At 33.9% G+C, this 144,179-nt stretch overlaps 2 protein-coding genes and 1 pseudogene across 5 annotated transcripts; 2 read left to right on the forward strand and 1 right to left on the reverse strand.

The window, feature by feature from the left end:
* Positions 1-5,059: 5,059 nt before the first annotated feature.
* LOC139483050 (uncharacterized) lies at positions 5,060-6,935 on the forward strand (annotated as a pseudogene).
* Positions 6,936-18,765: 11,830 nt separating this feature from the next.
* LOC139481161 (RNA-binding protein RO60-like) lies at positions 18,766-78,126 on the reverse strand. 3 transcript variants are annotated; one of them, XM_071264312.1, is made up of 5 exons: positions 78,015-78,126; positions 65,009-65,084; positions 59,694-59,863; positions 57,463-57,756; positions 18,766-24,685 (listed from the first exon to the last, which is right to left on the reverse strand). In XM_071264312.1, exons 4-5 carry the CDS (start codon positions 57,684-57,686, stop codon positions 23,146-23,148), a joined length of 1,764 nt encoding a protein of 587 aa, XP_071120413.1. In that variant the 5' UTR covers positions 57,687-57,756; positions 59,694-59,863; positions 65,009-65,084; positions 78,015-78,126; the 3' UTR covers positions 18,766-23,145. The 3 variants fall into 3 exon arrangements, with proteins under 3 accessions (XP_071120413.1, XP_071120412.1, XP_071120411.1); XM_071264311.1 differs by lacking the exon at positions 78,015-78,126 and adding an exon at positions 74,132-74,205; XM_071264310.1 differs by lacking the exon at positions 78,015-78,126 and adding an exon at positions 73,613-73,694.
* Positions 64,937-85,930, forward strand: LOC139481160 (RNA-binding protein RO60-like). Of its 2 annotated transcripts, none has more exons than XM_071264309.1 (2): positions 64,937-65,065; positions 83,329-85,930. In XM_071264309.1, the coding sequence occupies exons 1-2, from the start codon at positions 65,010-65,012 to the stop codon at positions 84,857-84,859; spliced, it is 1,587 nt and encodes a 528-aa protein (XP_071120410.1). In that variant the 5' UTR covers positions 64,937-65,009; the 3' UTR covers positions 84,860-85,930. The 2 variants fall into 2 exon arrangements, with proteins under 2 accessions (XP_071120410.1, XP_071120409.1); XM_071264308.1 differs by lacking the exon at positions 64,937-65,065 and adding an exon at positions 78,114-78,415.
* Positions 85,931-144,179: the final 58,249 nt, after the last annotated feature.

Genomic DNA, 144,179 nt, shown 5'->3' on the forward strand with positions numbered 1-144,179 from the left:
TGACCATAGGAACAACATATAATAAAATCAACCCTCTAGGGGTGCCTATGCAGAAGCTAATTTCATTTGAAAGTGGAAATTTGGTGAAAAATATTTTAGACACAGTTAACATTATAATTGGTTACATAATTGTTGCATAATACTAACATTGCATTTGTTTGAAAGAGTAATCTGTTAGCTATCCAAAACTACCCCTTTTATAAATTTTCAAGCATTATTAAGAAAGTTACAGCATTTTAAAACTTGGGAGTTGGAGTTATAAAATCTTTGTATTGTGCTACCTTAACAGCCTTTATCTCAGTCACAATGAGAGATCTTCAATTTGAGGCACGGATTCATTACTCACTGGACTTTACTCCAACCACTGAACTACAGGCTTATGAATGGGACAAGTACATAAAGAATCTCGCGGAGTTAACCATAGTTATGAGCGACCAAACCTCCTTTAACCTTGGAAAGCGGTCTTACAGCACAAAATTAAAAAAAACCCTATAAAAATAAGTTTAAAAGGGCTAATCAGATCAATACAAAGGAGAATAAGAATGTGTTCATACTACACGGATGCCCTACTCACACTACCATTTCCTTTGTTAAGTGGATAGTGAAATTGGAGTCAAAAATCTAATTTGGCATTTAAATGAGACAGATCATATCATAGGAAACATTTGAAATATAAAGAAATATATAAGAAAATCTGTCATGCGTTAAGCACAAATGATGTATAGCAGTACACTAAAGCAAAAAAATCGGGGGAAAAAATGGCTTTTTGAAAGTCATCATGAGGACCGAGCACCAAAAAAAAAACGGAAATCGTTCTAGAACACCGAAAAGTTCTTTTTATCGATAATGTATTATGATTATCTTAAGTAGATATGGGTATGTATACAGAGACAGAAATCCCTAAACAAAATAAGCACATATCGCCGATATTGTGTTTTATTAGACGAGCTTTTCATATTCACGATAAAACTTGAATTTCCCCCAGAGAAATGCTACGTCCATACGAGGAGGTTAATTTTATAGACATTGTATATATATTCAGTATGAAAATTAACTTCCATTTCTGTAGGGGTTAAGATATCAATCTTGATGCAGGTAAAATTACTTCTGATGAATATATTATTAATAATATTGACAATTTATAAATATGTCCAATTTAAATTATCTCGGAGGAGTCATACATGAAAATATTTAGCCATAGGTGATTTTACATTTTCAATATAGAATATAAAGCGTTCAGAGGTCAGCTTGATGTCCAATTTTCACCTGCTGAGGTACAACACACTGTATGCTTGGTCGGTCTTTAAATAGGAGTTTTTTTTATCATAATGTTTTTATTGCTGTATTTATTATCATTGTGCTCCGAATCTTATATGTATTCTGCCACAGATATAAAGCAGCTTAAATATGATATCTTTGAATCTAGACAATACGACTATTCAATTAGACCATCAAAAAACTTTTCTGAACCGATAGAAATTGATATTAAATTTTGTGTTCTTGGAATAAATGACATTGATGAAGTTAATCAAAGATTTGTGACCTCTGGCAAACTAGACATAGAATGGAAAGATGATTTTTAAGATTGGAACATTACTGAATACAATAATATATCGTCTTTATCTGTACAACACTATTCGGTTTGGAGGACTGATATCGCATCGAACAATGGTCATTCGTCCACTGGTAATTTACATCTTTCTGAACTTGATATTATTGTTTTCAATACGGGTCTGATCAAGTGGACACCTTATAGTATTTTTGAGACAAAATGTGAAATAAATACTATGTATTTCCCGTTTGACAAGCAATTTCGTGAAGTGGAATTTGTCTTGTGGACTGCATCTGCAATCGGATCACGATTTAGAAAAGCTGAAGTTGAGGTATCGACACTACATGTAAGGGGAGAATGGAAGTTTGTCAATGTTGATGCGAGTATTATCAACAACAGTTCGCTTCATAAGACTGTGTTTAAATTCAACTTACAAAGAAAACCAGGAAAAGTTATTCTAGAATTTGTTTTACCAGCAGTTATCATTTCTCTGATGGATTTAATGACATTTTGTATTCCATGTGGAAGCGGAGAGAAAATATCGTTCACCACCACCATTTTCTTGGCATTAGCTGTCTACTCAACCGTGCTTACGTCAATGCTTCCTGCAACCTCTTCTAACTGCATTTTGGGAATATACCTTAAAGCACAGATGGTCATTTAAGCATGCATTGCGGTTGTAGCGGCCTTCATATGGCAAAATTTGGGGTAATTTGCTTATTTGCATAGCGGCCATTTTGCCTTATCATGACGGCAGCCATTACAATAGAATTATATAAGCCCCTTAAATAAAAATGCCAATATGCCAATACCTATGTCGAATGAACAATTTGTTCGCATATAGGTGAATTGTACATGTTTTCAGGCGTCTGTCCGTGTACAAATGGACACTGTCTACTCTGAAATCTTTCGGCCTTTTTAGTTTAAAAATCGGAAGCGTAAACATAGTATAATTGCTATGTAAGATCATATAAAATGACGGGAAATCGTAAAATAGCAAGATTCAAAACAGAAATACATATGCAAGAAGATATTGTTCATGATTTGTTCGCATACAGGGAAACTTTAAAGTTAAATAACTTTGAACTTACCTGCTTTCTTACGTTTTCGGCCAAATTCTTTTAAAACATGATAATTTCAACCTTCTCATTACGTAAAAAGTCAATTTTTAAGCATTTTCCCTTAGAATTACACAGCATTTTTTGTAATTTCCGCCAAAGGAAGTTTTTAAAGATACAGTAGTTTTAGATACATGACGGAAAAGGACTGGATTATCCGCAAATCTAAAATAAATCATATTTTCAATCTTAAGCTAAGGGAGGTAATTTGATCAAAAGGGACAAAGTCACGTGGTGCAAATCATTTGAATAAAGTACCCTTGATTTTGCCATATGTTACAGGTTCGACTATTTCATTGTAAAAACAAGGATAAACTTCCAAAATGGATGTTAAGGTTTTGTCAGTGGTCTTTAAATCATAAAAGGAAACGTAAAATTCACGCTTGTGACAGACGAGTATCTATATTGAGTTTATCGGTATATGAAAACAGGAAAGATAATTCTGGTTGCAAAGAGGAAAATAATAACTCTACTCCACACAATATTAATTTTGAAGACGTTTGCCATCACATTGACAGAGTAGCTGGTCTTGTTTTCTTCTGCGTTTCATGTATTACATTCATTGCTTATTGTGTTATGATAGGACTTGGAAATTGGTAGTTTTAATAATATATGCCTTTGCATTATGTTTTCACTATTTAACGTTTTCATACTGATATTTACATTTTTTAAGGGGGCTCGCGGGTCTAAATCAATTTTTTTTATTTAATATAGGATTTCGCTATATTTTTCTACAAATGAACTTTATCTTATATAATATAGAAAAATGAAATAAAAAAAATGGGGTCACCGTTCATTTACACTCACAATCTGCTTTCGAAAGAAGAAATACATTTTTGACAATGTCCTTTTTTTCTGTTGAACTAATAAGAGAAAAAGTGGTAATATCGAAATAAAAAAAGAACTAAATTACAGAAAAACTTAAATTTTACAATTATTTAGTTTATGTACAGTTTATTCGAAAACAACAATAACAAATATAGGTCACCGATGAGTTAAAAAAGATATTTCAATTTTAAGGCCAAAAAAATAGCATTTTTGCACCAAAGGGAGATAATTTGGAGCTTTTTCAATGATATCTACATTTTAAAAGTCCCTTGGGGCCAACACGAATTGTTTTATTGGGATGATTTTTGTACCATATGATAAAGTATCAACTACTAAAGGTAATAAATAAAATTAAATTTGTAGTGAAAAATAAATGTTTAATTTTTTTCTGAAAATCTTATACCCGCGAGCCTCCTTAAAGCGAACATTGATAATAAAATAAAGAAAAAAACATAGCAAAATAACTTAACTAGAACAGAAATAGAAAATAATGCTCCCGAGTTCATATATAACGTAAGGGTACCCAAATTGCACCCAGTACCCAAATTGCACATATTTAGAAAAAATAGCAACGGAAATCTTACAAGATTACCTAGAGACTAAACAATTTGTATTTTTATGATTTGATACTATGCACGTCTTTCAACATAGGTAAATATATTTAGATATACACAAAACGTTCACAGTATTTATCAACAGATGGACTGTTTACTGAAAAAGCAAAATGTACGAAAACGTCACCATGCGACGTCATCAAAAAGTCATCTTTTTAAAATTAGCAAATACAATATATTATAAGTATCCATTTCGTAAAATATGAAGAGTAAGCATGGACTAATATCCAATTGTTCAAAATATTTGAAGAAATCAAACAAAAGCTCGGTTATTAGACTTTTGACGATGTGAATTTAAGCATGGATGCAATTTGGGTACTCCTCATTACAGAATCATGGATAGTTTGGAGGTTGATTCAAACCCATTTTTTTTGACTCAATATGGATTCAAATTAAATTCGTGTACCTATACAATAAAGAAGGATAGGGCTACGAAATAAACACAGTGTGGACATTTTTTTCTTGATCATAAAAAAACGTAGGTGAAAAAACTGTCAAAATACGTGCAATTTGGGTACCGTCACGTTATTATCGCACCTCGAGTAAATTGTCACATTGTGATTGGTTTAACGCCGTCACGTGGTGACCCCCTATGGGCCCGTAGGGGGTCAGTAGATTTCATAGGGGGTGTCATGGCGGCGATAAAAGATGACGTATGTGCCGCTTCGAATTTTCAAAACGATATTTTAAACGCAAAACCTTATCGGGTCAAATATTGGGAGTTGTCCCCCGTTGATCAGTATACAAAATCAGCCCTTTAACAGAAGTTATCTCCCATTGCAAACAACATGTGACGTCATATTTTTGTCTGCAACAAAATGGAGAGATTCGGGACGTCAACACGTCAGGACATTGACGATAAAAGACGGAAGATTCACTCCGACAAGACACAAAAGAGTAACACCCTATCTGCAAAAATTGTTTAGGGAATATCTTACCAGTAAAATCATGAAGCGGACTTTGAAAGCTTTACAACACAACTTTTGGATGAAGCGTTGTCTCATTTCTACCTTGATGTTAGAAAAAAATATGGTTCAATGTATAAAACCTCTTCCTTGGAATCGATTCGACATGGCTTAAATCGCCACCTTAAAGCACCTCCGAGAAATAAGGTATTTGACATTATTAAAGATGCAGCTTTCCGATATGCAAACATGAGTTTCGACGCCGCGAGGGCCGAACTGAAACAAGCTGGAAAAGGAAACGTAGAACATTATCCAATAATCTAGGAATCTGACAGAAGCTATACAAATGTACAAGTCAGTTTACTTTTCTACAAAATAACCAACAAGACTATTTAATAAAGTCCAGTATGATATAAAGACTGTATTTTTGTCGACGAGGTGCAGAAAATATGCATACAATGACCAAGTCAACCTTTGCTCTGAAAACAGACCCAGATACTTGAATGAGATACATCGAAAAGATTTTAGATGAATTAACCAAAAAACCATAGAGGAAATGATTAGGAGACAACGAGTGGAGTCATGCCAGAAGCTACAGGTACATTAGTTTATATATTTGATTATTATCAGACTAGGTTAGTAATACATGTATCATTAATTATCTCCCCCCTTTTCACCCCATTTTTTTTTTTTTATTAAAAACAACCTCAAAATTATTTGTAATTTAAAGTTAAAGGGTCCTAATCCCGAAACAAACACAAAATAAAAATGTAATTGATTATAATTCACAGACAATCAATCTATAAATATCTTAAAAAGGCCTGGAATGGTTTCAATAACTGCAGCACAAAAAAAAATATCAACATTTTCTCAAAGTTTGTATACTTGTAAATGTGTTTTTTTACTATGCCTACATCATATAGAATTTTGTATTCCAGGCTCAATGTATTGTCCAGTGAATTCCTTTATAAAGTATACATACAAACTGCACCCTGATTGTGATAAGTAAGTAAATCTAGCAATAAATTAAAAAAAGCTAAAATCTTCAAACAATTTATACACAATCATAAGGATCAAAACCCCAAAAACATGAAACAACATTGGTAAATAAAAAATAACAGCTGAAAAAATCCACCAAAGTGTATTAAAGATGGTATGTGTCATAATTGTTCTAAAGGGAAAGAAAACCCATATTTTTTAAATGTTAATTCTTCATTTTATTCTTCATTTAAAAAAATTCAGATTGTGGCAGCGTCTAAGGGATTGTTTTGCCGATGATGACAACGAAATATGGTATTACAACGCACCTGTTTGGGAGAAAAAGCTGAAAACATTTATGAGTGACTTGAGTTTGTCATGTAAACTTAGCCAGAAATATACAAATCATTCCATGAGAGCAACGGGAGCTTCAATTTTGTCAAAAAATAAATTAGATGATGCTCAGATAATGTCTGTTACCGGTCACAAATCCGTACAATATCTATCCTTTTATCAACGCGTAGACACGCAAGAAAAGTTAGAAATGGGACAATCTCTAAGAGAGACTATGGGAGCTGTGCAAGCCCAGATAAAGGATTTACCAGCACCTCCTGTTAGACCAGCACTAACAGCACCTCCTGTAAGATCAGGACTAACTGAAAATGCATCTATGGCACCTGCTCTTATTAAAGCAGACACTCCAAAGAGTTTACCTTCCAATTTCGAAGGATTTGATCTAAACGCTATATTAGGGGACTTTGATTATAATGAATCATTCATAAATGCTAGCAACACAAGACAAGCTGCCGGTCCACAATTATTTCACAAATGTAAAGTGACAATCAATCAAAATCTAACATTGAACAAATGACTTTCATTCCAAATTCCAAATTCAAACAAGAAAATATTTTAAATACTTGTTAGTAAATGTGTTAATGAATTCCTATTGTTATTGTTGTTATTTTTCATAGAAGGTTAGTAAAATCCAAATAAGTAATTGGCAAAAACAGCTTTTATTAATAAAAAAAAAAAAATTAATGACGGCTGAAATAAGTGAAGAAAACGATAGCATTATTAACAAAGTATAACATGCACACTAGCGGAGTAAGTGATCATTGTAAACACGATGTAACACGAATAACATTAATATTATAACATGAATAGCTGTTTTTACTGCTTATCGTAACATTTTTCAGTGAATTCATAATTGAGTCGTCCTTGCTAAAATGGTACAAACATTAATTTAGAAGAACTAGTTTTCCGAGTGTTTACGTGTGAAGTAATATTTTGTCACTTGATTTTCCCACTGTACATATAAGAAAATTGTTGATGATCAATAATTGCAGTTGTCACTTCTTACTTTAAATATTACTAATATGTATAAGTTGAAAAAATTAAATATTTTTATAAGGAGTTGCATGTCAATCAGACTGGAAAAATAAAAATTATTGGAGAAAAAAAACCCCACAGGAATGTGATATCGAAAAAGACATACGCACATCAAAGAGTTCCATTGATTTTATAGAGGTCAAACAACGATACTAACATTTCAGCCGTTAGTTAGGATTCTTCTGACAGTTACCAAACGTTAAACATGTAGTGTCATCCGACGAGATTAGCTTACGACACACTTAAAAGCTCTCACATTTCTATAAAAGAGAGGTGGAGGATCCCAAGGAGATGTTCCTACTCTTAGTCGATGGCAATACTCACAAAGCCAAGGCGAACACAACACAATAGACATAAACACAAGCAACAGTGTATACAAAAGAAAACATAGAAAAAGTAAGACTGTGTAACACGAACCCGACCTAAACTGAGAGTGTTCCCAGGTGGACAGGAAAAGGATTTGAAAATGCACATAAAACATTTAAAAAAAAATGTTATCCAGTAAATATTTCCATACTTCGAGTTAAAATACAAACAGGCCATGTCAATGGGCATCGGGGGTCATACTGTCCAATTCTTGAGTTTTCACCAAAAAAAAAGATTTAGCTTAAAATGCTCTTCATTGATCATGAATGAAATCCTTTTATGCGGTGTTTGCAGTTTTACATGGAAATGCAGGGAGTTTGCAGTATGAATTTTAAAACGTAAGAATGTATATAACAATATAAATACTAATAATCGGTTGTCAGATACTCTAATGTCCTGTGAACATTTAAAGCCGGTGTTATGTTAAAATTTCAACCCGTTGTCAAAATCCCATACGGAAAATTAAACAAAAAAACATTTAAAACACCACACTATCCCCTTTTCATGAGGAAAATTCAACTCCTAGTATTTCCTTTAAGGTTGAACTCTGTAAATACAGCTGTTTCTCGAACCACGCCTCTTTTGGGAGACAAAACTTGGGACTATTACCAGTATAAAAACATACTATTGGGATGAAAAATGAATTATGAAGTAGACAAAAAAAAATAAAGGTAGGGATAGTATAGAAATTTAGTACAAGGATCAACCTTTAGAAGTTCAGGGCATATTGATGTTGAAAATATGCCATACAGCTCTATATTTTGACCTTTGAATAAAATAATAGTGCATACCAATTTTCCATTCTAAGACATAATTTTTCACGACACTTCCTTGTAAAAGTGTCACAGTTTAAGCGGCAAAGGGAGTTCCTATGGACAATTGCATTGTATATATTTACTGAAATGCAACCTATTTGAATTTACATTAGGTTTAGCATGTTTACATTATAAAGTAGTTATATACATGTAGCTATGGCAATTTGAAAATCTGAAGTCTTTAGACAGGGTTCAATTTCAATTGACCGAGTAGAAGCGACATATAAATAATTATTGAAATTGAATAGGTATTAACATAAATTTACATTATGGTCGTTAAAAATTTATAGCAATCCTTGCATGGATTTATATTTCTCGCATGACATTACACCTACACGTAGTAAGCATAACAATGATAAAGTCTATAAATGTAGAGTAGATTCTGCGTGTAGTAAAAACTATTTTGATATATTTTTTTTGTTTACTAAATTATAAATTAGAGTGAGTAAAGTGTGTACATTCCTGTCATGCCTGTCGTGTTTTAACATTTTCAGAAGAATAAATTTTTCAGACATAAAGAAATTATTTCAATGATGTTTGTTTATAGACGTTTAGTATATATATATATATATATATATATATACAACTCGTCTAAACATCAACCCAACAATGTTAGATCTGTAAATTTGCTTTCGCAAATTTTTGGTTCTTCCCTCGCCGGGATTCGAACCCATGCTACTGTGATATCGTGACACCAAATCGCCTGCACTGCAGCCGTCCCGCTAGACCACACGACCACCTGGGCTCTTATATATATATATCAAAAGTGAAAAAGTATATTTAAAAAAAACGTATTTGACTAACAGGTCGAACAACTGATGTTCTTAAACCCTGCTGACTGCCATTGGCGATTGCTAAATAAAATTGATCACGAGATGTAACAAAATAGATCTTAATATAAATTTAATACTAAACAGAAAACGATAAACTTGTGGTCAAGATGTTATGACACAGACACAAGGTGTCAATATTGTTTTTGTACACCAAATCTAGATTTCGACAATATATGTCTCTTCAGTGATGTTAGGGATCGAAACGGTATTTGGAAGGTCATATAATTTACCCTCAATTTCAGATAGACTCTTGAATTTTAAGAGTCAATATAGGACGAACGGATCATATAAACTAAAGGGAAAAAATTATACAAGCCCAAGCGAAAAAATATAAACGAGTCTAAATTGAAAACTACGTTCAAACCTATGATTGCGTAGGATATATATATAAACAAGTATAAATTGAAAACAACGTTCAAACCTATGATTGCATTGGATAAAAACCGCAATTTTTATACGTGTGCATGTAACAAATTTCGTTGTAGAAGGGTCTAAATACAGCAAAACAACATTTTCCAAAAGACCAAAACAGTGAAAAAATATGTTTTAACAATACGCATTTGACTAATAGGTCGAACAACTGATGTTCTAAACCCTGCTGACTGCCATTGGCGATTGCCAAATAAATTGATCACAAGGTGTAACAAAATGGATCTCTATATTAACTTAATACCAAGTAGACAACAATACACTTGCGGCAAGATGGTAAACCACAACATGAGGTGCTTAATATTTTACAACATATCCGGATTTCGACAATGAATGTCTCTTCAGTGATGTTAGGGATCAAAAAATATTTGGAAGGTCATTTAATTTACCTCAATTTGGGATAGACTTTTGAATTTTAAAGAGTCAAAATAGGATGAACGGATTATATAAACCGGAGGGAATATATAATACAAGCCAAAACGAAATAAATGTAAACAAGTCAAAATTGAAAACAATGTTCAAACCTATGATTGCGTTGGATAAAAACCGCAATTTTTATACGTGTGCATGTAACAAGTTTCGTTGTAGAAGGGTCTAAATACAGCACAAACAACATTTTTCAAAAGAGTGAAAAAATATAATTAACAAAACACATTTGACTAGCAGGTCGAACAACTGATGTTCTTAAACCCTGCTGACTGCCATTGGCGATTGCCAAATAAATTAATCACAAGGTGTAACAAAATGGATCTCTATATTAACTTAATACCAAGTAGACAACAATACACTTGCGGCAAAGATGGTAAAACACAACATGAGGTGCTTAATGTTTTACACCATATCCGAATTTCGACAATAAATGTCTCTTCAGTGATGTTAGGGATCGAAAAATATATATATTTTCTTTCCTTGAATTATCTTTCTGACGTGATTTTGTGTCCGACGAATAATAATAATAAAAGTCCTAGTTTTGCATTAAAACAGCATTGATTTTTTTATGAATTCTTGTTGATACAATGTATTAAATTATATGATGCATCTTGATATATAAGAAGCTAACCATCTAATTCACTATTCTGCATTTATAACAACACATTTTCATATGCAAATACTAGTAGATAGAGGTAAATTATAGACATCAGGACTTCATAGGTTATGATGATATTGGTGAAGAAGTAGTTTCCTATAGAACAACAAAATCAAGAAATAACATACAAATATTGAACGTTAAAATATCCACTACCTTGTACTGCGTGTTTCAAGTAACACGTACTCATTATTTTCACTGAAGTATTTATAACAATTATAGGTCTTTATTAAAACACGTTTGGAATGTTATTACAACTGACTTATACAACATATAGTTTTGGCATGATAAGTATCATCAATAGGAAACCCTAATGTCTAACAATATGAAAAGAAGCAGTATGCTGTAACTTCACTTTCCGCTTTATAAATTTGGTGACTATATTGACTGCGTCTTTCTCATTGAAATTAGGGATGCCACATGACAGATTAGTATTCCTCAAATATAAACTAACGTAAGGAAACTGACAATGGGAGTCTGCTGAGAAATTTTAACAAAAGAGTTAATCCAATCGAAAATAGTCTATTTCATTTTAACATCATGATGACCAAGACTATATGAAATGTGAATTATACATTTTGTTTCATCTTTTCGACTTTGTTTTCTACCCATGCAATTATTATTTTGATGGTAACTTCGAAATCTTCTTTCCTTATTTGTATTGTATACTAGAATTCGGTTGCTTCATTTCTAATTTTGTTTTGCATGATTTAATATCTAAAAAGAGAGTATACTATTTTAATTAGTCCCGCAATATTTTTTGTTCCACAATATACTATTACACATGAAACATATGTCGCAGTGTAACTAAAATATATGTTTGTATCTTGCATACAGTAAATTCACTCTTATTCTTACAATGTTGGTACAGGTGGTCATGTGTTTTATGTTCGTCTTTGTGGATCAGTCATTAACGGTTGATGCTAAAGGAACTTGTCCAGATGGTAAGTGTAGGCTGAATTCAGGCGACAGCAGTTTACCAGTGTTAAAAAAGGCGTAAATCGATTAGGGGAGAGACACATCAAAGTAACAAACAAAAATTAAAGGAATCGCATAAATACAAAAAAGAGCATAACTAGGTGCGTTATAGAGTTAGCTTCTTTTTATTTGCATGCATCGCTGCCATGTGAATTAATTTTAGTCAAATACCTCAATCCACAATAGGACACGCTTCGTTAAAAAACAGACATTAATGAGTCGCTAGTGATATGATGTCTTAAGATCTTATATGGCAACAGAAACTGATCGTTAGGGAATTGAGACACAGGCACATCTCATCTGGTCAACCAACTCGTGATGATGTCCGTTAACATTATGTAGTGTGTCGTTCTTCGTCATAACTCTATTAGAAAAGTTTTGAAGAATATTAAACAAACAAAACTTATACATTATGTAAGCATATTTTGTGTTTAAGTCAGGTTTAATCCACCATATTCTACATAAGAAAATGCTTGTTCTCAAAATATGACAGTTGTTATTCATTCGTTTGATGTGTTTGAGCTTTTGATTTTGCCATTTGATTAGAGACTTTTCGGTTTGAATTTTCCTCGGAGTTCAGTATTTTTGTGATTAAACTTTTTATATTGAAAAACAAATATCGGTTGGCAATATTTTTTTTATATATCATGTATGACATGCTAATACTAGCTATTTCACAATTAAATAAAATAATTGTACAGTAATTCTATAAAACAGTCTCCAATATTTCAGACAGTAAAATGGATAGTCTAATAAAAATGGTTAAAGAAATGCAACAACAGCTAGTGTTCATGTACAAGTATTCATATTTAATGAGTTTTTATAAACTAAGAAAAAATAGATAAAAAAATCAAAAATATATTATATAAAATCTGGACATTAAACGCAATTGGGCATTTTTTTGTTGTTATCTTCTGGATTTTCCCTTAAATATCAAGAAGAAGAATACGATTTCCTGCAATTTTCTTATCTGTCTCATCTTCAACATTATAAAGGATCATGCAAATACCCGCAATTTGTAGATTTAATTAACGACGGGACATACGAAGCAAGTTTTACCAGTGAAAGTGGATACTATTTTGAACTTCTTCTGATTGTTTACATTTACGGATGAAAACGAGTCGTTCATGCTTATTCACCATGCTGTTTTACAAGATATGAAATTAAAGGCAAATAAGATTAAGGAAACTGACTTCTTCAAATAATTGTGATATCTAGAAAGATTATTTTGATGTTTTGTTTCGACACCTTCTTCCGATGAAGAACCATGATTGAGGTCCTTCATGTCTTTATCCATTAATTTCTATCGGCATTTTCTCTATTTTTCATTTATTTTGCCCACTATTTTCACCTATTTATGATTTATGATCGCATTAATCTCTATTTTTTTCTTTAGAATGTCTATTTTCCTTTTTTTCTGCAAAATCAACCCGCCACACCCTCGTGAAGGTGCAAAAATAAATTGTAAAAAAAGGCTTACAAAACAGGGAACTAGAAAGTTAATCTGATGGAGATATTTAAATACAAAGATTGAATACACCTGTCTACTTTCTTCAATTTCAGGTAAAGATAACTATAATTTTATATTTAGATAATACCCGTTTTATTACTTTATAACTGTTTAACTCATAAAAAGGAGTATAAAACAGTAAACACTGTGTAGTTTCAATAAAATAGACAGATACAACATCTGATTATGATAAAAAAAGAAAGTTAGAATTATATTTGATTTTAAGGCCAACTTGTTCAAAAAAACGCACCGTCTCCTTTGATGTTCCGTCACTTACTACATTACAGGTAATTGCTGTGGATGCCATAAAAAAGAGCCAATTGCCTTCTATGCCGCATTGACAAAACACACTACGCTAACAGGGTCTCAGACGATTGTATACGACAAGATTTACACAAACCTGGGTCAGGCCTCTGACTCTAGTAATGGGAAATTCCGTGCACCAGTCAACGGTCTTTACTACTTTGCATGTACTCAGATATCTTCTGCTGGCAATGTCCACTTCATACTAGTGAAAAACAGCAGCAAACTTGGCCATGGTTACAGTGTTGTACGTCATGCAACAAGATCAGTGATTGGTACGGTACTACTAAAAAAAGGTGATGTTGTAACCGTACAGCATCATCCAGATGCTGTATCACAACAGTTGCATGGTGGTGATTATAGCACATTTACAGGTTATCTAATTACACCACTTTGAATTAATAAAAATATGTTTTCTACAAATTGCTGCTTGTTTTTACTTAACAATGTTTGAAACAAAGGTTTGTTTGGGCTATTTTTAGAACGTACAAAATGTACATTAACGTAACACAGTCCAAAATAAATCTGAAATTTTGAAGAAAGATTGCCGCGAACTTAATAAATTTCCAGTCAGCAGCCGAGGCAAGTACCATGTCAACAACAGGTTCACACGATAACGGCCAAATCAAAAAGACGATGGCACCATAACAAAAAGTATGATGGCACAAGTACCATAAATGTGATGGCACCAAATCCAGAATAGGTTGGCACCCGAGCCACACACAATTACGAAGGTCAAAATGGACATACATTGTAAGAGTTCAACACGAAAAAGAACCTTCGAGAGGTCTTTATATAAAAGAGTATGGTACCGCTGACGAAGTTGCTGCTGATGTATGAGACACTGTTAATCTCAACAAGCAATCATACGATGGCTTATGATGCCATTACAAATAGACAGATGATTTTATTATCAGAATTTGAGTATTTCCTTTTTCGTGGGTCTATCTGGTTTCTGTTCCGGGACAATTTGACGCAGACAGTAAAATGCATTGTTAATTTATTCTCGTCTACAGTAAATAGTAATTTAAACGTCTTTTTTTCTGTAAAAAATAAGTTAAATAAATAGAAAAATATTCCGAAAGACTAATAGAGTTTATGTCAATGTCGGACCTTTTACAAGTACTATCCGGTTTACGGTGGTCATTCAGATTATACATATAAACAAGAATGTGTCCAAAGTACACGGATGCCCCACTCGCACTATCCTTTACCATGTTTCATGGACCGTGAAATGGGGTAATAATCTAATTCGGCATTAAAATTAGAAAGAATATACTATAGGGAACATATGTACTAAGTTTCCTGGACTTCAGCTTCATCAAAAACTACCTTGACCAAAAACTTTTACCTGAAACTCCCACTTTCATTTTCTATGTTCAGTGGACCGTGAAATTGGGGTCAAAAGTCTAATTTGGCTTTAAAATTAAAAAGATCATATCATAAGCAACAAGTTTACTAAATTTCAAGTTGATTGGACTTCAGCTTCATCAAAAACTACCTTGACTAAAAACTGTAACCTGAAACTCCCACTTTCATTTTCTATGTTCAGTGGACTGTGAAATTGGGGTCAAAAGTCTAATTTGGCTTTAAAATTAAAAAGATCAAATCATAAGCAACAAATGTACTAAGTTTCAAGTTGATTGGACTTCAGCTTCATCGAAAACTACCTTAACCTGAACGGACATACAAACGGACGGACGGACGAACGGAAGCACAGACGGACGAACGGAGCCACAGACCAGAAAACATAATGCCCCTCTACTATCGTAGGTGGGGCATAAAAAGAAATTAACCTGAATATCTTAAACAAAATGCATTTATAAAGATTCGGATTAACAGTGAAAACAAGGTTTGGGCAATCAGGAAATCGATAAATCGACCTGTGACATTAATTTGTTATGCGTATGTAACATTGTGATGCTCATAGAAATTGGTGATCATTGGGATAGACGGAACAATATTATCACGAGTTTCCATATACATGCTGATGTATCATTTATCACCTTAGATGTTTTTGGCAAATCGTTAAGAATGTTTTGGTCCACAATGCTTTTCAACTTCGTACGTAACTTGGCCTTTTAAAACTTTTTTTGATTCGAGTCACTGATGGGTCTTTTGTAGACGAAACGCGAGTCTGGCGCAAATACAAAACTCAACCCTGGTATCTATGATGAGATTATTTACTTGAAACTTTGTATTGTTATTTGTGTTTTAAGTGACAAGTAAAAATACTTTCATTGCAGTATTTAAAACAATTGTTGTTTTGATGCAAACATGTTAGAAATGTGATTACCAGGCAGCATCGATATCAATGGGAAATCATGATTCGATATCTCAATTCTCAAGAATACAAAAAAGCCGAAACTGGAACTACCCTGCAACTTCACTTACGCTTTATATACGATATAATTCAAACGTTGGTGACTATGCATCTGTTCCATTGAAATAAAGGCTACCATAGTATGGTTAAGTATTCCTAAAATCATGACTTATATCTAATCAAAGAGCTGAAGAGCTCTGAAGGAAAAGGCGGCCATTGTTTCAATTTTTAGGGGGGTATCTTTTGATAGTCTACATACAAAGAATGAGCAAAAGAACAGCTAGAACATATAGAAAGGCTGCGTTTATGAAACTAATTGTTGTTTATTGTTATTTCATTTCCTTAGTCAAGAATTCATCATAGAGACAATTTGGACCAATGAGATATGCACCTTCTAAATCAAAACATTTGATTAAAGTTGGGAGTTAATTATATAAAATTCAATTGAATTGAACTACTACAATATATTTTAAAATTTTGATTATGTACAACTGAAGGGCAGGCTAAGACCATTCTCAATTTTTTGTGACAGTATTCTCAAGAAAGTGAGGACTGAAAAATCTATTCAGTTTTAATTTTCCATTGATAAAGTTCCCAGTTACAACTCTTATCACAGGAATACATGTACTTATAAAATCAAATATGATTGATATAAGCTGTGTGAAGTTTGTTTCCAGATCCCACATTTTGATATATTTGTAAAATTCATGAATAAATAGCTTTAAACTACAAAAAGCAATATTTAAAAAAAAATGAGGAAAAAAAATGACCACTACAATAATTATGTTTGGTACGCAAACTAATGTTTTAATTGATGACTACTTGTCATATATTTACTTAATGTGACATTTTTAGTGTTCAGATACATTAACTTTCATTTTAGTGGGTAATTACTCATCAATTGAGATGCTCCTTAATTGGAAAAAGATTCTAAACACATAACTTTACAGAAAGAATGAAAACTGCAGTTGCTCTCCCCAATCTCAATAGGTATAAACTACAAAAAGCAACATTTTTTTTTTTTTTTTTTTTTTAACCATTTCAATAATTATGTTGGTACACAAAATTTTTTTTTATATAGAAGACTACTTATCATATTCTTAATGTCACATTTTAAGTGTTCAGAAACATTTACTTTGATTTTAGTGTATAATTTCTCATCAATTGAGGTGCTCCTGAATTGGAGGAAGATTCTAAAAACAGAACTTGACAGAAACAATGAAAACTGCCGTTTCTCTCCCCAATCTCATGTATCCCAATTGACATTGTTTACGGCGAAAGTTGACCTACAAATTATCTGATTATAGCCTCAGATTAAAGCATTGCATGTTGGTGTGTGAATCATCTACACTAAAGCAAACATCATTTATTTAGGTTTACATTCAACAAATACGGATTTTAAATTAGTATACAAATACTGTGAATGATTTTTATAATGAATAAAGGATATCCCTGTGTAGTGTGGCATTCCAACAATGACGTCACTAGGTTAGATATATTTAGAATATTTCGTAATACTGATTTTTCCGGACTCTAAAAGAAACGTATATAGTGTAAGGGAAAAATCAATTTACGATAATTTCACGAGAAACAGAAGGGAAATGTGTAAACAATGCATTTAAGGTTCATCATAACCTTTTGGCTAAAATGGCCGTATTTACACCCCAAATTTTACTCTGAGTACAGACTAACCTATACACCTGCAACAGTTTTAAGGGATGGCAGGAACTAGATATATAAATTTTAAATGCATTTTATGTTTCAGAAAATTATAAACTTTTCTAGATTTTGCTATCCATTTTTTTTCGTTCCTGCAGAAGGTGCAAAAATTAACTAAGTAGTGAAAACGATTGAGAAGCTCCCCTCATATAATCAATGTTGTGAGTAGTATTGATTTAGATGGACAATAGACACCTGTAAACAATAGGTGATTTAACAGGTTTAAACTGTGTAACTGAGTGGACCGTATCAAATGAAACTCGGGTGTTTGTTTATTTTGCTATCTTCTGCAGACTGGAAAAAAATGAACATCAAAATCCAGGTAAGTTTTTAATTTTCTGAAACGTAGACTTCATATAACTTTTATATATCTAGTTCCTGCCATGCCTTAAAACTTTCCTGGATGTACCAGTTTGTCTGTACTCAGAGTAATTTTGGAGGTCTAAACACGGCCATATTTTTCAATTCCTTATGATGAACCTTAAAGTCAATCTGTTCTCCTTGTCATCAATTTCAGTATGACATTTTGAGGGGGTTTCCAAACTATCAAAACAAAATGATTGACGTGAGGGAATGATACTCTGGCCAACCCCATTAGGGAATTGACGGCTTGAAGCCGTCTTTCCCCAAAAACTGACAGTTAAAGCTTTACTGAGAAAACACGACGATATTAAATTTGTATTTGGGGCACAATTGTAAGCGATGTGTGAACTGTTACAGTACATTAATTTGTGTTGTCTTATTTGCTTGGTTTTTTTGTTTGGAAAGAATGTGTGGTAATTACTATAAATGAATTGTATTGCTTCATACCATAAGCATATTTTTGCATGATGTGACTTTTAAGAAAAGATAATACTGTTTCATTGCACTTATTATATACCTCCTAATGTTTATAACATATATATTATGATCGTGCTCCAGTGGGGTTAGAAGTTTCAATTCAGCTTGTTATGCTCAAAGTCATGACAGTAAGTAATTATAAAATAGAAAAGCGGGCAGCTGAAAAGACAACACATTCTTGGTTGTATAAAATCTTTAATGAAACAAACTTTAAACAACACACTCTTGCTTAGTAAAAAAATCTATATAAATCATATATGTTGGCATAATTATTATGAAGCATAATTGTTACATGAAAAAACAGCCGATCCTTGAAATTGCAAATAATTTGAATTTGTGTATCTAGTCAGTTATAAACGTATTTGTAGCAGGCGAATAACTTACTTCGACAAAACCATGCATTAAATTACAATTACATGCATTTATCAAAGTAATGCATTATATCACAATTACTTTTGCAAAGTAGTGCATTGAATTACACATTCCATTTGTAAATGTAATTATAAACTGAAAAAATAAATCATTTTAAAAAACAACATGAAGTTGCAAAAGATTCTAGCATATGCAATAACTGGTTCGTATACATATTAAATCTAAGCATCAAGTAAACAGTCTATTCAATTCAACTTTAACACTTTGAACATCATAAGGATTTCAAGGTATACATCTCTGTGTTGTCTCTAAAAAGAAATCTCAGAAATGAAGTTTCATATTTATTTTAACTAAATAAATGTAACTTCACTTTTATAAATGTCATTTGTTTTATAAATTCCAATCAAAAAATATTTACAGATAATTGCTTTCTTATAAAGTAATGAATAAAGAGCTAAATTTATGACCAAGTGTCCAAATGGTGAAAAGAATGATTGTAAAAAAAAACTAATTAGTGTTTTATGACAATGGTCAATTTTCTGTTCAATCAAGACAAGGTACACATTTATGTTTAGACAACAACAATTAAACACACTTATTGTAATGCTTTTCAAATTAAAAAAAAATCAATATCCAAATGATTATGTTTTTGATTATCAAGAAATCTTAAATTCTACTTAGTTAAATCTCCAACAATCAGTGAAAGATATATAGTATGTCAAAAAAGCAATGCCATGTAGTGCAATGTAATGCATGAAATTACACAACTTTTTTCTCAAGTAATGCATTAAATTAAAATTATATGTAATACAAAAATTGCTGCATTACACATTATATGCAATTACTTGGAAAATGTAATGAATTATCATGCATTACAATTACAAATGTACATAACCCTATGCCTGATTTGTAGTATTGATGTTATACTTAAAAACTGGTATCTATAACAAAAGTTTTACTTTTCAATTCTTTGAGTCTTTCTAATTTATAAAGTTCAAATTTCAGCACGATATGTATGTACAATTTGTCAGCTGTTGTAATTTTATATAAAAAAAAAACCACATTGTTAATTATGAATTATTTTAGATCCAGCTAGCATTTAAGGATTATGTTCCCTTGTGTTGATTCAATGCTAAACATATGGAAATTCTATAGAAAATCCACAGCTTTTATCCTTGTACTCTCATATTTGGCAATTTTGCGACTGATAGATATAGGATTATTGCATGCAGTGCTAGCATTGATTACCGTAAAACAAGTTTATAAATGTAGTTATTGGTTAAAACAGATACAAATATGGACCAAATCAAGTACACCTTTTAAGGTGCGCTCGACTTTAGTTACACAGCACGAGCTGTTTTGGAAATTACAGGTTGCTTAGAATTTTTTTTTAAATATTAACGCTAGCACATCATGGAAAAGCAAGTGAGTAATCTATGCTTCAAACTCTATAACAAAAATCTCTGTATTAAAAGCTGTGGATTTTCTATAAACTTCTTGATTTATTTGCAACGAAGTCCTCTTTTTCTTTTAAATGCAATGACACAGTAAATAATAATGCGTTGCTTTAAGTTTTCCTTTGGTATATGTACAAAATGGCATATCTCTATTATTCATTATATCTGTAGTTGATACTATTGAAGTTTGAAAAGTTCTTACAAAAATGGTTACAGAAGGGGTCATAAACCTTAATCAAATGAATATAAATTATGACATATTGCTTAATACACATGAATCGCTAGTTTTGTTTTACCTAATTATGCAAGTAACGAATCGCGAGTATGGTTGTACAAACAATACAATGTTTTATGATACATATACAGGGTGTACTACAATCAATGTTCACCGGGTCAATGTCTTGTATATCTTACTTTGCGCAAATGACATCTTACGCCAAACTCTAAACGATATTCAATCATATGAAGGAATGCACGATTGGATAAAAATATCTGCGCCTTTAAAACAAAATCTACAAAATTAACGATAATTATCATGACTTTTTAATCGGCTAAACGGGAGCAAAATTCTCAAAAGATATTTACTGTGGTGGTCCTGAGAACCACGATTAGACATCTGTTGATACTCTTGAAAATTTGTTCGTTCCGTTTTTGCATAATTTTTTATTTTTATTTTGTATATCAATTATTTACACTAGTATTAAATATAATAGGTCTATCTGGTTAATGATAATAATTGATTTTAGTGTCTGTCTGAGAGTTTGCTATCTAATAAGTGATATTTCACAACAGATTTAGTATTTACAAAAGTATTCTCTTATACTGAAGTAATTATTTTACCACACACACATGCATTGGCATTTCATGTTTTTCAAGGACTAAGTAATTGTTAAATCTTTGCGCAATAAATGTCCAATTAAGAATTGTATCAAGGTTTAATAAATATCCCAAATCACAAGATATTTTGTTTCAAAAGGCATTTATACTATTTATCAAAAGGTACTAAATGTATTATGTAAAAAGTGGGCACGTTTTGATTAAAAAACGCATTTTAAAACAGCACATTGTTAAGTGATAGTTGCTCATTTATTTGTTTATTTAATCATTTAAATTTTGTGATGTTCAAAATAAAAACACATCAATACGATGGGCACAAAGGTAACAAATAGTTTTATGAATCTGGTGAGCTTAAAACCAGTCATGATAAGACTGCTCAAACGTGGGGAAATCGTTTTGAAATATTTAGATAACTTATTCAAAAGATTTACTTAGAAATTAGCTGTTCCCCTTACAATTGTCTAATAACTTAAAATACTAGTACGAGATATGTATTTAGGTAAAAAAGAGGATGGCACCAAATTGAGCATATACTAAGGAATTAAAACCCTTAGAAATGTATGCAGAAAAGACAATGTCTCGTCTCGAAACCGTACACTATATTACTTCAGTATATTAGTCCTAAGAATTATGAGGTCCACATTGATAATACAAGAGACATTGATGTGCATGTCGTTGACAATACCTTATTACCTTATTGTGTTAAATACTGGAGTCAAATCATTTCTGTCATTGGTTGAGTAAAGTCAACGTCAATGCCTATATTCAAATTGAATTTCTGCATTTTCCTTTTGTCTCGTTTTCATACTTTTATACGATGCGGGAAAATGTCGATTCAAGAGCTAAAATTATAATGTCAGACTACAGGTGATTTAAAGTGGACAATAAACTGTTTTAATACACAGACGGTATAGTTCAAAAAAGGTCCTTTCACATACAGCCTATATAAACAATAACTGTTTAACAATTTCAAAACATAACTTTCTTTTTTTTGCCTCAAGATTGTACATCCCATTTTTTAGTGTGTTGATTGAATAATTATAATTATGATAATTTCAAATTTGTGTTACGTAATTTGAAATGTCAAACCTTCTAGCAGCACAGTGCATCATGACGTATTGCTTAATATGCAAAATTTACTCAGAGTACAGACTAAACTGTGCACCTGAAAACAAAATGGGGACACAGATGATGCCCCCGATAGCATATCATATAAAGTTATAAAGGGACATAACTGAAGAACGGTAAAAGTGATGCTACCCAATTGTGTATTTGATCTGAGTTTTGTGGTTATAATTTTCACAGTATTTGGTTGTGGCCAACTGAAGTTGGAGCAAATTCAGCAAGTTTTCATTTCTAAAGGACACAACTCTAGCACATTAAAAGTGATATTACCAAAATTCAAACTTGATCTGAATTTGGTGGTAATTAGTATTGTGTATAAGTTTTATAACATGCATAACTAAGTTTGCATTAGTACAAAAACCAACTTCGGGACGGACGAACGTACGTAGACGGACAATGGTACAACCTAATTAAGGAAATAAGTGACCTATTTATAAAAAAATTCAAAAATTAAAATCAGGTTTGAATACGAAGGTTCGTTTAAATGCCTGCAGATGATGGTTAAATCCTGTCACCTATTGTGTATATATTAATTATCTTTTCAATTAAGCATGGCAATCCAGAATCTAGAGAACATCACAAGCCTTCCCCAACTTAACTAATTTTGTTACCTTATGTTAAAATTAAGTAATGTTTTAAAATGTTTAAAACACAAATGCATTTGAAAGCTTATATGTATATGTTTAAAACTTTTTCAGTTGCACTTTTTGTCAGTACTCTGGGTAATTCGTTTTATTTTAAGTGCCAATACGTTCATATGCGACATATTAATAATGTCTGTCCTCATCTGAATGCAAAATAATGTCGTGATCCTTAAATGTTTGTTGCGAATTTTCTACGAAATCCATGATAATACCAGGTGTCATTGTATCAAATCCAACCACATCAAGGTTGTGTACACTGTCCGGAGCAGCAACAGAGTATTTATCGCTGGTCATAGCCACAACAACAAATCGGTAGTCAGGAATTGTCATGTACTGTGTGTACTGCTTTAACGCTTCGGCTGGATGGATAAAGCCACAACTTGTTATCGAATCAGTGAAAACCATAATGGCATCGAATTTCTCTTTTCTTGATGCTGCCCAAATAAATGGAACTGATAGGTCGTGCTTGATGTAATCGGATCCAGTTTCTATTGGTATTTGAAGTATTTTCTCTTTGATAGTTTGAAGATTATCTTCCTTTCTAATAGTGGCAGTAAAAGCGTCTTCAATTCTGTTCGTGAACAGGATAACTTCTACATCTTCTGTTTGAACGGTAGAATACACCATGGCTGCTGCTGCTTCCCCAGCTGTTATCGTAGATCCACAAATACTTTTTTGCATGTTCTCGCCTACAGATACAGCCATTAAATACTTTCTTCCTTCCGGTTGTATCAATTTTGTACTTCTGATAAACGCATTTTGCAATGCCGCAATGATTCTAGGATTAGGATGCCATTTTATTTTTTGATTTCTCTGCAATCCCAATTCGTAATGATTCAAAGCAATCAGAAGTGTCAAAGGATGGATACGAGCACGTGCTAACTGTATATCGTCATCAAGCCTGTTTACTACATGCTGCACCCAAAAGTCGGTCGCTGGTTGACCAGTGTGCATGCCGAAACTCGTCATTTTCCCAAGATTTCGAATCATAGCCGTCATAGGCATGGTTCGAAACAGAACATCCCAAACTTTTACGCTGTATTTGAGAAACTGGTTTGGAACATGCTCCCAACTTAGCTGATACAGAGCGATATATTCACACAACCTGCCTTCATCTTCCTTCATTTTCTTAACGCTGCAGCGTTTTGCTTCTTTCACAGCAGAGAGAAATTCGGTAACTTCCAAAGATTCTTTACAATCAGCAACTTCCAACGGTTTACCTAGTGCATATTGCAAAGTAATCCGTACTGCTTTATTTTTCGATCGGACATGAGCTAGCCGTATGACATCTCTGTGACTCCATTTATATCGTCGGCGGTACTTGGTAACAAGATATGCAAGCTTCAATGGAGTTTTATGTCCATTTGAACCTACTTCAACAAATTGTTTATACCATTTGCTAACTGCTTGACGTTGTGCTCTTCCCCAACCAGTCTCATGTCCGTTCATTTCCTCACTATATTTAATGAACTGAAACAGATGAGTAGGTATACGACACACATCGTTCAGTACTCTATAGGCGTTGTGTTTTGTGGTTTCATCATTCGATCTGGCACATACAGCTAATGCATACAATGCTGGATCCTGTTTACATGCTCTACCTTGGAGGCTTATCTTCCGAATACATTCAACGACCTCGTGACCTTTATTCCCCTGGATCAACCTGCAACAGAATAAAGTTTTGGTAAAATGGTTGACATGCATTAAACAAATCTTGTGATAATAATTTAGTAAGTTTAACTTATGGATATATAAAAAAAAACACCCCTTCTACCAAAACAAAAATAAAAACAAAAAAACACATAAATAAGAGGGTTATTTATAGTGACAACAAACTAGGTTGTCCTGCAGAGGTTGAACCCTGAACAGTTAAGCAAGTATGGACACACATTTAAGCTAAAAACAGCTCTGAATTTGGATTGTGATTGAACATTTGATACATATATCGGTTTGTGTGACACATAATTAATGTGGTCAACGAACTGAAAAAAAAATTGAAATTGAACTTTTACCAATTATTGTCCAATATCCAAAATCTAAGTACATTGATAAAATCAGTATATCAAAGAACCATAACTATTCATGTTTTTATGAAAATACTTATTAACAAAACCCTTTCTGTTCAAAGGAAAATAACTCAAACTTATTTCCATGAATCAGTAATATAAACATCTAAAATTTGAAATGATTTTACTACTAAATAGTTCTCTAATATTATATATGATCATGATGATGCTATATCTATTTTTAAAATTATAATCAAATATTGCAATATGTTCGTATGATTCATACATGGAAGTGTGAAATGGTGGCAAAGAAGATCAAGCCAATGATATTAATGTACACAATAACTTCGATATACTCTATTCTATTTTATGTGATTTCTGTCAAAATGATAATTAAGATTGTATTTGTAATGTGAGGCCTTCTACAAATAATAGTAAATCTTGTACAAATGGTAATAAATATCAAAGTGAAGTATCCATTATCAAGAATGATCAAAATGATTCAGATCAAGATAATATACTTGCATGTAATTATAATGTATATGGTCATTCAGAAAAGGGGGTAAAATTAACATGTCATAATATACAACATATTTTACCTAAGATTGATGAAATCAGATCAAATTTTGAAAGTCTTGGAAAAACCCAAAAACCAGATATCATTGGCATGTGTGAAACGTTTTTAAATACGAAAAAATGTAAGCGGGATTCTAATGAGATAAATATCCCAGGGTATAGAAATGAAAGAAAAGATAGGGAAAATAAAAAAGGTGGGGGATGGATAGTTTAATTCGATAATGATATTAAATATGACAGAATGACATTATTAGAGAATGAAAACATAGAAACTGTATGGTTTAAGATTTTTCCAAAACACAAAGAATCATTTTTATTATGTTTTGTATACAGACCACCTAATAGCCAAACTTCTTGGTATTCTTATTTTGAAAATGAGGTTGTAAATGGCTTATCTATAAATGATAATATATTGCTAATGGGCGATTTTAATATTGATTTTTTGAAGCCTCTTCCATCTAAATGGTCAACTTTTATTACAACATATGGTCTTCATCAAATGGTGGTTGACCCTACTAGAGTTACTTCTTCTAGTGTCACTTTAATTGATCATATTTACAGTACAAATCCTACAAGTCTTATCAATGTAATAGTACCATCATACGCCCCAGGTGATCATTATCCTGTTAGCTGTACTGTAAACAAATTTGCAAAGCTTATTACAGACAAATCAGATTCACATTTTGAGATCAAATACAGAAACTTCAAAACATTTAATGATGAAATGTTTTTACAAGATTTGTCAAATAAACCATTCGATATAATACATGTAATCAATGATCCAAACGAAGCAATGGACATGTGGTATTACTTAATTGTCAATGTATTAGATAAACATGCACCTGTTCTTACTAGACGTGTAAAAAATAAATATCAACCTGAATGGTATACTAATGAAATTGGTAAATCAAAATTCCAAAGAGATTATTTTCACAAAAAGAAAGACACTGAAAATTATAAAAAATATAGGTATAAAACAAGTGAATTAATCCGTTCTGCAAAAGCAAAATATTTTATGGATGCAATAGATAACGATAAAAACTGTAAAATTCTTTGGAGGCATTTAAAGGATATGAATTCAACAACTAAACAGGAAATTGACATTTTAACACACGAAGGAAAAGTACTTATAAACAAAAATGATATTGCTAACTGCTTAAATGATCATTTTAGCACAGTAGGTGAGAAGCTTATTTCAAATCCTCACCAAAGTTTTAAATCTGAGAAAATTAATAACTATGTCAATTCAAAAATAAGTGATGATACTAAATTCTCATTATCTACTGTCACAAATGACGAGGTTCTACAAGGTCTCAAAAATCTAGACACAACTAAATCAACTGGAACTGATGGAGTTGGACCAAGAATTTTAAAACTATCAAGGTCGATTGTAGCAAGCCCTCTTGCTCACATAATAAACCTTAGTTCATGTACAGGATTATTTCCTAACATATTAAAATCTGCTAAAGTTGCTCCCATATTTAAAGGAGGGGATAAAACAGACCCAAACAATTATCGACCCATTTCGATTTTACCCACTGTGTCCAAGTTATTTGAAAAGACTGTCTTCAAACAACTATATCTATTCTTAACCACACACAAATTATTAATACAACAGCAGTCTGGATTTAGAGAAAAACATTCTTGCCATACAGCACTCGATCATTAAAATAATCGATAAATGGTTAGAAGAATTGGACAATGGAAATTTTACCGCCATTCTCTTTTTAGATTTTAAGAAGGCTTTTGATACGGTAAATCAAACAAAGTTTAATTTTGGACCTCAATGTGGACCAATTTGATAACCGGGCCCAAATATTAAAAACCTAAATACAGGTTTAGATTCAGCATATCAAAGAACCCCAAGGATTCAATTTTTGTTGATATCAAACAAAGTTTAATTTTGGACCACGATTTGGTCCAACTTGAAAACTGGGCCCATAATAAAAATTATAAGTACATATTTAGATTCAGCATATCAAAGAACCCCAAGGATTCAATTTTTGTTAAAATCAAACTTAGTTTAATTTTGGACCACTATTTGGACCAACTTGAAATCTGGGCTCATAATAAAAAATCTAAGTACATGTTTAGATTCAGCATATCAAAAAACCCCAAGAATTCAATTTTTGTTAAAATCAAACTTAGTTTAATTTTGGACTCTTTGGTCCTTAATGTAGACCAATTTGATAATGATACCAAAAATTAAGAATCTACATACACAGTTAGATTCGGCTTATCAAAGAACCCCAATAATTCAATTTTTGATGAATTCAAACAAACTTTAATTTTGGACCCTTTGGGCCCCTTATTCCTAAACTGTTGGGACCAAAACTCCAAAAAACAATCCCAACCTTCTTTTATGGTCATAAACCTTGTGTGTAAATTTCATTGATTTTTATTTACTAATACAAAAGTTATTGTGCAAAAACCAAGAAAAATGCTTATTTGGGCCCCTTTTTGGCCCCTTATTCCTAAACTGTTGGGACCTCAACTCCCAAAATCAATCCCAACCTTCTTTTTGTGTTCATTAACCTTGTATTTAAATTTCATTTATTTCTATATACTTAAACTAAAGATATAGTGCAAAAACCACGAAAATGCTTATTTGGGCCCATTTCGGCCCTTAATTCCTGAACTGTTGAGACCAAAACTTCCAAAATCAATCCCAACCTTCCTTTTATAGTCATAAACCTTGTGTTAAATTTCATAGATTTCTATTCACTTATACTAAAGTTATAGTGCGAAAACCAAAAGTCTTTGGACGCCAACGCAGACGGATGATGACGCCAAAGTGATACCAATATACGACCAAAAAATTGTCAATTTTTACGGTCGTATAAAATTGCTTCTTTTTGGCCCCTTATTCCTACATGTTTGTGGAAATTAACCCGAAACTGAATACCAGCCTTCCCTTTGTTATATATGGAACTTGGTGGTACAATGTCAGAGAGATCCATACAGTTGCACACAAATTATTGTCCGGAAACTAGAACCAGATGCTCCGCAGGGCGCAGCTTTATACGACCGCAGAGGTTGAACCCTGAACGGTTGGGGCAAGTATGGACACAACATTCAAGCTGGATTCAGCTCTAAATTTGGATTGTGATTAAATAGTTGACACAGCATAGGTTTCTGGCACAGAATGAATGTGGTCTAATGAACTTAAAAGTTTTTTTTGCCTTTGAGCAATTCACTATGCTGTTGAATATTAATCCTCTCAAAAAAATGTTTGAAGAAATTTTCTTTTTATTTATGAAATCTGAAATGAGAAAAATTTAACCCCCCCACCCCCATTTGTTTTCACATCCCCCTTTCCCTTTTTCCAAAACTGATCTCAATTCAAATTTCTAATGGAGTTTGCAACAATAACTACTCATTTAAATACATCATAAAATATTAAAATGTAAAATAAAGTGCTTGTTATCACTGAATGGTAAAGATTGTTTTAATTTATCAGTTGGTAGAAAAAGTGAATATACATTGTATATTGTTTAAAACAATGATTTAAGTTGATTCGACTACTATTCTGGACAAAGAAAGATAACTCCAATTGAAATTGCAATTAGATATTTCTTGCTATTGCGCAATACTGAGTAATTGAAAATATTTGCTATTGCACAATACTGTGCAATTGAAGATTTCTTCCTATTGCGCAATACTGTGCAATTGAAAATTTCTTGCTATTGCACAATACTGTGCAATTGAAGATTTCTTGCTATTGCTGAATACTGTGCAATTGAAAATTTCTTGCTATTGCACAATACTTAATATAATAATTTTGGATCCTGATTTGAACCAACTTGAAAACTAGGCCCATAATTAAAAATCTAAGTACATGTTTAGATTCAGCATATCAAAAAAGCCCAAGAATTCAATTTTTGTTAAAATCAAACTTAGTTTAATTTTGGACCCTTTGGACTTTAATGTAGACCAATTTGATAACGGGACCAAAAATTAAGAATCTACTTACACAGTTAGATTTGGCATATCAAAGAACCCCAATTATTCAATTTTTGAAATCAAACAAAGTTTAATTTTGGACCCCGATTTGGACCAACTTGAAAACTGGGCCAATAATAAAAAATCTGAGTACATTTTTAGATTCAGCATATCAAAGAACCCCAAGGATTCAATTTTTGTTAAAATCAAACTAAGTTTAATTTTGGACCCTTTGGACCTTATTGTAGACCAATTTGAAAACAGGACCAAAAATTAAGAATCTACATACACAGTTAGATTCGGCATATCAAAGAACCCCAATTATTCAATTTTTGATGAAATCAAACAAAGTTCAATTTTGGACCCTTTGGGCCCCTTTTTCCTAAACTGTTTGGACCAAAACTCCCAAATCAAACTCAACCTTCCTTTTATTGTCATAAACCTTGTGTTTAAATTTCATAGATTTCTATTTACTTATACTAAAGTTATTGTGCGAAAACCAAGAATAATGCTTATTTAGGCCCTTTTTTGGCCCCTAATTCCTAAACTGTAGGAACCATAACTCCCAAAATCAATCCCAACCTTCCTTTTGTGTAGTCATAAACCTTGTGTCAAAATTTCATAGATTTCTATTCATTTAAACTAAAGTTACAGTGCGAAAACCAAGAAAATGCTTATTTGGGCCCTTTGTGGCCCCGGCCTAATTCCTAAAATGTTGGGACCAAAACTCCCAAAATCAATCCCAACCTTCCTATTGTAGTCATAAACCTTGTGTTAAAATTTCATTGATTTCTATTCACTTTTACTAAAGTTAGAGTGCGAAAACTAAAAGTATTCGGACGACGACGCAGGACAACGACGCCAACGTGATAATATACGACGAAAAATTAAAATTTTTGCGGTCGTATAAAAATGCTTGTTTCTGGCCCCTTTTTGGCCCGCAATTCCTAGACTGTTTGCCCCATAGCCCTTAAAATAAATTCCAACCTTAATTACTTATGGTATTATACATTGTGGTACAATATCAGAGCAATTGAAATACTTATACACAACTTATTGTCCTGAAACTAAATAAATGCTAGCTTGTTTGGCCCCTTTGAGCCCATAATTCCTAAGCCCTTGGGACTATAACCCCCAAATTCATTCCAACCTTTTTTTTAAATTTTTGCGGTCGTTTAAAAAAAACAAAAAAAACAAGCATTTTGAGAGTATTGCATATGACAATACATATATAGTCCGTTACCTAGCTGTTAAAAATTAATTGTTCTGGACAGTTTGGGCAAGTATGGACACAACATTCACGCTTAATAAAATAAAGCTCTGCATTTGGATTATGATTAAATATTTGATACAGCAAAGGTTTCTAGCACAGATTAAAGTGGTCTTAAACTTAAAAATTTTACATTTACCTTAAATGGTCCAAATTATCCAAAATCTAAATACATGGTTAGATTCAGCATATCAAACATGTCAAAGAACCCCAAGAATTCAATTTTTGACGAATTCAAACAAACTTTAATTTTGTACCCTTTTGACCTCAATGTGGACCAATTAAAAAATGTTGCCCAAAAATCAACCAGATGCTCCGCAGGGCGCAGCTTTATACGACCGCAGAGGTTGAACCCTGAACGGTTGGGGCAAGTATGGACACAACATTCAAGCTGGATTCAGCTCTAAATTTGGATTGTGATTAAATAGTTGACACAGCATAGGTTTCGGACACAGAAATGAACTTAAAATATTTTTTTTGCCTTTGAGCAATCACTATGCTGTTGAATATTAATCCTCTCAAGAAAATGTTTGAAGAAATATTCTTTTTCTTTATGAAATCTAAAATGAGAAAAATTTCCAAAACTGATCTCAATTCAAATTTCTAATGGAGTTTGCAACAATAACTACTCATTTAAATACATCATAAAATATTAAAATGTAACAAAAGGTGCTTGTTATCACTGAATGGTAAAGATTGTTTTAATTTATCAGTTGGAAGTAAAAGTGAATATACATTGTATATTGTATAAAACAATGATTTAAGTTGATTCGACTACTATTCTGGACAAAGAAAGATATCTCCAATCAATTGAAAATTTCTTGCTATTGTACATTTGTTGCACAATATTGTGCAATTAGATATTTCTTGCTATTGTGCAATTGAAAATATTTGCTATTGCACAATACTGTGCAATTGAAGATTTCTTGCTATTGCACAATAATGTGCAATTGAAAATTTCTTGCTATTGCACAATACTGTGCAATTGAAGATTTCTTGCTATTGCTGAATAATGTGCAATTGAAAGTTTCTTGCTATTGCATAATACTTAATATAATAATTTTGGATCCTGATTTGAACCAACTTGAAAACTGGTCCCATAATCAAAAATATAAGTACATGTTTAGATTCAGCATATCAAAAAAGCCCAAGAATTCAATTTTTGTTAAAATCAAACTTAGTTTAATTTTGGACTCTTTGGTCTTTAATGTAGACCAATTTGAAAACGGGACTAAAAATTAAGAATCTACATGCACAGTTAGATTTGGCATATCAAAGAACCCCAATTATTCTATTTTTGATGAAATCAAACAAAGTTTAATTTTGGACCCCGATTTGGACCAACTTGAAAACTGGGCCAATAATCAACCAGGTGCTCCGCTGGGCGCAGCTTTATACAACCGCAGAGGTTGATCCCTGAACAGTTGGGGCAGGTATGGACAAAACATTTAAGCGTGATACAGCTCTGAATTTGGATTGTGATCAAATTTTTGACATTATATGTTTTTTTTTACACAAAACAAATGTCAAGCCACTCCATCATCATCATCATCTCAATTCAAATTTTAAATGGACTTTGCAACCATAAACACTCATTTAAATACATCAGAAAATTATAACCAGATGCTCCGCAGGGCGTAGCTTTATACGACCGCAGAGGTTGAACCCTGAACGGTTGGGGCAAGTATGGACACAACATTCAAGCTGGATTCAGCTCTAAATTTGGATTGTGATTAAATAGTTGACACAGCATAGGTTTCTGACACAGAATGAATGTGTTCTAATGAACTTAAAATTTTAGTTTTCTCCTAGAGCAATTCACTATGCTGTTGAATATTAATTCTCTCAAAAAAATGTTTGAAGAAATTTTCTTTTTTATTTATGAAATTTCAAATGAGAAAAATTGAACCCAATTTTTTTAATCACATCCCCCTTTCCCTTATTCCAAAACTAATCTCAATTAAAATTTCTAATGGAGTTTGCAACAATAACTACTCATTTAAATACATCATAAAATATTAAGATGTAAAAAACTGCTTGTTATCACTGAATGGTAAAGATTATTTTAATTTATAAGTTGGTAGTAAAAAGTGAATATACATTGTATATTGTATATAACAAAGATTTAAGTTGATTCTGGACAAAGAAAGATAACTTCAATTAAAAAAAAATCTTGCTATTGCACAATATTTTGCAATTAGATATTTCTTGCTTACTATTCTGGACAAAGAAAGATAACTCTAATTAAAAAAATATTTGCTATTTCACAATATTGTGCAATTAGATATTTCTTGCCATTGCGCAATACTGTGCAATTGAAAAGACTTGCTATTGCACAATACTTAATATAATAATTTTAGATCCTGATTTGGACCAACTTGAAAACTGGGCCCATAATAAAAAATCTAAGTACATTTTTGGATTCAGCATATCAAAGAACCCCAAGATTTCAATTTTTGTTAAAATCAGACTAAGTTTAATTTTGGACCCTTTGGACTTTAGTGTAGACCAATTTGAAAACAGGACCAAAAATGAAGATTCTCCATACACAGTTAGATTTGGTATATCAAAGAACCCCATTTATTCAATTTTTGAAGATCAAACATAGTTTAATTTTGGACCCCGATTTGGACAAACTTGAAAACTGGGCCTATAATCAAGAATCTACAATGATCTAAGTACATTTTTAGATTCAGCATATCAAAGAACCTAACTGATTCATTTTTTGTCAAAATCAAACTAAGTTTAATTTTGGACCCTTTGGACCTTAATGTAGACCAATTTGAAAACGGGACCAAAAGTTAAGAATCTACATACACAGTCATGACAGTTAGATTCGGCATATCAAAGAACTCCAATTATTCAATTTTGATGAAATCAAACAAAGTTTAATTTTGGACCCTTTGGGCCCCTTATTCTGTTGGGACCAAAACTCCCAAAATCAATACCAACCTTCCTTTTATGGTCATAAACCTTGTGTTTAAATTTCATAGATTTCTATTTACTTATACTAACGTTATGGTGCGAAAACCAAGAAAAATGCTTATTTGGGTCCCTTTTTGGCCCCTAATTCCTAAACTGTTGGGACCTAAACTACCAAAATCAATACCAACCTTCCTTTTGTGGTCATAAACCTTGTGTCAAAATTTCATAGATTTCTATTAACTTAAACTAAAGTTATAGTGCGAAAACCAAGAAAATGCTTATTTGGGCCCTTTTTGGCCCCTAATTCCTAAAATGTTGGGACCAAAACTCCCAAAATCAATACCAACCTTCCTTTTATGGTCATAAACCCTGTGTTTAAATTTCATAGATTTCTATTTACTTATACTAACGTTATGGTGCGAAAACCAAGAAAAATGCTTATTTGGGTCCCTTTTTGGCCCCTAATTCCTAAACTGATGGGACCTAAACTCCCAAAATCAATACCAACCTTCCTTTTGTAGTCATTAACATTGTGTTTAAATTTCATTGATTTCTATTTACTTAAACTAAAGTTATTGTGCGAAAACCAAGAATAATGCTTATTTGGGCCTTTTTTGGCCCCTAATTCCTAAACTGTTGAAACCAAAACTCCCAAAATCAATCCCAACCGTTCTTTTGTGGTCATAAACCTTGTGTCAAAATTTCATAGATTTCTATTCACTTAAACTAAAGTTATAGTGCGAAAACCAAGAAAATGCTTATTTGGGCCCTTTTTGGCCCCTAATTCCTAAAATGTTGGGACCAAAACTCCCAAAATCAATACAAACCTTCCTTTTGTGGTCATAAACCTTGTGTTAAAATTTCATAGATTTCCATTCACTTTTACTAAAGTTAGAGTGCGAAAACTAAAAGTATTCGGACGACGACGACGCAGACAACGACGGCAAATGACACCAATATACGACCAAAATTTTTTTAATTTTTGCGGTCGTATAAAAATCTAAATACACATGGTTGGATTCAGCATTACAGAGAACTACATACATGTATATTCAATTTTTGTTGAAATCAAACAAAGTTTAATTTTGGACCCTAATTTGAACTAACTTGAAAACTGGGTTCATAATCAAGAATCTAAATACATGTTTAGATTCAGCATATTAATGAACCCCAAGAATTCAATTTTTGTTAAAATGAAACTTAGTTTAACTATGGACCCTTTGAACCTTAATAATATTGACTAATTTGAAAACAGGACCAAAAAATTAATAAAAAATCCAAATACACGATTAGATTCAGCATAACAAAGAACCCCAATAACTCAATTTTTGACAGAATCCATCAAAGTTTAATTTTGAAAAAAAACCATCCAAAAACTTTGTACACAATCCAGCATATTAAAGAACCCCAATAATTCAAGAATGAAACCCCATTGAAATTTGTCAAGAAATAAGCAATTTATACAAGTATTAGAAAAGTATTGTTTTTTTACCCCTTTTTACCCCTGATTCGTAAACAGTTAGGGCCATTACCCCCAAAATCAGTTCCAACCTTTTATATTTGGTATGAAACCTTGTGGTACAATTTTAGAAAGATTCATACACTAACACCAAGTTATTGTCTGGAAACTACAAAAATGCATATTTGGGCTCCTTTTTGGCCCCTAATTCCTGAACTGTTAATAGGTAAAGGAAGATGTTGTATGAGTGCCAATGAGACAACTCTCCATCCAAATAACAATTTATAAAAGTAAACCATTATCATGATTATAGGTCAAGGTACGGCCTTCAACACACAGAGCCTTTGCTCACACCGACCAACAAGCTATAAAGCAGGGCCCCAAATTACAAGTGTAAAAAAAAAACATTCAAAGACCATAACCCCCAAAATCAATCCCAACCTTCCTTTTGTGGTTTCAAACCTAGTGTTTAAATTTCACAGAAATCCATTCCCTCAAACTAAAGTTATTGTCTGGAAACTTAGTGTCTTCGAAAGATGAGGACAGCTACCAATATCATAAATTTATACGACTGCAAAATTTCCTTAAAATTACCAGTTCAGGGGCAGCAACCCAACAATGGGTTGTCTGATTCATCTGAAACTTTCAGGGCACATAGATTTTGACCTGATGAACAATTTAACCCATATCAGGGTTGCTCTAAAGGATTTGAATACAGAGGGGCGCATTGCATTTGCGCCAATTTTTTAAAATTACAATCTTTCATCTGCGCCACAAAGTTAAATTTCATTTGCACCATAAAATAAAAACTTCATTTTCACAATTTTACAGGTAATTCAGGTAAGATATAACGGAAAAGTTAAGTATTCATTGCTCTAAAAGGTTTGTCTCTACAGTATTCCCCCCTGGATAATTGAGTGAGTTCAATGCCATACTCATTTCTGAAGCTGAGAGTCACTATAATATTAAAGGTTTATAATTATATGTTATAGGTGTTCTTTTATGTAAAAGTTTTTAAAGTGAATTTTATTGAGAAAATATATTATTTTAGAAAATATGAAATTATGAAATTATGAAATATTTTATCACAAATTTGAATTTAATTAATCAGGTAAATTTTGTGAAACATGTCACTTGTGAATAATTGCTCTGAACAACACTTTGGTATCTTGTCAATTGTCATAAATTAATCTGAGCAATATTATGTTTTAATTAGGATTATAAATGTAATTAACTTGTATCTCTCTAATTGACATTATTCATATTTCACCTTTGGACATTGTAAACAATATTATCAATACTCAAATTATCAAAATTATCAAAATTATTAATGTCTGTCATTTTATGAGTAGTTTTCAGCTTTCGCCTTAAATATCGGAGTCGAACAGTTATTCGTCAGTGTAGTCTCGTCGGTGTGATCCAGATAGGAGTGCTTCCAAAGCCAACCAGGCTCAGCTACTCAGGAGAAACGCTACTCAAAAGACAGCTCAACACAACTTTAACTTGGAATATTTCGAACATTGGGGACTTCTACACTTATACTGTGAATGAATTAGTGAAATTAGTGACTTTATTAATTGGAACATTTGGACTTTATTTATTTGTAAATTGTTTTGACAACATTATTATTATTTGGACCTGTTACTATATAAATCTGTTATAACTTGCTCCTTGCTTTATAGTTTTGCCTGCCATTGCTTAAGTCTTGTGAAAGACTGACCCACTGTGCCTTGGGCTGTGCATGTTCGATAGTCCCCCTTAAACTCGACGTGCATTGGCTCTTGGTGACAGATTTGGTGGCGGGCCCGTTGGCAGCATTTCGATCCATTTAGCTTTGGCATGGCATTACTATTAGCAACAGCTTTCAAAATTACTTTTAAATTATCTACTTTCAAAATTTGTGAAGGAATTTCATAAATAAAATTCAACTGAAGGAACAGCAGAGAATGAGAATCGACTATTGAAGCTAAGTAACTTATTGGAATATTATTTATTATTTTATCTTTACAGTTATATTCAAATTTTTATAGTTTCAGCAAATATTGTGCAAGATTGAATTTAACTAGATTAAAAATATAATTAGTTTTAAATCTGTAAAAGTCATTGGTAGTATTCAAATGAATTTTGTTTTCATAGTCTACCATTTACAGAAGTCTAATTATAATCTTGTTTAGTTTCAGTTTTCAACTTTAAAAGTTGCTGTACCAAAGTTGGCCAACTAATTGTAAAGAAAGACAACTGCAGTGTGTAAACAAAATAGAACTACTACAGAGACTAAAAGATAAGTAGCTTTTGAAATAACAGTATTCATGATAATTCTCGAAATTAAATTGCTAGTTATCAAAGCAAAACGTTTCTTCAAAGAAAAGTTGTGAATATATATATTTTATTGAAACTGCTACTAAGTTAAGAAATTTTGTAGTTTTACACACATTTTTTGTAGCATATTGCCTTTTTATTCTGTGAATAGATTTTATCTAATATAGCCAAATTCTTTTAGTAGAAGTCATGGGAAAGAAAAGAATTAAGAATATATGGTGCTGCAAAAGATCAAAATGTGCAAGTCTTTCAACTGTTACAGCAAGAGAAGCAGATATAGAATTTAAATCATCTTTAGAAAGAAACTTCATGTACCTGAACATTGAAAATTCAAATCAAAAGTGCTTAATTGACAGTGGTGCAACAATAAGTTGTATAAGTCAACATCTTTTAAGACAACTAAAACCACAAGCTGACATACAGAGATCATCAATTTTTAGTGGAGTTGGAGTATGCGGAGAAGTACACCCAGTGCTAGGAAAAGCTAATTTGGAAATAAGATTCGGAGAACACAAAATTTTACAGAACTTTCACATTTTCGAAACGCTTCATTCAAAAATACTTCTTGGATTGGACTTCTTGGTAACCCATAAGGTTAATTTGGATTTTGGAAAAATGACAATATCTGTGCCTACTGTACCAGAAAAAGATAGTGCTACACTTACGGGAAAGGAGAACATAGTTTCTACAATTACTGTTCCAACATTCAAAGATGACAATGTTCAGATTGCCATGGCAACCACAGTGGATTTAGTCAAAATACAACCACAATCTGAAATCATAATTCCAGTACATGTTGGAAAGTTTAAACATGGAACAACAGTAATTTTAGAACCTAAAGGAAACTTATCCATTGAACATCAAGTAGCAGGAGGGAAGACAATTTCTACAGTGTTAAGAGGCATAGCTTCATACAGACTTATGAATCCTACAAATTCAACCGTTTACATTCCCAGGAGGACTAAAATTGCGAAAGCCGAAACTATACAGTTGAACCGTGTTACAAAGTTCACAGAAGGATCATCTGCTCCTATAAACTCTCTTAGTGAAACAACTAGTAATCAACTTTGTAGTGAACTTTCAGAACTAGGATTTAATTTAGACAATTTAGGACTTACAGTGGAACAAAAACAACAAATTCAAAATTTTCTAATTCAAAATAGGGACATATTTGCAAAGGATTTAAGTGAACTGGGACATACCAACTTGCATTACCACACAATTTATACTGGTGAAGCAAAACCAATTAGTGCTGCTCCATATAGACAATCTCCACAAATGCGCAAAGAACTCGACAAACAACTTGATGAAATGGAAAGAAATAATATTATTGAGGAATCTACTTCACCATGGCATAGTCCAGTCGTACTTGTTAAGAAAAGAAATGGAAGTATACGCGTATGTGTAGATTATAGAGCTTTAAACCGTATAACAGAACCCATGTCAGCAGTGATTCCAACTATGACAGATATATTTGACACTTTAGCAGATTCAAAACCAGAACTATTTTCATCTCTCGATTTAACGTCAGGATTTTGGCAGGTCCCGCTAGACCCAACAACAAAGCATAAAAGTGCATTCATTACACATAAAGGTGTATATGAATTTAATAGACTTCCGTTTGGTATGATGAACTCTCCATTAACTTTTCAATGTTTAATGACAAAAGTGCTAAAGGATTTAAATTTCAAAATTGCATTGGTTTACATCGATGACATTCTGATTTTCTCAAAGAACTTTGAAGACCACCTTAATCACCTTCAACAAGTGTTTTCAAAACTACGTGAAGCAAACCTGAAACTTAATCCTGAAAAATGTAAATTCGCAACAAGAACGATCAAGTATCTGGGACATGTTATATCAAAAGATGGCATCCGCGTCAATCCTGAAAATACAGAAAAAGTTAAGGACTTCTCAAGACCAACCACTGCAAAGCAAGTTAAAAGTTTTTTAGGAATGGCAAACTACTATAGGAAATTTGTGAAGGACTATGCCCACATAGCAGCTCCATTAACAAAGCTTTTAAAGAAAGATCAAACATTCAAGTGGACTTCAGAATGTGATATAGCGTTTCAAAATTTAAAAGACCGTTTGACATCAGCTCCAATTTTATCGTTTCCTCATTTAGACAAACCTTTCATTTTAGCAACAGATTCTTCAGAGTTTTCAAATGGATATATTTTAAGCCAGATTCAAAATGGATTAGAACATGTGATTGCTTATGGAGGTAGACAATTAAGGGGTTCAGAACTTAAGTGGCATATTACTGACAAAGAAGCTTTAGCATTAGTAGAAGGAGTTCAACATTTTAAACATTATTTGGCAAATCAAGAGTTCACAGTGTATACAGACAATATTTCAGTAAAATACCTTCAGAAAATCAAAGATTGTCAGGGAAGACTTGGTAGGTGGAGTTTGCTATTACAAGGATATAATTTTAAAATTCAACATCGTACAGGATCTAAAAACCCAGCAGACTGCTTATCCAGACAAAAACATTTAGAAATTAACAATAGTGCTTCTTATGACTCTAGTGAACTTGCAGACCATTTAGGCTCCATAGATATACCGAAAGATTATACCGAAGTAACATTTATTTATAAGGGTGAAAATGAAGATGCAGTTATTTCCAGTTTACAAACCGCAACAATCAATGATATTCAATTAACCAATTTAGCCGAAGAACAAGAGACATGTAGAGACTTTGCAGATATCATTAAATATAAACAGACAGGACGAGTACCACAGAATCCAGAACTTGCAAGGGCAGTCGTAGCAGAATCTTACAACTTTGAGTTAGAAGATGGAATTTTAAAACACTTCTACTCAAAACGTTGTAAGAAAGTGCCTAAAGATGAACGACTTGTCAAACAGATTGCAGTTCCAAGGAATCTCCGTGATTCAATACTCAAGGCTTATCATGACTGCATTCTGGGAGGAGGACATCAAGGATTTGAGCGAACATATGCTGCAATTAGAAACAAATATTTTTGGCCAACAATGTATAGTGACATTAATCAATATGTAAAAACGTGTGAAGTGTGCCAGCAGTCCAAACGTGCTTTTAATTCAAAACCACCACCTTTACAACCACAACCAACAAATGATATTTTCGGACGATGGCATATGGATATTTTAAGTGGCCTTCCAACAACCAAAGATAAATACAAACATGTTCTACTCGTAGTTGATAGTTATTCAAAATGGTGTGAAGCTTTTCCGTTAAGATCTGAAGAAGCAGGTGAAGTTGCAAATGTGTTATATAGAGAAATAATATCCCGTTATGGTGCTCCTAGAACTCTTTTATCTGACCGCGGACGTAATTTTGTTTCAAATTTAGTTAAAGCTCTTTCGGAACTGTTCAATATAAAAAGACACCTTACTAGCTCATACCATCCGCAGACAAATGGTGCATGTGAAAGAATGAACTCTGTAATTTTACAAGCATTAAGAGCCTATACAAAAGATCAACAAGATGATTGGTATGATGTGCTACCAGGAATTTTAATGGCTTATCGTGCTACACCTGCAACTCAATCGACTGATTATTCACCATTCTTTTTACTCTATGGACGAGAAATGACATTACCCATTGACACCGCGTTAATACCAAAAGATCGTTTGGCACAAGATCACAAAATATTTTTAAGCAGAATTCTTCAAAATTTAGAAACTTCAAGAAAAATAGCTGCTAAGAACATCAAGCAAGCTCAAGAAAGATATAAACAACAATATGACAAAAAATCTAAAGAACCTGAATTTCAACCAGCTCAACGTGTTTGGCTTTATTGTACCAAAGTTCCTGTCGGAAAAGCACCAAAATTACATAGAAAATGGTCAGGACCTTATTATATTACTCGTATTGGACCAAATAGTACTTACAAACTAAGGAATTGTGCAACAAACAAAGAGGTTGTGTCAATGGTGAATGCGCAACGAATGAAACCATATTACGATCCAAAAGACAGACCGACTAATTTACCAGATGAGTTTCAAAATGACAATGAAGAACTGAATCCAGAAGAAATACAAGATGACAACATCAATGATAATGATCAACTTTTACCGAACAATCGTCAACAACCTGTGCCACCAATCAACAACAATGGAATTAATAGGCAACAACCACCTATTCCTGTAATTAACATCAATAGGCCAACTCAGAACCAACAACAACTTCCTGTTGATAGAATCAATAACAGACAACAAAATCAACAACCAGCACAAACTAGTGAAACAAGTAAGAGAAGTGCAAGTCCTTCAGGAGATTCAAACGTAAATCAACCAGTTAAAGACAACAAGCCATCTTGTCAGGATTGTAAGAACAATAAGTGTAAAGCATTCAAAGAAGAGGAGATTCACCAAGTTCTATCATCAGTCAGAGGTAACGGAAAATTATACTATAAACTTAAGTTTACCGATAAATCTAGAAACACAGAATGGTATTTCCCATGCAAGGTCCCAGCAAAGTTAATACGAGAATTTCATGCGCAACGTACAATGAGTGGTAAGAAAAGAAAACGACCATTACAACAGAATAAACATAAATTTTTCACAAAACCAGATCTAGCTGTTAATAGTGTACAATATATTTCAACTAAAGTCAAAGCTGATATAAGCACACAAACTGAAACCATAAATGAACAAAATCAAGGAAATGAACATCAACATTTATTGGCTGTGAAAATTGTTAACAATCGACCATACTTTTTAATTAAATCTGGGAATACTACAAAATATGAATCAATGACTTCAGCACCAAATATCGCACGACAAGTTTTAATAGATCATAAGGAACGCTTCAAACAAGCTCTTTTACAACAAGACATTCAATATGCTATGGAGAAAAGATTAGGAAAGGAAAATCAACGCGACTGCAGTTTTCAAATAGCCTCTGATGGAAAAATACACGAAATTCGATACAACATAGATGGTACAACGGAATATTTATCAGGATACAGGAATCCAGTCATTGCACCAGAGTGGGATACATTTGAGTCTGTCAAATGCGTCAATAAATAACTTTATAAATGTGTTAGAACAACAATACAAGATAGAAATAAGTATGAGAAGAAGATAAATTTGTGAATAGTACATGTACAACTGTTAAATATGATAGTGTTTTATAGAATGAAATAATGAATTGTAGCTACTATTTTTATAAAGCCACAAAGATGGGCAAAGAAATGAATAGATTATAGAGTAAAACCACATAGATTGGTATAAATGAAAATATTATAGAGTATAGCCACATAGATTGGTATAAATAATGAATTATAGAGTTTAGCCACATAGATTGGCAAATATTGAATTATAAAATATAGTGATTGTAAAAAGATAGATACCGGTATTGTAAATATAGTGTATATCATGTATTTGTATTTTAATACTAGCTAGTATGTTTTTGTTTTATTTTTATTTTTGTATGTAACATTTTTGTTTTAAAGAGCATATAATTAACGATAAATGATTTAAACCCTTTGGAGTTGGACTGGTCATTCAACTCCACACCCTGCACTTGTATAGGGCCGACCACCTTATACAAGGAGCATACAGCAATACAATTTTGTTTGTTTTTATGTAATTTTCAGTCTAGAATTCTTCTTTGCATATGTCTTGTCTTATTTTCATTCGTCTTGCTTTTCATATCTTATCTAGCAATTTCTTAATCTGGCAATTTTCTTAATCTAGCAATTTTGTCTAATATTGAATTTTTCATCTTATCTTGCAAAATATGTTATCTTTACATCGGCATTTTCTTGTGTATATCATTTTATTCTTCATGATTATTGTATATATTTATTTATGTTTAACGTTTAATGTTTTTGTATATTTTCTCATGTTTGAGGACAAACATATTGGAGAAGGGGGGAATTTGTTATAGGTGTTCTTTTATGTAAAAGTTTTTAAAGTGAATTTTATTGAGAAAATATATTATTTTAGAAAATATGAAATTATGAAATTATGAAATATTTTATCACAAATTTGAATTTAATTAATCAGGTAAATTTTGTGAAACATGTCACTTGTGAATAATTGCTCTGAACAACACTTTGGTATCTTGTCAATTGTCATAAATTAATCTGAGCAATATTATGTTTTAATTAGGATTATAAATGTAATTAACTTGTATCTCTCTAATTGACATTATTCATATTTCACCTTTGGACATTGTAAACAATATTATCAATACTCAAATTATCAAAATTATCAAAATTATTAATGTCTGTCATTTTATGAGTAGTTTTCAGCTTTCGCCTTAAATATCGGAGTCGAACAGTTATTCGTCAGTGTAGTCTCGTCGGTGTGATCCAGATAGGAGTGCTTCCAAAGCCAACCAGGCTCAGCTACTCAGGAGAAACGCTACTCAAAAGACAGCTCAACACAACTTTAACTTGGAATATTTCGAACATTGGGGACTTCTACACTTATACTGTGAATGAATTAGTGAAATTAGTGACTTTATTAATTGGAACATTTGGACTTTATTTATTTGTAAATTGTTTTGACAACATTATTATTATTTGGACCTGTTACTATATAAATCTGTTATAACTTGCTCCTTGCTTTATAGTTTTGCCTGCCATTGCTTAAGTCTTGTGAAAGACTGACCCACTGTGCCTTGGGCTGTGCATGTTCGATAGTCCCCCTTAAACTCGACGTGCATTGGCTCTTGGTGACAGATTTATAGTGTTCACATGTTCAAGGTGTCAAGATGGGAATTTTCAATTTAGACATAAACCATTGTGTAAACAAAAAAATTAAGTCTGTAATTTTTGATGACCAAACATTTAGGTTATCATTAGAGCATATGTTCTGAAAAATGGAGACAAGTCTTTTAGTGGTACCGCAAATAAAATAAAACTTTGCAAAGCCAGTATAACAACTGACATGGACTGTAGGACAATTTTGGATCAATATGGTATGCACATGAGGGGGAAACTTCCAGACATGAATACATCAGGACCGTCGCTTACATTAGTTTTGTGCCAAGATAAACTTATAACTTTACTATTGTGCATCATGCTAAGAGCTGTCCCAATATTTTACTCAAGTATAAAGTGCTTTCTTTTGTGTTTTATATTAGGTTTTATGATCACGTTGATATATAACAGAACTGTGTTTAAGCGATTAAGGTTTTAACATTACTTGTATGTTTAATGTTGACTGATATCTGAGGAATATGTTTAATTATGCAAACCAAAACTGCCTTTATTCATGTTATTATCAAAAGTCTTTTTTAAATATATCCTTTATACTATCTACCTGTGTTTACCTGTGACATTGGCGCAAATGAAAGGTTTTATTTTAGCCCAAATAAAATATGGTTTGTGGCGCAAATGAAAGATTTTTTTTGCGCAAATAAAATGCCAATTGGTGCAAAAGCAAAGCACTGATACAGAGATATCATATAAGCCAAAATCTGCCTTTTAACCCTATCATAGGCGGATCCAGGGGGGGCATGGGGGGCCCGGGCCCCCCTTTTGTGGGAAAAATTTGGTTGATTATATAGGGAATCATTGAAGCATGACTGGAGCGCCCTCCCCCCCTTACTGGTCAGTCAGTGGGCCCCCTTAGGAACGGTTAGGATCCGCCACTGCCTATGTTCAATTTTTAGCCATGGCAGCCTATCTTTGTTGGAGGGCCGAGCATTGGACACATATATATTACAACTATGTACCCAAATAAGGATTGTAACCAAGCATGGAAAAATTTGGCCCAATAGTTTCACAGGAGAAGATTTTTGTAAAATTCAATGTTTCATCTAAATAAGACTCATGTTTCTCATTGGAATCTTAACAGTTAAAGAAGTCCAACACAAAATTAACATTTGTGTGTGAATATACGTCTCTAGTAAAATTCTCTCAATTCTATTCTGTGTTCAATTATTAATTTATGTATTAAAGAATAATCCAACCAGGTGCTCCACAGGGTGCAGCTTTATACGACCGCAGAGGTCGAACCCTGAACAGTTGGGGCAAGTATGGACAAAACATTCAAGCGTGATACAGCTCTGAATTTGGATTGTGATCAAATTTTTGACATTGCATGGTTTTTTTTTACACAAAACAAATGTCAAGATTTTACAAATCAATTAAAGATTTCTTCTTCAAACTTTTTAAATCTAAAATTAAATAGTTGACACAGCATAGGTTTCTGACACAGAATGAATGTGGTCTAATGAACTTAAAAGTTTTTTTTTGCCTTTGAGCAATTCACTATGCTGTTGAATATTAATCCTCTCAAAAAAATGTTTGAAGAAATTTTCTTTTTATTTATGAAATCTGAAATCTGAAATGAGAAAAATTTAAACCCCCCCTTTTTTTCACATCCCCGTTTCCCTTTTTCCAAAACTGATATCAATTCAAATTTCTAATGGAGTTTGCAACAATAGCTACTCTTTTAAATACATCATAAAATATTAAAATGTAAAATAAAGTGCTTGTTATCACTGAATGGTAAAGATTGGTTGGTAGTAAAAGTGAATATACATTGTTTATTGTATAAAACAATAAAAAAAACTTCATCAGCAACATTTTATATTGGCAAATTTCCAATGAAGTTATTTACATAAAGTTATTGGCAAATAAAAATAGAAAATGACATCATAGTCATGTCTGGCAAATGTCCAACATACATTATCTAAAAACATTTTAGATAAGATAAGGAAACTAGAGGCTCTAAAGAGCCTGTGTCGCTCACCTTGGTCTATGTGCATATTAAACAAAGGACACAAATGGATTCATGACAAAATTGTATTTTGGTGATGGTGATGTGTTTGAAGTTCTTACTTTACTGAACGATTTTGCTTCTTACAATTATATCTATCATGAACTTTGCCCATTAGTAACAGAGAACTATATTTGGTAAAAATTTACATAAATTTACCAAATTAATGAAAATTGTTAAAAATTGACTATAAAGGGCAATAACTCCTTAAGGGGTCAATTGACCATTTAGGTCATGTTGACTTATTTGTAGATCTTACTTTGCTGAACATTATTGCTGTTTACAGTTTATCTCTAACTATAATAATATTCAAGATAATAACCAAAAACAGCAAAATTTCTTCAAAATTACCAATTCAGGGGCAGCAACCCAACAACCGATTGACCGATTCATCTGAAAATTTCAGGGCAGATAGTTCTTGACCTGATAAACATTTTTATCCCATGTCAGATTTCCTCAAAATGCTTTGGTTTTTGAGTTATAAGCCAACCAGATGCTCCGCAGGGCGTAGCTTTATACGACCGCAGAGGTTGAACCCTGAACGGTTAGGGCAAGTATGGACACAACATTCAAGCTGGATTCAGCTCTAAATTTGGATTGAGATTAAATAGTTGACACAGCATAGGTTTCTGACACAGAATGAATGTGTTCTAATGAACTTAAAATTTTTGTTTCTCTTAGAGCAATTCACTATGCTGTTGAATATTAATCCTCTCAAAAAAATGTTTGAAGAAATTTTCTTTTTTATTTATGAAATTTCAAATGAGAAAAATTGAACCCAATTTTTTTAATCACATCCCCCTTTCCCTTATTCCAAAACTAATCTCAATTAAAATTTCTGATGGAGTTTGCAACAATAACTACTCATTTAAATACATCATAAAATATTAAGATGTAAAAAAACTGCTTGTTATCACTGAATGGTAAAGATTATTTTAATTTATCAGTTGGTAGTAAAAAGTGAATATACATTGTATATTGTATATAACAAAGATTTAAGTTGATTCTGGACAAAGAAAGATAACTCCAATTAAAAAAAAATCTTGCTATTGCACAATATTTTGCAATTAGATATTTCTTGCTTACTATTCTGGACAAAGAAAGATAACTCTAATTAAAAAAAAATTTGATATTTCACAATATTGTGCAATTAGATATTTCTTGCCATTGCGCAATACTGTGCAATTGAAAAGACTTGCTATTGCACAATACTTAATATAATAATTTTAGATCCTGATTTGGACCAACTTGAAAACTGGGCCCATAATAAAAAATCTAAGTACATTTTTGGATTCAGCATATCAAAGAACTTCAAGATTTCAATTTTTGTTAAAATCAGACTAAGTTTAATTTGGACCCTTTGGACTTTAGTGTAGACCAATTTGAAAACAGGACCAAAAATGAAGAATCTACATACACAGTTAGATTTGGTATATCAAAGAACCCCATTTATTCAATTTTTGATGAAATCAAACAAAGTTTAATTTTGGACCCCGATTTGGACCAACTTGAAAACTGGGCCAATAATCAAGAATCTAAGTACATTTTTAGATTCAGCATATCAAAGAACCTAACTGATTCATTTTTTGTCAAAATCAAACTAAGTTTAATTTTGGACCCTTTGGACCTTAATGTAGACCAATTTGAAAACGGGACCAAAAGTTAAGAATCTACATACACAGTCATGACAGTTAGATTCAGCATATCAAAGAACCCCAATTATTCAATTTTGATGAAATCAAACAAAAGTTTAATTTTGGACCCTTTGGGCCCCTTATTATGTTGGGACCAAAACTCCCAAAATCAAACCCAACCTTTCTTTTATGGTCATAAACCTTGTGTTTAAATTTCATAGATTTCTATTTACTTATACTAACGTTATGGTGCGAAAACCAAGAAAAATGCTTATTTGGGTCCCTTTTTGGCCCCTAATTCCTAAACTGTTGGGACCTAAACTCCCAAAATCAATACCAACCTTCCTTTTGTAGTCATTAACATTGTGTTTAAATTTCATTGATTTCTATTTACTTAAACTAATGTTATTGTGCGAAAACCAAGAATAATGCTTATTTGGGCCCCTTTTTGGCCCCTAATTCCTAAACTGTTGGGACCAAAACTCCCAAAATCAATCCCAACCGTTCTTTTGTGGTCATAAACCTTGTGTCAAAATTTCATAGATTTCTATTAACTTAAACTAAAGTTATAGTGCGAAAACCAAGAAAATGCTTATTTGGGCCCTTTTTGGCCCCTAATTCCTAAAATGTTGGGACCAAAACTCCCAAAATCAATACCAACCTTCCTTTTGTGGTCATAAACCTTGTGTTAAAATTTCATAGATTTCCATTCACTTTTACTAAAGTTAGAGTGCGAAAACTAAAAGTATTCGGACGCCGGACGACGACGACGACGCCGACGACGACGACGACGACGCCGACGCCAACGTGATAGCAATATACGACGAAAATTTTTTCAAAATTTGCGGTCGTATAAAAACTGCATTTTACCCCTATGTTCTATTTTTAGCGGTGGCGGCCATCTTGGTTGGTTGACCAGGTCACGCCACACATTTTTTAAACTAGATACCCCAAAGATGATTGTGGCCAAGTTTGGATTAATTTGGCCAAGTAGTTTCAGAGGAGAAGATTTTTGTAAAAGATTAATTTACGAAAAATGGTTAAAAATTGACTATAAAGGGCAATAACTCCTAAACGGGTCAACTGACCATTTTGGTCATGTTGACTTATTTGTAGATCTTACTTTGCTGAACATTATTGCTGTTTACAGTTTATCTCTATCTATAATAATATTCAAGATAATAACCAAAAACAGCAAAATTTCCTCAAAATTACCAATTCAGGGGCAGCAACCCAACAACCGATTGACCGATTCATCTGAAAATTTCAGGGCAGATAGATCTTGACCTGATAAACATTTTTATCCCTTGTCAGATTTCCTCAAAATGCTTTGGTTTTTGAGTTATAAGCCAAAAACTGCATTTTACCCTTTTGTTCTATTTTTAGCCGTGGCGGCCATCTTGGTTGGTTGACCAGGTCACGCCACACATTTTTTAAACTAGATACCCCAAAGATGATTGTGGCCAAGTTTGGATTAATTTGGCCAAGTAGTTTCAGAGGAGAAGATTTTTGTAAAAGATTACTTTAATTAACGAAAAATGGTTAAAAATTGACTATAAAGGGCAATAACTCCTAAACGGGTCAACTGACCATTTTGGTCATGTTAACTTATTTGTAGATCTTACTTTGCTGAACATTATTGCTGTTTACAGTTTATCTCTAACTATAATAATATTCAAGATAATAACCAAAAACAGCAAAATTTCTTCAAAATTACCAATTCAGGGGCAGCAACCCAACAACCGATTGACCGATTCATCTGAAAATTTCAGGGCAGATAGATCTTGACCTGACAAACATTTTTACCCCGTGTCAGATTTGCTCTAAATGCTTTGGTTTTTGAGTTATAAGCCAAAAACTGCATTTTACCCCTATGTTCTATTTTTAGCCGTGGCGGCCATCTTGGTTGGTTGACCGGGTCACGCCACACATTTTTTAAACTAGATACCCCAATGATGATTGTGGCCAAGTTTGGTTTGATTTGGCCCAGTAGTTTCAGAGGAGAAGATTTTTGTAAAAGTTAACGACGACGGACGACGACGACGACGACGGACGACGGACGACGGATGACGGACGCCAAGTGATGAGAAAAGCTCACTTGGCCCTTCGGGCCAGGTGAGCTAAAAAAGCTTCATCAGCAACATTTTATATTGGCAAATTTCCAATGAATTAAAATTTTTGTTTAGCAATTCACTTTGCTGTTGAATATTAATCCTCTCAAAAAAATGTTGGAAGAAATTTTCTTTTTATTTATGAAATCTGAAATGAGAAAAATTTAACCCCCCACCCCCATTTGTTTTCACATCCCCCTTTCCCTTTTTCCTTTTTTTTTGAGCCTGTGTCGCTCACCTTGGTCTATGTGAATATTAAAGGAAGCAGATGGATTCATGACAAAATTGTGTTTTGGTGATGGTGATGTGTTTGTACATCTTACTTTACTGAACATTCTTGTTGCTTAAAATTATCTCTATCTATAATGAACTTGGCCCATTAGTTTCAGTGGAAAATGTTAGTAAAAATTTACAAATTTTACGAAAATTGTTAAAAACTGACTATAAAGAACAATAACTCCTAAGGGGGTCAATTGACCATTTCGGTCATGTTGACTTATTTGTAAATCTTACTTTGCTGAACATTATTGTTGTTTACAGTTTATCTCTATCAATAATAATATTCAAGATAATGACCAAAAACAGCAAAATTTCCTTAAAACTAACAATTCAGGGTCAGCAACCCAACAACGGGTTGTCCGATTCATCGATAAATTTCTGAGCAGATAAATGTGGACCTGATAAACAATTTTAGCCCATGTCAGATTTGCTCTAAATGCTTTGGGTTTTGAGTTATAAGCCAAAAACTGCATTTTACCCCATGTTCTATTTTTAGCCATGGCGGCCATCTTGGTTTGATGGCCGGGTCACAGGACGGATTTTTCAAACTTTTAACCCAAAAGAAGATTGTGGCCAAGTTTGGATTAATTTGGCCAAGTAGTTTCAGAGGAGAAGATTTTTGTAAAATATTACTAAGATTTACGAAAAATGGTTAAAAATTGACTATAAAGGGCAATAACTCCTAAAGGGTAACTGACCATTTCAGTCATGTTGACTTATTTGTAAATCTTACTTTGCTGAACATTATTGCTGTTTACTGTTTATCTCTATCTATAATAATATTCAAGATAATAACCAAAAAGAGCAAAATTTCCTTAAAATTACTAATTCAGGGGCAGCAACCCAACAACGGGTTATCCGATTCATCTGAATAGGACAGATAGATCTTCACCTGTTTAACAATTTTACCCCATGTCAGATTTGCTCTAAATGCTTTGGTTTTTGAGTTATAAGCCAAAAACTGCATTTTACCCCTATGTTCTATTTTTAGCCATGGCGGCCATCTTGGTTGGTTGGCGGGGTCACGCCACACATTTTTTAAACTAGATACCCCAATGATGATTGTGGCCAAGTTTGGTTTAATTTGGCCCAGTAGTTTCAGAGGAGAAGATTTTTGTAAAAGTTAACGACGCCGGATGACGACGCCGGACGCCGGACTCAAAGTGATGGGAAAAGCTCACTTGGCCCTTCGGGCCAGGTGAGCTAAAAAGTGCTTGTTATCACTGAATGGTAAAGATTGTTTTAATTTATCAGTTGGTAGTAAAAGTGAATATACATTGTATATTGTATAAAACAATGATTTACGTTAATGTGCAATTGAAAATTACTTGCTATTGCACAATACTGTGCAATTGAAAATTACTTGCTATTGCACAATACTGTGCAATTGAAAATTTCTTGCTATTGTACACAAAAAATGTTGTACAATACTTACTTGCTATTGCTGAGTACTGTGCAATTGAAAATTTCTTGCTATTGTACAATACTTAATGTTATATAATTTTGGATTCTGATTTGGACCAACTTGAAAACTGGGCCCATAATAAAAAAATCTAAGTACATGTTTAGATTCAGCATATCAAAGAAGCCCAAGAATTCAGTTTTTGTTAAAATCAAACTAAGTTTAATTTTGGACCCTTTGGACTTTAATGTAGACCAATTTGAAAACGGGACCAAAAATTAAGAATCTACATACACAGTTAGATTTGGCATATCAAAGAACCCCAATTATTCAATTTTTGATGAAATCAAACAAAGTTTAATTTTTGACCCTTTGGGCCTCTTATTCCTAAACTAACTCCCAAAATCAAACCCAATCTTCCTTTAGTGGTCATAAACCTTGTGTTTAAATTTCATAGAGTTCTATTTACTTATACCAAAGTTATGGTGCGAAAACAAAGAAAAATGCTTACTTCAGCCCCTTTTTGGCCCCGAATTCCTAAACTGTTCAGACCTCAACTCCCAAAATCAATCCCCACCTTCTTTTTGTGGTCATAAACCTTGTGTTTAAATTTCATAGATTTCTATATACTTATACCAAAGTTATGGTGCGAAAACCAAGAAAAATGCTTATTTGGGCCCCTTTTTGACTCCTAATTCCTCAACTTTTCGGACCTCAACTCCCAAAATCAATACCAACCTTCCTTTTGTGGTCATAAACCTTGTGTTTTAAATTTCATTGATTTCTATTTACTGAAACTTAAGTAATGGTGCGAAAACCAAGAATAATGCTTATTTGGGCCCTTGTTTGGCCCCTTATTACTAAATTGTTGGAACCAAAACTCCCAAAATCAATCCCAACCTTCCTTTTGTGGTCATAAACCTTGTGTCAAAATTTCATAGATTTCAATTTACTGAAACTAAAGTTATAGTGCGAAAACCAAGAAAATGCTTATTTGGGCCCTTTTTGGCCCCTAATTCCTAAAATGTTGGGACCAAAACTCCCAAAATCAATCTTAACCTTCCTTTTGTGGTCATATAGATTTCTATTCACTTTTATCTTAGTTAGAGGGCGAAAACTAAAAGTATTCGAACTACGACGACGACGACGCCAACATGATACCAATGTACGACCAAAAAATTTTCAATTTTTGCGGTCGTATAAAAATAATCAGCAATTTTCCATTTGTAAACATGGTAAAGGGGCATATAACTCAATAACAATAAAAGACAAAATAATAAAACCAGGTGCTCCGCAAGGCGCAGCTTTATACGTCGACCGCAGAGGTTGAACCCTGAACAGTTGGGGCAAGTATGGACACAACATTCAAGCTTGATACAGCTCTGACTTTGGATTTTGATCAAATTTTTGACATATTATGAGTTTCTAATAGAAAACATATGTCAAGATTGTCAGGAAACAAAATGCGTCTTTGGACGACGACGCAGACGACATGATTCCATTATACTACGCTAAATTTTTTAGCGGTCGTATAAAAACCAATTGATCTCTATTTTGTGGTAATTAATTAGCATTGTGCATATGTTTCATACCAATTAAAATTTGGTTGAGGCAAACTACATGTAAAGTTACAGGTACCATGGGTACAGTGACCCCAGTTCAGGTCACTAAATAACATTTCTAACATAATTTTCATGATTTTATTGCTACTTAATCTACTTATCTAGAGAGGAAATTAATCACAGCTTGATATTTGGCTTCTTAAACTGGCCGTTAATTAATATCAGTGTCCACATGCGTGATTTATGACAACTTATATCACAACTTATCAGTGGGTGTGTAAATATTGACACCTGTGCGTAATGTCTCTTTGCAATTTAAGCTTTTATGTAAAATACATTATTTACATGTTTATTGGAATAGTACAAATTCTTATTGGTTTATAATACAATACAGATTAAGATCAATTACCAGGTGAAATCTTCTGATCTGTTTTTATAAATAAACAGCTGCGCCATGAGCGCATGATACGCCCGACGTCTTGTGTGGAAGTTTTATGCAATAATCATAAATAGTTTCTGAGAAAGTTTTAAGCAATAACCATATATATTGTATTTGAGACACGGCGGGACATGTGAAACCCCCACCCTGAAAAACTAAATATCACTAAAATAAAATTTTGAATCAAAACCAAAAAGTATACAGATCTTTAGATTAATATAACAAAGAAGTGTGTAAAGTTTTAAGCAATAATCATAAATTATTTTTGAGATATGGTGCGACATGTAAAAAAAACCTCCCCCTTTTTTACAAAATACTCAATAACTCCAAAATAAAGTTTTGAATCATCAACAAAAATTTTACAGATCTTTAGATTAATATAACAAAGAAGTGTGTAAAGTTTTAAGCAATAATCATAAATTGTTTTTGAGATACGGCACAACATGTAAAAAAAAACCTCCCCCTTTTTTACAAAATACTCAATAACTCAAAAATTAAATTTTGAATCATCACCAAAAAGTATACAGATCTTTAGATTAATTAAACAAAGACATGTGTAAAGTTTTAAGCAATAATCATAAATTGTTTATGAGATATGGTGCGACATGTAAAAAAACCCTCCCCCTTTTTTACAAAATACTCAATAACTCAAAAATAAAATTTTGAATCATCACCAAAAAGTATACAGATATTAAGATTAATATAACTAAGAAGTGTTTAAAGTTTTAAGCCATAATCAAGAATCGTTTTTGAGATACGGTGCGACATGTGAAAAAACACACCTCTGTTTTAGTTACAAAGTGTCGTAACTCAAAAAGTTTTAATCTTATTTTCACCAAAAAGTATACAGATCATTTGACCATCATAAGAAACAACTATGTTAAGTTTCATGAAATTTGGATAAGTCGTTCTCAAGTTACGGTGCGACATGTTTACGCCGGACAGACAGACGGACAGACACCGGACATTTGTATCCCATAATACGTGTCGTCAAAATTTTGACGGGCGTATAAAAACACCTCCCTGTTTTAGTTACAAAGTGTAGTAACTCAAAAAGTTTTAATCTTATTTTCACCAAAAAGTATACAGATCATTTGACCATCATAAGAAACAACTATAATAAGTTTCATGAAATTTGGAAAAGTCGTTCTCAAGTTACGGTGTGACATGTTTACGCCGGACAGACGGATAGAGAGACAGACGGACGGACACCGGACATTTGTATTACATAATACGTCCTGTCAAAATTTTATACTTTTTGACGGGCGTATAAAAATGAATCAGCAGGAAAATAAAGTATAAAGTGAAACAGTAAAAAAAAAAAGAATTTTCATCTCACCTACTCCTTTCCCTTATTTCAAAAATAATCTCAATTCAAATTTCTAATGAAGTTTGCAACAACAACAATCATGACAATAACTACTCATTAAAATATTAAAATTTAAAATAACATACAGTCATTTGACAGCAAAGAGTACCAACATAAAGAAACATATAGCTAAAGTAATTGTCCATTAACCAGGAAACCCTTGTTTTCCCTCTTTTTTGCCCCTAATTCCGAAACAGATTGAGTCATAACTCCACAACCCCAATCCTAACCATCCTTTTGTGGTGTGGAAACTTGTGATACAATTTCAGGCAATTCTATACAGTGTTCCACAAGTAATAATTTTCTGGACACTAGAAAAATGCTTATTTTGGGCTTATTCCTAATCCAAAGGGACCATGCATATCCCATCCTTCCTTTTGTGGTTTCAATTAAACCTTGTGTTTAAATTTCAAAGTTTATATTTACTTACATACTTAAGTTATTGCCAACTTTCCAATTACCGGTATGCTAAAATTATTGGCAAATTTCCAATTGTACTTGCAAGACTTATAAGTTATTGGCAAATTTCCAAAGGAGTTTATTATACTAAAGCATTGTAAAGTTATTGGCAAATTTCCAATGGAGTTTATTAATACTGAAGTTATTGGCAAATTTCAAATACACAATTTTTAAAGCAGTGTGAAGTAGTTGCAACATTACTTTTGGATTTACCTCGATCCCTTACACTAGCTAGCTGCTCTCAAATTGTCTTTAATGTCCTTTAACCAAAAAAAAAACCTTGTTTTTCGCCTTTTAAAGTAGTTTTTTTACCCAAATTCATATATGGTTTGAACCATAACCTCCCAGAGTCAATCCTAACCATTCCTTAGTAGAATGGAATCTTGTGGTATAATTTCAGAAAGATTCATACACAAAAATGATTGTTTTTGGCCCCTTTTTTGCCCTTTATTCCTAGACTGTTTGCCCCATAACCCTTAAAATAATTCCCAACCTTCTACTTATGGTATTTAACATTGTGGTACAATTTCTGAGCAATTGAAATATTTGATACACAACTTATTGTTCTGAAACTAGATAAATGGTTGTTTTGGGCCCCTTTGAGCCCCTAATTCCAAAATCTTAGGGACCATTACCCCCAAAATCAATCCCAACCTTCCTTTTGTGGTTGTTAACATTGTGTTAAAATTTTATTCATTTCTATTAAATTATACTAAAGTTATTCATGTTATTATCTAGAAACCATCTGTCTTTGGATGACGCTGACGACAACGACAACAACGTGATACCAATATATACGACCAAAAAATTTTCAACAATTTTTGCTGTCATATAAATGAATAACCAAATAATGATACATGTATGTATAACGTAACGGTACCCAAATTGCACCGAGTACCCAAATTGCACCTATTTAGCAAAACTAGCAGCGAAAATCTTACAAGATTTCCCAGTGACTAAACAATTTGTATTTTTATGATTTGATACTAAGCACATCTTTCAACATAGTTAAAACTATTTAGATATATGCACAAAACGTTCACAGTATTTATCAACAGATGAAGTGTTTACTGAAAAAGCAAAATGTACTGAAACGTCACCATGCGACGTCATCAAAACGTCATCTTTTTAAAATGAGCAAATACAATATGTTACAAGTATCCATTTAAAAAAAAATGAAGAGTAAGCATGGACTAATATCAAATTGTTCAAAATGTTTGAAGAAAATAAACAAAAGATCTGTTATTAGACTTTTGACGATGTGAATGTAAGCATGGATGCAATTTGGGTACTCCTCATTTCAGAATCATTGATGGTTTGGAGGTCAGTTTAGACCAATTTTTCTATGATTCCATATGGAATAAAAATCAAATTGGTGTACCTTTATAATAAAGAAGGATACGGCTACAAAAAAAACACAAAATGGACATTTTTTTCTTTATCATAAAAAAACGTAGATGAAAAAACTGTCAAAATAGGTGCAATTTGGGTACCGTCACGTTACAATCGATGTCAATTTCACAAAACTTGCAGCAATTTTGATCCCCCACCAACAGGGGTTTGTTACAATTTGCCGGGTTAACTATCCATACAAACCCCCAAAAAACAAAAAAACAAAATTTGGGGTTTGTATGGATAGTAAACCTGGCAAATTGTAACAATTTTTCGGGGTTCGTATGGATAGTAAACCCGGCAAATTGTAACAAATCCCTTAGTCCAAATAATTATGACGTCTTGAAAGGCTATTATAATTTTTTTCTTTGACGCTTTTACATCGTCGATGTAAGGCGTCAAAGAAAAAAATTATAATAGCCTTTCAAGACGTCATAATTATTTGGACTACAAATCCCTCTGCCCCACCCCAAACTATTTGAATTAAGTTTTTTGTCCTTCATTGATTTTTTTATGTGGTCCCTAACTTGTTCAACTCTACTAACATTTTTTGTAACGAGTTTTACCTGTCTATTGCTTGAACTTCCGACCTAGAAAACTTTCTGTGTTGTGAATTTGCTTTGTAATACGCCAATTCAGACCCGAGACACAGAAATCTTTTGAGCTTTTCAATATCTGAAACTTCAAAAACGTATCCTCCAGCCACATTTCGTATTTGTGAATATCCTGGCAGAGGTTCTGGCTGGCCAGTAGGATCACCTTGTGGGTGAATATAGGGGTCCACATCCATATCTCTACCTCTAATGTCCAATTAGTTTCCTCGTGAGAATGTCAAGTACGACAACCCGTTTTATAAAATTCTGTGAAAACGAAAGTAAACTGTTAATTTCTACAGATTATTAGATATTTGAATACCGTTGCTTTTTTTTTAAGAAAACAATATACATGAAGTATATACTATACATATATATATAAACTATTGTGTTTTTTCTTAACCAAACTAGTTTATTTACGAAAAGGGGGCACTTCCATATGAAAGTGGATATTAGACAACTCGGCCCAAAGACCACTCGGACTTTGTTCTCCCTAACAGATGTTCCCTTGGCAAATTTTGAATAAACAATGCGGCTACCGGATGTGTCATGACCCTCGTGTAATGTTTGTTATTTTCTTTAAAAAAAAAAAAAAAAATATGTAATTTTCAAACAGCAACATTTCCATATAAGAATTACATGAATTGATATCTGTTGAAAATATTTAAATACGCAGAAATCAGAAATAACTTATTATGTATCAACCACATTTTATAGTTAAATATGGCACTTTACGCAACTCTTCCTTTAAGGAACAGTGAACAGCGAACTGATACATAACAGACTTAATACCTATATGATAGACTAATTAAGCTATCACAGCAACTTTTTTTTCTTTCAATTTTCAGTATACATAGGATTTGGCTATTTATCCTAGGAAGGTCTAGAAACAGGACAGATAAAACCAGGACAGTTATTTTCGATACGTTTTTATCTGTAACTTCTGTTTAACTCAACATCTTGAAGTGTACAATAAAGAACAGGGTATAAACTTATAGTATTTGTAAAAAAATAAAAAATAAGAAATTACTAAGTAAAAAAAATCTGCCAGGACAGTTAAATTTTAAGGCAGATTTTTTTTTGGCGTTAAGGAAATAAATGTCCATATGATTTCATATTTTCTTAAAGCTTATATTTCAAACTTTTCAATTAACTAAAATGTGTTTACCAGACTTCTTTTGAAGAAGTTATTAAACTTTATATTTTGATTTTGAACTAATTTCAACAAAATGTCTAACGAAAAAGACTACTGTCCTGGCAGATTTTTTCACCTTTTAAAAGAGGAAAAAAATATTAAATAATAGATTTTTAGAACGATAATTCCATAAACTTTATATTATCGTACAAAAATATTATGTCAGACAGTTGTTCTGAAGAAAATATTACAATTATAAGTGAACTTTTCTTCACAATTAAAGCAATTTTTTTCTTAAAATTTAACGGAGTAGGCTACTGTCCTGGCAGATGTTTTTGGCGTTACTGACATAAAAGTTCATATAATTTTAAGCTTATATTCTAAACTTTCCAATGAACTAGCATTTGTTTACCAGACATTTATGTCGAAGAATATATTAAACTTCATATTTTGATTTTGAAATAATTTCAACAAAATTTCTAACATGAAAGGCTGCTGTCCTGGCAGATTTTTTTACCTTTAAAAGATGAAAAAAATATTAAATTATAGATTTTTAGAATAAATATTCCATAAACTTTATAATCGTACAAAAATATTATGCCAGACAGTTGTTTTGAGAAAATATTTCATTTATAAGTAAACTTTTCTCGGCAATTTCAGCCATTTTTTCATAAAATTAAATTGTCCTGGCAGATTTTTTTTAACTTAGTTGTTTTCTATTTTTTTTTTAGCAAAAAGTTCTTTATTATACAATTTAAATTTTAACAATATGTTGAGTAAAACCTGAGATTACTATGTGTTATAGTAGTCTCAGGTAAAACAAAAGTTACAAATAAAACGTATCGAAAATAACTGTCCTGGTTTTATCTGTCCTGTTAATAGACCTTCCCATTTATCCTTCGATAAAGGTCTACAAAAAATAAGCGTGACGTTTTTACAAATCTAACCAGTTTGAAGTACTGGTCATCCTATACTATAAAGAATTAAACAAACAAATCATAATTTTGCATTTAATGTACACAAAACAACATTAAGAATTAATTAAAAGTAAGATTTTAGAATAACCAACCTGTTATTCTTTCAGTGTATCGCTATACTGAATGGTCTCTATAGCTCTATAGACAAGTGGTACATTCATGGTATCTTGTTTTACGCATGGTTTACGTATTACAACCTCGACCTTTCACTTTATATTTAATAATTATGGTTCGAGTTTGGTAACTATCATATATCAAACACCTGTATGAGAAGAAAAAAACGCCTAAGCATAATTATTGAACAGTACCATTCCATACGGTAATTTTGACTTGTCGAACATACTACTACAATGTTTAAAACGAAAGCAACCCATATAATTTATGAAAACGCGAAGCATTTTATTTCTAATGTTCTCTTATAGGTGGTGTTTGTGTAATCCGCCTGTTAGTAAAGCCAAATTAACATTGTAGGGTTTTCTAGACTAGCTTGTTGTTTATTCGGATTTTTTTTTATATACCAATTTATCATGAGTCTTTAATCAACTCATGGTTTTCCATTGTAATCTTATAATCTACTCCTTTTCAACTATTCTGTGTTTTATTAATGACAGCAGCTGCAAACTCCAAGGGTATGATGAAACAGGTTATGCACGCCTGGTAAACCATCTAATCTCAACCAAATGGTTGAAACGGAAAAAAGTATCCTGGCACTTCCTGTTGAGCTTTTCTGGTTCAAAATATTGAAAATAAACACAGGGTAGGTAGAATTTTCGTCGATTTACTGAAAATCAATGACTTTTTTGTAAAATCGGAGAATGTCATGCCATAGATAAATCATAATTGTAACTAATATGTCTCTTCTTGGTTTAAAATATTTTAAATTGAAGTAACAATCACTTTTCTCCTACGGATAATAATGTTTACATTCTTTAAATTCGATAGAACTGCTATGATATTAATGACTAGCAAGAAAATATGTCAATTATTTGTGTTTTTTTAGGCTTTACGATAACCACGTCTGTAAATTGCCCAAATATTTTTTTGTCAAGCCTACTCTGAGCAGAAAAATTTGAGATATAAAGGTATTGGTTGAGTCTTTCTGTCACAATGTTGAGACTTTCTGGTTGCGCTGTACTATTTGAGTTTACCTTTTTTTACGGTTTACCTGATTCATGTTTTCTGTCTGTGGTAAATCTAAATACACTCAGATACAATTTTAAGCATTGCCGATAGAAAAATGCATGCCTTACAAATATAAATAAGATTATTTTACAATGGTAATTTATTAATATGATTTGGATGAATTCGATTCCTAACAGACATCAAAATTTATTTAATGCCGAAAATGCGTTCATTTATAAAGAAATAAAATAGTTAAAAACTAAACAATCGAACAGGGCTAGGATGGAATTTGAAAAAAATAGGCAGGACAGGAGTTTTGAGTAAAAAAAAAGGCAGAATGAGACACTTTGCAAAAAAAAAAGGCAGGATGACAATTTAGGTAAATAAAGTCAGGACAAGCTAATAAAAAAAGGCAGGACCGTATAGAGTGAAAAAAAAAAAGGCAGGACAGAGATTACAACTAAAAAGAAATGCAGGACAAAATTTTTCATCCTAGCCCCCCCCCCCCCCCCATAAAAATCAAATGGCAGCCCCTAAGTGACGTCCAACTTAATGTAATCACAGGTGTTGTATTGAAATAATTAAAACTTAGATGTTTGTTCACAACTGCATTCAGGGCAAATCCTTAATATTTGGTAATATTCAGTAACATTTATATTATAACCCGGTCCCGTCACACTGGGCCGTGATCGCACTACGATCTCTAAAAATATAATGCTATTGGCGATCGTAGTGCAGTATGGTCGTGTTACGGTCTTGATGAGGTCTTGGTATTCGTGTTGAGAGTAGCCAACTTTTATTAATTTAAACATGTTCAAAACAATCGTGATGTGTTCGTGGCGAAATCAGGTCGCAGTTCTGTTCTAGTCATAGATATTTTTAGTCTCGATTACCCAGACGCATATTTAAATATATCTACTTTGAAAAATAAAGCGGCTGAATGATCGAGACTAAGATTTTTCTAGCCTTGGAACTGTCAGGATCAGTTCCAGGTTGAACTGTGTAAATCGATTCTAGGTATAGAACTTACCAATGACCAAATCAGTTCTTTGTTAGAACTGTTCTAGCTAGAACTGTCTTAAAAGTGTCAGGAGATAGTTCCACATTTGTCCGCTAGAATAGTTCTCCTTCAGATTATGACAGTTGGGGGTAATCTCCATTGTATGTACATCTCCTTTGCAATTTTTTAAATGAGAATAACTTTTGATGAAATGAATGAATTTAATGATTATCCATTTCTGAATATTAATTCAGTTTTCTTTTGAAATATTTTAAAACTGGATTCGACGTAGGTAAATTGTGGGAGATAGTTAGTTTGAACTCTGGCCTGGTCAACTTAAATTCTAAAACAAATTGTTTGTGTCTAAGCTAAGCATGCGATATCTGCTAAAAACTGTGGCCACACCTTACCAGATAGCTCGAACTAACGCCGAAAGGATAAACAAAAGTTTTACATTTACAAAATTGTTGCATCCGTTAGAAGTCCGCGATGTAATGACCAAATAAAACGGACGTGTAATATGCCGAAAAATGGGGTGGAATAGGAATAAGAAAAAAAATAATGTCAGAATAAAAAGCCAATAATTTTGCCTGATCATGATTAAGAAGTTGAGCCAAAAATATTAATGATACCAAAGAAAACTAACATACCAATAATTGATTTTTCTTATGCGATTTGTTTTCAATTTGTATGTATACGTTTTATTATCAATGTTCTTTCTGTGGTACGATTGCCAATGATACAACTCTCCACAAGAGACCAAAATGACAAATAAAGTAACAACTAGAGGTCGCCGTACGGCCTTCAGTAATAAGTAAAGCCCATACTGCATAGACAGCTATAAAAGGCCCCGAAATGACAATGTAAAACAATTGTAACGAGAAAACGAACGGACTTATTGATATATAAAGAAAAAATGAACGAAAAACAAATATGTTACACATAAAAAAGTAAATAAATTCTAGCCCTGGAGATGTCAATTACAACATTATTGACGTTAAAGATTCTGTGCAAAACTGCATCTCAAACGCTAGACTTAATCCCCAGCGTTAGAACTTTAATACTAGTACTTAAAAACACTGTTTACTATTTACTATTTAGACTCTATTACAACCAAAGGCCTCTTTAGAAGCCTGCTGTGATAACTACAGACAAGATTAAAATGACTGTTGAAATGTCAAACAATATACGGCAAGTTTATGAATTTTGACAGTTGTATAATACTTAGCTACACAAAGTCATGTTTTTCTCTGACTGTTTATGACGTCTTTACACTAAATTCATTGGATGTTGGATGTGTACGGATTTATAGTTTAGTCTTACCTGCATGCTTTTTTTATTAGTTGTAAGTGGCTTTGAACTAGCTGTCAGATAACTGCGAGTACTCTCAGATCTGTTCCTATTGTCTTTTTGTTGTCGGGATGTTCAAGAACCCGGCCACGTCCAATTGTATTTTTGTCCATCTGATGAGTTAAACCTTTTTCAACTGATTTTTATAGTTCGTTCTTATGTTCTTATGTTGTACTGTTATATATACCACTGTCCCAGGTAAAGGGGGGGATTCCGCTAACATGTTTAACCCCTCCACATTATTTATGTGTGTGCCTGTCCCAAGTCAGGAGCCTGTAATTCAGTGGTTGTCGTTTGTTTATGTGTTAAATATTGAATCATATTTGTTTTTCGTTATATTTTTTTTTATAAATAAGGCCTTTAGTTTTCTCGTTTAAATTGTTTTGCATTGTCATATCGGGGGCCTTTTATAGCTGACTATGCGGTATAGGCTTTGCTTATTGTTGAAGGCTGTACGGTGACCTATGGTTGTTAATGTATGTGTCATGTTGGTCTCTTGTGGACAGTTGTGCCATTGGCAGTCATACCACATCTTCCTTTTTATAGTTGAAAATTTCATTCACCAGAAGATCTCAACATTGTTCCAGAATATCTCAACCGATACCAGAAAATCTCAACATGACATACTTTATAACATATTTAGCATAATGAAATTATATTAGTAAAGAAAAAGAACAAACTATAATTTTATGTTTATAATGTTTTAGAAAAATACTAATTTACTAATATATATGCTAGTTTATCAATGAAATCACTGTCATTTTGTCAATAGCAGACTGCGCTGGCCATATTTACCTGCTAGAGAAAAGTCATTACGATGTCATTTTAAATCCCATTCATTTGTGTTATACACGAGACAAACTGTAAATCAAATATCTCTGGCATGACATTCTCCGATTTTACAAAAAACGCATTGATTTTCAGTAAATTGACGAAAAGTCGACCTACCCTTTGTTTATTTTGAATATTTTGAACGGCAGAATAGCTCAACAGGAAGTTCCAGAATACTTTTTTCCGTCTCAACATTTGGTTGAGATTAGATGGTTTACCAGGCGTGTTATGGAGACTTTCTGTAATATGCTTGATCACCGATTGTATTCAATTAGAAGTAAACTTTGATAAATCATTTTTACTCTGCTTTCCAAATTAAGTATACCGTCCATTATTTCAATGTTCAACTAAGCGGCCATCCTTTTAGTATCTGCACTGTTGATTATTTTATTGTGTGTTTTACGGTTACGACATGATGGTCAAGATAGACAAAAAATACGTTAAACAGTTAAGCCCCAATCCATTATATGTACATATACCAAGTCGTTGCTGTTTCTACGTGTATTTTCATCGAAGTTGTCAGTTGTGAATCAATGTAAACTGTTGTATATAGTACTGTCGAATATTTTTTTGTAATCATGTTACGCTTTTAACTTATTCAAACCCACGTGATTGCGATTTATTTTTATGTGTAACAAATATTTTCTGGTTCTGATGCAAAAATCTTTTCAATTGGTTCTTTTGTTGTGCTGTCACAGCTTACATCACTACCCCAGGTTAGAGTAGGGTTACGCTTTCACAAACATGTGTACCGCCGCCACATTCTCTATAATAATGTGCCTGTCGGGGGTCTTTAGTTCAGTAGTTGCCGTTGGTTTATGTCCGTCATCTTTGATTTTTTTGTAAATTGTTAAGAAAACGGGTATAAAACAGACTGTTACTTTTCTCGTTTGAATTGTTTCACATTTTCCATATCGGAACTTTTGATTGCCGACTATACGATATATATACATGTAAACATATGTATTATTTGTGAAGGCCGCACGCGGTTGCATATGATTGCTAGCATAAACTTCATTTAAACACTAGTGGATAGTTGTGTAATTAATGGCAATAATACCACATCTAATTATTTTTAAGGCCATTATATAATTATATACTTGCAATGGATATCTTTTTTAGTGACTTTCGTGTACAGATACTGCATGATGTGCTCAGTTTGTAAGTATTTTAGTTAAATCTGAAAATATAAGAGACAAGAAAATGCATTCAATTTGTTTACACAGTAGAACTTAACACAAATTAGTTTTTAAAGTCTTCACAATTACCTTGACTAAAAAATTACAATGTAGCCATACACTAACCACGCATGGTACATGTATTCATACTTTCGTTACTGACTGATGACATACATATTTATGATAAGTACTATTTTAAGCCGAAACGCAATATGAAACGATTCAAAAGTAAACCTGCACACAAGTGGCTTAACTTCTTTTAAATAAAGTGAAATTGGTCGGATTGATTTTGCCAAACTACCTAGGAAATCATTCTTTGCACAAGTACCTAGTTATATAACATGTATAATGCTTTGCACAAGTACGGTACCTATGTACAATGTATATCGCACAACCATCAGATGCTTTGCACAAGTACCTAGGTTTATCGCATCACCGTTCTAGATTATTTGCACAAGTACCTATAGGTCACGATATCTAGATGTTTTGCGAAAGTACTTAGATGGTTCAATTTAGTTTATATGCTTCGTTAAAATATCTAGATTGTTGAAAAGTCTTTATTGAAATCTTTCGTATTTTGTCGGTATTTTAACAAATGGATTTTTGTTTTGCTTACTCCATTAAGTAGCACTACAATATTAAGCGGGACTTTTGAGAGGGGAAAACGCAATGTCTCTCCCCGTAAAGTTAGTATTATATATACTAGAACACACCGGTGATATCGCGGGTCCGTGACTGAAGTAAAGTGTATAACTATGTGTAAGCCTTATTTAAGCCTGGATTTTTAGTTATTGATATTGTCATTTGATATAGTCATGCCCATTATAAGATGCACAGTTTTCCCTGCTTTCAAGATCTTTCTGTTTGAACCCGTCAACCTTGAACTTATCAGTTATTGGTAATATGAAAACAAAAGGGTCTGGAGCGGTGTAATTTCTAATCAACACCATTGTACTACATGCATTAGCTATATATAAAGTTGAATTCTTTGATTTGTCATGTTTTCCCCATGACGGCTGATAAATTGGACCACGTTATTTTAGTATTATAGATTCCCAGCATAATAACATAGCTGTTATAAATACCATAGCATAAAATATTAAGAATAGGATCAACTGTGCTTTTGTAGTCTTTTCTTTTCGAAGATTTACACATATTTTTACATTGATGGTTATTATTTAGCTAATATCATCCAGTATATCATTTCATGAAACAGCACCTTCTACTTCCAATTCTATTTAAATATGTTTGAATATCACGTGTTAATTGTTAATTTGAATTTAAATTTGAGAAAACGATAATTATAATTTAATATTATGTCAAAGTTCATACATTTTGATATATGATTCTTTTAAAGTTAATGAAAAAGTTAGATAGTGTTAACTGGAGTAAACGGTTTGTTTTCTCCGGACAAGTGACGCTACCAAGTATGCAATAATTGTTTGGAACGCGAAAATTCCGAAATCGGAACGGTTGACGAAGACCAATTAACATGATGAAACTTATATCAAAGTTCCAATTCTTTAAAATAGTTTCCAAATCTACCATATTTGCTGTCCTTAATTTGTGATGACGATGAGTTTGATTACTAACACTGAAAGTTTATATTAGTTACATAGTCGTGAAACAGATAGTTGGGGAACTTCAACTTCATTTTAAATTGGTTTAAAGAAAGTATGGCCTCGTGCCTTCAAATAAAAATTAAGAATGGAAATGGGGAATATGTCAAAGAGACAATAACCCGACAATAGTTCAGAAAACAGGCGAAGGTCACCAATAGGTCTTCAACACAGCGAGGCACACAGACGTCGGCTTCAGACTGCCCATACTTATATATATATACTAGAACACACCCCGCGAAATCGCGGGCATATACAACTTGTGAACTGTTGTAGTGTCAACGCATATTTGTTCCTAATAATATTTGTTCCTGAGGGAAACAATATAATAATAATATTTGTTCTGCGGAAATTGTGTCATGGAATACCTTTTCCATCTCAGTGGAACAAATATAATACAGATCATCTGTATTATATTTGTTCCACTGATATTAGGAACTTATCTTATATGTTGATGAGTATAAGAAATGTTCCTATTATGCTGAAGTTTAGTTTACGCCTGATTGATTATTATATAAATCAAAACAGATTTTAAATGCTGATTATATTCTAAATCAAAACCGGTTTAAATACTAATTATATAATTATTATGTAAAATGAAAAGTGTTAATGAGTTGGATATATTCACCTGTACACAACACCTGAATGTATATTTCATAAAAGGTACCAAAAGCCTTCTCCCTTTTTTCAAAGTCCGATATTTGTTTCCTTTCTGTTAAATTCAATTATTTTCGTGTTTCTGGCCTCAGACCACAATTATTCTTCTCCTTTGCTACAATGCTTCGTTTGGTAAAAGTTAAATCAAATTTAAAATTTGCGCTGTTTCAAACATGTAATAAATGTAACTGCTTATATATAGACCATTATGAGTCTAACAAGATATGCTTCTAGGACAATCCATCAGTGCTTTTTCTTTTAAGAGCCTTATTAACATGCCATTGTTAGGATATGAATCATGTATAAATGACTAAGACCGACTAAGGCTAATTTGAGGGGTGGTCGGAGGGGTCCTGATCCCAAAATCCCGGGCTTTTAACCATGAAATCCCGAGATGCCGAATTTAAAGAAATTAATATCCCGAAATCGAAAAATATATTCCCTGATCCCGTAAGGATCAATCCCCAAATCCCGACGCCCCGAAAAAGGTCCTACTCCCCTCTAATCTCTACCTCACTTTCATTTTTGCCAAATCACTATTTTCCCTTTCAACAATAAAATATTTTGCCCCATTTATGTGCATTATGTTTTCTAGTCTGTGCATCCGTGCGTTCGGTCGTCCGTCCGTCTGTCTGTCCCGCTTCAGGTTAAAGTTTTTGGTCTAGGTAGTTTTAGATGAAGTTGAGCATGTTTTACTTATTTTAATATATATGCAAGTGGTATGACCCCTTAAATAGTAAACATTTCAAAGAAAACAGTAGACAGAATCAGAGACTTTCTATACTAAGATAGAAAGTCCCTGACAGAATACAGAGAGTCTCTATACATTAAAGTAGTATAATCGTAGTTTACATGTAGATAAACGCGAAAAATAATTGTCCTCCCTAAGAAGGTATAATAGTTGTGGTTCTTGCGATGCAAACACCATGATATACATGAAACGCGAAAAATAATTGTCCTCTCTAAGAAGGTAGAATAGTTGTGATTCTTGCGATCTAAACACCATGATATGGAAAACGCTCTAAATGGCTTATTTATTTTTGTTATCTATCAGACGATTGGTTGTATTTTTGTTATATATCATACGATTGGTTGTACCCTTAAATAGTAAACATTTCAAAGAAAACAGTAGACAGAATACAGAGAGTATCTATTTATTAAAGTAGTATAATCGTGGTTTACATGTAGATAAACGCGAAAAATATTTGTCCTCTCCAAAGAGGTATAATAGTTGTGGTTCTTGCGATCTAAACACCATGATATGGAGAACGCTCTGATTGGCTTATTTATTTTTCATTTTTATGCCCCACCTACGATAGTAGAGGGGCATCATGTTTTCTTGTCGGTGCCTCCGTTCGTTCGTTCGTCCGTCCGTCCGTCCGTCTGTGCGTCCGTTCGCTTCAGGTTAAAGTTTTTGGTCAAGGTAGTTTTTGAAGAAGTTGAAGTTCAATCAACTTGAAACTTAGTACACATGTTCCCCATGATATGATCTTTGTAATTTTGATGCCAAATTATAGTTTTGACCCCAATTTCATGGTCCACTGAACATAGAAAATGATAGTGCGAAGTTCAGGTTAAAGTTTTTGGTCAAGGTAGTTTTTGATGAAGTTAAAGTTACATCAACTTGAAACTTAGTACACATGTTCCCTATGATATGATCTTTCTAATTATAATTCCAAATTATAATTTTGACCCCAATTTCACGGTCCACTGAACAAAGAAAAGGATAGTGCGAGTGGGGCATCCGTGTGCTATGGACACATTATTGTTGTTATCTATCATACGATTGGTTGTATTTGTGCATGTTTCAAACCGGAAATCATATCTATGACTAAAAGTCAGTCTGATGACGGAATCATATCCGGACTCCTTTTTTGTCGTTTTTCTCCCAAAATAACTCAATCTGAATAATCATAAGAATGGATGACAAATGCGACTATGTATGTTACCTATAGGACACAGAGGCATGATGATTGATTTATTGTGGAAAGAAGAGAAGCGACACACAAAATGAGCTCTTCTCGTTTAATAGTATAGAAGATGTGCACTTTTGGATTGTGATCAAATTTTTGACATAATTTAGGTTTCTGACACAAAACAAATGTGGTGAAAGATCTTAAAAATTTAAAATGGGTTAAACTATTTGTATTAATTTCCAATTGAAGATTATTTTGCTAGTAGTCTATATATGGAGATATAGCACATAATTATTTTGGATGATTTATTCGCCAGCCATCAGATCTTGGGATCATCTGAGTAAACAGCACTTCAGTACTTTAATTTCCCCTTGAGAGAACGAATCTTAATTGTTCAATTTTTCATGATAGCATCCCCCCTCTTTTAGAAATGAATAGTATATGAAAGTACACTTGTATTAGTCAAACAGATAAAGTGATGTTGCGCTACTTTTAAAAGCGGTAGTATTTAAAAATAAAATAAGCATCACCATGCAATAACTTGGGCCTCAGACGATGGGCATGCGGCCATGATCAATTAGTTTATTCTATAATTGGTCTAATCATAGATGTAATACAAGTTACATCTATGGTCTAATAGATATTCGAAACACGTTGTGACATATGTGCTGTCAACATGTAACTATCGATGGGGAAAAAAACTCTACTTAAGATGAAACCATTGCTATTTGTCATGAACGGCAACCTCATATGCTATCCAATGGTCTTTGATTGTGTCTGTTTGGTAGGTCGATCTGATTGCTATTGATTAATTCAATGGAGTATCAATTACAAAAGAAAAAGTAGAGAACATCCGGTAAGTTAAGAAAACGTTTATTAAACGAACTTTTTCATCAAATTCTACATAAATGTCTATTATGAAATCATAATCTTATTGAAGTTGTATGCATGCACCTCCTAGAATTTAGAAACGCAATTAACGTATAGAGACTAGCTACTAGCTGTTATGAACGATTATCGAAATATTCTAAATATATATACAACTCGTCTAAACATCAACCCAACAATGTTAGATCTGTAAATTTGCTTTCGCAAATTTTTGGTTCTACCCTCGCCGGGATTCGAACCCATGCTACTGTGATATCGTGACACCAAATCGCCTGCACTGCAGCCGTCCCGCTAGACCACACGACCACCTGGGCTCTCAAAAAAAGAGCTTTCGCTGGCCATGTGTTACCTTTCCACGTCAGTTTTAATCTAGCGGCGTACTACAGTACATGATATATAAGGCATGAAGATGTTATTGTTACAGATCAGCTAAATTATCTATAGTAAAGGATCCTACAAATTAATGTAAGATACAGTCACAGAAAATAATTATATTCATAAGTACGTCTGAGTCAGTGACAACCCTACAACAGATGTATCCATCGGATCGCCTTCAATGATGGTGATACATGGCTGTGTACATAATGTATATACAACTCGTCTAAACATCAACCCAACAATGTTAGATCTGTAAATTTGCTTTCGCAAATTTTTGGTTCTTCCCTCGCCGGGATTCGAACCCATGCTACTGTGATATCGTGACACCAAATCGCCTGCACTGCAGCCGTCCCGCTAGACCACACGACCACCTGGGCTCTCAAAAAAAGAGCTTTCGCTGGCCATGTGTTACCTTTCCACGTCAGTTTTAATCTAGCGGCGTACTACAGTACATGATATATAAGGCATGAAGATGTTATTGTTACAGATCAGCTAAATTATCTATAGTAAAGGATCCTACAAATTAATGTAAGATACAGTCACAGAAAATAATTATATTCATAAGTACGTCTGAGTCAGTGACAACCCTACAACAGATGTATCCATCGGATCGCCATCAATGATGGTGATACATGGCTGTGTAAATAATGTATATACAACTCGTCTAAACATCAACCCAACAATGTTAGATCTGTAAATTTGCTTTCGCAAATTTTTGGTTCTTCCCTCGCCGGGATTCGAGCCCATGCTACTGTGATATCGTGACACCAAATCGCCTGCACTGCAGCCGTCCCGCTAGACCACAAGACCACCTGGGCTCTCAAAAAAAGAGCTTTCGCTGGCCATGTGTTACCTTTCCACGTCAGTTTTAATCTAGCGGCGTACTACAGTACATGCCATCAATGATGGTGATACATGGCTGTGCACATAATGTATATACAACTCGTCTAAACATCAACCCAACAATGTTAGATCTTTAAATTTGCTTTCGCAAATTTTTGGTTCTTCCCTCGCCGGGATTCGAACCCATGCTACTGTGATATCGTGACACCAAATTGCCTGCACTGCAGCCGTCCCGCTAGACCACACGACCACCTGGGCTCTCAAAAAAAGAGCTTTCGCTGGCCATGTGTTACCTTTCCACGTCAGCTTTAATCTAGCGGCGTACTACAGTACATGATATATAAGGCATGAAGATGTTATTGTTACAGTTCAGCTAAATTATCTATAGTAAAGGATCCTACAAATTAATGTAAGATACAGTCACAGAAAATAATTATATTCATAAGTACGTCTGAGTCAGTGACAACCCTACAACAGATGTATCCATCGGATCGCCATCAATGATGGTGATACATGGCTGTGTACATAATGTATATACAACTCGTCTAAACATCAACCCAACAATGTTAGATCTGTAAATTTGCTTTCGCAAATTTTTGGTTCTTCCCTCGCCGGGATTCGAACCCATGCTACTGTGATATCGTGACACCAAATCGCCTGCACTGCAGCCGTCCCGCTAGACCACACGACCACCTGGGCTCTCAAAAATAGAGCTTTCGCTGGCCATGTGTTACCTTTCCACGTCAGTTTTAATCTAGCGGCGTACTACAGTACATGATATATAAGGCATGAAGATGTTATTGTTACAGTTCAGCTAAATTATCTATAGTAAAGGATCCTACAAATTAATGTAAGATACAGTCACAGAAAATAATTATATTCATAAGTACGTCTGAGTCAGTGACAACCCTACAACAGATGTATCCATCGGATCGCCATCAATGATGGTGATACATGGCTGTGTACATAATGTATATACAACTCGTCTAAACATCAACCCAACAATGTTAGATCTGTAAATTTGCTTTCGCAAATTTTTGGTTCTTCCCTCGCCGGGATTCGAACCCATGCTACTGTGATATCGTGACACCAAATCGCCTGCACTGCAGCCGTCCCGCTAGACCACACGACCACCTGGGCTCTCAAAAAAAGAGCTTTCGCTGGCCATGTGTTACCTTTCCACGTCAGTTTTAATCTAGCGGCGTACTACAGTACATGATATATAAGGCATGAAGATGTTATTGTTACAGTTCAGCTAAATTATCTATAGTAAAGGATCCTACAAATTAATGTAAGATACAGTCACAGAAAATAATTATATTCATAAGTACGTCTGAGTCAGTGACAACCCTACAACAGATGTATCCATCGGATCGCCATCAATGATGGTGATACATGGCTGTGTACATAATGTATATACAACTCGTCTAAACATCAACCCAACAATGTTAGATCTGTAAATTTGCTTTCGCAAATTTTTGGTTCTTCCCTCGCCGGGATTCGAACCCATGCTACTGTGATATCGTGACACCAAATCGCCTGCACTGCAGCCGTCCCGCTAGACCACACGACCACCTGGGCTCTCAAAAAAAGAGCTTTCGCTGGCCATGTGTTACCTTTCCACGTCAGTTTTAATCTAGCGGCGTACTACAGTACATGATATATAAGGCATGAAGATGTTATTGTTACAGTTCAGCTAAATTATCTATAGTAAAGGATCCTACAAATTAATGTAAGATACAGTCACAGAAAATAATTATATTCATAAGTACGTCTGAGTCAGTGACAACCCTACAACAGATGTATCCATCGGATCGCCATCAATGATGGTGATACATGGCTGTGTACATAATGTATATACAACTCGTCTAAACATCAACCCAACAATGTTAGATCTGTAAATTTGCTTTCGCAAATTTTTGGTTCTTCCCTCGCCGGGATTCGATTCGAACCCATGCTACTGTGATATCGTGACACCAAATCGCCTACACTGCAGCCGTCCCGCTAGACCACACGACCACCTGGGCTCTCAAAAAAAGAGCTTTCGCTGGCCATGTGTTACCTTTCCACGTCAGTTTTAATCTAGCGGCGTACTACAGTACATGATATATATATATATATACAACTCGTCTAAACATCAACCCAACAATGTTAGATCTGTAAATATATATATATATATACAATTATACATTTTTGTAATCATATATATTATATAATTTTAATAATTACCTTGATGATATATCGTTTAAATAAAGAAAGACATGCACGGTAAGTATTCCAGTCTCTTTTAAACAGAAAATGATTTATAATGAAAGATGGGAAATCCAATGTCTTAATTTAGAACTCGATTATAATAAATCTATTTATAAAACAAAAAAATACCTTTTATAAATATAGCTTATTTACTTCTGTAAACCATTGCAACTTTGTGGTTAATATGGTTAAGCATATGAATACCATGATTCATGAATACAAAAAAAGGAACTCTGCACAAAGTAACACTCAAAAAAGGTGTGTATCGATAAATTACATTGAAAGGAAGAAACCCTCCCTTTTTTGACGATCAATTTGAATGGGGACATTTAACTTGGTTAGAACTCGCCCCTTTATCCTGGGTGGGAACCCCCTTTTAAAAATGACTGAACCAACCCGGCCTGCAATATCAATATGTGAATATACTTTATTTATTTAAAAAATATTAACCTGTGTTCAAACTTACAAATAGTTTTGCAATATTTTTCTACATACCCAAAAGTAAAATATGTGCAATATTTTATTTATAGACGATGTGGTAATAAAATTTAGTCAATAATATTGCATGTTGGGTTATATTTGTAACGACGGATTCCATTGGCTGTTACAATTTAACGAATGACACACAACTAGGAAAAACTCGGCCCTAAGACAAACTCGGACCGACTACACAGTCAACTCGAACCGACTAAACAGTCCACTCGAACCATCTAATAAGTCAACTTGGACCGTCTAAAAGACAACTCAGCCTTATTTTGACGAAAGTAATGATTTTGTTTAAATGAAAGAAGACTGTGGCTGAAGAGAAGTTCAAAATAAATTGTTGATGCCCATATAAGGAGACTCATGAATGAACTAAAACTTCCAACACTGGAAAACAGACGTCGTCACAGTAGACTAACTTTTCTCTACAAGGTAGCCGGGGAGTTGGTACCAGCTATACCACAAGACTCAGTATTAGTCAAAGAGAGACCAAAACGACAAATTAAATCAAAACAATTTAGTGACTATAAAACAACAAACATTGTAGACAAATTTGCTCAAAACAACAGCCGGTGCTTCAAAATTCCACCTAGCAAATCTGATCAATACAAACAGTCATTCTTTGTAAGAACCATGCCTGAATGGAATAGACTACCAGACAATCTCGGTTGTGCTATGACAATTGAGAGCGCTTTAAAACTTCGGTTGCTCTCACAACGTTGGACTAATTTTCCAGCGCCTCTCTCCCGTAGCCACTGATGCCATATACTGGCCCTGCAACGTATTTATTCAGATTCAGATTCAGATTTTGAGCATACAAATGGCGAAACCACAGGCACTTGCTTCTATCCATTGGAAGGTCGACTATCCATATAAATTTAATATGAATAGTCGACCTTCCAATGGATAGGAACTAGTGCCTGTAGAAGAAACCGTCTATAATACAATGTTACAACGGAGTGTTATGTTTTGGTAGATTTATTTATTTGTATGATATACATGTATATCATCGATTATTTTAAAGTTCTGTGTCGTTAGTCCAAGCATACTCAATGCGATGCCCCTAGCTCAAGTATATAAGAATTGGACAACCATTTTTCATTCCCAAAATTTCAATGCACCCTTTAATCATCCCTCCTCTTTAGGTTGCAAAAGACTTTATTTGATAGTTATGCTAAGATTAAGATACTTGGTTCGCGAAATATAAATAAAAAAGAATATGGAAGACCACAGAAATCAGTTTCTTATTCTAAAAAAACAGTGATATTTATAATATAAATAACACAGAATATGGATAAAGTGTTAAAGGTAGTAGATTTTTGTTAACAATGTCATTTTGTTAAAAGTCAAAATAAATATAATAGCAGATTAAACAAGAATTAATGAATTAATCTATAGTAATTTTCTATATATGCTATATGAAATTAAAAATGAATATTAATGTTTTACGATTTATTTAGCATATCCGGAAAAATTGAAGAGTATAATGTTGTATATACTTTTTGTCTCTATAACTATGTCATTAGTTGAAAATAAAAAATTCATTCATTCAGCGTATTAAGCTCCTACCTATGTGGCCACGTGATGTTTATCTACTTTTTTTTATATACATAATCTATCAACTCCAAAGGGTTACAGCCTGTTTTTAAGTCACACCCTTATCATACCAAAGCGACATATGATTCGGCCTCCTCTTCACTTCTTGTGGAAGTGGATCGAGATGTATGTTCACGCACGGAACACATCACTATACATTCACTTTTCTAAATAATAAGATCACACCAAGATAACGATTGTATTTTTTAATGAAAGGATATTTTTTTACCTATTTTTATGACGAAATTGAACAAGGAATTCTATTATTATATGCTGGTGATCCGATGGATACATCTGTTGTAGAGTTGTCACTGGCTCAGACGTACTTATAAATATAATTATTTTCTGTGACTGTATCTTACATTAATTTGTAGGATCCTTTACTATAGATAATTTAGCTGATCTGTAAAAATAACATCTCCATGCCTTATACATTTGTATATCATGTACTGTAGTACGACGCTAGATTAAAACTGACGTGAAAAGGTAACACCCGGCCACCGAAAGCTTCATTTTTATGAAGCCCAGGTGGTCGTGTGGTCAAGCGGGACGGCTACAGTGCAGGCGATTTGATGTCACGATATCTCAGTAGCATGGGTTCAAATCCCGGCGAGGGAAGAACAAAAAATTTGCAAGCAAATTTAGAGATCTTACATTGTTGGGTTGATGTTTAAACGAGTTATATATATATATATGAATAAATTCCATAAAAAGATCATCCATCACCGGTGTTGCTGAAAGTTGTCAAACATTTTATTTTCTTTGTTTCTTTTTAATTTTGGCAATTATTTATTTTTGTGTCACTACAGTCACATCGACCAATCATCTAAACTTTAGATTTTAAAACCATTACCCTCACACACAAACTGTGCACATACAAACCAGGGGCGGATCCAGCTACTTAAAAAAAGGTGGGTGCCGACCCAGGATAAAAGGAGGGGGGCCCAACCATATGTCCGCATTCATATGCATTGATCCTCAATAAAAAAGGGGGAAGTTCCAACTCGCGGAACTCTTTCCTCTGGATCCGCTACTACAAACACACAGTCGATGCCTCACGCAGGAGTTTTGCAGTTTTACAGTACAAGTTATCAGAAAATGTTAATTTCTTGAATTTTTTTCGATTAAATATACAAGTTATCAGAAAATGTTAATTTCTTGAATTTTTTTCGATTAAATATACAAGTTATCAGAAAATGTTAATTTCTTGAATTTTTTTCGATTAAATATACAAGTTATCAGAAAATGTTAATTTCTTGAATTTTTTTTCGATTAAATATATATTTCAAGAAATTAACATTTTCTGATAACTTGTACTGTAAAATCCCTACCTGCTTAGGACATAAATAATTATGGTTATTACACGCAGACCTAAGAGTGTTCGAGGTTACCGAAAGCTAATTGAATGATTATATGATTGATTGTCAAACATCCAGAGACAAATATTTCAAGCGAACAAAATCATATTCACAATAAATACAACAGGTAGATTGGTCCTGTAATAGGGGTCGTCCAGAATGAAAGTTTGGGAAATAGGTAATGCCATGCTTTGGAAAATGGGGAATAAGAGAAATTTTGTTTTATCAGCAGACCACCTACGATCCCTTGGAGAGTTCTTGCAAGTGTTCTTTACGTGCAAAGAGTTTGACATTCCTACACTAAGTTTTGGACTTGACTCTAATTCTCACCAGACGTGACTTATTCATACATCTCGCCCAGCCGAACGGACGCCCAACTTTAGCCAGGGTTATATATATTGTATAGGTCGGATGAAAGCCAAGAAAAAAGCTAGTTGAAAGCCAACAACAACGAAAAACTATAAATTAAAAAAAAAAGTACTGTGTCCAAGTCGGAGAATAAAATGTCTGGGTTTTGAACATTTTAAGGTTGATTCAGGTATTTGTTGATACAATTCTATCCAATACACCATTCACTTAAGATAATACATGTAGACTAGTGTACATGTACAAATGACATTTGAAAATAAAAGAGTTTTGAAGAACTCGCGTGCATCTACACCACTAGTCCAAATAATTATGACGTCTGGCAAGGCTATTTTTTTCTGATATTTAGTTAATAAGATATCTTATTTAGTTTAAAAGATATCTTATTAAGCTTATAAGATATCTTATAAAGACTATAAACTATATACATTGATATAACCATATGCACATCAGTGTGACTGTGTCTCAGAAAAAAACATGCATTATAGGAATTTTTTTCTGAGACAAGTGCCTGTCGTGATCTAACACACCTACACATGCTAATAACTTTTTTTTATATTTTATAAACAAATTACTTGTAGACATGTTAATAAAGTGGCCTAACAGCAGCTACGCCCCTTTTCTTCTCTGGAAAACATAATATGAATTAAAAATAGATGTTTACTTTCGTTTTCATATCGAGTTGTCGTACTTGGGCATCTCACAAGGAAGCTTAACTTGAGTTCATTAATGACATTATGGAAGTTGACGGAATGGACGTAAACCCATACATGCATCCACAAGTTGTTACTACTCACCAGTCAGACCATCTGCCTGGATATTCACAGTCCCAAAATGCGGCTGGAGGATATGTATTTGAAGTATCAGATATTGAAAGACTCGAAAGATTTCTGTGTCTCGGGACTGAATTCGGATATTACATAGCGAATTCACTACACCGAAAGTTTTCTAGATCAGAAGTTCAAGCAATGGACAGGTAAAACTAATTACTATTATAATTATCTGACTTCAGTGGCGGATCCAGAACTTTTCATAAAAAGGGAGAGGGACTGACTGACCTGAAAAAAGGGGGGGGGGGCTCCAGTCATTCTTCATAGATTCCCTATATAATTAACAAAACTTTTCCCACGAAAAAGGAGGGGGTAGCCTATGTATGGCAGTGAAATATGGGGAATGTTTCCAACCACTTCAGTGGCATGTAAGAAGAATAATGATTATGTTTTAGAAAAGGTTTATTCAAAAGACATATATCTGAAAAGCCGCACACAAAATTCATGAAATATATTCTTGGGGTTATAAGAAAAGCAAGTAATTTTGCTGTCATGTCTGAATTAGGAAGATTTCCTGTATATTTTTCGATTTTAATGGCAATGTTAAAATATGCTCATAGGTTAGAGAACACAAAGATCACAAAGGATGGTTTACAATATCACCACATGGTTTTCTAGTATTGACTATTTAATGAAAGAACTAGACTTACCAAACTTATTATAAATGTAAGTGTTGGCCGTTTATGTACTATCATAATAGTTAAGAATAAATTATGTGCAAGTTTTCATAATCATTGGAAAGAATTTTTAGAAAATACTGTTAAATCAGGTAGAGGTAAACTCTTGACCTATTTTTCAATTAAACATTTTTTTGGTACAGAAAAATATCTGCAATTAAAAGAATTTAAAGATAGACAAGCACTGTGCAAGATAAGAATAAGTGCACATCCCCTAAAGGTAGAGACAAATAGATATATATATATGCTAAAACCTATATACTTAGATAAATCACAAAGATTATGTAAAAAATGCACCTTAGATAAAGTTGAAGAAGAAGAACATTTTATATGTCAGTGTCCCCTTTATAACTCTTTAAGAAAAGAATTTTATGATAATATTTCATTAGGTTGTAAAAATTTTGAAAAGTTAAGCACAAGTGCCAAATTTAATTGGCTTTTTATTCAAGAAAAGCTAGAGGTATTGAACAAAAATATTGCTATTCATATTAATAAATGTTTGGAACTGAGAAAACTATCAATATAGTATAGATATTGTTTTTATTTAAGACGTGAAGAATATTTGCCTGTTAATAATAGATATATTGTTATGCCTTTTTTATGTATATGGCTCTGATCTGGTTGTAGATTAACATCTAAGAAATAGTTAAATTCATATTTATGATTTGTGTCAACATTATTGTAACAATTATAAAAATCCTTGTAATAAATTGCTTTGCTCTTCATGGGCCCTTTAATTGAAATAAAAATATCATATCTTATCTTATCTTATCTTATGAACTAACATATAGTCTTCATATATAAATCGTAAAAGCCCTTTCCTGATTTTTTTTCCAATTTGGTGGTGTTATTTTTGTTGCAAAAATGCCATGCCAAAGGACAAAAAATAGATAAATTAAACGTGTGGATCAATTTATTCAATTGTGTAAGGTAGCAGTCAATGCGCTTTAAAACATTCAGTTGTTGGGATGCTTTACTACAAATATTTACGAAAACCGTTTAAAAAATTTATCGTACGTGTTCTCCTTCACCTCTCTTACTTTAAAGTTTATAAACCCCAATTAAAGCATTATTACTCTATAAAGAATTTATTATATCCATGACAATTTTATAATATGCATGACATCGAGGTCTATAAGTTGAGGTATATAAGGGATTTATGTAGGAGTTCAAAATACCATGGCATATGATGATAGTAAAGTTGTTTAATCATCATTTCTAATATAATTTATCAGCACCAAATATATACTTATTATTAAAAGCATTATTACTATAATATATAGTAATTTGATAGATATGGGAATGTTAATTTGATGATCTCTGCGGGTATTGGGGGTATGATTTTTCACGGTAAGGGGTTCAAATTAGCATGCCGTGGCTACAACAATACCGTATTTGGTCAAAATGTTTCTATGATCGTTTATTTTGAAAACGAAAAGAGAAAACGAGAGAACCATGTGACACACCGGTTCGCCCAACTATTCCAGTCGTTATATTCCGACTCACTATCGATCGCTACACAGATCACTGACATATGGAGGACGCTGAATCATTCTAATATGACGTGCTTCTTTCGCTTTGTGAATAAACCCATGCTCTATATCCGATAAAATGTGTTTGCACCTGCGTATATTGACTACTGCAGAATAATGAATTTTATCAAATTGGAATACATTTAATATATTTCATCAACTAAAAAACAGTTCAAAACTCGAGGCTCGAGGGTATAAAAATTTCAGAAAAAAATCAAACATTTTTTTTTCATTACAAATTTTATTTATTTCCTTTTGTAGTTGTTACTTTATCATATGGTACAAAAATCATTCAAAACAATCAATTCGCGTTGGCCCCAGATGACTTTCAAAATGTATACATCATTGAAAAAGTTCCAAATTATCTCCCTTTGGTGGAAAAATGCCATTTTTTGGCTCTAAAATTGAAATATCTTTTTCAACTCATCGGTGACCTATCTTTTCTAATATAATTTCCATATAAGCTGTACTTAAACTAAATTATTGTAAAATTTTAGCGATTTCTGTAATAAATTTCTTTTTTTAATTTTGATACTACCTTTATTTCTCCTATTACTTCAACAGAAAAAAAAAACGCCTTTACAAAAATGTATGCTTCTTTCGAAGGCAGATTGTGAGCGCAAATGAACTGTGACCCCACTTTTTTATTTTATTTTTCTATTATCTATAAGATAAAGTTCATTTATAGAAAAATATAGAGAAATCCTATATAAATGATTTAGACCCGCGAACCCCCTTAAATGATGCACATGTTGTTTCTTATTCATTTAGTATGACTGTAACGTGTTGCATTTCGAAATTGACATATTTGACCTCAATACGACAACCGTTCATGCCGGCTGCTCAAAACTTCTCTATCTGAAAAAAAAACACAGTGCCAGTCCTTTTCTTCTTTACGAAAAAGGGGGAGGTTCATGGAAGAGCCTGCACACTGAATGTTCTACTCTTATACACATCGGACATAGAAATTACTTGGATTGTTCTAATCAGAATCGAAATTATTGTACAAGCTTTATTTTATTGTAGTTTTAACATGGGTATATAGGCATTATATTCGTGTTATTTTAGCCCTCACTATCGCTCGGGCCAAAATAATCCCGAATATAATGCCTACCCATGTTAAAACTACAATAAAATATAGCTTGCGTCAATTATTTCTAAATTCGAGTTAGCAGCGGCGGGTTAATACATGTTGCCATGATTACTGTTTTGTAAATATGCTTTATGAACTGTGATTGTATATATTTTGGATGGAAAAAATAAAGTATGTGAACGTTCATGTACCCAGTCTTGTGTATTGATTTACAACTTTCCAGTATCTCCATCTGAAACGGGCCTAAATCGTTTGGATTGTAAAACACTGTTTTCATCTCAAATGGACTCGAGTTAATAAAAACGAAACACAACAACAAAATAACCACAGTGTATAGTCAACGCCAAACAACTTTTTTTTAAATTACGACAAACAAAGACTATTCTACCACGTCAAATAACTAGGATTTTCCATTCACGTCAAATAATAAGGTATTACGAGATACGTCACCTGCATAACACGGGCATAGCGTTTCCTTTGTTTCTACTCCTACAGTGAAACATATATCTTTATACTCTTATGCTGAGGGGAGGCAGGACCTTATCGGGACATCGGGATCGGGTGTTTCTAACCTCGGAATTTCGGGATTGACACTTTCGGGATTTCCTTTTTTGAATTTCGAGATGTCGGGATTCAACTTTTGCGTCTTTTAAAATAACGATTTGTATCTACTGGCAACATTTGTGTCTCCAAGACAATAATATATCAAAGAAAGTCCTACATTGACTTTGTTAAGATACATTCACAGTTACTTAAGAGTTAAGTGCAGGGTCATCTTTTTTGTCTAGTTATAGTTTGTTTTTATGCTGTACTGTTACATGATACACCCCTAGTCCAGGTTAGAGGGAAGAATGACCGTCTATAATACATATAAGCGGTCATGTTTGGTTTTCGTAGATTGTTTTGTTATAAATTAGGCGGTTTGTTTCCTTAATTGAATTGTTTTATATTTTCATGTCGAGGCCGACTATACGGTATGGGGTTTTCTCATTGTTGAAGGCTGTACGGTTGCGTTTAATTGCTTACATTCACTTCATTTGAACTTTCGTGGATAGTTGTCTTATTGGAAATCATATCTCAACTCCTTATAATTTATGCCCGTTTACGGGACCTATTATGGGATACCGTTGTTCATCCGTCTGCCCGTACGTGAGATCGTCATCAACATGTCGGACAATCACTCAAAAACCCGTTAACCGATTTACATGAAACTTTGAAGAATTGTTATTATATATTGACGTGAGCTCCCTGTCGATTATTATAAATTTTTGATTTAACGTTTTCAAATTATGGGGTTTTACATTAAAACGGAACCCTTTACGAACTTTTATTTGTGTGCCTTGGCATTGTTTGCTAGTTTTAGACTATAAGTTTTAACATCCCTTTGGTATTTTTTGCTTTTGGTAGTTTGGTTTCCAACATACATTACACATTTGCTCATATTCTGATTCATACCGAAATAAGAAGATGTGGTACGAGTGCCAATGAGGCCACTCTCCTTCCAAGTCATAATTATGTAAAAATTAAACAATTATACGTCAAAGTTCGGCCTTCAACACGGAGCCTTGAATTGGCTCACACCGAACAGTAAGCTACAATGGCCCAACAATGAATAGTGTAAAATAATTCCATCGACAAAAGCAACGGTCTAATCTATATATATATATATAAAAACGAAAAACACAAATACCCAAATTATAATCACATTGTTTGTTTCAAGGCATGACCACACCCTAACAACACTTATTTTGTTTCAGATTGATCCAGCAAGGACGAGGTAGTGAAGTTGTTAGATGTATTAAAGACATAAGCGTACAAGGAAGAGCTTGTAAACAGAACCCAACATTGTATGCATTAGCAGTTTGTGCCAGATCAAACGACCTTAGTACAAAGCACGCTGCCTATGGTGTACTCAACGATGTGTGTCGTATACCTACTCATCTGTTTCAGTTCATAAAATATTGCGAAGAAATGAGCCAACATGAGACTGGTTGGGGAAGATCTCATCGCAAAGCAATAAGTCAATGGTATAAACAATTTGGTCAGGTAGATCCACACGGACGTAAAAATCCACTGAAGCTTGCTTATCTTGTTACCAAGTTCAGACGTCGATTCAAATGGAGCCACAAAGATGTCATACGACTCGCTCATGTCCGGTCGAGAAATAAAGCGGTAAGGATAACTTTGCAACACGCCCTTGGCAGGGAAATGGAAGTTGACGAATCTACGGAATCTATTGAGGTACAGAGTTTTCTCGCGGCAGTAAAAGAAGCAAAACGTTGCAGCTCAGTGAACGATGAAGAAAAATTATGTGAATTAATCAGTATTCATCAGCTGAGCTGGGAGCATGTTCCAAACCGGTTTCTCAAACATAGTATTAAAGTTTGGGATGTTCTTTCTCGGTTGATGCCTATGACAGCTATGATTCGAAACCTTGGGAAAATGACGAGTTTAGGCATGCACAAAGATAGACCAGAAAACGAATTTTGGGTGAATCATGTAGTAGAGAAACTTAATGACGATAAACAGTTAGAACGTGCTCGTATCCATCCATTGACACTTCTGATTGCAATGAAACATTACCAACAGGGGGCTAATAGAAATCAAAAAATATTATGGACTCCTAATTCTAGAATCATAGAAGCACTTAATGATGCGTTCACCAGAAGTATAAGAATTAAACAACCGCAAGGAAGGAAGTATTTGATGGCTATATCTGTTGGGGAGGATATGCGAAAACATAAAATTTGTGGATCTACGATAACAGCTGGGGAAGCAGCAGCAGCCATGGTGTATTCTACCATTCAAACAGAAGATGTGGAAGTGATTCTGTTCACAAACAGAATTGATGACGCTTCCACTGCAACTATTAAAAAGGAAGACAATCTTCAAACTATAAAAGAGAAAATATTTCAAATACCAATAGAAACAGGATATGACTGTATCAAACACGACTTAGCAGTCCCCTTTATATGGGCGGCATCAAGGAAAAAGAAATTCGATGCAATTATGGTTTTCACAGATTCAATGACAAGTTGTGGATTTATCCATCCAGCAGAAGCGTTAAAGCAGTACTCACAGTACATGACAATCCCTGACTACCGATTCGTTGTCGTTGCTATGACCAGCAATAAATACTCCGTTGCTGCTCCGGACAGTGTACACAACCTTGATGTGGTTGGATTTGATACTATGACACCTGGCATTATCATGGAATTCGTGGAAAATTCTCAACACATTGAGAACGATGACAATTTTATGCATGCTGATGAGGACAGATTTTATTAAGTTCATATCAAAACCCTTTTTGTCAAATATGGAAGCATTTACAATTTGATTTTTTTTCTTCTGTGAACAAACAATCCAGTGCTGTAGTGAACGTTTGAGGGTATAATGACCAGCATTACCTCAAAATATTTAAAGTTGGAACTCGAGATAAAAAACGAGCATTTTTCCTGTTTCGGGATAAATCTAAAACTTACGTATTAGTGTGTGTACATGTATCTCTATGAAATTTTACCACAAGGTTCCATATCTCAAAAAGAAGGTTTTGTTTGATTTTGCGGGTTATGACCCAAACAATTTAGGAATATGGGAGAACACCTAGAATTTTCTTGTTTCTGGACATTAAATTTTACTTGAGTATTCCTCTATGGATATCCATGAATTTGTACCACAAGGTTCAATACCGAAAAATGAAGGTTTATGTTTCTTTTTGGGGTCATGGCACTTAATGTATAGGAAAAGTGGGACCAAAACAATACCTTTTAAAGACTTTGTATAAATTTCTTATTTCTTGACAAATTTCAATTCGCGTTGATTGAAAGTCTTGAATTCTTGGGTTTTATAATATGCTAAATCTAACAGTGTACTTATATTTTCAATTTTGGTCCCATCCACATTGAGGTCCAAAGGATAATTACACTTTGTTTCATTGCACCAAACAATGAGTTCTTAGATTTTCGATTTTGGGCTCAGACTTTAAGTTGGTCTAAATCAAGGTCTAAAGAGCGAATCCAATATTAAGCTTTATGAAACTTAAACAGAAATTAAATTGTTGGGATTCTTTGATATGCTGAATGGTATCATATATTCAGATTTTGAAATTCGGGCCCCATTATCAAATTGGTCATTACTAAGGTCCATAAGGTCAAAAGATAACTGTTTGATTTTATTTGTAGAACTATGTGGAAGGGTTATTTGTTATTCTATGTAAATTATTTTGCAGAAAGCTATATTTTTATGAAGCAAAACCATCAATATATAGATAAATAGATAGAATTATTGATGTGCAAATGTATCTGCCAAATTGAACCGTGTATTTATATTTTGGAAATTAAATCACAACTCAAATTTCAATATTAAATTATTTATATTAGAGTATGCATTTATTGTAAAACTATGAAACGTACGTACAGATTGTGATTAAAGATTTCACTTGCGCAAACTAAAACCTAAAACTATATCAGGTCAACTCATGTTTGCAGTAACTTTTATAACTAATTGAGATAGGAAGATGTGGTATGAGTGCCAATGAGACAATTCTCCATCAAAGTAACAATTGATAAAAATAAACCATTAAAGGTCAAGGTACGGCCTTCAACACGGAGCCTTGGCTCACACCGAACATCAATCTATAAAGGGCACAAATAAATTACTAGTGTAAAGCCATTCAAACGAGAAAAACAAACATCTAATCTATATAAAAAACGAGAAACGAGAAACACGTATGAACTACATAATCAGACGACAACTACTGTACATCAAATTCCTGACGTAGGACAGGTGCAAACAATTGCAGCGGGATTACACGTTTTAATGGTACCAAACCTCCTCCCTTTTATGAACAAATAGTATAACATCACACCATAGAAAGACACATCTATGTTATATATAGGATTCTCTTAAAACGTTTGGCATAAGAGTTTCAAACTAACATACTGGAATTCCATTCACATAAGATTATGAAAAATAAGTTTTACTCATGTACGTATTTGCAAATAGTCATTAATATTGAGAATGGAAATGGGGAATGTGTCAAAGAGCAACATCCCGACCATAGAGCAGACAACAGCCGAAGGCCACCAATGGCCGGGATCATCAATTCAGCGAGAAACTCCCGCACCCGGAAGAGTCCTTCAGCTGGCCCCTAAAATATGTATACTAGTTCAGTGATAATGGACGTAATACTAAACTCCGAATTATACACAAGACACTAAAATAAAAAATCATACAAGACCATATTCATTTGATTAATGTGCACGTCATGCTAGTCGAATCTAAATAAATTAAAATGAGACTGTTAATTTTTTTATATAAAATAATAACTGATTGATAATTTTTTTAAATCAACATGCATTGTGCTGAAATTTGCACTTTATTAAGTTTTAACTGACAGAAATAAATGAAAAGGAAAACACTGTTAAAGATGAGAGATTTGAAAGTGTAAAACCAATACTGCATAATTTATTGATGCCAACAACTTTCAACTTCATGAACTGGTTGCTCTTTACATGTGATGCTTTGTAATAGTATTAAAATTATAAATTAAGAAAATAAATTGATCAAATGATACTTCCCCCAAATCTGATAATCAAGCTCGCTGACTTCTTTACCTTGATGTAAAAATCATTGGATGAGAATTATCAACCGTGCTAGGGGTAACAGGATGCATATCTCTGGTGGAGTTGGAGCTGATTACCCTTCCGGAGCACCGTAGGTCAGCCTAGGTATGAGAAACACGATGGTTACGGTACCACTAGTTGAGCTACTTGCCCTTCTGGAGCAGCTTAGCTCATCCTATGTATGAACAATACGATGGTACATCTATGGGAGCTACTTGTCCTTCTTGAGCAGCGTATTTCACAATACGATGGGTACCTCTTGTGGAGCTAATTGTCCTTTTGAAGCAGTTTGGTTCTACCTATTTATGAGCAGCGTGATGGTACTTCTTGTGATCTGCATGCTTACCCTTCTGGTGCAACTTCGTACACCCAATGCAAAATAGGAGCAACACGATGGGTACCTCTAGTGGAGCTGCTTTCCCTTCTGGGTAATCTGACTTCACCTTGGGTAGGAAAAACACTATGGGCACATTTAGTAGAGCTGCTTTCCCTTTAGGGGTAACTTACTTCACCCTAGGTAGGAAAAACACTATGGGCACCTCTAGAGGAGCTGCTTCCCCTTCAGGGGTAACTTACTTCCTCCTAGGTAGGAAAACACTATTGGCACCTCTAGTAGAGCTGCTTTCCCTTCAGGGGCAACTTACTGCACCGTAGGTAGAAAAACACTATGGGCACATTTAGTAGAGCTGCTTTCCCGTCAGGGGTAACTTACTGCACCGTAGGTAGGAAAAACACTATGGGCACCTCTAGTGGAGCTGCTTTCCCTTCAGGGGCAACTTACTTCACCCTAGGTAGGAAAAACACTGCGTACCTCTAGTGGAGCTGCTTTCCCTTCAGGGGCAACTAACTTCACCCAAGGTATGAAAACACTATGGGTACCTCTAGTAGAGCTGCTTTCCCTTCTAAAGTAGCTTTGTTGATTCTTGGTAGTAGCAAAACGATGGGTACATTTAGTTGAACTGTTTACCATTATGAAGCAGCTTAGTTCATCCTATGTAGGAGCAACACAATTGGTACCTCTAGCGGAGCTGCTTTCCCTCCTTGAGCACCTGGGTTCACCCTACTTAGGAAAATCACGATGAATTTCTCTAGGGTAGCTGCTTAACCTACTGGATGGAGCCCCTTAGTCTACGATAGGTAGATGAAACAAAATAGGTACCTCTAGTGGAGCTAATTACCTGCCTGGAGCAGCTTAGTTCATCCTAGGTAGGAACAATACGTGGGTATCTCTAGTGGAGCTGATTTTCCTTCTGGAGCACCTAAGATCCCTTAAGTGGAAACATACGAGTGGTATTTCTAATGAAGCTGCTTTCCAATCTGGGGCAGCAACCTAGGTAGGATCACCACGATGGGTACCTCTAGTAGAGCTAATTACCTGCCTGGAGCAGCTGAGTTCGTCCAAGGTAAGTGTAGTACGATGGGCACCTATAGTGCAGCTGCTTTTCCTCTGGGGCACCTTAGATCACCCAAAGTTTAAAAAACGAGTGGTATCTCTTTTGAAGCTGCTTTCCCTTTTGGGGCAACTACCTAGGTAGGATTACAACGATTGTTACCTCTAGTTGAGCTGCTATCTCTTCTGATTGATTCCTTATTGATATCCGATGCCTTGGTTCTTTTATCCGTAGTACAATATGAGCTAGATTTAGTGATTTCACAGAAGGTAATTTTAACTAAAGAAATGCTGCTTTATACCCGGTATGTTTTTTTTCCGTGTATTTATTAGAAATACACAGGCCTTTTGTCCCCCTTTTTATGATGAAACCAAGACTTAGTGGAGCTGTTTTTATGAGACCCCTACCGACAAAATCGAAGGGGACCATACATTTGCACTACGTCTGTCTGTGTGTCTGTCTGTCTGTCTGTCTGTCTGTCTGTCTGTCTGTCTGTCTGTCTGTCTGTCTGTCTGTCTGTCTGTCTGTCTGTCTGTCTGTCTGTCTGTCTGTCTGTCTGTCTGTCTGTCTGTCTGTCTGTCTGTCCGTCTGTCTGTCTGTCCATCATTCTGGGAGATAAGTATTACACATTTTATTTTAATTCACGCTTGAAGATATTGATTTGGTATTTGGTGTATTGTTTTATCAAGACAAGTTGCAGATCAAGTTCGAATATTGTTCCAGTCTGATAATTTTGTGCAGAGTTATGGTACCTTGACATAGAAAATTCATTAAAATTATCAGTGTTCCGCACTTGTTTTTGTCATCCTTGATGATATTGATTTAATAATTGGGTTAAAAGTTTATCATTACAAATTACAGTTCAAGTTTAAATTTTGTTCCCGGTCTGATGATTTTGTGCATAGTGATCCTTGGACTTAGAAATTCACTAAAATAATCAGTTTTAAACACTGGTTTCGTCATGCTATATTGTCTTGATATTTTTTATATAGTTTACATCATGACAAGGTATAAATCAAGTTAGAATTTTGTTCCAATACAACGAATTTTAAACCGACAGGGGACTGTGTATTGCCATGCAATACTCACAAAATGCTTGTTTACTATACGGTATCTTGGTATGGCTCATTTAGACCGTACCCTTGTCTCTATGTCTGATTGCCAGTCATCTTTTGGCAAGATTATCAGATCTTCATTAATTTTATGTATAACCAAGATGTTACCAGGGAATGTGTGAATTGATTATTAGCTATATACATGTACATGCAGTATATAGATCTGAATATGAAATTAGATGTACGATTGCGAAAGAGTCAACTGTATATCCACTAGAGACCAAATGCTGTAGACGTAAGCAGCTATAGGTCGGTATGTGGCCTTCAATAATGAACACAAATCTTATTGTATAACTAGCTGCTATAGAAGGCCCGAAATTACACACTATGTATAGTTACGGTCCAAATGGCTGCACCTTTCCATAATTCGAAGTGGCAGATCCTGGATTTTGAAAAAGGGAGGTCAGGACTTTTTATATCTTAAATCTGGAAATATTTATTCGTATTATTATAGTTAAGCAATGCAGAAATATCAATAAAATAGATGCAGCTTTTCCGTTAATAATCTATTTAAAGTACCATGTAAGAAAATATTTGTTTAAATAACATTGTCTAGAATACATTAACGCTGTTTCGTTTTGGGATGCGAACTACCAATATTTATTCTATATTATACTTTTTATTTTAATGTTGTGTCCGAAGTCACGAGCCTGTAGATCAGTCATAACTATTTTCTTTAATTTTGTTGGTTATAAATTAGACCGTTTGATAGTTTTCTAATTTGAAATGTTTCACATTTTTCATTTCTATAATGTAGCCAACCCTGCGGTATAAGTTTTATTCATTATTGAAGGCCATACTGTTGCCTTCTTAATTAGTCCACCAATTACAGATGTGCTGATTATCAATTATAAAAATTTGATTTGCCAAATAATTCGCGCAATACAGCGTTATATTTTTTCAACCGCTCAATTAAGATAGGAAGGAAGTGACGATGCCTGGAACCTAAATGCACGAAATATGTTTCCAAAGACTAAAGTTTTTGACCGATATATGCAACGAACTCGAAATTTGTCATTTGCATTGTATACTTTACATGCTTGCACCTCCTAGAAGTAGACCTTTACTAATGCAGTTAGACATACTAAATACAAGAACACAACGAACCATATATAATGACACAAATATTGAGCGCATGCACTTACCCAACTGATTATATATATATAGTATGAGAATAAAAACGATGCTACGTTACGTGGCATATACATTTTGCGTCAATTAAAGACATTAAACAGCAACCAAACGGTAGTGTCTACCAAAATTCTTTTAAAACATTTTTGTAATCATTTACAATAGTTAAGCCATTACCTTGCATATATCTTTCTCACCAAAAAAAGGCATATTACGCATTCGAGTCACTATAAGATAAAAAAAACAATGATAAGCACATGATATAGGAAATCTAAAATCTAATTTAAGAATTTTTAAATCTATTTTTAAAACACAAACTTTACATTGAATAAATATAGTTTTTAAAGTAATTCGTTGCAAATTTTGAAGATAGTGTATGATTATAAATAGAAAATGATATTCTGTATAAAGTGAAACTGACACAATTTTTCATCTATAAATTACATTGAAAAGTAATGATCGAGTACTTGCCTTATTTGGCTTACTTTGCAGTATGGGTTTTGCATGTTTTGCATGTTTACTCAGTAGCATAAAGGCGTCAGACCACCAATTAAAAATCCCTTTCTGTTCAACCGAATTTTGCTTTTTACAGCTTTCTAAATATCTTACCTCAAGTTAAACTTCATAGAACCAGGTATATCCTGTTTGTACATGTATCAGCTTTCTACATGCCATTTTTTCAGCATACCTTTAAAACATTCTAAGAAAAAAACTGACCTTCGAATAGAGGTAGTCTAAAAACAACCCCTGGTTTTCTGGAAATCTTTAATTAGTATACTAAATATATGGAGCGCATTAAATTAATCCTAAATTTTTAATGCAAACTCATAGACAAGCGAATCTTGGGTCAAAATGGTCTACATATATTTCTCTTTTACCAAAACCTTCATTTCTGCATATTTGTTGGTTAGTTCAAGTACACAATGAGATCAAACGCACTAGTTTGTGTCAGAGTAGCCTGGTTCATGGTGTTAGAGATAATTACAGTACGATAAGGGGTGAGATATTATGAATTGGAATAGTGATTCATAGTCTTAAGAAGTTGAGGTATTAAGGGTGGGTAGACTGATTCATGGTGGTAAGTATATTTTTTAAGATATAAAGTCATGAGGTTATAGGGGGAGGCGTGTTGGGTTGGAGGGGGTGGGTAGAAAGATTCATGGTATTACTGATAATTTAAGAGAGATAAGAACATTCGATATAAAGGTTATATGCGGTATTCATGATATTAAAGGTGAAATGAGCGATGTTAACACCGGAACAACGGTCTTTCGTAGTATACATCTATATCTTGTTGAAAGACGCATTTGGACCTTTTCTTGATTTTGTTTAGTTACATAAATATAAGAAGATGTGGTATAAAAGAGGGACGAAAGATACCAAAGGGACAGTCAAACTCATAAATCTAAAACAAACTGACAACGCCATGGCTAAAAATGAAAAAGACAAACAGAAAAACAATAGTACACATGACACAACATAGAAAACTAAAGAATAAACAACACGAACCCCACCAAAAACTAGGGGTGATCTCAGGTGCTTCGGAAGGGTAAGCAGATCCTACTCCACATGTGGCACCCGTCGTGTTGCTTATGTGATCACAAATCCGGTAAATAGTCTAATTCGGTAGGTCATATTCATGAAAGGGAAGGGGATTGTAGTTACGACGTAAAGAACATATCCGATATCATTTGTGAAACGGTTATTCCATAACGGTCAACCAACTCGTGATGGCGTCCGTAAAATTTACGAAGGGATGATTTCAACTTCACCATTTGGAACTCTTGGGTTAATAGCTTCCTTGTGAGCAGTAACCCTCTATCAAGAAAATCATGATAGGAAATGCAAGCACGAGAATATCGTATCAAATGGGAGATATATACCCCGTATGCAGGTGCTGCTGAAATGTTGCTACTTAGAAATAGAAAGTTCACAATTGGAAAGCTGAAATCATCTCTTTTGTCGTAAAGTTTTGTTTTCAACCGACCCTCATTGTCAATTTCTAGATGTAAGTCAAGATATGAAGCCGACTTAAGTGTATCTGTAGTATCCTTTATCTCCAATTCGATGGGATAGATGCGTTCCACATAGTCACCAAATTTTGAATTGTTTAGTGAAAGAACGTCATCTATATATAGCGGAAAGTAGAGTTAAAGGATATTGCTAACTTCTTATCTTTCTTCCTAAGAAGTTCCTGCATGAAGTCAGCCTCATAATATTAAAGAAACAAGTCGGCAAGTAGAGGGGCACAGTTTGTTCCCATTGGGATGCCGACAGTCTGTTGAAAAACACGTCCTCCGAACGTTACAAATATGTTGTCAATCAAGAAATCAAGCATCTTGATAATATCGGTTTCAGAGAATTTTTTGTTTGAATCAGAGTGATTCTTTACAAAGTATGATTTATCCCTCCCTAAGACAAGATACTTGTATCTACGTTGGCCATTCTTTTTTATGAAGCAAAGTAATACCAACTCTTTCAATTTGTCTTTTAGTTTGGAATGTGGAATACTTGTGTCAAGAGTAGAAAAGTCAAATGTTTTAATACTGTTACAAGATGAAAGAGAGTTAGATTGTATGTACTCTAAAAGATCTTTGGAATTTTCAAGTATCCACATCTGATTCACGCCACCTCTAGAATAGGCAGTTTCAAAATAACTTTGAAGCCCGTCTTTGATTGCTGATAAAATAGATGTTAATAATTTAGAAAGAGGTGTCGTGGAGCACTTGGAAGACCCAGCAATATACCGTTGTGTGTAAGGACACTTATGTAGTTTAGGTATCCAATACAGTGATGGAAGATCCAGTTCTTCATATTTGGTTGAAATACCAAAGAAACAAAGAACAGACCTATAATTATCCAGGATTTCCTCTTTGTTAAGTGTCGCGAGGAATGATGTGGAAGATTCTATCTGTAACAAAACAGTTACCGCGGCTCTTTACCCAAATATAAACAAATCATCATATAGAAATTGCAATTGCTCAAAGCTGCGTTCTCTCTGCGATAATAATGTTTCAAGGCATTTTTTCAGGGAAGATAATTATTGTGAATCTCCATTATCCGAAACAGAATTTCAAGTGTCTAGTAATACCAGATCAAACAATGAAAAAGAGGCAACAATATTTTATAATTCATCTTTCGAGTCAACCTCTAGATGTTGTTCTTTACGAGTTCATGAACCTTCGGTAAAAAAAAGCAGGACAAAAGCTAGTCGATATGATAATGCATTTTCGAGTAACTGTGATTCTACAGTTTCCAACAGAAAACTTCAATTTGTGAATCAAAGTAGGAGGAATGCTATTCAAGAATCCTTTGGTATCAAAACATTTCATGAGAATCAGCATCAAAGTTATGCTGAGCCTGACTCAGCTAGTATAACCATGGGACTGTATCGCAATCTCGGCAAATTATAAAGAATAACAACTTGTGTTTGAAGATTGTAGATTATAATTCCACCAGAAATGACACAGGAGTTTTTACAGAGCGTGTATTGTTTGGTAAACTGAAAGAAATAAAAATACAATATTTACAATATGTACGAAAGAATTATATGAATGTTCAATGCAGTAATAATATCAAGTCAAAAACGAAAGTAGAATTCCCAGTTCAATTCATAGAAATAAACAATTACAGTTCGTATTTGTTGAATAAACGTGGAATCCAAGTTAACGGAATTAACGGTATATATATTTAACAGTTTATAATTGATTTGAAACGTACTTGACGGTGATTTGTCACAATATCCACAGGAGTCGTTTTGTCGTGGCATCCATTTGCAATAGACAGGTGAGGAAGAGAAAGTAAGCACTAGTGAAAATACGGACAAGTCCAGATTATTTCCGGAAAATATGGATGTCTGAAAATTTAATCCAATAGAATATACAGTTAATATAATTGCGAAAGTGAATCAGAATACTCCCCGTCTGAAATCTACCTGATATCACTATTCCATAACACATATGAATGTTACTATATGAATCCAAAAATATATACATATAATTACACAGGGTTGTTCTCTATGAGAAGAATCATGTCCACGATAGGGCGTGTGTAGGTTGTGGCTTTTCCATTAACGATTACTCGCACTTCTGCTTTTCGGACATGTTCGTCTGCGCTTTTTAATGAGTTCACTATAATTCCAACGGGCCATTGAGTACGGCAAAGGTTTTTGTCCTTTAGAAGAATGACGTCTCCATCGATGAGATCACGGCGATCTTCGGTCCATTTTCGTCGTTGTTGTAGTAACGGCAGGTATTCCTTCCTCCAACGGGACCAGAAAACACTGGCCAGAGCCTGCACTCGTCTCCATTCGGCAAGACAGAGATCTCGTTTGTCGAATTCCCCAAGATGGTCTGAAGTGAAAACGTAGTTGGTTTTCTGTGTCAATAACATAGCCGGAGTTAATATTAACGGATTCTCTGGATCTGTTGACACCGGTACCAGAGGTCTAGAGTTCACTATTGCTGAAACTTCTGCCATTAGTGTGTTAAGCACGTCATGTGTTAGACTTCTTCCGGCTGCGTTAAGAAGCATAGAATCAAGAATTCTTCTGGTGATACCAATCATTCTTTCCCAGGCTCCACCCATGTGGGACGAATGCGGCGGATTGAAGATCCAAGTTGTACCAGAATTGTACAGAAAGTTCTTGAAGGGTCCATCTTCAACGTTGATTGAGTCAATCTTTAAATCGTCGATTGCTCCGATAAAGTTTGTTCCACGGTCAGATCGGAAAATCTTAACTTGGCCTCTTATAGCGGCAAATCTCCTGACAGCGTTTATGAAGGCTGAAGAACTCATTTCCTCGATTAATTCGATGTGAATAGCTCTTGTCACTAAGCATGTGAATAAAATTGCCCAACGTTTTGAGTTGGCGTATCCACCACGTGTTTTACGTGAAACAATTGTCCAGGGTCCAAAGGTGTCTATTCCAACGTTAGTAAACGGCGGTGAAGGTTCTCAAGACGGTCCTCTGGCAATTCAGACATGATTTGATACTCGGTTTTTCCTCTGAGTTTGCGGCATATCACACATTTGTGAATAATAGATGAGATCAAGCGTTTTGCTCCTACGATCCAAAATCCTGCGGATCGAATCGCTCCATCTGTGAAATGGCGACCTTGATGTTTTATCTTATTGTGGAAGTGTCGAACTAATAATGTCGCTATATGATGGCGTCCAGGGACGATCAATGGTTTCTTTTCACGGAGGTGTAAGTCAGATTTTACAATACGGCCTCCAACTCGTAATAGTCCTCGTTCATCCAAAAACGGATTAAGGTTAGCTATCGGGCTCCGCTTGTTAATTTGTTCCCGACGTTTTATACAATCTATTTCATCTCCATAAACTTCATGTTGTGCAGATATTAAGATGAAATTTTCGGCATCCGAAAAACTATCCAGAGAAGTCATTGATGATACCTGTTTTGACCCGTGTAAACGGGAGAAACGTTCCAAAAAGGCTATCGCTCGCACAAGTGATGTCCAGTTGGAGAATCGATTGAATCTATCAGTTCCGATACCTTTATGCTCAGGTGTGGAAAATGTTTTTGCAACATTAACAGTTGCACGGATTTCTCCATCTTCTTGTGGATCTATTAGCTGGTATATATCCTCAGAATTCTTCTGTTCTGAGGAAAGAAGTTGTTTTGGTCCTAATAACCATTCGCTGCTGTGAATTTCATGGGCTGGTACGGACCTTGTTCCCGAGTCTGCGGGATTACGGTGAGTTGGTACATAATTCCATTGACTTGGAGAGCTAAATTTTCTTATTTTCTCTACTCGATTGGCGACATAGATGAAGAACCTTCTTGTCTCGTTACTTATGTAGCCTAGGACTACTTTACTGTCTGTGTAGAATTTTACAGTGTCTATATGTAAATCTAAATTATCCATGATGGTCTGTGTTATCTCGACTGCTAAAACTGCAGCAGATAGTTCAAGACGTGGAATAGTATGACCACTTGTTGGTGCAACTTTAGCTTTCCCAAGAATGAAACCTATGTTTGGTTCACCACTACTGTCGGTCGTGCGTAGATATGCAACAGCTGCTATAGCTTTTTCTGATGCATCGGAGAATACATGTAACTCCTTTGTGGCAGTTTTACTGAGATACGGCACATAGGTACGTGGAATGCGCAGTGTTTCGATAGCTATTAAAGTATCTCTCCAAGATTTCCACTCATCGGCTGTCTCATCAGTGAGAGGTTGGTCCCAATCGACGGTTTCTGATACTATTTTCCTCAATAGGAGTTTCCCTTGTATAATCACCGGAGCCAAAAATCCCAGAGGATCGTAGAGACTGTTTATCGTTGATAAAATTCCTCTCCGAGTGATCGGTTTGTTTTCTGATGATAATTGAAATAAGAAGTTATCAGTGTTTACGTCCCAGCTGAGACCAAGACTACGTTGTAGGGGTTTGCTGTCGCATTCTAAGTCTAAATCTTTAAGATTTGAAGCCAAATCACTGGCATGAAATGCAGACATAACTTCCGCGCAATTAGAGGCAAACTTGTGAAGACGTAAGTTTCCATATTTTGCTAATGCTTGCTGTGTGTCCTTCATGAGCTTAACAGCTTCCTCCTTAGTAGGACATGACGTTAGACCGTCGTCAACATAGAAGTCTCTTGTAACAAAGTTAGTCACATGACTGCCAAACTCTAGTTCTGATGCTTGAGCTGCTTTTCTGAGTCCAAGCGTAGCAACAGCAGGTGACGGACTATTCCCGAAAACATGAACTCTCATGCGGTATTCGACAAGGTTCTCCTGTAGGTCATTGTCTTTATGCCATAAAAATCTCAGGTAATTACGGTGGTCTTTTCTGACAACGAAGCAGTGAAACATGTGTTGAACGTCTGCAGTTACTGCAATCATTTCTTTCCTGAAACGCAGCAGTACTCCCAATAGATCGTTGGTCAAGTCTGGACCTGTAAGCAGGACGCTGTTAAGTGAAACTCCGTTACATTTGGCGGAAGAATCAAACACACCTCTTATCTGATCGGGTTTCTTCGGATGATAAACACCAAACAATGGCAAATACCAGCACTCCTCATGTTCGTGCAATGGTGGAGCGAGCTCTGCATGATTATTGTCTAGGATCTTACTCATAAAAGTAAGAAAGTGTTCCCGCTTAACTGGGTTTCTATTCAAACTGATGTCTAACATATTAGCACGATGAAGAGCTTGTTGTCTGTTGCTTGGTAATGGCTGTCTTGGCACTCGGAACGGCAACGGTGCTACCCAACTTCCTTCCGAGTCTCTTACAAATTCGTTGTCCATCTGCTTCATGAACATTTTATCCTCATATGACTGTCCAGGCTTGTCATCGTCCCTTGTTTTTTCAAAGAGTGGCGATTGTAGGTCTTTCGTTACAGGGTCTGTGTAGTTTTCCCGGATGTCAAACTTGCTTGTGCATGGTTGAAAGGTTGAAGGTTGTCCTGTAGGCAAAATGTTGGTTATTTTGACATTTAACTCAAGAGGAACATGCTGCTTGTTAATGCAGGTCTCTCCTATCACTACCCAACCAAGTTTCAATTGTTGTGCATATGGAGTTCTGGGTGGTCCTATGCGCTGATCGAGGACATGGTGTGCCTCTATAAGGTCTCTGCCAATTAAGAGAAGAATTTGGCAATTTTCCTCTATTGGTGGAATGCTACCTCTAAGTTCTTTTAAATGAGGGTGATGCATTGTTACTTCAGGAGTAGGTATTTCGTCCCTATTATTGGGAATATGATCACATTCAATCAGTACGGGAAGGTCAAACTTGTCATTACCATTGATTGATTCCATGACGAAACCTCTTCCTCTTTTGCCGGAAGTGACTACTTTGCCGGAGCATGTTGATAAAGTATAGTTTTCCGGTTTATCTTTGACGTCGAAAAGATTAAAGAATTCGGGCGATGCTAGTGACCGGTTGCTTTGGTCATCAATGATGGCGTACATGCGAATAACTTTGTACTGGTTATCTTTGTGATAAACATTCACAGGAAGTATTTTAGCACAAGATTTCCCACTATATGTATCTTTGCAGACCTCAGTACAGGTAGAGTTAACTGAGGTTGCCTTAGTTTCAGCCGATTCTATAGGCTCCCCGCCGTAGGCTTGCTTAGGCGAGCTAGACTGTGAACTTGCAGGTTGCTGTGGTCTAGTGATGTGAAGTGCGGTAGTGTGTTGTTTACTTCCACATTCTTTACAACTTATGCTTGCATTGCAATCCCGGCTTCTATGTGTGGTAGAATCACAACACTTGTAACATACATTGTTTTCTTTTAAAAGACCTTTGCGCTCCTCTATTGACTTGGCTCGGAACGCTCGACATTCATTTAAGGAATGCTTTGTATTGTGCAGAATACAAAGACCTTGTTTGCTGGCGTCTCCAGATTGCTGCCCAACTGCTGTTTTATGAGCACCAACTTTAGTCCTAGGGTAAGGCGTAGACCTTGGCGCAGCACCTTTTGTATTTGGTGTGGCTTTTGACCCAAAGATGAACCCAGGATCGTTCTTTGTTTTGCTTATTTCCCTGATGTAGGCAGAGAATTCTGTGAAAGGTGGAAAGGCAACGTCATATTTGGCCTTGTATCTTGTAGCCCTTGTGGTCCACTTTTCTTGGAGTCCGTACGGTAATTTTTCAACAATAGGATTTATCCCGGACGAGGAGTCAAAATATGCTAGCAAACATCCCAGCTTGGGATTTTCCTTGTGATATTCTATTTCTGATAGAATGTCAGACAGTTCGTAGAGACGTGCGTTGTCCTTATTTGTTAAGGTAGGGAATTTTGCAAGTTTACTCTTGAGAGAGGCTTCCAACATTTCTGGAGCGCCATACCGCTCGTCAAGCCTCTTCCATAATCTCTGTATACCTATGGTAGGATTATTAGCGTTCGACGCTCTTATGCTAATGGCGTGTTTAGCAGACTCTGGACCGAGCCACTTGATCAGTAAATCGATCTGTTCTGAGTCAGAGACTTGTAACTCATCAGTCACGTTCTTGAAGCTTGCTTTCCAAGTATGAAAGGACTCTGCCCGATCGTTAAAGCTTGTTAATCGGGAGAAAAGCAAGTCCTTACGTAAAAGGAATCTAGTTATCTCTGATGTAAGGTTGATTTGTTGCTGGTTTGCAACAGGGATCTCTTCTGTTACGCCTTGTTTTTGGTGTGAAACAGGGATCTCTTCTATAAAGTCTTGTTTTAGGCGTAAGACAGGGATCGCTTCTTTAACACCCTGTTTTTGATGTTCAGTAGGGCTCTCATCTGAAAGGCCTAGTTTTTGTATGCCGGTTACTAATCCCAGATCTGGGATAAAGGTAACTTCCGGTGACTTATTATTGGAAGGCAAGACAGCAGATGTCTGTGACAGCAAGTTCTGTGCCACGGATGGCACGAACGCCGGTGCGTCGTGACTCAGCTCGATCTTAACAGGAATTTGTTTTTTCCTTTGAGGTTCTGTTACTTCCTTTACAACAGTTGATACAGGAAGTTTATTGACGAAATCTTGCACGCGCTGGAGCGGGTCTTCCTTTTCGTCAGGGAGATCGCTATACGCTTGGCTATCATCGTATTCCAGGATACGAGCCTCGGCTTCTGCGGCTGCAGCTTCTCTCTGTGCTTCAAGAAGGTTAAATTTGGCTTTAAGTTGGGCCTTTTCTCGGCTTACTCGTGCGGCTTCTTGTTGCATTTGAGCCTTCCTGCGCATAGCCTCTTGTTCTAACTGAACTGTTCTCTGTGCGGCCTCCTGAGCGACTTCTTGTTCCATTTTTGCCTTTTTGTGTGCTGCTTCCTGTTCCATTTCAATTTGTCTGAACAGGGCTTGTTCCTCTAACATTGCTTCCTGTTGTAGGATAATGGCATGTTTTTCTACAAAGGCTATTTTAGACTTGGCAGCTTCTGCCTTGGCACGCTTTCTCCGTGCTAGGCTTGACATGTCTGACACGTTAGAGCTACCACTGCGTGAGGTTTTCTTACCTTTTGAGGTCTTTGTTTTAGTGGATTTGGCCTTTGTTAGGGCGAGGCGATGCTCGTGTAGTTTTTCCATAACAAGTTCCACTTTGGACAGACGTAAATCCAAAGAGAGTTTACATGCATCAATTTCTTTTTGACTCTCCAATGTTCTGGTCCTTTTCAGAAATTCTAGGTATTCATCTGTGAGCCTACGATAATTATTGCAGGCTTTAACAAGTTTGTCCTGGACTGTTAGGAGTTGCTGGAGATCGTTAGGGGGCGCTGTTACTTCCAATAACTGGGATTCAATGTCTGCCCAGAGAGCCTCTAGTTCCTGACAGAACTTGTCACGTTTTTCGGTGAAAGCTCCTTGTCCTTTTTCCGTGAGGTCACGAACTCGCCTAGCCTCGGGATTTTCATCTGACTGGATTGTATTAGATGGATTTTGTAATAGTTCTAAATCTGGAACCTTTCCCTCTGGGGTCTGTATCTCTTCTTGTTGTTCCTCATGACTGGGATCCATGTTGACTCAACGTTGTTAGTTTGCTGTCGAGTATACACAAGCTATGTAGTCCACTGTCAGTGTAAAGGTATGTAAGTTGCTACGTTGTCGTTCCTTGTCTGGATATGTAAAGACAGGTTGTCGTCAATTTACTATGCTGAGCCTGACTCAGCTAGTATAACCATGGGACTGTATCGCAATCTCGGCAAATTATAAAGAATAACAACTTGTGTTTGAAGATTGTAGATTATAATTCCACCAGAAATGACACAGGAGTTTTTACAGAGCGTGTATTGTTTGGTAAACTGAAAGAAATAAAAATACAATATTTACAATATGTACGAAAGAATTATATGAATGTTCAATGCAGTAATAATATCAAGTCAAAAACGAAAGTAGAATTCCCAGTTCAATTCATAGAAATAAACAATTACAGTTCGTATTTGTTGAATAAACGTGGAATCCAAGTTAACGGAATTAACGGTATATATATTTAACAGTTTATAATTGATTTGAAACGTACTTGACGGTGATTTGTCACAATATCCACAGGAGTCGTTTTGTCGTGGCATCCATTTGCAATAGACAGGTGAGGAAGAGAAAGTAAGCACTAGTGAAAATACGGACAAGTCCAGATTATTTCCGGAAAATATGGATGTCTGAAAATTTAATCCAATAGAATATACAGTTAATATAATTGCGAAAGTGAATCAGAATAAAAGTACATACAACATGTACAATGCATACAAATCATCATATGGTAAAGCTAAATATACAAGACCTAGTTACGTCTATGAGAATGCCTTTTAAAGTCCGAGTTTTCGCGAATCTACAGTATTTTTTTGAAATAAAAAAAAAAATTGAATTGTTTAGTGAAAGAACGTCATCTATATATAGCGGAAAGTAGAGTTAAAGGATATTGATAACTTCTTATCTTCCTTCCTAAGAAGTTCCTGCATGAAGTCAGCCTCATAATATTAAAGAAACAAGTCGGCAAGTAGAGGGGCACAGTTTGTTCCCATTGGGATGCCGACAGTCTGTTGAAAAACACGTCCTCCGAACGTTACAAATATGTTGTCAATCAAGAAATCAAGCATCTTGATAATATCGGTTTCAGAGAATTTTTTGTTTGAATCAGAGTGATTCTTTACAAAGTATGATTTATCCCTCCCTAAGACAAGATACTTGTATCTACGTTGGCCATTCTTTTTTATGAAGCAAAGTAATACCAACTCTTTCAATTTGTCTTTTAGTTTGGAATGTGGAATACTTGTGTCAAGAGTAGAAAAGTCAAATGTTTTAATACTGTTACAAGATGAAAGAGAGTTAGATTGTATGTACTTCATATTTGGTTGAAATACCAAAGAAACAAAGAACAGACCTATAATTATCCAGGATTTCCTCTTTGTTAAGTGTCGCGAGGAATGATGTGGAAGATTCTATCTGTAACAAAACAGTTACCGCGGCTCTTTACCCAAATATAAACAAATCATCATATAGAAATTGCAATTGCTCAAAGCTGCGTTCTCTCTGCGATAATAATGTTTCAAGGCATTTTTTCAGGGAAGATAATTATTGTGAATCTCCATTATCCGAAACAGAATTTCAAGTGTCTAGTAATACCAGATCAAACAATGAAAAAGAGGCAACAATATTTTATAATTCATCTTTCGAGTCAACCTATAGATGTTGTTCTTTACGAGTTCATGAACCTTCGGTAAAAAAAAGCAGGACAAAAGCTAGTCGATATGATAATGCATTTTCGAGTAACTGTGATTCTACAGTTTCCAACAGAAAACTTCAATTTGTGAATCAAAGTAGGAGGAATGCTATTCAAGAATCCTTTGGTATCAAAACATTTCATGAGAATCAGCATCAAAGTACATACAACATGTACAATGCATACAAATCATCATATGGTAAAGCTAAATATACAAGACCTAGTTACGTCTATGAGAATGCCTTTTAAAGTCCGAGTTTTCGCGAATCTACAGTATCAAACAAACTAACTGAATTTCCAACTTTTGTAAGATCCAAAGCTGAAAAAGAGCCAACGCTAAGAAATAAATCTTCTTTTGAGCCAACCTCAAAAAACGTTCGTTTCGTGGCTATGAACCTCTTGATAATCAAAGAAGGAATAATGTTATTCAAGATGATTTCTGCAATAACACATTTACCGCGGATCAACACCAAAGTCCATACAAATCATCATATGGTAATGCCAATTATTCAAGGCCTAGTTATGCCTGTGAGAAAGTCTTTTCAAGTCCTAGTTTTTGTGGAGATAATCATGTTTCGAGCAACACAGAATCTACACTTTCTGACAAAGAATTTCAATATACAACTTTTATAAGATCAAATGCTGAAAAAGAGCCAACGCTAAGAAATAAATCTTCTTTCGAGCCAAACTCAAGAAAACGTTCGTTTCGTGGCTATGAACCTCTTGTTAATCAAAGAAGGAACAATGCTATTCAAGATGCTTTCTGCAATAACACATTCACCGCGGATCAACATCAAAATACATACAAATCATCATATGGCAATGCCATTTATTCAAGGCCTATTTATGTCTGTGAGAGTGCCTTTTCAAGTCCTATTTTCCGGATGATAATAATTTGTCAAGCGACACAGAATCTACACTTTCTGACAAAGAATTTCAATATACAACTTTTATAAAATCAAACTCTGAAGAAGAGGAAACACTAAGAAATAAATTTTCTTTCGAACCAACCTTTAGAAAAACTTCGTTGCGTATCTGTGAACCTCCTGTGAAACATAGAAGAACGAATGATATTCAAGATGCTTTCTGCAATAACACATTTACCGCGGATCAACATCAAAGTACATACAAATCATCATATGGTAATGCCAATCATTCAAGGCCTAGTTATGTCTGTGGAAATGCCTTTTCAAGTCCTAGTTTTCGGGGAGATTTTTCGAGCAACACAGAATCTTCACCTTACGACAAAGAAATTCAATATACAACTTCAAAAGCTGGAAAAGAGGCAATACTGAGAAGTAAATATTCCTTCGAACCAACCTTTACAAATATTTCGTTACGTCTGCATGACCTTCCTGTGAAAGAAAGAGGAAAGAAAGCTATTCAATATTCATTTGGTCATATAACCGATACAGTGGTTCACCATAAAAAACATATGTTAAGGACAATTATTCAAGGCCTAGTTGAGTCGGTGAGAATGCTTTTTCAAGTCCTCGTGTTCGGGGAGATAATTATTTTTCGAACAACCGTACATCTGTAGTATCCGACAAAGCATTTCAGTTTTCAAGAATACACAGATTAAACGCGGTAGAAGAGAGAAAGCCAAGACGTAAATCGTCTTTCCAGTCAACTTTAAAAAGAAAATCTGCGATACCTGACCAAGAACATCTTTTGAATTAACCACAGTAGAACGAATGATGATCTAGATTCATTCTATAGCAAAACCGTTACTGATCACGAGGCTCCACACCGAAGCATGTACAAATCATCATATACTTATTTCTAATTAGCAACACCGTAAATCACTGGTATTCCAAAAAGATTTTTAAGAAAAGAAATCTCAAAGCGGAAGAAACGTTTACTTTATGCGAAACCTTGTTACGTCTTCAACCACCTCTCTAAAATAATAGAACATACATTATTCAAGATTCCTTCTATAATAAAGCAGTTATGCTAGCTGAACATTCAAGTATATGTGCATCATCATTTATTTATTACAATGCACCAAAGGCTAGTTTTTCTATGTCCAAGTGACATTGCTTTTTCGAGTAACTGTAATACTCAAGTAAAGGACAAAGAATTTCAGTTTTCAACTATAATAAAATCAAAAGCTAAGGAAGAAATATTATTATGTAATCAATATCCTTTCATATCAACCTTAATATAAATTTCGTTACGTGTCCAAAGACGTCATGCGCATAACAGTGGGACAGAGGTTATCAAAACGTTTCCTGTAACAAAAAAGTTCATAGGACTGGAAGAAAGAAAAAAAACAGTTAATAGGTAAAAGTTGTCTGCCAAATAGAAATTACTATTATTAATAGTATAATGATGTCTTTGATTATGCTTTATTACCCGATAAAGTACTTCAATTTATCAAAAAGAACATAACAACAATATATAGTTAATCTACTTACGATTCAACTTTAATCAAAATGTCTTTGAGTGTCAAAAGAACTCATTAAATGAAAACAATATATGCAGGGTATTAAAAATTCTCTGAGGAAAAAGACAACTTGACAAAGATATTCACCCATCAAAAAAATTAGAAAAACTAAGTCATAAACGTGTGTTGTTTTCTTCGAAACTACATTTGTATGAACTAGGCAAAATCAGTTCTTCCGTGCCAAATTGACAAGAAAAAATAACAATTTCCTACCGTATTATTATTTTTGAGAATTGAGAATAAAGTGATATGATGGCGCGTTTGTCATACAAGAATTTCAAATGTTGGCTTGGGCATTTTTAGGGGCCAGCTGAAGGACGCCTCCGGGTGCGGGAGTTTCTCACTACATTTAAGACCCATTGGTGGCCGTCGGCTGTTGTCTACTCTATAGTCGGGTTGTTGTCGCTTTGACACATTCCCCATTTCCTTTCTCAATTTTATTTGCCGTATGTGAAACATATCCTTACACTCTGGAAATGTTGATTTAACGAGAAAAATCTAATGTCATACAGAAGGATGAAGAGTAGTCCATAGTTGAATGCTTTCCCATGAAGAAATGACAGCTAATATTTTCAACAGTGTTTAACATAACAAGATAAAATAGGGATACGTGCAATTACGATGAGAGGGTACAGTTTTTCTATATTTTTTGTTATATTAAACCAACAAAGTAAGTAGATATTTAAATCATACTTTTGGTCTTGGCCTCATAGCTTTTTCATTGGAAATATTACCACAGCGCCTTAGTAGTTTTATTTTTAACATACTTATTATGTATTTGATGACGATACATAAAGTGTATTGGCTCTTCTAGAATACAATTCACACAAGAACGGAGTTTAAGTGACCAACAGTCTACTAACATACGTTGACAACTAATATAATACATTTTTGTAGTTAATATGATTTAATTAGTATAAATATAAACAGCTTACTATTCCTTCTTTACAAAAAATCTGTTGGAGGTATACTGATTTACATTTTGTTCTGTATTATCGTTAGATGGAACATTGTCAGCACATAGAAAGTAAAGAAAAGAAACGGTTATTAAGGTTTCAATATGAAAGCATTTCGTCGTATCTCTAATTGCTATATATGAGTAAATAAAATGAACTGTGTTTTATTGCATGCAATGGAATATTTACAAATGTAAGATAGAATATTACAGTAAAAAATTAACGTTAACTGTACCAAGTGTATTGCTGCAGTTACGCAGTTCGACAATTTCTCTTCAAACTTTGGTCCTTGTGTCACAAATGCGGACAGGAATAGTGCCAACTTCAATTTTTGTCTGAACTTCATTTAATTTTATTGATTGCAAAACGGAGGTTAATGTTTAATATTTACAATTTTTGCATTTTTCGTTCAGCAGTTATATGGTCTTTTTGTTCCATGGAAAATCTTACAATCTGTTAAAATCTCAGAATGTTGTTACTGATGATAAAAACTTATTTTATGTTGTTTATAGGCGAGTTTTGTTTTGGTTTTGCTGTTAATAAGTTATAAAACTCAAATGATAATAATTAGATACTTTATGCTATTTTCTTGCTCTAACATGTCTAACATGGGAACCGTTCTATCAACACTATTCAAATAACGACCGTTTACTGAATCTAGTAGTTCACGTAAAATAGAAATTTAAATTGATGGAGATCAAACGTTATAATGCATGGACAATTGGTTCTGATGTTGTTTACAAACATACGTGTTGTTCATTCAATGATAAGGTAAACCGCATTGTTTTATACTTAAAGGTATAGTGTTCCATATGTTATGATGATACAGGGAAGACATATTTAGAATATATTTTAAAAGTTCGAAGATATCTTAACTTTGCTTTGTATTTTGTTTATTTCTAAAGCTACTTCAACCATAGACAAATATATTTGTTCAAGAAGATAACTAGGTCGAAATATTTCGTGTCGAGTATCAATCTATGTTACAATTAAAATATTACCTGTAAGTTATATATAGACCAATTTTCTGAAAACATTTAAAAAAAGTTTCATTGCGTAAGTTATCAATAGGTGTATTTCTGGAAAACGATGAATGTGCACAAAGTGAAACAAGCCTTACTACAAGGATACATAAACACACAAATTATCTTTGTACTATTTCATGACCCCTTATTGAAAGATATAAACAATTACTTCGTATCATCAACGTATCTATTATAAATTGATTCGTTACGTTTATTGGGAGTATAAAATTACCCAGAGCAGACGAAGAAGAATACATTTATTAGTTGGATTACTAAAAAGTAAAATCATAAAAATACTGAATACTGAAATTAAAAAAGGAAAGACCCTAATTATCTAATGGCAAAATCAAATGACATAACACATCAAACGAATGGATAACAATAGGAATATAGATTGAACTATCTCTTACTGAATGCCATAAATTGACCTCTGTTTGTCTTTTATCATCTTTTTTGTATCGTTGGGTTGATATGTAATGAAATTATTTATATTATATTATTCTATTATATTCTGTTCTAACTAATTTATATATAATATAATATGTTATAAAAGAGTGAATGTTATATGATATGATAGATAAAATAATACTATCTGATTTTGAAGTTCCAGGTTTTAACGAGAATCAGAATCAATAGAAACATGTCATGAACTAAAAGTACCACTTCAGTTACGAACAAATCACAAATGTAAGGGAAGCAATTCTTCACGTTAAGTTATAGTGAAAGTAGAATATTTTCAGGATATCGTTTTAATCTCAATTATATACTAAGTCTTCATGATAAAATTTAGCTGTTGTGATAGAAAAATGAAAGGTTTTAAGAAGGATGTTTAATGAAGTCGACTTATTTGGGAATAATGAAGTTAAAACCATCGGAAATATTCTTTTCACAGGACTCTATTTCTAACAAATGGGGCGAACAATCATCTTGCAGATCAAAATTGATAGGGGAAACGTTGGATGAATTGTTAACTGAACATATTGCTGTGAAGGACATTCCAAATATAACGGTTGTAATAAAAGATGGAAAGTTTTACACAGCTGACAATCGGCGACTTTGGATCTTTCGAAAAGCCGAAGAATTGGGATTTGTACATGCAATCGAAGTTGATCATGTTACACGGCGACATGTCAAACGGAAAAAATTTACATCGAAAAATGGCGGAATTTCGATAAAGATTCGAGGATCTGGAGACCCTGGAGGTCAAATGTGGAGAACATGGAAACCAAACTCAAATCAGGATATAAATGAAACTACAGAAAAATTGGCATTGCGTTCACATGTAATTTATGAAAGTAAGACTAATGTTATTCAAAACTATTTCTGTAGCAAAACAGTTAACGGGACTCAATATCCAATTACATACAATTCATCATACAATAATTACAATTCGGCAATTCCTGATGTCAGGTGTGATAATTCTTTTTCGGTCAACCGTGAAACTCCGGATCCATTATTGACAACAAAAACTCTGCTACCAAGTGTAAAAATAACAAAAGTTGATGAAAAGGCAACAAAACATACAACATCCTCTTTCGATTCAATGTATATGGAATCTTTGTTACGTGTCGAAGGACCTACTGTATATCAAGGTAATACAAATGTTACTCAAGATTTCTACAGTCCAAATATACATATACATACATTATCGAGCATTAGTGATTCTCCAGTACCCGCCACAGTAATTCCACATTCAAGTATAAAAAGATCAACAGCTAAAGAAGATCCAACAAGAAGAAGTACATCTACTGTCGAGTCAAGAAATAGAACAAGTTCTTTACGGGTCCATGGAGCTTTTATTAATCAAAATAAACCGAATTTTAATCAAAATCCCTTCTGTAACAACACGTTCACCAAGGCTCAACTTAGACGTACATTCAAATATTCATATAGTGATTGTATTTCTGCTAGGCCTGATGTTTTATATGACAACGAGTTGTTGGGCATTTGTGAAGCATCTTCTTCTTCTTTCTGTAACTTCCTTTTGTGGCTAAGAGAACATGCATTGCTTGATTTTTTCATTGACCTGTTATATCGACGAAAAAGTATAAAAAGAACATCATTTGAAGAGGAGCCATCAATACGGAGTACATCTTCTTTCGAGTCAAGCAAAAAAAATACTTTGTTGCGTGTACAAGGACCCATTTTTAAACAAGGTCGGACTAGTGTAGGACGTTTTATTAAACAAAAAGCGACGAAGGTTAATCAATGTTCCGTCTGTAACAACACTTGTACCGTGTCTAAACATACAAGTACAAACAAATTATCATATAGTGATGACAGTTTTGCTAAGATGGATGTTCGATGTGACTATGATTGTTTGGGACTCTGTGAATCTTCTTCTGCTTCTTTTTGTAACTTCCTTTTGTGGATAGGACCACAGCAATTTCTGGACTTTTTCAGTGTGCTTATATAACAGGGACAAACATAGCTTAACTAACTATCAAATTATTACAGTTTAAGACGCACTTTCTAGTAAAATAAGGGGCTAATATTACACGGAAAATATAAAAAGTTATACAATATGTTACTACGTTGTACGCTTCCAAAAGTTTTTAATGTTCTGAAATCTGAAAACATTAATAATTAACTTTATGGCAATAGTCAACCGTGGTATGATGCACCATATTTGTAGGACTCCCTCCATTACGTACATCAGCTTATTGCTGTCTATTTGCCAACTGCATGACATTATATAGCGATTTAACTTCACTATACCAAAATACAACTATGTCCTCCATGTACACATCTAACTGTATTGTATATGCACAACTAGTTTGTACTCTGAAAAGTATTGATTAACATTCAAATCCATATGCATTAAATGAATGTTCTGTAATGTTGGAGCGTTTAGCTGAGTTAACCCCTTCCAGAGTTGGATATCTTTTTCAAAAATGTTGGAGTTTTTCTTCTTTGAGTTTGCATAACGGTCGAAGTGGATCTGTACAACCTATATTAAATACAGGTTTTGCTTTATTTGCTTGTAAGAGGTAGGTTCTGGTTAGAATCCTAATTTTGTTATAGATTTCATTCTTTCACATTAATTTTGTGTTGCAGTTTCCCAAACTGGATATATTTCTCCATTACTAATATGGTCAATACCTAGCTAATTTAGAGTTGACTTCTCTGAACTAAGTGACATACATTCAATGATCTAAAACTTATTTCTAGCAGATCTAACAATTTGTTTCCCTTTTACTTTTATTGGGAGACTAGAAGATCTTCCAGGTAAGGTAGATTATATTGACGAAGGATATTTCAGTTATGTGAAGCAACGTTCAGTTGCTTGTTTTTATTTTGTAGTGGCTCAATTGTTTTTTGTGAAGCTCAGCTACAACATGTATAGGGAGAGTGCTAAGTAGGGAGTATACTGCTTCCCTGACGCTGTTTTTTTTATAAATTTAAATAGTTTTTAAAACGAATAAGTTGATATTACACAAGACATTGATTTATGAAAAAGAAGATGTTGTATGATTGCCAATTAGACAACTTGCCACACGAGACCAACATGACACAGAAATTAACAACTATAGGTCACCGTACGACCTTCAACAATGAGCAAAGCCTATACCGCATAGTCAGCTATAAAAGGCCCTGAAATGACAATGTAAAACAATTCAAACGAGAAAACTAACGGCCTTATTTATATAAAAAAAATGAACGAAAAACAAATGTGTAACGCATAAACAAACGACAACCACTGAATTTGGCCAGTTGTTAGAATTAAAACTTAAAGACTGAAGAGCAAGTGAGGTTAAATATAGATTCCATAGATATTTAAGAAAATGTTTGAATTCAACCATTTGTTCCAATATTCTACCGTCTTAACCATTTTTACAGACTGGTGTTTTTCTGAAAGTGATAATTTCAAATGTTGTGGTAATACTTCATATTCGTCTCCGGTCTTGACGGAACTCAGATTTTGAATATATTCTAAGATTTCTGTGGTATTATTTTCCGACATTTCCTTAATTATGTCGCAACACAGTTAGCAAATGTGAAGATATTCCTCAGTACAATAATTTTCGTTCATGGGTTGGCAAGGTTTTTATAATAATCTGCAAGAACTGCTCTTTGTTGGTCTGAACTCTTAATCTTCGTGATACTAACCAGAGTAACAAAATGTTTGCTACAGCCAACATTTTCGTTTTATAAGTTTGAACGAGTCTTTTTATGAAAGTTTGGTTTCCGCCGATACGTTGAGCTTCGCCCCGTTATGCATAATCACACATTTTTGCTTTTTTAAGGCAGTGAATTATATTTCCAACAAGTTCCGTAAAAGTTAAATCTGATGGTTGTTGTTTTATGAAGGAAAGCTTTAATTGGTTTAATATTCATTGTGTCAGTATTTAATCTATTTGAGGCGATTGTACTTCCTTGGGGTGATAGAAAGTGTCGTTTTCCGAATGATTGTCTTTATTAAAATCTATTTTTTTTAGTTTCGGGGGTTATTGGGAGTCTATCATGGGGTTATATTGTTCGATAAGATGTCCATTTAACATTGTTTAAGGCACCACCACATAGAACACTAGTGTTTTCTGTGTGACTCATTGTCTATACCTTTTTCTCTTTAAATGTTTTGTGAATTTTGGCAAAAACGGTGGCGTGCAGATGTTTATGAAAAATGCTATAATGTTTTCTATTTCTACGTCTGTTCTACTTATATAGCATATTTCGTGAATTACCATCTGGAAGTTTGGGAATAACTTTTATTTCTGAGAAGTCGGCAACTGCAGAGTTCGACAACATGTTACCCATACTTATTGGACCTCAGTGTGCTTCAAAATTTGGTACGGATTTGATGTCGTGAGAACGTGAAAAATATGTAATGGAAAACGTTTTTAAAAGAAATTTGTTCCGTATCCAATATCCATTACTCTTCCAAGCATATACTAAAAGTAAGGCCTGCCAATGTCTCTCAGATATTTAAGAATTGATTTGTCAACCTCCATTTATTTAATGGTATTATCATCAAATTAAGTCCTGGATTCTGACTTATATTTTGTGCTTATTGCTATTGAGTAAAGTAAAACAATGATGTGTAGGATTAGTTTTATTCCATTTTTGTTGGAGGAAGATCTTTATTTGGAGCAGAAGACTGGTGTGGTTTGTTTCATTGATCTATTGGTTTTGCGTGTATTTTGAAGGTAAAGGCTAAAGGTATCAGTCAGGTTTGCTTATTTTTCCAATGCTGACTTTACAGATTTCTGTTGATTCATTTTTATATGTCTTTGAATTTCTAGTATCTACTAAAGAAATTCAGCGTTCAAGTATAAAAAAAAAACGTTAAAGAAAAAACAACATGTGGAAAAAGTCTTCTCCCGAAGGATTCTTATGCCCGCGTCACACTGTCCCGATTTTTATATACGATGGACACCCGAATGAGAAAATTGTAAGTTCGTGCGAAGTTGGTCCCGATCTCGTTAAAATACCAAAAAGTGACCGAAGAAAGTACGATGAATAACGAAGTCTATACGATGGTGCCGAAATTATATACGATAGCAAAAGATGGACATACGAAGGTTAACCGAAGACGGATATTTCAGCCTCATATCTCAGCCGAAGCCTACACGATGGATCACGAAGGCTACACGATGGATTACGATGATGGCGCGATGGCCATACGATGTCTAAAAGACGTCGTGTACAGCTTACGATGCATTTAAATTATATGCCGAAGGCATCATGCGTTTTAAATTGTTTGATCAATATTGAATATATATTATATTGTACATTTGATTTCTGGTTTAATCATAAGACGGAAGGGTAAAACTTGACTCTGAGTTTCTGTACAAGTCTGCCATGCATGGCGGGAAATCGATCTTTTTGCCTAATTCTTATAAAACTTAGTTTATTATCCCCTCGCCTACTACATGTAAGTTGCGTGTGGATAAAATTGTTATGGACACTCTAGAACCAAAATGCTCAAAACATGGTATGGTGTTACTCGTTAAGATATCTTAAGCGCTATTGACTTTAAAGTTCAAAGGTCAAGGTCAGAGTGGCAGTTGTAATACAAGGCAATATCACCCTTGTGGACACACTAAAACCAATATGCTTCAAAAGATTTTAACCACATTTGGTATAGTGTTCCTCCTTGTAATGATCTGACATTTTTTACGTTCAAGGCCAAAGGTCAAGGTCATGCAGATGGACTTGTTTTTTCTCCTTGAAATAGCATAATACACAGGAAATTGGTTGCTCATTTTTTTTACCTGCTGGTTCTAAGGACAATATTAAAGGTATTTCCAGTTACTGAATGTTTTGGTTGATTTCTAAAAAAATAGTTTATGCATCAAATATGCATATTCAATTTACCATTTTCTGCATGTGTCATATACAAATATAGTGTCCATATTTGTCCCCAATATGTTACATACGAGGGGGTGCCACGCTCGGCATTGCCTTGTTTGAACTGTAAAATGTGTGCACTAGTCTGAATAATCACCCATAAGTATGCCCATGTTTACTGATCTATCTTATAGGTAAGGTAATGGGTTCGTTGATCCCTTTTTATTAAAAAAGAGCTCTTTTCAGGAGAATATCATAATAATATAGACAAAAAGAAGGATGCAGGGAAAGCAACAAATGCGGCAAAATATGACATATATAGAAAACTAAATGGTTATGGAGTAAACATTCGTGTGACAACGACTCAGACGATACATAAAAAATCAGAATAATGAAGAAAAAGTTGGTTTCCCTATATACGTGTACCTGCAGTGTTGGTGTACGAGGCGCGTTTATGATTTTCATTATGTTACTTGATATGAAAAATTGACAAAAAATAATATTTTACTTGTAGAAGTAAATCCTGAGCCTAAAATAGCTGCTCTTCTTGTTCCATTTGAATTAATAGAAACAACGCTGTCGCCTTTCTTGTTCTCATAGAATGATATGATATGAGCTCCATGTTTTGTGAACGTCTTTCTTAACTGTCGTATTAGATTGACCAGTTCATATCGCGCATGGCACTTTAAATGTATTTTAGCGCGAAAATTAACTTACATTTAGCTGGATTGATTGCCGTCGTAGTTCCATCTTGTCGCCTTCGTACTTTTATTCGATGGCGACACGACGGGATTACGAGGTCTTCACGAAGTCGTGTTGCCATCGTAAGACCTTCGGGTAGCTTCGTGATTAATTCGTGTAGACATCCTAATGTCAAAACTGTCCGATGGAAACGATGGAAACACGAATGCAATACGATGTTCAAAGAGGCATTCCCGTCGACATTACGATGGTGAGGATGGTGATACGAACTCAATACGAACCATCAACATCGGACGCACCTTCGGGGATTTTTTAACATGTTAAAAAATTTAGAACCCTACCCGAAGTTGTCCCCGAAGGCTAGAAAAAGTGGCCGATGGTTAAAGATGGTTAAAGATGGCACTACGAATAGCCCGATCTGGATACGATCAGTCCCGATTTTGAAAATTTCCATAATCGTGTTGCAATCGGCGTAAAAATCGGGACAGTGTGACGCGGGCATTAAGAAGAACGTTGTTACTAGTCCAAGGTAATCTTGTAAATCAAAGTAGGATGAATGTTACTAAAGTTTCTATAGCAACAACACAGGCACTGATGCTCAACATCCAGGTAAACACATTTGACAACTTATCGCATAGTGTTTACATTTCTGCAATGCCTGATATCTGTTGTTCTGAAACTTATTTGGGCAAACAGTAAAATAACAAAATTACTGAACTCTGAAGGAAAATTGAATTCGGAAAATTCATTATCAAATGGCAATATCTAAAGTTCAAAAACATTAGACGAATTTAAACGACTGTCATTGTCCTGACTCGGTACAAGCAATTGAGAATTTTCAGTATCCGACAAACAAATTAAACGATCAAGTATAAAACGATCAGCTGCCGAAGAAGAGACAAAACTTGGATATAAATCTTTTTATTAAAAAATCCCTTCGTTACCATTCCAAGGAACTTAGTTGATTGAAGTAAGACGAATCTTAATCAAAATCCCCTTAAGTACATACAAACTATCTTATACTAGTGCTGACTAAGTTTTTACAAAGTCTTATGTTTATGAAATGTTTTTTCGAAAAAATCCGAATCTGAAGTGACCTAAATATTGTAGTTAGTATTCTGCAATCAGTCTTTTTGCTTGTCATCCCTTAGCAAAACCATGTTTTTTGTCAAAGACCTTATTCTTATAAAAGTAGGACGGAGGTTATTTAATATTGGTGTCATAACAAAAAAGTTACTACGACTGAACTCCCATGCCAAGACAATTCGCCATATATAAATTAATATTCTTCTAGACAAATTATTATCTGTAAAAATAGTTTTTCGACTAACCTAAAATCTCAGGTACCCGATAAAAGATTCAGCTTTCAAAACAAATTAAAGTTCTGACGTAAGAACAACTATATACAGTCAACATGCTCTCGATTCAACATAAAGCAAAACTTTTTTCCAAGGACCTCAATCTAATTAAAGCAGGAGAGATCATATTCAAAATTCTACCTGTATCAAAACATTTACTGAAACTGAAGGTCCAAGTATATACAAATCATCAAATTGAAAATTACTTTAGTACAATGACTAGTTTTGTTTTTTATATTAAAAAATACAGAAAAAACAACATTGCGTGCATCTATTTTTGTGGTTATTGAAGGATGAACCGAACTGCGACTTTAAGTATTGCAATTGAAAAATATCTGCAAACAACTATATATATCTAGGTATCAGATATCAGAAAGCGCGCTCTTACTATTGCGATTTTCACTTAGTCGCAGACTTCACAAAAATAAAACCTCGCAAAAGTTTCTATTCTTTCCTTCACAACGTACATGTAGAATCTCAAATACCAGATAAAGATCATGCAGATATGAATAATATATTACCCTAATTCTAGTAAAATATCATTTGCACAGATCAGTTGTGGATACTCAGATTACCAAAATACAGAATAAAACCATTATACGTTTACACAATGATAATATCTATTTTTAAGAATAAAAAACCTATGAATAAGTTTGTGTTCTTTAATATTAGGCACATATCCGAATATATAATAGGTATGGTGTATGTTTTAATGATGATTTTTAATGACTGTAATTTCCTAATCACAAAATATCTTCGATCATTTAAAGTGGCAGAGGCTTAATTTACCATCAAGTGTAGTTATTGCATTTCACGTGAAGTGGAGTAAAATTCGGAGGGAAACTTGTTCTGTAAGTCTTGAGAAGGAGGGAGATAGAAATTTAATTTAATTACCTTCATGCATTGAAAATTCAGTACAATGACCAACCATAACACACATAAATGAATTTGGAAACTTGTATGTACTCTAAACCAATGTTGAACCATACCCTTAAAGTCAATTATACATTAATGTTGTTTTGTCAATTGAAAAATTGTAGAAAAATCTTTGTAAGCATGAGTAGACATGCCGATGAAGCACCCCCCGCCCCCAACCCCCCCCCCCCCCCCCAACAACCCACAATAAACAAAAGAAAAACGACAAACAATATTCAACAAAATATTACAAAGTAAAACGGAGATGAACTCACTATATTTTGTTATTGAAGTTTAAGGGAATATCCCATAACAAAATAAATTAATGGTGGACGATCGCAAGCGAACCTTCATCACCCGATTACAAAAAGCCTGTATCCTCTGTGGAGCCCATTTTGTTTTGCAGTTTCCTAATTTTTCCTCTAGTCTCTTTTTTTTAATTTTTTTTTTATCTTTTATCCTACACAGATGATATGGAAAAATGCCCTGCTTATGTAATCAATCAAGTTCCAGGATTACATATTGCAAGGTTAACCAGGATATTTTAATCCACTTTAATATATATTTATATATATGTAACTATTTGTTTTCACAACGACATGTCTTTGGATTTAAGAATCAACCCAAATGATGCGAAGTTTTAATGAAATAAACTATCATAAAAAAATGACAAATTTAAGGTCCTTATTTTCCTTGATAAAATGTAATCTATAATTTTCTTACACGTTTCATTCGTTTAAAATTTTATAGTTATCATGTGCTGTTGAATAAGGCATTAACAATCCTGTTTCGAAAAAGGAGTTGCAAACTTTCTAATATACTCTAGTCATTGAACCGATTTTTAGAAGAAAATAAATATGACCATACCAAATTCATAAGACAGAGTGAAAAATGAAGTACACGTATGTGTCTTTTAGTTGAGACTGTTTCAAGTTGTGAGTTACCTGGGGGAGATTAAATATAGACGACTTTTGACACTACTGTCATCGCACTTTCAAGTAGTCATTACTAAGCGTTTTACCTGACAAGATAATGACACTTGAGTTTGACTGTCCCTCTGGTATCTTTCACTCCTTTTTTGGAATTTTCCTCAGATTTATTTTGTGATTCTATTATTTTCATAACCACACATATACCATGATTCGTAATTATAGCTAAGGAAATGATGTTAAGAAGAATGAGATCATCACCGACGGTCACTTTTATATCCAAAGACGGACGAGGATAAATCTTTTGGAAATGAGATTTCTAAAATTAGCTTAAAAAAACCCAATCTTAAGACGAGCATCTGTCTAATTAAAATAAAGAAAATCAGAGTTCTATATTTTAATTAGACTGAACGATAATTTTTTGCGAATTGGTGCTTACAGAGACAAACAAAAACATGAGAAAAATAGCTATGAAATAAGTATTAACAGTGTTAAAGTCAATTTGAATCTTTTCCCAAGAAACGTTTTGATGAATCACAAAGGTAATGTATTGGAAAATGACTTTAATTAAATGTGTTTGTGTAATTGTCATTTGTTTCTGTCGTTGTATTTTATTTTTATTTAACATTAAACAAAAAGGATTAGGAATTGAATGATTTGTTGTTTAGTTTTTGAACTATCATTTACCTGTAAGAGTCAACTATGATATCTTTAGCTGTCCAACATTTTTTAAGAAAGGGTATGGTTACTCTTAGACAGTTATAGTTAAAATAATAGTGTCTAACAGGTAAATGATAGCCCATTACTGAAATAAAAAACTGGTACAAAAATAGAAAGACGTGACATAAATGTGTTAAATTATAGATAAAAAAGATAACATTATCTGAAGATGGTTATGCCAATGAAAAATGTCATGCGCAGAAAAATAAGAACCACCATTTTGTTAACGAACAAATAACATATAACAAGGAAACAATTCACCGCATGAATACGTTTTGAAAGTATATATTTGATGACCTAGTATATAAAACCAAAATGTATACAAAAAATCGTCAATACGAAATTTGTTTTTTGTATAGGGTATTTAATAATCAGTTTTCCGAATGTCCAAATCATTTATCCGAAACGTTTTAAAATAACTTAAAATATCCATTCAAAACGATCGACATTGAATGTAAACTTATAATGAGCAGTTGTAAAAGGAAGAAGAAAACATGAGTTGTGAAGTCGACGTTACCGGGTATGATGAAGTTAAGACCATCCGAAATATTCTTTTCACAGGATTCTATTGCAAATAATTGGGGTAAACGCACACCTTGCAATGTTAAATTTATAGGGGAAACGTTAGATGAATTGTTGACTAAATCTATTTCACTGCGGGACATTCCAAATATTACCTCTGTACTAATAAATGGAAAATTTTACACTGTTGACAATCGGAGACTGTGGGTTTTTCGAAAAGCAGAAGAATTAGGATTTTTAGATTACATTGAATTTGATCACGATCAGCAACATTTCAATCTAACAAAATTTACAACGACTAATGGTGGAATTTCGATTAGGATTCGAGGATCTGGAGACCCTGGAGGGCAAATAAGGAGAACATGGAAACCAAAAACATTTCAGAAAGTACATCAAAACACAGTGAGCAATTCTGCATATCGTAAGATTTATGCTATAGAACATAGGAAGAATGTAAATGCAGGTTATTTCTGTACCAAAACAGTTTCCGAGTATCAAGATTCAGGTACATACAAATCATCACATTGTAAAAACTATTACTCCAGGCCTAGTTATCGGTTTGACAATGCTAATTCCAGGAACTTCGAATCTCCAGTATCTGACAAAAAAGGACAGTTTTCCTGCATAATAAGATCAAAAGCAGGAACAGAAACAACAAAATGTGGTCAATTGTCTCGAGAGTCAACTATAAGGAACAATTCATTACATGTCCAAGGACCTCCTGTTTATCAAAGTAGGTCACGTTTTAATCAAAATGTCTTTGTAAACAAACATGCAAGCGATGCTAAACATCCAAGAACACTCATATCATATAGTGATAACCTTTCTAGTAAGCATGATTTTCGGAGTTATAATGAGTTTTTAGGCAAGTGGGAATCTCCAGTATTGGACAACGAAATTCACGATCCTATTACAAAACGATCACCAGCTGAAGAAAAGCAAACACGTTGTAAATCGTCTCTCGAGTCAATCTCTAGAAAAACTGCGTTCAGTGTCCAAGGATCTCTTGTTAATCAAAGAAGCACGAGTGAAAATCAACATTCCTTCGGTATCAAAACAGTTGCCGAGTCTAAACATCTGAGTACATACAAATCATATAATGATTACATTTTTGTAAAGCCTGATGTTCGGAGTTATGATGCATTTTCGGGTAAGTGGGACTCTCCAGCATCGGACGTAGAAATTCACCATTCTATTATCAAACGATCACCACCTGAAGAAAAGCAACTACTAAGGAGTAATACTTCCATCGGGAAAATCTCAAGTAAAACTAAGTCATGCGCCAAAGGCCATGAAAGTAGGACTTATGTAAATCAAGATTCAATCGGCAACAAAAAAGTTTCTGATGCTCAACATCCAAATACATACAAATCCTCATATATTGATTATATTTCTGCCAAGACTGATTTTCTGTGTGATAATGATTTTTCAAGCAACAGCGAATCTAGTTTATCAGCAAAAAGAAATTACCGTTTAAGTATTCAAAAACCAATAGCTGAGGAAGACCAAACACAAAGAACTAAATCTTCTTTCGAGTCATCCACGAGAAAAACTGCGTTAAGTATTCATGGACCTTATCGGTCTGATCTTGTTCATTCGAGGAACTTTGAACCTCCACCACCTGACAAAGAAATTCAGCTCACAAGTATAATCAGATCACAAGCTGGAAAAGAAGAAACACAATGCAGTAAATCATATCATGAGACAAGCTTAAGGAAAAATGCTATACACTTTCATGTACCTCCTGAAAATCAAAGTAGGTCGAGTGTTAATCAATGTTTCGTCTTTAAAAAACACGAAGCTCAACATCCAAGTGCATTCCAAGCATATAATGCATTCATTTCTACAAAGCCTGATGTTAGGAGCTATAAGGAGTTTTCGAGCAACTGTGAGCCTCCAGTACCAGACAAAGAAATTAACCGTTCGATTATAAAACGCTCACCAGCTCTAGAAGAACCAAAACGAAAAAGTAAATCTTCTCTCGATTCAATTTTATACAAAACTCCGTTACGTGTTGACGGACAACGTCGAAGTGTATACATACCATCATATATTGATAACCTTTCTGCAAAGCATAGTGGTCGGTGGGTTAATGATTTGTCACGCACCTGTGAATACCCCAAATCAGACAAAGACATTCACTATTCAAGTATAAAAGGATCAACAGTTGAAAAGGAGCCAACACTTAAAAATAAATCTTCTCTCAGGTCAACCTGGAGGAAAACTTCGCCACGTTTTCAAGGACCTCCTGCAAATCAAAGTAGGTCAAGTGTTAATCAATGTTCCGTCTTTAAAAAACACGAGGCTCAACATTCAAGTACGTTCCAATCATACAATGTATTCATGTCTGCTAAGCCTGATGTTCTGAGTAATACGAAGTTTTCGAGTAATTGTGACTCTCCAGTATCAGACAAAGAAATTCACCGTTCGATTTTAAAACGATCACCTGCATTAGAAGAACCAACACGAAGAAGTAAATCTTCTCTCGATTCAATTCTATATAAAACTTCGTTAAGTGTCAAAGAACATCAACGTAGGACAAATGTTGATCATCATTCCATCGGCAACACAACAATTATCGATGCTCAAAATCTAAGTGCATACACACCATCATGTATTCATAACATTTCTGCAAAGCCTGATGTTCGGTGGGATAATGATTTATCAAGCAACTGTGAATACCCCGAATTAGACAAAGAAATTTACCATTCAATTATAAACAGATCAACGGTTGAAAAGGAGCCAACACTTAAAAGTAAATCTTCTCTCAGGTCAACCAGGAGGAAAACTTCGCCACGTGTTCAAGGACCTCCTCCGAATCAAAGTAGGTCGAGTGTTAATCAATGTTCCGTCTTTAAAAAACACGAGGCTCAACATCCAAGTACTTTCCAATCATATAATATATTCATTTCTGCTAAGCCTGATGATCGGAGTAATACGAAGTTTTCGAGCAATTGTGACTCTCCTGTATCAGACAAAGAAATTCACCGTTCGATTATAAAACGATAACCAGCTCTAGAAGAACTAACGCGTAGAAGTATCTCTTCTCTCGATTCAATTTTATGAAACTTCGCTACGTGTACAAGGACCTCTGGCAAGTCAAGGTAAAACAGTCGTTGATCAAGACCCCATCTGTAACTAACGAAACAGTTACCGAGGCTCAACACCAAAGTGTATACAAATTCCATAAAAGTAACATTTCAGCAAAGCCTGATGTTCGATGTGATAATAATGTTTTGGGCAATCATGAATATCCATCATCCGCTATAGAAATTCAGCACTCAAGTATAAAAGATCAAACAGCTGAGAAAAAGGCAACACTAAGAGATAATTTTTCTTTTGGTTCAACCGCAATAAAAACTAAGTTACTTGTCAATATACCTCTTATAAATCAAATTGTAGATATTATGTATCCGATAAAATAAATTCACTGTTCAAATATGAAGTGATCAACAACTTAAAAGTCTACACTTAAAAGCAAATCTTCTCTCAAGTCAACCATACGACAAACATCTTTATAATCACATAACATGTATTTTTCATTAGGATACATTATTTTGATTGGCTAACAGAAATCCCGCGTCCTTCTGAAATTAACATTCATTACACAATGGAATGTAACATTCATGATGACACGAGCACCTACAATAACGTCACGGGTAAATTAATGAAAACAATTATAGAAATTGTGTTTTAATGATCCTATCTAAAACATATAATTAAGAGTATTGAATGCTTCTTTATGCAATTTCATAGAATTGTTAAAGCGTTAACTGTGCACACATTTTAAGAATGACGGGCTACCGCCCTGTATATAAAATGTTCTTCGGTCAAAGCCTTTACACACCGATGACTTTACACAAAGAAGCATTCAATTCTTAAATGTAAAATAAGGGATGATGATGGAAATTTTTAAGAACATTGACTGGCTATAAAGCCCTTGCACGGTCGGCCAAAAACATAAGGGACTGCTATCATTCAGAGATTATATGACGTAGTTATATAAGTGGATGTGGTATGAGTGCCAATGAGACAACTCTTCATCCGTTTCACAATTTGTAAAAATAACAATTATTGGTCAGAGTACGGCTTTCAACACGGAGCCTTGGTTCATACCGAGCAGCAAGCTACAAAAGGCTCCATAAACACTAGTGTTAAACCATTCAAACAGAAAAACTAGCAGTCTACTCTGTATAAAACACGAGAAACGAGATGAACAACATACACAAAGACAACGGCTCAACAACAGAATTCTGACTTATGACAGGCGCGAACAAATGCAGCGGTATTCACGAATGTACATTAAACACAAAAGATAGCTATTCACCCTTCAAATCCATGACAAATGTGAAACAAATCAAAGGATAAAACTAATGGTCTTACCTATAACAATGTAAGAAACACAAGAATGACAGCCGTTCATCATCGACAACCACTGAAGTACAGGTTCCTGTCTTGGGACAGTTACATACACAATGAGGGGTTAAACACTGGATATTTGTCTCAAAGGCAATAATACCACATCTTTTTTTTTGTATTGATTATGTTTCCTGTCATTGTTTTAGAAATTATGATCTCTTTATTTATATATTTTAACAGTATTTAAAAGGAAACTTCGCAAAAGAAAGGAAAATTGATATTTAAAGATAAAAACACAAATTCATAATTAGTAACTTGAAGGTTTTAATTCTGCTAGATAAGATGTCATCGTCGATTTTAAAAACTGAATATATACTCTCTACATCCATCTTGGTGACATTCCGATTAAACAACACGTGATATCTATAAACCCCAAAGTAGCAAAAACAAGCAGCGACTAACAGTGTCGTTATCCCTTGTCAATCGTACAGTTGTTTTACCGAAAAAGAACATAACAAACCCATACACAGTTTTACGTATCTTTAAGAAATAATTGAAACAGACATGATTTACTGAATCGACAAACTCTTTTTAATTACTAGTAGATTGATACGGAACAAAGATTGAAAGGGTTACAGAGTCGAACAAATATATTGAATAGCTATGGTCTGTCGTTTTTAAACTATTTGTGTTTACTTAGTTTATGAAACAAGTTAATAATTCAAGGCTAAAGATTCAAGGTTTAATCCGCAATTTTTCTTAAAATACCATGTCCCAAGTCAGGAACATGGCAGTTGTTATCAAATAGTTCGTTTCTATGTGTTTTGGTGTTTGTTTTTATTGCACGTTGGTGTTCTTGTTGTTCCTATGTTTCACTCGGTTTTGTTAATAACCCCGATTTGTTTTATCCCAACCGATTTATGACTTTTGAGTACCGGTGTACGACTGTTACCCTTAATAATTGAAATTAGTTCAGAGCATTTTCCGATACGCATTTCCTCCTTGTTTATAGATATTTGTTTCACATAATAATATGACCAAACGAAAAGAATAACAAAAAAAAAGCTAAATTGAATTTCTACTTTTTTTGGTAGCAAATACACAGATACATGAAGTAGTAAATGATGATTCATAACACAGAATGTGGGCAAAATGCTAATTATATTTATTTTAACAAAATATTTGGGAATGTTTAACGTCTTGCTTTTGAGTAATGAATTTGAATTTTACAAAAAAATAACACAAGGATAATTTTTTCTTATCAATCGTGTTAATCCCGTAAAATATTTGTAGATGGATTTAATTTAAGAGAGATAAACACGATTGGATGTATGATTTAAACTGACTGTTAATCTTTAGCCTTTAAAGGGACATTAGCTCTTAATTTCAGGGTAAACTATTTGACTTAAATTCTCACATCTGATTTATAACATACTAAAACGTATATCCAATTTATAAAAAGCATACGTATTTAATACAATCGAATTACAAACACACTATTGATGATGAACAGACTCAATCATGTTTATTAATAATTCGTGAATATTTTAGTATAGACGCTAGTAAATTGACCATTGATGTCTGTTTAAATTCATATTATAGGTTTAAATCATATGTTAATTATTTTTTTAGAGAACCAATATTTGTAGATCGAATCAGTCAGCCAAAAGATTAGTCCTTGTTTCTCTTTTAGTCTTGAAATGCTTTTCTTTTTAATAGCTGAAACCCCTTTTTATGGGTAAACTATTTTTAGCAGCAAATGTGTTCTAGTGAAGTCTTCATTAACACAGATTAAATGAAGTCGAATAATTTACTTGCAAGTGAATAGTATGAAATTCAAAACAGTATGGCTGTGGCAATTGATTGACACATTAAATTCATCCTTTGACTGGGACAATTTACGTGAACGTTTGTCTGTAACGACCACTGTTCACGACGTTCCTACGATAGACATTTAAACTGTGGGGTCACCAAAGGTTTCTTAACGCCTTTAATTATAAAGTAATTCGAAAAAATAATCAGGAATAATCTTTATGTTTTGGTTTATATAATTGGTATAAATCAAAACATCGTGTTATTTCTGATTAATTTTTTCGAATTACTTTATTGAGGTGTTGAGAACCTTTAGTGACCCCATAGTTTACGTGTCTTTAAAAAGTATATAGTGATCAGTGGTCGTTACATACAAACGTTCACCTAAATTGTCCCAGTCAATGGATGAATTTAATGTGTCAATCAATGGCCACAGCCACACTGTTTTGAATTTCATTCTAATTCATTAGCAATGTTTCTTTGATCATTTTGACAAAACTGAATCAAACTAAACTGGCTGTTAAAAGCGAATGATCATACTACTTTCCCACGTTCAAAAATGATTAAACAAAAACTTATTTTTTCTTTATCTTGTAGCTTATTCCCATTTAATGTCAATGTAGCTGTATCAGGTATATCTACTGCTTCCCGTCAGCTTGCAATTCGTCTATCTGTTACTGTATTTACTTCATTGTTATAGTAGATTACTCTCAACTCTGCACCTACTTTGATCGGATACTACGGGTGTCTAATGGTTAGGTACAGTATGTCCTCTAGTACTTAATACCCTACATGTAATTGCCATTATATATACTGCACAAGAGCTCATGTCAGCAGTTAAAGTACTAAAAAGATAAACATACATGTTACATTATCATATGTGATAACATAAAGGCAACAGTAGTATATCGCTGTTTGAAAGTCATCAATCGATTGAGAGAATACAAATCTGGGTTACAAACTAACACTGAGAGAAACACATCAAATATAAGAGAAAAACAACGAAAAAAATAGAACCTCTAAAGTGCAACAAAAAAAACCCAAACGACAATGCAACACACACAGAAACGAACTAAAAGATAACAATTGTCATTTTCCTTACTTGGTACAGGACATTTTAAGACAAATTGGTGGGTTGAACCTGGTTTTCTAGCTAGCAAAACCTCCTGTTTTTATGGCAATGTTAAATATAACACTAAAATAGCAACGGCAACATTACATGACAGGACTTCAATACAAATAAATGGAAGAACATTCAGAAAAGAGAAATACACAAACTATCAATACAATAGAATATTACTTCTTGCTAATAGTTATCAAAGGTACAATTCAATACGCCAGACAGGCGTTTCGTACACACACTACTCAACAGTGACGCCATGGATAACACAGAAAAAGGCTAAACAAAGATGAAGAGCATTAATGACCCAAAATTTGAAAAAAAATGTGCCACATACGGCTAAGGCATGTACGTTATGATCGTATATTTGATATACTTCCAAATTTTCAAGACAAATTATATAATTTGTTTGGTATTTGATTTTGTAAATACTTTTTTATTATCTTTGACAATTATATATTCAGATCAGTGGTTTTAAAAGAATATATTCTTTTTCTTTAAATGCCCCTTCACATATGTAACAAAGTGAAATAGTATGAAAGGTAGTTGGAAAACGTTTGGTTTAGTCGTATATAAAATATTCTACAGCTAAATCAAACTCACAAGACACTATCTCAAACAGATTTGATGTAGAACCACCTTGGCGTAAAAAACTCATAGGGAAAACAAAAACCGAATTGATATCTAAATCAATTACATAGCAACTATCCAAATACTACTGTTGTTATGAAAAATGGAAAGTTTTACACAGCAGGCAATCTAAGATTGTGGGTATTTCGAAAAGCCGAAGTAGCTAGATTTATACATACCATAAATGCTCATCAAGTAACTTATGTAAATTCAATAACTAGAACTGGCACCATTTTCAATGTCTAATGATGGTACTTCAATACGGATTAGAGGGGACCCTGGAGGTGTTATCTGGAGAACATTGATAGCGAAACCAAACGCATTTCGGGGATACAATGAAAATGAATTCGGTAGCTCTTCATTACTCGGCAAAGAACCTTCTTTTAATAGAATGACATAGGTTAAGGAAGATGCAAACTCGGATTCTGGTTATCGCAGTCAAATAATATACAAATTATAAGGCAGACACATATCTCCAAAGCTGAAGTATTCGCGTGATGATGATTTTGTTTTTTATAAGACCGCTAGTATGCATAAGGGAAGTAAAAGTGAAAGAATGTGAAGAGGAATAGGACGAAAATGATGTAGCTAGTGATCAGCCAACAATAGCCTACTGCAACGGGGATAGCTTATTGTTGGAAGAAATCAACGAATCAACCTCTGCTACTATTGGCATTTCAACTACAACTAAAAGTAAATCGCGTTAATATCAGATAAAACCAACAAAACATGCAAGATGTTACTCGGAAACTACTGACTAGTTTGGATAATATTCACGACTTAACTATATATCATAAAATATGATTTGACGAAAGCTTAGATTGCAGCAAAAATAGTTAATTCTGTTATTTATTTGTTGGAGGAATCTGTAGTTTGATAGATGCCTGCGGGACAGATTTAATAGAATAAGGAATAAACAACAAATAGAAAAAAAAAAAGAATGCCAAAACAAGACTCAACATCTTAACTCATTCGATACGAAAGGTATTACATACTGACATCAAATGATGTCTTTTGCCTGAATATACAAACATGATCCATTGTACCTATAGCAAGAGCAACCATATACTTATATATAGACCGATGAAGTTATGTACCCTTAAAAGTTTTATTTAGATGAAATTTGTATCTGATCTAATATTAGGAGTAGATGTAAAAAGAAAAAAGCATTTAGGTTTGGCGAATTAGAGCTTAACATACGGCTTTTCTTTTGTTAAGTATCCGTTGATCCAAAGATATCTTTTAGTTTTTAGTGCCAATGCTTTTAGGGTTAAACAGCCGGCGGTTCTGGCTTTTGACATGCAATAGCTATAATGCAGTTTCCTTGTAATGCTTTTAAATTTTCATTCACTTTTACTGATGACAAAATGGAAAATGAATGAGAAGAATCGGATATTTAATATTATTTACTTGCAGTAACATAAGAACCGTACAATCGATAGTTTCAAATTCAACCAAATCTACTAATTTATGTAAAACATACATGGAAATTGAAATCAATGGACTTCAATCGTTATTGTGCAAGGAAAGCTTGTCCTATACAGGTTCCAACATACTAATATCAAGGATCCTTCTCCTTTTGTTACAAATACTAGTTATGTTTAATTAAAGAGATTGAGAACTCCATTTTCTCATATAAATCTATCTTATTCCACAGATTCAATGTGACAGGGAATACATAGACAATATAGGAAAGGTGTACTGACATAAGATGTCTCTAAATACATTAGATCCAAATGGAGCTTTCGTAAGTAGAAGCCATATTAATATGATATAATTACGTGAGTATTTCTGTATTGGCCTTTTTATTGGTTCGAGGCTTGTTGTATTGGCCTGAGGCGAAGCCGAATGCCAATACAGCTGGCCGAGAACCAAAAACAAGGCCAATACAGAAATACACGTAATAGTATCTTTATTCATTAACTACAGTGTTACAATATTTCATTTCACAAGAGATAAACATTTTTACCTTGAAGTGGAACTATCCAAATCTCAGTTCCTTTTTACCTGTTTATAAGATGCAATATCTAATGATCTGGTGCCGTTTCCAATTGTTTTCAGCATTTGCTCATCTGATGATTTTTTCTACTCTTTCTAGTTACTATAAAGTGTTACAACTTAAATTTATACGCAACACATAAATAGTAAAAGAAAATTTATTTTTGAACTCAATGACCCCATTCAACCAATTTTTGGGGGACGTCAATTTGAAAATTTGAAATGTACGCTTTATATTCTTTCATTTGATATGCGACAACCTTACCATCTGAGAAATTTGAATTTTTGCACTAAATGACCCCACCCTTCCACCTGGGATTAAAAAGAGGTTTAAAATTTTCATTTTTAAGTAGAGTTTATTGAGACCGTCAATTTAATATATCAGATGACCCCATTTGACAAAGTGCCAAAAATGATGCAATATCAACTATATAAATAGAAGTTATGAAACTTATAAAGTCAATGGAAAACATGAAAATTTCAAAATGATTTTTTGGTGATTTTTTCAATGGAATTGTTTTGGTATTTGGTCAAACATATAACTATGTTAACTTCTTCAATTTCTTAAACACTTTAAGTGGTAAGCTGTTGTTGATTCAGAAATACATACAAAATTTCAAACTGCATTATCTCAAAACGACATAAGATATCTCAAATCTGTTCAATGATAAATGATCTACATTTAAAGTTAAAGGACAACATTATAGAAAAAGAATTTGGACAATTTCAAAGTTCACCAAGGTCACAATTAATCATCAAATATATGATGCAATACTTGAGAACCGAAAGTCGTAGAGACATGGGACTATCACCATTCAACTCAGGACCACTTGACCTTACAAATATCACAAGGTCAATGTCATAGTATAATGTGAAGGTCAAGTTGAAATGTCGACATGACCTGACATTGACCTCAAATTGAAGGTCTTGAATTACTGATCATCTTTGCAGTTTATAGAAGGTTAATATCTGTTACCTTTAAAAAGATATACACACAATACTATACTTTTAAGAATCATCCCGTTGTAACTTTTGAACAGACAGTCGGACACTTTTGAGCTCAGTGTATAAAATGTAGAGCTCGTCGAGAGGAAAATTTTATACGCTGTAAGTATGCAGCAAACTCTTATCGTTTTCTTAATATGCAAGCTTGAAATTGCAGCGTAATTTTTTTTTTGCACTTGGTGACCTTTGACCTTGGATGCAAATTAAAGGTCACATGAACTTAAGATTATTAGTGTAGGTCCCAAGTCTTTACGACTTCCGGTTCTCGAGATACAATTTTGTATATTTTTTCAAGGGAAATAACTCTTTATAAGGGTTAACAACAAAATGATTGTATATGTTTATTATCATTGCCATCTGGTCTTGTACATGTTGCCGTTTTCAAATCGATTCTATCTTGAATACTTTTTGAGAAAAATGTAAAAGAAAGAAATTGTTTCAAGGGGACGTAACTCTCATAGGGAATGATGAAATCCTTAGCAGCCTCATACATGTATGGTAACACATCATGATGAGATCTAAGTTTTGTCTAAATAAGTTCATGATATCTTTAAAAACAACGAGGGGGGGGGGGGGGGGGGGCATGTCGAAAAAACCCCAATAAAAGGGAGATAACTTCTAAAGGGGATGATGAAATCCTACACAGCCTCATCTGGTAATACTTCATGATGAGGTCTACCGATGGTCCATATTTGGTCTTGATAACTCCAATAAAAACGAGGGGAGGCCATGTCAAACAAATGCTGGATGAAAAAAAAAAAACAGGAGAAAAACAATAAGGTCTTTCCTCCCGGAGAGGAAAGACCTTAAAAAAACATTAGAAAAACAATAAGGTCTTTCCTCACGTAGGGGAAAGACCTTAATAAAACAAAGTATTGAGGTGTGTTCACATTGACTCTCAAACGTTTCGACCGATGTGAGATAAAACCCCGACCAAAACTGCAAATTGTAAGGAACACGGGTTTTAAAATTGATCATATTAAATGTAATGTAGGTTTGACATAATCATTTGTAACCGCAAAGGTCATGAACATTCATCATCTTCACTCTTAATAATAGCACAAACTGTTCAGAGTCTGAAAAGACTATACTTCATGAAAATTCAAATTGAATTGAAATAGAAATATATAGTTTAAAAGGTGACTATCTGAATTTAGTCAAAAAAAGAAAAATTCTCGTTTATTTTGAGTACAAATAAAATACGTTAATGTGACAGTAATAAACCAAAATAGTAAATTACCTAGTATTTTGTAAGATTTATATATAGTTGGGATAGATGCAGATCAGTTATGTAAAGTCGAGACTGAGTCTTTATCTCGTTCCTGAATTTTTCCACCTTTGTAACGTGATTGATGCGAACAATGTGTCTTTTGTAGACAAAACGCGAGACTGGCGTACAAAATCAAGACTGTATCTATGAAGCATTTGCTTGTGTTGAGAAAACAATCAACCGGAGTTCAAATGACGTGAACATCAGCAACTATAGATTGTCAGTAGGCCATATAAAACTCACATCATAATTTTTTCTATGTTTAGTGGAGATTTGGCATTAAACTCAGAAAGGGATATTATAGGGAACATGTGTAATAAATTCAAGTTGATTGGACTCCAACTTCATCAAAAACGTTTAAAAGTTTTTTTTCTATGTTAGCTTTACGATGTGTGCAAGCAACATCATTCATGTTTCAAAATTGGTTATAGTTCTTTGTAACCTTATTCAAGAGTGTAGGTTATGCTAAAATGACGTAAGATTGAATAAAATGTTTACATGGCAAAGTTCTGAAACGACACACCAACTAAATCACAATTAGATATAAATATTACTTGCAGCCATTATGCTCCTTGTTTAAAAAATGTAACAGTACAACTTATCCAAGTGAGTACACTGTTCATTCGCAAGTGTTTGAGATGTAATGATGGAGTTCGTGTTGTTTTGTCTTTAGTTTCTATGTTGAGTTCTGTATTCTATTTTTTGTCTTTCTGTTTATCATTTTTAACAATGGCGTTGTCAATTAATTGCAATATTCATATAAGAAGACCCTATATCAGTACTGAACGAATAACAATGAGATGAAGAACAACGATCAAGAGTTGTTGACGTATTTTCTAAACTATGTTAAAAATTAATATAGAGTTGTCTCTTTTTGTCTGTTGTTAATTATAATAACCAAAATTAAAATACTACAGACTTTCTATATATTATACTCATTTGTGTAGAGGTTCCATCCTCTGTATTTCATTTACAACTTATACAAAAACAATCCTTTGATTTAAACATACATTTTATTACACCAACTTGTATTTACATTTTCATTACTAGAATATACATTTTTACTTTGTGGCATTACTTTGGCTACAGAGTATTCTATAATATTTTGTTGAGACGCCAGGGGGACTACCGATTACCTATACACAATGGCTATCAGCTGACCTATGTTGACATAGTGTAATAAAACCCCTGGTAGTTAAACACGGTTACACCACCACCTACAATGGGGAGTGACCGTGGAAAACACTCGTATTACCAATGCTCCAGTTATTAGTGCCCCACCTGTTGGCAGGTGTAGGCCTCCCCTCTATAAGATGAGGTGAAGGAGGTCCCAGAGTCACCCATCTGCAGACCCCACCGTTACCACTAACCACATTTTCCAAACCTGCAAATTTTAGAACTTGTCAGGCCCAGAGCAAGGGCCGAGTGAAATAATCCCCCTATTACTACCAGTCTCCCTGAACCCCCCCCCCCCCCCATTCAAAATAGACTTTGCGCCTAAGGATAGTAGAAGATAATCAATTTCTTAAAAATGTCTTCTTTTCTTTCCAATTAATAAAATTGTTAATAACTAAAAACTAAAATTAATTCTTGATGCTTAAATCACAATAGTCTATAATATGTTAATAAAGTGCTTAATAACGGAAATGTATAATTCATAGAAACGCCAGTTTATTCGAAATTATCCTGTATTGGTCCAATACTATGAAGGTCCTGCTTGGATACTGGTAACCATAATATTCCAATAAAATACAGCAAACAAGTGCCTGAAAATATAAAACAAAAACAGCAGCAACTATTCTCATAGGGAGGGTGGGCGGGTTTTATAAAGCTTAACTAATTTGTGTAAAACCTGCTTTCTAGTCGACAGCAAATTATCAAGTGCCCGATACGGGAATTCCAAAATACTAATTCAAGCTGATACGGACATTCCAAAATTCTGATTCAAGCTGCGAGCGCCCTCTATGGCCATGCCGAATATGGCAATGAGTTACAGGCTGCAACACCCACGCACCCACACATATATTTGATTGAATTAAACCAGATTATTGAAAATATAATTTTTTTATAATCTCTATTAATTTTGATTGTTGAGGTATATGTCCCTCTGTTATCTTCGCCCTTCTTTTAACGGAAAGTAACCATTTATAGTTTAAAGTCTGAAATTTAAAATGATAAAAAAAATAGTTTTTTAATTTTATCATATTTGATTGATAATTTTGCTGGTTTCATCAAAATAGACATGCCATATTTGTTTGAAAACAAAACATTCATTCGAAGATGAAATATTTTAGTACTCAATATCAATGTTGAATCCTACCTTTAAAGTGTATGTTGAAGAAATTGATATGAAAAAAAAATGTTATGTTTATGATCAAGAATTGTATTGTGACACTAACACACAGGAAGTTAATGTTGAATTAAACAAAACAACTTAAAGTGTGTTTGAAATTAAAAAAAAAGTTACCGTCTCTTCAAACAGGAATACTTTGTGCATCTTATCCAGTCGCCTTCGACTTGGGATCCAAATATAAATATTTTAGCGGTACCAGGCACAACTCTTGATTCAATTGACAAATGTGTGTGTCAATCTGAATATATAGCAAAATCTGAATTTGTTATTCATGTGATTTTATCATTAGTGATAAATGAAATTCATAAGTGGAGACATGCCACCGAGCAAATAACAGCAAATCTTATGACATGCATAAATACATTAAAAGAAACATATCTAAGAGCAAACATTTGATTCTGTAGTGTTCTACCAAAAAGAGAAAAAGGGTAACTTTATACAAACAATAAATACAGATACATGCAAGGTCTGTCAATAGCATTAAGCCTCGGTCGGACCTTAACAGATAGCTCGAACGGATGCCTAACGGATAACTTTTTGTTAATCCGTTCATGTCCGTTAGACGTCCGTTCTAATCCGTTAGACGTCTGTCCATATCCGTCAACGTCCGTTCTGTCCGGTGGAAAATTTTGAGCATGTTCAAAACTTTGAACGGACGTCCAACGGATGAAATGTCCGTTGAACGTCCGGTAGGCGTCCGTTTTGTACGGTACTCGTCCGTTTCGTTTCCGTTTTGTATCCGTTACGTGTCCGTTATACATCCGTTGGAGGTCTGATAGATAAATTCACGAACGGACTTCTAACGGACGTCAAACGGATAAAACGGATGTTGAACGAATATGAAACGGACTTCTACCGGACGTATAACGGGTGAAACGGATGATGAACGGATCTGAAACGAATAAATGCCAATTCGCGTCAGAAATGTCAATTAGATTTCGTTACGTTCATGAATTCATATTATTCATAATCGATCTTAAAGTAAGGGCACGTCTTTACAATCAAGCAGCTCCTATTTAGGCCACACGCTGCCCTTTGGCGGCATTTTGAAGAACAAACCAAAACCAGTTACACAGAAACATTTTGAATATTTATGCGATTTACATGTATTATTATTGTCGCCTTTAATTTTTCCGTATATCCTGTTCATCCGTTTTATCCGGTGCGCTTCCGTTAGGTGTCCGTTTTATGCGGTACTCGTCCGTTTGATGTACGTTCGACATCCGTTCTGTCAGGTACGTTTCCGTTTCTCGTACGTTGCATGTCCGTTATGCATTCATTAAGCGTCAGTTTTATTTGGTCAGTACATCAACGGACCCCAAACGGATAACAAATTTGTCAAGGAACAACTTTTAATTTCATCAGTTAGGCGTCCGTTCGTCTTATCCTGTAAGGTGTGACCGAGGCTTTACACAAAAACTCTGTGTAAGAAAAAACAAGTGGTGCTGAAATAAATTGACTAATGGGACGAATTCGCTCATAACAAGACTTAGTATCGATCACTGTTTTACTTAAACGACTGGACTTGAATGGGGTTCATATAAGCAGAGCCGGTATAGAATTAGTAGAAATTCTCTTCGATGATTTTATAAATTCAGAGTATGGAAGTGAATTTCAAACTCCGAATAAAAACTCAATCGAAGATCAAGTTTCACTCATGGGTCAAGCGTGAAGTAAGTAACCAAGATGCCCAAACATTTATTAACTGATAATTTGCATAATATAATGCGTGAATTCTATCCAAACGTGTAACAATTATGCAACAAAAATTTGTAAACACTGTAATTAACGCAAGTTTTTATGCTCATATTAATTCCGTGTTCAAACACTTCAAAATATACCAAATGTAGCCATACGAACTCCGCAATTACACGTGACGTACTCACTTCTGTGTCTCGTTCCAAATTGTTCTTTTTTCCGCAGGAAACCCTGCTCGCCAAGCGCCAGTGATGTGATTTCCGAGTATTATCACTTAATACTAATATTTGTAATACAATGCAATGCTCCTAATTGTACTAACTCACCAAATATTCTCTGATACGCTCTGGTTAAGTCTTAGTTCTTGTGTTCTCATTCCCGCCAATACGCCAACTCTCGTTACCTGGTAACTATCCGAGATCTTATCCTGAGTTAGGTAGTTATCAATGGATCATTCCGGGAACCGGACTACGCGGTATATATAACTACCGTACTGTCTACATAGTAATGTCACGTCCATATACTATATTACACAACACTTTGCTCACCTTATAAGTTTTGTATTGTTCTAATCAGTCAGCTGTTTTTCTGGTTTTGTTTATTTACACCAGAAATCAATGAAGCGATGAAAGCGCGGGAAACGAAATGACATCTTCGGTAAATTCTGTAATATTTTCTAATCAATATGTCCAAGCAATGAAAAATAAATGGTTATTATTTTTATACATAGAGCATACGTTTTGTGTATTAACTATTTAAAATCTAAGCTTACGAAGAAATCTAACACTAAAGTATCTATCATTCAACAATATTTATGTATCGTTGATATTCTTTAAAAATAGAACAGTAATACACACATTGTTGTGTGTATTACTGTTCTATTTTTAAAGAATATCAACGATACATAAATATACAGCCTCGTATCAAAATTGGAACTTAATTTCAAGATGACATGATTTCATTAGCACAGAATTGTATTGATTTAATTATTTGCAACAAATTGACAGTGCTTCGTCAGAGACAAATTGTATAACATGTCTCTGGCTTCGTCAATAAACATTAAACCTCTTTACGATAGCAAATGAACACTTCATTATAATTTATACCGATGACCTACTATCATGATTTTTATCCGACCGCACATACGGACGCGTTGACAGATAATGCATACCACTCAATAATAGCCAATCAGACGTTAATATGGCCTTCATTTTCCCCAGAATCATTCCGGAAGCAACCACGAAGCAGCCATTAAATAGTATTTATAACCAATGAAATACCGTTAACAGATTGATCTGATCCTGATGTCTAGCCTCTGACTAATCAGACAGTATCACCATCGATAATATATAATTTCAGAATTTTAAATCTGTTTTTAAAACACAAACTTTACAGTGAATAAATATAGTTTTTTAAGAAATCTGTTGGTTTTTTTTAAGTTGAGGATATGATGAATAGAAAAGGACAATCTGCGCAAAGTGAAACTGACAAAATTGTGTATCCATAACTTACATTGAACGTAATGATTGAGTTCGTGCCTTTTTTTTGGCTTACTATACAGTATCGGTTATACGATGTATACGGTGACATATGGTTGCTTAAATCTACGTCTTTATTTGGTGTTGAGTGAATATTTATCTTATTTGCATAGGAATGGAAATGATATTCATCAGCTTAAATAATAGTGGTTATATATTTGATCCACACGGGTTATTTTTAAAATGTGCAAAGGTTACAAAATGCTTTTTTTCTAAAATAGTTACAACCTCAATTATTCTCTCTTTTATAAATGATATTATAAGAATGGTATTTTATATAAGTTACAGTTTGGTCTTTAAGACCATGATCTTACGTCATAAACGTTCAAAATAACTCAGAAAGGAAAAACTGGATGAAAATGTTGATACAATCTTGTCCAAAAGGATAAAGTTATACAACATAAACAAGAAGCCGGCTTTATGTCATCTAAGAAAAAGAATCATCAGCCTAGGAGATTCCGTTACGACCAAAGTCAAAGAAAAGGGTTGAAATCTGCTGCCTGTACGTAACATCTTGTAACATAATGATTTGTTGCAGGTTACAATTATAATGGTTTGCTTTTTTCCATACTGCCTTTGTGAGAGCATTGCCAAAGAGATTGAAGTAATACAACTTAATGTATTCGCTAAATATTTGATTGATTGGAAGTTATGGGTTAGCAATGTTTAATCAACTAAGATAATTTCACATATAGGCATTCAGTCTCCTTTGAGTTATCTATAAGACCATGAATCAATCTAGCTCTCTTTAATACATCATGGTGTTTTCTGTCAATATTATTGCCCTCTAGTATACATGTATACCTTGGTCTTATCTCTCAATAGTTATTTATAAGACCATGCATAATTTTATTCCTCTATAATACATCATGATCTTATTTGTTAATGGCTATATTATTAAAACCACGCAACATTCGCGCCATTTATACTATACCATAGTCTTATCTCTGAACTGTTATTTATAAGATCATGAATCCTTATAGCACTGTTTGATTCATCGTGGTCATATCTGTCAATTATTATCTTCCAAGACATGAATAATTCTGCCCTTAAAAAGACACCGTGGTTGTATCTGTAATGTGTTATATACATGACAAATCATTCTGGCGCTCTATTATACATCATGGTCTTATATATTTTACATTTGTTATCTATAAGACCATGAATCATTCTAGCTCTCTATATTACAAAATGGTCTTATCCCTCTTAAATATCTATAAGATCACGCTACATTTGAGCCCACTATAACAATTATATCAATACGGTAATTTTATAAATTAACTGTTTGCAAAAGTATGAATTATTTGAAAATCTTAAACAGAACCTTCATAAAACAAAATGACATACTTTCAAGGTAACGCGTTGTCAAATATCAAGTAACTCTTTCAAAACATTATCGCAGGGTTTTTGTCCATTTTGTGCTTTTTTGCGTAAACCAGGCCAAAAAAGGGCAGGATTTAGAAATCAGTCAATGATCTGAAATGTTAATTCGTCTTCTGTTTAGTAATATTGCTTTGAATGGAAGATTTATTATTTTGAAAGTGTTTGATAAAAGCTACAAAATCTACCTGTGTAGCGTTTACATGCTGAACGACTAATGTATGCCAAACGCGCGATTCTACGTCATAGTTTATGTTAACTGTTGTAAACGTAGAATTCCGAGCGTTCATAAATTTATAAGTTAACACCATCTTTGCAGAAAATAACAGTCACGATTTATTCACACTATATGTATATACAGACGTTACATAAAATAAAAAAATACACGGCATACACTCCGAAAATACAAACATTCAGCCATCTTGTTCATCCGGCAACACATCTCTCCCTCCCACGTCACTATCACACATCGTCAAAACTACGGGAAACAGTGTTAACACTTGCCACATTACGGACATGAAGACAAAGTCACATTCACAACACTACTCCCTCTTTTCAAGAATATTTTGTCCTCGAAATAAAAGATAATCAAGACAAATTGCGTTTTCGTGTTTTCTAGTTCATCTCAGGTAACATTTACAATCTACAGGAGCAAGCATCACATGTATAATTGTTTTCATAGACGTTACTATCTATGGATTGGGTGAACCCATTTTCACGTAGAAGTTCTTTATATGTGAAGTCCTTTCAGTATATTGGTCTCGATAATCCAGTATATGTTGAAACTCTGGGTTTGTCATAATTTTTTTCATCATGATTTTTAGAAATATCAAACTGTACGTCACTTTGCTCAATAGGTGCCGATTTTCGGACGCTAACTACCTGTACCTCACCAGAGGGTACCGTCTGTTGTTCAACGTTCGGACTTCCAAAGTTAGTTTTCATTAGCTTAGAAACTTTTGCAACTGCAACCTCAGCTGCCTCAACAATTTAATTTAGTTCCTCATATTTCAATTCAACCTTTCTAACGATAACAATCTCTATTCCACCAGTAACCACTGTCTGCTTTTCAACGCGCGGAGGTTCCAAGATAGCTATCTCTTCGTCCAAAACGTTCGCAACTTCCAATTAGTTGCCTCAATAACGTCACAAAATTCCTCATGTTTCAATTCATATGACTCAGCGATGTAATAAACAGACTGTTTACTCGGATAAACGAAATTATTACGTACATTTAATTTACCAACAGTATAATTCTCTTTTCTCAATTTCTGGTTACTAGTAAATAAACTTATGTCGTTTTGCATATCAACGTCAGTATTTTCAGAAACTTTATTCCTCCAAATATCATGCTCTGTGAAATTCATAATACGCTTATTGCCTATTTCAAAATGTTTCTTAAAGTTACTGTCTTCAGTGCAATGCGATTTTTCTACGGACTTTAAAGATTGTTTACAAAGTTTCTGCCACAATATTTCTTTGATAAGTTCACTAACTGTTGACGGTTCTTTAGTCAGAACTTTTTATCCAATGTTACCATCAGGGTATACATATATAGCATACTCAGTAATCACTAATAAATCTTCGTTCACACCAGGGAACGATTTCCGAACATTTATCTCAGTTCTACATAGTTACGTACTCTTGAACGCATTCACTTGTAAGCATAGTTATATTTCCCAATTTCATTCTACAAATCTGAGCAGCCTCAATATCACCAAATCGACTTTTCAGTGCAGAATACAAAACTGATACATTATAAAGATCTCTTTGTGGTAAAAACGACACATATTCTAAAGCTTTACCTCTCAGTGAAGTAACCAAATAAAAAGCCAACTCACTCGATGGCCAATTAAAACGTTCAGCAAAGATAGAAAATTTCATCCAGAAACCTTCAAAAAGTTCAGTACCGTCAAACTCTGGTAAGTCACACCAGCTCATGGTTAATATATATATCAAAATGCTGACAAATATAAGTTATAGACATACATAAAACAACAATTATTTATAGATAGACGTGACAATATTGATTTCTTTCAAATTTGCACCTTAGATTATCATTTTATCCTGGATGCTAACACCGAACAAATTTTTTTAATTAATGTCCGTCCACTTTTGCCGATCAAATACTTCTCTGTGAATTATGTTGTCGAATCTGTTTTAATTCCAATATCAGTTTTAAAATGGTGAATCTTTGTATTCCAGTGCCGTATCGTCCTTCTGTTGTAATGTATACATTTGGTCACAATCGTATTGTCGAATAAACTTGTTTACGGTACATTGTTAATTTCACATTTCCTCCCCTCTATAAGTGCTTCCGTCTGTATAAAAAGATAAATCATCTGATTGCGTAGATCCGTTTCTGTTCACTGCCACCAATGTTGTAAACGTAGAATTGCGAGCGTTCCTAAATTTATAAGTTAACGCCATCTTTGCAGAAAATAAGTCACGATTTATTCACACTATATGTATATACAGACGTTACATCAAATACAAAATACACGGCATACACTCCGAAAGTACAAACATTCAGCCATCTTGTTCATCTGGCAATACATCTCTCCCTCCCACGTCACTATCACACATCGTCAAAAATACGGGAAACAACGTTAACGCTGCCACATTACGGACATGAAGACAAAGTCACATTCACAACATAAACCTTACCGTGTGCCTGTCAGGGTGAGAATGCGGTTCCAGTACTTCAAATCATAACAAATAAAAACGAAATCAATGATTGAGGTTGTTAAATTTGATATATGCCTAAACATATGAAAAAAATGCCTGTACCAAGTCTGGAATACAGTTGTTATCCATTGGTTTGATGTGTTTGAGTTTTTGATTTTAACATTTAATCACAGACTTTCCGTTTTGAATTTTCCTCGGAGTTCGGTATTTTTGTGATGTTAATTTTCACTGCATTGTATTAATTTTATGAACAATTCAGAGGTAAGTAAAAAGGCTACTTCGAGCCTTTATTAAAAATATAATTCCACAAAGATATTATATTTGTTTTAAATATTGATTCCGGAAACATTCCTCATGCGCATGACAATCACGTAAAAATGAGATCGAAATTTGTTTCAAAAGATTTACAAATAAGAGGAATGTTTCTGAAATGAATTTCAAATAATTAAAAATTCAATACACAATTAGAATGAATCAGTGGTATTTTATTATGGAAAATGCATGCAACGATTTTAAAAGAATAACATAATATCTTTCTTTAAAATTTTCTTCATATGTCATACAGTTAATATTGTAAAACTTTCGAGTTAGATGCTTTTTCGTCAAAAACTATGGTTTAAGTGAACATCATTATTGCGTTTAGGGGCATTGTCACTTCCATTCCCATGTTGAGCGAGTATTTAGAAAACTATGATGCTATATTGCACGAATTATTCGGCAAATCGAATTCTCACAATTGACAATCTTCACTACTGTTTTTGGGGAATTATGATTAAGTACATACAGAACAAACATTATTTCTAGTTTATCCCGCGTAATGCCGACCCCTAAGACGCTTGATGACATTAATAGTGCAGGGATACAGGCGATCCCTTCTATTTTGAACATTAAGTCATACTGGCGTGCATAATTGACGATTTTTTTCTCCGGTGAAGGACAAACTCAAAAGTGGTCTATTAGTAGTCTTCATTCGAATTGTTACATTTAAAACCATCCGAAATCGTCCATTCATAGGACTGTATCATCAACAGATTTGATCTACAACTTCCTTCTAGTAAAAAAACAATATAAACAAAATGAGTTGAATTATTATGTAGATCAATTAACAAATCACATACTACAAATATGACTGTCATAATGAAAAACGGAAAGTTTTTTCAACCGACATTCCTCGATTGTGGGCATTCAGTAAAGACGAAGAATCTAGAACCGTACATACAATCGATATAAATAAGCAAGGTTATTTCAGAAGTACATCTGGTGCACATGTATTATCAGCTTATGGTGGTATTTGAAATTTAATAAGGCCTTAGAGGGAACCCTGCATTTGTAATATGGAGAACATTAATATTAAAAACGATCCTATTTCTTGACGATAATGAAAACAAATTAATCAACACTTCTTTACGTGTCCAAGGACCTTTTGTGAGTAGAAAGACGTAGGTTATTGAATATAACAACTCAAGTACTCATGTTTCCTTCTAAGTACTAGTATATACAAATAATAAATTGTCTCCAAATCTTCGTATTTGTGTGATGATTCATTTAGAGAAAAATGGAATCGCCAGTCTTCATAAGGGATGTTTAACTTCACAAAAAGTCGAAAATATGCAGTAAAAATTGTAAATTTAAAACGTATTGATCCTTAACCTTGTTTGAAGAGAAAAGAGTAAAAAGAGATCATTTAAGTTTGTTGTTCGACCTCATACGACACACATCTTATATGAACATGTCGATAAAATATAATCTTACAGAGAATATGCGAAGGAATACACTAAGGTCGAGTACAAACTCTACTTGACAAGACTTAACCATGTTGACATAAATGTACTAATTATAGATACCAGGATTAACATTTATGGTGAATTTGCGCTAGACGTGCGTTTCATCAGTGACATTCAAATAAACTAAAGTTAAAAAGGCCTAATAAAGCACGAAGTTGACCTGCATTGATGACCATAAATTTCTAAAAGGTTTGCCAATACAGCTACGGCAATCTACTCCTGAGGTAGAAAAGCCTTAGTATTAAAAAAAAGCAAAGTTTTGTAAACAGTTAATTTATTCTTATGACCATACCAATTATAATTCATGTCAGCAACGAAGTGCTGACTACTGGGATGGTGATACACTCGGGAACTAAAACTCCACAGCAGTGGTATCGACCCAGTGGTTGTAAATAAACTCATCATAGATACCAGGATTGGAATTTTGTATTTGCGCCAAACGTGCGTCTCGTCTACAAAAGACTCATGAGTGACGGTAATTAACTGTACTTAGCTGTTGTTCTTAGCTTTTAGTATCGACCAAACATGCATTGCAAACGGCTTTGACTGGACTCAGTCGCATTATGTTCTTTATTTGTCGGAGATTTTGATGCAATCTGGACTCATTTGGCAAAACAACAGCAATGAAAATATTTATCTAATCATGTCCGTTCCACAGGACAGCGTACATTACGATGTTGATCCGATACAGCGGAACATGTCACGACATATTCCCGATTGTAATCTGATAAACAACATAGGCTGTGTTTCTCCGAATGTAACGGGACGTACCTAACAATAATATGTTCTTGTCCGACCTCTCCTGAACAATTCCAATACTTGCTTAGAGCGACAGCGTTCATACAATTATAGGGCATTCCAGATTATTGAGAACAGTTATCCGACTTTTCTCTTTACAAATCATAGTGCTGTTGGGCGGGAGTTTTAATCGCACTGTATGGACGCCACCTTAGGAAATAGGGTTCTTTATTGAAGTCATATTATGTCGTTTCCGTGCCCAAAAATCAGAATATTCTAGCCTTGCCTTGCAATATGGTAATGGTTTATAGCTTCTGTTTACTAAACCCTCGATTGAACTTTTAATACATACAGTTTACAAGAGAAAAAAAAGGATTCGTTTCAAATATAAAAATCATTCAGGTATAACATGCATGTAGCAAAACTACTTACCCTGTCGGAGCATCTGTGGTGATCCTAATCATTCTAATTAAGCGGAGTCGTTCTTTTCTCATATAATTTTCGATTTCAATGAGAACTTGCCCTTTTTCTCTTGTCCAGAATTTTTTTTTCATGCTTCTTGATTTTCCCCTTTGTTGATCTACGCTTCAGGTTTTTACTCTTATCAAGTTTTACTATGCGTCCCAATGGTCTTCTGTTATTCTACCCCTGACCAAACATAGAGAGAGATTTGGATTCAATTATATATTAAGTAAAAACCCCAACGCAATTGTTATGTGATTATTCCAACCCCGAATGTGTAGGTAAATTGTATCTTCTTTTCTCGGAGAAATTTTCTCTTTACAATATTATGATAAGGCATTAAATTTGATTTTGTTGTATTTGACAGTATAGTAGCCGTGAATGTCTGTTTCACGTGTGTAAATCTTTGTTTTATTCGTGCCGTGTCCAATGCCTGTGCATGCCTTTTATCTATTAATGTCAACGTTTATTTTGCTACTGCAATCAAAAACAAGA

The sequence above is a fragment of the Mytilus edulis genome, chromosome 7 (genome assembly GCF_963676685.1).
Source record: "Mytilus edulis chromosome 7, xbMytEdul2.2, whole genome shotgun sequence".
Taxonomy (NCBI): Eukaryota; Metazoa; Mollusca; class Bivalvia; order Mytilida; family Mytilidae; genus Mytilus; species Mytilus edulis.

What these genes read in the sequence shown, in the direction of transcription:
- LOC139481161 (XM_071264312.1), bottom strand. Translation starts at nt 57,686, where the DNA reads ATGGATGTGGACCCCTATATTCACCCACAAGGTGATCCTACTGGCCAG. An exon ending in GAAGTTCAAGCAATAGACAG is followed by an intron (nt 24,686 to 57,462) that starts GTAAAACTCGTT and finishes ATTCTGTTGCAG; the next exon opens with GTTGATCCAGGGGAATAAAG.
- LOC139481160 (XM_071264308.1), top strand. Translation starts at nt 78,177, where the DNA reads ATGGAAGTTGACGGAATGGACGTAAACCCATACATGCATCCACAAGTT. An exon ending in GAAGTTCAAGCAATGGACAG is followed by an intron (nt 78,416 to 83,328) that starts GTAAAACTAATT and finishes ATTTTGTTTCAG; the next exon opens with ATTGATCCAGCAAGGACGAG.